The sequence below is a fragment of the Zonotrichia leucophrys genome, chromosome 2, assembly GCF_028769735.1.
Source record: "Zonotrichia leucophrys gambelii isolate GWCS_2022_RI chromosome 2, RI_Zleu_2.0, whole genome shotgun sequence".
Classification (NCBI taxonomy): domain Eukaryota; kingdom Metazoa; phylum Chordata; class Aves; order Passeriformes; family Passerellidae; genus Zonotrichia; species Zonotrichia leucophrys.
In genome coordinates this window covers 47,775,159-47,918,073 of record NC_088171.1, presented here as the reverse complement: position 1 = coordinate 47,918,073, position 142,915 = coordinate 47,775,159, and the positions used below count along the sequence as shown (strand labels likewise).

Genomic DNA, 142,915 nt, shown 5'->3' with positions numbered 1-142,915 from the left:
TATCTTGAGTTGTCTAAATTCTTTGTAAACAGCTCAGGATGAATCAATAGCTGTTATTGGGGAAATGCCTTACGTCCTTGTACAGTTTTTAATCCTGTGAAATAGATGAACTCCATAATATAGTACCTGGCTGTGGGTAAGGATAGTTTTCTCTAGTGTACTGAGGTAAAAATTAATCTACAGGCTGCAAGAGTGTGTGGGTCACATTTTAAAACTTCCTGTGGAGCAAAGTCTCCAAATGTGGATGGTCCTTTAGTGGGTACCTGAACTTCAGTAATAAGATGGAGAAACAGATGCAGAGGAGTCTTGAGTATTGCTTCAGCAGACTAACACTTTATAATCTTTATTCTGAAATAGTTTTTATTAAATGGGATTAAACTTCTTACCAAAGAAGGTATTTGTAATTTACTATGTATAGGTTTACTAGAAAACTGAAGCTGGACTGTTCCAAACCAGTGTATGCCCTGTGCCACTTAAATGTTCAAGGAAATGGTTACAAAACTTATCTCAAAGCTTAGTTTTGCTTGCTAAGTACAAAATGAAATCCAAATTCCTTAAATTCACTTGGCCTGCTTGCTGTGCACTCGCTTTAGAAAACAGTATTTCAAACTTTGTATATGTGCTAGAGGAGAAACTTTGTAACCAATGTCTTCCTTCACCATACAGGGGCTGGGCTGTGCTTGACTTCAGAGCATTGGCGTAATGCTTTAATGTCGTAATGGCACTTAGAGGCCTTGGGTGTGGTTAGAGAAATTCAGGGGATTTGAAAGCACACCAGTCTTAAGCACAAAGTTAGAACTTTGTGTTGGTAGAAGAGGAGTTTTTGTGCTAAAGCTTTTCAGAGCTTTTGGAAAAACATGATTAAACTTAAATTCAGTCTCATTCTCTGCCAAAATCTTCCTACTGGATTATCTATAAATTCCTAATATTATCTGAGGACTTACTAAATTGCTGAGTCTAGCTTTGTGATGCTTGCTCCTTGGTACTAACCAGTCATTTCAAGGACACAAAATGCCTCAAGGCTGGAAGTTGTGACACTCTTCTGGCACAGTGGTGTCCAATAGATTACATATGAACAGAAGTATGTTACAATAAACTGCTGCATTTAATAAAGCTGTATGCTGCAGGCTAACCAGTGGTATGTCTTGCTTTCCTTGCCTTTCCCAGGGGCATAAATTTTTATCTAGGAAGAAGGTGATTAGTTAGGTTCAAGGCTTTTGACAAGGCCAAAGTGCTGATCACCTGTGTTCAGTGTTTTCTGATTCTTGCTCTCACTGACTGGTAAAGTTATACTTAATGTAGCAGTGAGGCTGTGCTTGGGGTTAGGGAAAGTTCATGGGAAAGAGTTTAAAAGACTGAGTGTGCATTGGCTGTGCTAGCAGTAATGCACTGTGGTGTGTAAAAGCATTTATCTAGTTTTCTCTATTCCAAAAGATCAAAACCATAAAAATGGGTACATGGCTGTTATAACACATTTATATGTAGTTTAAAAAAACCCCTCCAAATGCAGATTTTCTGAATGTCATATCATTAAAAATGGCAGCTTGCCTACACCATGCTGATTTCAGAAGAGGATAGAGGGATGTTTTTGTTGCTCCTCTTGCTAAAAATTTAGTTACCGAGGAAGCTGCAGTGTGCAATTTAAATATGGAGCCATAGCTGTTGTGTTGCTATGGCCATGTAAGGGAGTGTTTTAATTTGGTACAGTGAAATAGCTTCAGATTGAAGTTAGGCCTTCAGATTTGGGGTGAGCAAGTTCTGGCAGAATTGGCATGGCCTTGCTATATGGCTTCAAGTTGTGGCATGCATTTGCTTCCTCATGTCCAGATATTTGGGAATACTCAAGCCCCACCCAGCACTTTGAATAACATTGCCTGAGCATGGAATATCTGCAGGGGCCCTTCAGCTGCATGTCAGGCTTGAGCCAAGCTTGGTCAAGCCTAACATGCAATGACTGGCATGTTGTTCCTGCCTTGGTCTGCTTGTGGAATTCCAGTGCCTACATTTTTCATGTACCCTGATGTCTCTATTCAATAACACACTTCATAGACTTCAGTGCAAATGTAAGCATTCCTAATTTTAGGTAAACTTAGCCCTGTAAAAGGTGTGAGATTTTTCCAACAGTTTGTGACACACTTCCTCGTGCTTTTCCTGGAGTTCTTCCATTGGTTCTGCTATACTACAGTTTTAGGGAAAACTGGGATAAAGTCAATGTTCCATATGTTATTGTGGACAGCTTCTAAGAAGGCTTTTGTTCTGAAACAGTAGAATTCTCTTGGGCTGGGCCCAAGTGTTGTTCTGTGGTCTCTTTTGTATAATATTTCTTTAATGCTTACAACTTTGAATTTTTAAAGACTTTTTTTACTTGTAAGTTTCTCCAATATTGTTGCTTTAGCTCTTTGATTTCTTTAATTTTTAGCAAGATGAATATCATATGGTTCACCTGGTTTGTACATCTCGGACACCCCCAAGTTCTCCAAAACCCAGCACCAGTAGAGAAGGTCATGGAGCGTCAACCTCCAGCAGTAGCTCAGTGAGTTTTTTCATACACAGGACATGAATTCCTTCTACACTAAGGAAACTTGCCATTAATTTCTCTTTAACTTTTTATATTTGTCTGTAAAATGGTGTGTTGAAAGTAGAGCATGCTATATGAATTTGTACAATTAGACTTGTTTATTTAAGGATGTAATTGTATTTAAGCAAAGATGACCTTTTTTCAGATTGTAATAGTTATGTTTATTAGATGATAAAACACTACTTTTCCTAAGCTACTCTTTTTAACACTGTATTGCAAAGAACACTTCCCTTTCTCTCCATATCTCTGTATCTTTGGCAGAAATTGCAGAGTGTATTCAGAATTTTAGAAAAACTAAGTTGAGATTTGTTTTGTGAAAATTTGAGAGACCAATCAAAATATTGCTGTTGTTGTGAGATACAGGTGGAACTTGGCCAGGTTTTTTTGTTTGACAGGAATTGGCCAGTATTTATGTATGAACTTGGAGCTAGTCGTAGCATCTGTAAGGCAGTCAAAAGTAGCAAGTGTTCTTAACACTTTTATTAGTTAAATTGTTAACAGAACATGCTTTTTTTGGTGTTTTGAGCCTTCCCCTCTGAAAATGATGGTGGTCTTTGGTTATATTGTGTTTTAAAAGCAGATATTTCTGTTGAGAACTTGGTAGTTCTTTTTTTTTCCAGAATTGGCAGTATCACTAAGCAACCCTTGAAGGTTAGTCAGAAAGGGATATATAAAACACCAATGTAGGTGCATTTCATTTGAGATGTGTGGATTGTCAGCATATTGGAAATGCCCTTTGAAGCTGTCTGCCTTCATTCTGCTGTTGACAGGGCCTGTGTTAGGCTGCTGTGTGACACTCAGAAACACAAGCAGTTTAAGCAATAGTAGAGAGGGGACTGTGGCTACATCATCTTTTCAAAGGTTTTATTTATATTTCTATTTACTGGCAGGACTCAGGCGGCCTGCTTGGCAAGTATTTATTGCTGTGTACATCAGTTATCAGTGTTGTATTTGAATGACTGTATTAATGACTGCTTAAAGCAGGCAGTTTGCAAAGTGCTAAGTTCATAACACTTTGGAGGAAGCAGCCTAAACCCAAAGCTTGAATGGCCTTTGTCCTTCTATTTGTTTTTTATTTTTATTCCTCCCCACCCCCACTGGTCTAGCGGTAAATTCTTCTTGTGTTTTTTGTGGTATAGATGTCTTAAGTAATTGCACCTCCTCACTTCCTCAGTTGTCAAAGTTAAAGAGGATTTTTGACTAAGTAAATACTACAGTAATTCTTAGCAACAGGATTTGGGGATTTATTACAACTGAAATAATGCATCTCAGTGGCGCCATTGTAATCTTGTTATGGTGACAGTTTAGAAGCCAGGTACCAGAGGTCTGACACTGGTTTAGGTGTGTTTCTTGGTGCCTGAGTAGTTCCTAGCTGTTTCCCTATTCTCATTGATAGCTCCCTTCCAGTGATGAGTGCAGCAATTTGGATTGGGCAGCTGGCACAGTGAAGAGGGTGAAGAGTAGAAGGGGTAACTAAAGATAAGGATAGGGAATGGTGTTTTAAGCCACTGTCTCTGAAAACAGTCATATCCTGAAGTTGCAGTTACTTCTGTTAACAATAGTCACTAGACTTTTTGATCCTGCTAAATATTCTTTCAATTAAGATTTAGTTTGCTTCAGCTTTTTGAAACTATTATTCTCAGTGACTTGTGGTTTTCTCTGGAAACTATCAAGTGTTGAGTCTTTCTGAAAAATTCTTTTATTTTTTCCCCTCTTGCACCTGAGTGCAATTTTGAATTTGTTTTTACTAAGGCTTGCCAGAACCAATAAAACCACAGAAGACTTACCCAGTGTTTACACTCTTATTAAAATGTGTGACAAAACATGAAAGCAAGTAGTTTTTTAAGACACCGTGGTAAATATTATAGCTGTGCCAAAGATCCACAACCTTGATTTTATTTATTTTTAAGAATTTAGACCGTTCTGGATCAACTGCTGCCTCACCCACAAACCAAGAAGCTGCTTCTACGTCTTTGAACACTAGTGCAGATGGAGTGAGGCATCGTAATCTTCCACAAGCACACAGCAATCCCATGCCAAGCCACCAGTTCCCTTATTTAATGCAAGGGTAAGTGAGACTGAAGCAATCCTCATTCTTTGATACTCTTTACAATGCTTTAAATGTTCAGTTGCAATTAAATTTTTTCACAGTCTGGAAAACCATTTGGCTAGTTCACCTTGAAGCATAAGTCAATTTAGACAAGTTTTCATATGAAAATTAGTGGTTTTAGCCAGAAGTCAGTCAAAGAGGAAGTGCTCTTGGTGCTCCCCTTCAGGCTGACTTTTGTTATTTTTCTTTATGCTTCCTGCCCTCAGTTTTCTTGGAGAAGTGCAGCTTTAATGTCTTGTGGATGTAGTTAGTAATGTAACTGATAGAATTACTATTTCTGGTTGTCTTTTCTGTCCCTTATTTTAGCAATCAGCACTAAATTCTTAGCAGAATATGATGGTTTCTAGTTTTTGACACATAAGAGATGCAATTTTTCATTTCTCCATATTTGGGCTGTAGAAATGATTTACAGGTGTTTTGAGTACATGTAGTGCTTGTGTATCTACAACAGAATGTTTAAGGATTTTCATACATGCCAGTTAAAGGTAACCAAGTCTAGATCAGGTCTGTTACTGCATAACTATTCAAATTCTGTCTTTTTTTTTTTTTGTGCTTAAAAACCAGCTTTAGTAATTTTAAGCCATGTGACCTTAGCAGCTGCTTAAACATGTTTTTGTTGTTAGTAGCAGTAGTAGTAGCTTCTTCCAAGGGGAAAACAGGAAAACAGGAGGATGGTATGTTCTGAGATGATAGCTGTCATTTCTTCAGGGAGCCACTTTCAAGCTTCCTTTCTGACAAGGTGTTCTTCCAGTACTGTATAGATTCTAGAAACCTGCTTTGGGGAATGTTGAAACAAAAACCCCTAAAATATGAATGTGCTAACAGTAACATTGCTTCTGTTGCTGGAAAGGAAATATGCCCGGAGCTGTTAAAACTTACTAAAAAGAGTTTCAGTTTAATTTACATGCTTTCATTACAGTTAACTTAGACTTTTCTTGCTGGTTTTCATCTTGAATTTGTTATTTTTTTTATTATCTGAATTGTACTATCTAATGGCAAGAGTGGGTGGAGATTTGTTATTCTGATGAAATGCATCTTCACAGACGTGGTCATGCTTGCCCTTCTGACAAAGCTAGGCAGCACCAGGTTGACTGTCAGGACTGCTGTTGGTGTAATGTAAATTAATTCCAGAAGCAATTTATTATGTGTTGTGTGAATGACCAATCTGTAAGAAGTTTTAACATTTTTCTAATTAGCTTTTCACATAGACATATTCTGAGTTTTTGTCAAGTGTGGTGAACTGAATAGGCTGTGGACTCCAAAAGGCAGCAGAACCATTATTTAGTCTTTGGGCTGAATTAATTTGTGTCAGTTTGGGAGACATTGCTGTCTTGGAAAGAAGGAATAACTTACCTTAAAAATACTAAGTCTGTGACTTGCTATGTCTAGCATGTAATGTGGATTGAGAGAAGTGGATTTGTGGACTGAAAGAAGTGCAGAGAACCTGACATGACTGCACATATTTCAGGGGTTTCAGTCCTACTTGGACTACTTCTAGCTTGGTTACCTGGAATAGGGTCCTGCTTGTTTTTGTGGTGCATTGGCAGTGCACCCAAATCACGTATTTCAATTTTGTGTAATCCAGAAGGAATCCAGATGGTGTTCCAAGAGCATTCTGTGGTGCAAACAGAACTGTAGTAAGAGCAAGTGACTGGAGGTTTCCAGGAGTGCATTCCTAATCTGAACAGAAATGCCAAAATAAACAAACTTTAAATAATCCTAGGCTTTTTTTTTTTTTTGGAAAGTATTTTAATGGAATGCTGTCAGAACTTGAAGTAGATATTTGTGGACTGTTGGGTATTGGCTCTTCTCAACTTGAAATAATCTGTGCCCAGTGCCTGCTGGAGTCTGCTTGCTTCTTTAAGAACCCTTTTTAATGCTTCAGTAGTCTTTTCAGATGCATCTGCTTTTGCTTTTAGGCACTGCTGCTTGTATTCCAGCAGAAAGAAATACCCTCTTCTTTTAGCTGTCACTTAAACATCATTTGGGGCAGTGGGATCTAGCTTTAATGTAATTTATGTGCAGATCAGGACTTGCTAGGAAAATGAAGATTCATAGCTGAAACTGGTGTTACTTTGTTGATTTTTCTTTTTATTTTCATGACCAAACAATTTTTATTCTCGCTTTTCTTGCATGATGAAATATAGGCACTACTGATAGGGAAAGATCACCAGGTGTTTGAAAATTTATGTAAGAGTCACTTTCCTTGGGTGTTTTGCAATACTTGATTGACTTGTACAAATAAGTAATGTGGATGTTAGATGATTAAATTACCGTTTTGATGTTTTTTCAGCTCCTGGCTTAAAGCTGCAGTGTGAGAGTTGAACATACTTTGGGAAAACAGCATTTAGTTCAGATTGTTGAAGTATTACAGGGAAAAAAATTAAAACCTTCTGTTGCTTTTAAGCTTTTGCAAATGCTGTTTCTAAGAACTCCAAACTTGAGGTGGGACTGGGGAAGTAGTTTGTGTATGTACCAAGTGATTCTTCAGCTGTGGGGAGCAAGCACAGCGTTGTCTGCTCCAGTGGACTTTGTTGGGGATCAGGGTCTGTGCTGCAGAGGCACAAACAGAACACAGGGGCTCAGCCCTGGCAGGGCTCACATTTCAGGCTGGAGAGCACTTGGAAGCAGTAAACAGACAAGAGACATCAAGGCAGTGAAATCATTTGTCGAGTGTGGGTGGCCCATCTAGTGAAATGCTTTTGTATTGTGCACACAGTAATGTTTGAAAGCAAACAACAAAATGACATACTGACAGCATGCAGTATATCCCAGCACATAAATACATTGCTGCATCAGTCACCTTTGCTCTGTATTTTCTTCTGAGTAGCTGGTATCACAGCAGAGGATACTGAAATGCTGCCTGAAGTTGATATTCCAGGCTTTTAAATCTGAATAAAAATTCTTGTGTTTTCACTCGTGGTGAGCAGTATCTTTGTGACAACCTTACCTTCAAATTCAGCGCTGGTTAGTTTATTTGGGTGTCTTCCACAGACTGAAAGAAGTAGTTTTGTGCTTTTGAGCCATCCTGAGGAGCACTGTGTCTCTCTTCAGAATATTCTGAAGCTTCCTCTACCATTTGAATTGTTTTCTGGCTTATCCAACTGTTCTTCTGTTGTCTGCTCTGCTTTGTTCTCCAGTCTTGGGATGCCTATACAGATCCTGTTGGCTTCTTTGTTCTTACACTGTTGCTGCCATTCTTTTGATATACTCTGCTTCCTACCTCTTTCTCCTCCTTTTGGAAAAAGAGAGGAGAAGGTATTGTGCTACTTTACTTTTTCCTTGAACAGCAAGCTGCCTTGCTTTGCTGGGAAGATCCTCTTCTTTGTGGAGGTTCTTCTCACTGAAATACATTGTTACAGTGTAAAGAGTTGTTTCTGAATTTCATAAGCTGACTTAATATCATGGCAGCTGTAATAGCTGTATAATTGACAACATCTGCCTCCATTTGATTTTTGATGAGCAAAGAAAATACTGCTGTACTAGCTAGCATTCTAAGCCAGAAGCCAGTTGTAAGCCAGTCTACTTTTGCTCAATTAATGGAGCCAAGTCTTGAAAAATTAAGTCTTTCTTCTCAAAAAGTCACGTCTTCTAGAAAACCTATTGGGGAAAATAGAATTAGAAACCACCACAATATTTGAATGGGAAAGAAATCATGTGAAAGAAAAGAGCATGACAACTGAACTTCTGTGGTTTGTCTTGTTTGACTGGCTACTTAATCTACCATTAAGCTTTAAGACATCAAGAAAGCAGCTTTCAAAAGAGTTTGAAAGAAAGGCGAGGCTCAAATCCAGTGATATTTCTAAAAGATGTATCTGTGAGAGCAAGCTTAGCCTAAGTTCTCTCAACTTTTTTAGAGGTCAACATAGCAGTTACAAGAAAGAACCCTAAAATCTGTATGTGAGAAAAGGAAGTGGCAAATTCCTTCAGAACTCACCCAGGCAAGTTGAGTAGTACTGATTTTTGCTGACTGAGGTGGAACTAAGTGATCCTGCCTGTTCAAAACCCCATCTGATACTCTACCTGCTTGAAATTGAGACACTGCTCAGTGATTTGTCTCAGCACAGTACTTAATGACACTCATGTAGAATATTTAAATCATCTTTACATTTTGAGGTCAAATGTTTTGTGAATTATGGAGGAGTCTTATCTCTCCAAGTGTATGCCAGTTCCAGAGAGAGAAAAACATATTCTTATAGCTTGCAATTGTAAATCATGATTAATGTTTTTCAACAGTAGCTCCATGGCATTGCTGTTTCAACACATTAATTATGCATAAATAAACAGCATCAGCAGAGCTCCTAGTTAACCCTTTCAATATTTGAAATAAACCTTGAATAATGCCTCTGAGTGTTTCAGTTTGTGTTTGGTATCAGGAAAGTACTTTTGGTGGTTTTTTGGGTTTGTTTTCCTCTAAACTGTTGTCAAAACAGGTTATAGCTAAATGCAAACACAACAGTTTTAGCAGAGGTCATGGTGTTGCATGGCAGATTCTTGTCCAGAATTACAGTGCAATACTTATTCATGTGTAACATGGAAAAAAGATTTTAATGTCTTCCTCCCATCTTTCTTTCTGGGCATGTCGTGTATATCTGAATGCCTGGTAGACTAATGAAATCTCTTGGTGATATCTTTGCAGGGAGTGCCTTACTTAGGGAACAGGTGTAGTCTGCAGTACAATTACAGCAGTCTCAGCTTTTGCTACCTGCAGTCTGAATAAACTTTTCTTCATGCTTTATACTCTCATGCTGTCCTGAAAGATGTCCTGGTTTACTACAGTTCACTACATCAAAATCTTTTGGGAAAGAGTTGGAAATCTTGCCAAAACATGCTATATGCTCTAGGAGGTAAGAGAGGATAAGAAGTCTTCTAGCAAACAAAACCAACCAAAACTTATGTACAGGAGTTTTATCTCTCTTGCATGTGAATCAGAATCACATATACTCAAAATATTGAAGGGGGGGAAGTAAATCCTTTACAGTGTTCTTAGTTGCAATCTTCAGAAGCTGTATCTGAAAGATTTGTTTGTTGTCTTTGCTTATGTTATTTCTTCAGGTCTCTGATCATGGTGATATTTCAGATACTGCTTCTAAAAGAAAACTAGAAGATAGTGAATTTTCTCTTTAGACCTCTAGTAGACCTTTAAGGATGACCTCTGAATTTGAAAGGAATTGTATGAAAGAATTTCTGCAGTTAGCACAGTCTTGAAAAGTTCCCAGCATTGTTTTGTCCCAGAGACACAGCTAGTGCACATACTAAATGCAAACCAAAATTTTCTTTCTATGGAAATAACTTTGCTTATTCATTTCTTTTATGAAAATGTAATGCTTTTTTGGAATTGGTTAGATGATCTTACTGTATGTTATTTCAGCATGTTATTTTAGGGGAACAAATGAGAGGAGAAATGCTACTTTAATTGTTTTTTAATACTAGCACGCTTTTTAAATGTCACAATTCAGAGCTGAATATTTTTCCTTAAATTGTTTTCTAGCAACATAGGCAACCAATTTCCAGGCCAAGGTGCTCCTGCTGGATTTTCCATGTATCCTGCATTCAGTCCCTTACAGATGATATGGTGGCAACAGATGTATGTACGTCAGTACTACATGCAATAGTAAGTCTGCATTATCTTAGTACTGAGCTACACTAGTGAAAAGAATATATTAAATGTTTTTTTCAGGATCAAAATGGCAGTGTTTATTTTGTCTAGCTCTGTTTTATACTCTGTTTTCTCTAGCAAATTGTGAAATCTAGTCTTGAATTAGAATTAAATTAATGTCTTAGTAAATAAAACTCTAAGGGAGAATGCAGTTTGTTTTGACATGTATTACATCTGGAACTGTAGCAAATAAGACAGGCTTAGTAATTATGGTGCATGTTTTTTGACAAACCAGGTTTATGTTTAAATTTTTAGCCAAGCTGCTGTTTCAGCCCAAGTGACTTCCAGCACTGAGCCAGCGAGATCTGCAGTTGCCCAGGGTGTGAATTCAGAACACGCTCCTGCAAATGAGCCTGCAGCAGTGCCAAATGTAGCTGTCCAGGACAACAGGCCTGTAAACCAAAATGTTCAGATGAATGCACAGGGTGGCCCAGTAGTGAATGAAGAGGACTTCAACCGGGACTGGCTGGACTGGATGTACACGTTCTCTAGAGCAGCAATTCTTCTGAGCATTGTATACTTCTATTCTTCTTTCAGTCGGTTTGTCATGGTAATGGGAGCCATGCTGCTGGTTTATTTGTGAGTACAACAGTTGAGTATAGCTGCAGATCTGACATGTGGAGTATGGTGCTGATGTTTATTCCATTTAAAATAAAAAATCATCCACGTGCAAAAATTTACACACTGCTCCTTTACAATAGGATGTCTGTTAAAAAAAACAAATTTAAACAAATAGAGAAACTGATGTGAAGAAAAGTAATTCTCAAAATGTTTTTACACTGAGCTGAACACCTCTTATACCTGAAACACAATGTTCTTACATATTGGTGATATTAATTGATCAGTATTGTTGAAATGTAGCATTTTGGAATGAAAATTTAGAAAGCAGGTCTGTGAGGAGAAGGAAGCTCATATAGGTCAAGCATATACTTGCATAAACTTAAATTTACCGCTTGGATATGAAATTGCAGAGCAAAGCTCAAATATCTTTCCAAAATAACGTATAGGGGTGTGTGCAGTAAGTTTTCTTAGCTAATGGTACTGTAATAGTGGGGTACTAGATCTGGTAGAATACAGAGATGTAAAGTTTTTTTAACTATATGTCATAAAGACCTAAGCACATTCTGTGCTTAGTAGAGAAATACCAGTACTGTTGTCATCACTTCCTTTTGCATATGGAGATACCTTAATGATGTAAATAGAAGTGGAAAACAGAAGTAATGCTTGGTATTTTGGACTGATGTCATTCACTGAGAGTTTCCTTACACTGTAGTCTCAGTCCTAACTAGGACTGTTCTTTCATACAGGTAAGGTAATTGAAATCAGGATATAGATGCTTGGAAATGTAGGATAGGCTTGTTTTATTTACAGTGGTGATGTGGTTCAAGCATTAGATGAAATTTAAATTGCCTTTTTCCACAGCAAATTATATTTAAACTAAGTCTGGCTTTGAAAACTTACTTAACCTCAGTGCTTAAAAATGGGGAGGAGACCCATATTCTACATGTTTAATCACCTAATTGTGGTACATTATTTGTCTTCTGGAACTGAGGGCTGTAAACAGCAAGACCTTAATGCAAACATTGAAGAATAGCCATTCGGTTTAGTAGGATGAATCACAGAAAAATAGATGTAACCTCATTCATTTGAAAATACTTGCAGAATTTGCTGCAGTAGTGAGCTGTAGAAGAAAAATTTTTTTGTTCCTTTCAAAAGAGAGGTTTTCAACTGTTCCGCTTTCTTACATAGACACCAAGCTGGATGGTTTCCCTTTAGGCAAGAGGGAGGCCAGCAACAGGCAGCCAATAATGCAGAAGTGAACCGTGATGGGCAACATGCAAATAATCCTGATCTTGAAGAGATGGTGAGTAAGGGCAGACGTCTTTTGAGACTCCTATGTATTATATTGTATGTTGTAGTGCCTGGACAGAAAGCCAGCTTTTGTGGAATGAAGTTGGTTTAACCAGAAAGTTTTCAGCATTGTCCTCAGGTTGTGCCTGCTGCTTAAATTCTGTATTTCTCCAGTCTGACAATTACTGATTGTCTCTACTTGAATCACAGACTTTCTTCATGCTAGTTACTTCAGGAGGTTGTTCTGAGAGAAGTCACTTAATGTAGGAAGATACTGCTGGTTACCTTGTGTGAGAATTCTGAAAAGAAGCAGTTGAATTGCTTCAATTTCTGTTTTTAAAGGAGCGACTTATGGATGATGGGATTGATGAAGACAACGGAGAAGATGCAGGTGAAGATGGCAATACAGAGCAGCAGCCTGGATTCATGGCTTCTGCTTGGTCCTTTATCACAACCTTCTTCACATCACTGATCCCTGAAGGGCCTCCACAGGTTGGCAATTAAAGTGGAAAAAGAACTGTGTCAGGCAGCCTCAGTAGCCATATGTAGAAGTGGAGCAGATTCTAGAGAGTGTTCTAAATACAGTGCAATTTCTGAAAATTTATAATGTTATCTTTTTGATCATGGTGTACAAAAATGTGTATTTTTTTTCTTTTGGCTTTCTCATGCATTGACTATTTTAAGCACAAGTGGACTACTAAATGCTTTCTTTAAGATTCTTCTTTTTCTGAAGAATAAAATGTAAAGATATTGGTCTTCCATGTTTTGTTTTGTTTTCAAATGTGTGTTACTCTGATGCAAAGAGCTTGTATGTAATCTGCACCATTACCTCTTTAAAGAGCTGTTAAAAGTATGAACGTTGACAGACCTTTCCAAATGCTCTCTGTTTACCTAAATAACTAATCTTGTGTTTGATGCAGGGTATGAATTCTCACATGGGATTTGGAACTTACATAATTCCTGAGAGAATGCAGTTAACACAAGGGTTACTTGTTAATGGCATGTTGTCTTCATGTCAGAACATAGTAAGCTTCTTCGTTTAAAAAGCTGAGAGCTTTTTCTTGAGACTGTACTGACATTCATTAAAGTTGGAGGTATTTGACAGCTCTTCAAAGACAATTGGCAGTGATGGGATAAACCTTAAATGTTTGATACATACAGTACTTTTTAAGGAGAATATAGCTGTGCTGGGGCAAAACATGTACATTAGGTTTTTTAATAAAGACTGTTATGGTAACTCTTTTGGATGTTTATATGCATATTTGAATGCAAATGGCTAAATTGTGCCTCCTTAAGGATGAGGATATGATTAATTTGCGAGTGTAATAAAGTTATCATGGTGGCATTACTGACATTGACCAAAGTGGTGTGTTTGTAGCAGTGTCTATACAGTTACGAGCTCTCAACACCACACTTATCTGTATTCTTTAACTTCATTAACCTAATTTAAACTGAGAAGGAAAATGGTACATGAGAGAGTAGCAGAGTGCTATGTCAGGTTTTTGGTTGCTTTCCTTAAACATAGTCAAGAAGGTACATTTGGTTTTGTTCTTAATTCTGAAGTTATGGTGTGCTCTCTAACTTAAAAACGTCTGCAAAATTGTGTTACACTACCACCAAAGTAAAGCCTGTTTGACCTCAAGTACAGGACAAAGCTCCTGAATATTCTGAATGAGTGATAAATAGGGATTTATTTTTCACTTGATTTTGTTAAACTGCTATGCAGCCAAGTTTTAAACTAAAAGAAAACCTTTTAAGTTTCACAAGTTTGTCAGAGGAGAAATAGAAACGTAAGTCTTAAAAGCATCAGTTATGTTATTTGCTGTATAGGTAGCAATGATGAATAAGTAATTTTTTATTATGACGTTTTCTTCCTATTTTTACTACAGAAAGCTGCTCTAAGTTTAGGTTCTTTACTAGGTATACATAAAACGGGTAGACCTTGTCCATGAAAAGTTACCTTTTTTAGTTTGGCAGATGGATCTAACTTGACTAATAATTTAAGACCTGCTACAAAAACTTGGGTTTTTAAAGGAGTGCCACAAGTGTCTTGTATGTAATAGGCCTTACTTCTGGAATACATTGAAGAAATTTCATCTGTTTGACATGTGTGTTCTCCCTCTCACTTTTACCAAGTTTTTCTTTTACTATTTTTCTTTTTGTCCTTGTGTTAGTATACCTGTAAGATGTGCAGTTATGACCTGACAGTATCCAGCTATCAGCAGCAATTTGTTGCTTCTTACCAATTTTATTCAGGTTGGTTTGTGTTCCATGCTGTAGGAAGCAGTTGGTGGCAGCTCTCTGCTGTTATAGCAGATTTAAAAAGCTGCTCATATGCTGTTACCTATGGTTTGGTTAAAAGGTGTAGAGTTGTCACTGCTGATTTGTATTTAGGCAAGGATAAATTTGACAGGTTTCACAAGGTTGAAATAGTGAAATGAGAGATTCTGGTAGGTGGTTGGACATTGAGGGAGGCGTTCCGCGAGCTTTAACCAGAAACACAGAGCTGAAGTGATTCATCACAGAGGCCACACTTCCATGAGATCATTAAATCTCCCAGCTTCCACAACATACCAAGATGTTATGTTGCTTATACCAAGATAAAAGCAAAGAAAAGCAAAAATGTGGTTACTGAGGAAAGTGAGTGAGAAATAACAATAAGATAGGGAGCATTACCAAAGAGTTGGAGGCAGGGGAAAGCTACTGGCAGAAGCAAAAATAAGATAAGGTTGTGATCATGAGTAAATAAAGCAAGCATTGTAAAGCAGATTTAAGTAAGAAAGGTACAGTTTTTAGAAAAGGAAAGAATGTGGTGAAAATTAGACAAGATTGTTGCATGTTCTTCTGAGCAATTTGCATATAGAATTGAAGAGCATATGAAGTATAACAGTTGATGATGGGAGAGAAATTAGAACCCTAGGAAAATTGTTGCTTTTTTCTTTGTATATCCTTGTAGAAACTGTTCAATAGCATAAACCAAAACAAAACACAGTTATGTAGTACATGGTTCTAGGCACAGCTAGATGCAGAACTGTATTAAATCTGTGCCATGAAATGTATCAGAAGGTGTGAGGATTAAAGCACCATAGGATGTGCCCCAGTTGACCTGTAAATCACACACTTTTTACAACTTTGCATATAGAAAAAGTGATTAAAAACAAATCTGTGGCATTATGTGCAATACCTTCATGGTGTGTTAATGTAAGAGACTCCTATCAGACACAGACACAAGTGAAGCACATTTCCTCTATAACACTTCTGCTGTGAAGACACGGATCAGATCAGTAGTGCTGATGGAGCAACACACAGCTACTCCTTAGCATGGTTTCTTAATACTGTACTTTGAAAAATACTTTGCAACACCTGTGTATCCATACATAGATGTGCATTGACCTCTAAAGCCCAGCATACATTGAGTTTAGCAGTGCCTCTGTTGGCTTAACAAGTTGTCATAGTTTAACCCATTGGGCAACTGTACTATGCAGCTGCTTGTTTCCTTTCCCCTTTCTTCCCTTCATGGAATGGAGAGGAAAATAAGGAAAAAAAGTAAAACTCATGAGGGGAGATAAGAGCAGTCTAATAATTGAGATAAATTGAAATACAATGCTAATACTAATAATTGTAGTAAAAAGGGTACAGAGAAAACCTAAGAAAAATGAGGCACAGTAGGCACAATACAGTTGCTCACCAGCTGCTGATGAATGCCCAGCCTCTCCCTGAACTTCACATGGCACCATTTAGGATGGCTTCCCCCAATTTATATCCTGGGCATGATGTTCTATGCTTGAAATATTCATTTAACCACTTCAGGTCAGCTGTCTTGTCTGTGTTTTCTCACAGCCTCTTCTGTGTCTGCTCCTGGCATGGCATGGGAAATTGAGGAGACCTTGATTTAATGTAAGCACTGCTTGGCAACAAGAGAAAAATCAGCATGTTATCAGCTTTGTTCTCACACTCAATCCAAAACATAGCACTTCTTAGTACTGGCTACTAAAAAGGAAATGGATTCTATCCCAGCTGAAACCAGGACACAAGTGTAACATAAAGTCAAACTGGAGAATTCTTGGGTGCACAATAATGGACAAAGGGATCTTTCTTTCTTCTATTGTGAGCTTGCCAGCTCTTGCTACTGCTTGGTTCAGAGACCTTGAGAGGCAGAATTGGCTCTCCAGTTGTTCCCTGTTGCCCTTAAATTAAGGTCACTCATAGAGAAGTCACCACCTGATATTCCAGGAAAAGTTTGCTTCAGTCTAAGACATGACCTTCTTACTATTGCTGCAGCAAAAAAAAGAAGGAAAGGAGGAAAAAAACCCCAAACCATTGTTGGTGATGTTTGTAATCTTAATAGCTGATGCAAAATGAAGCTGACACTTCTGTCGGTATGATTAGTTATTTTTCTGCTGCTTCTTTCCTGTACATGCTGAACATTTTTTAGAGTAATTTGTATTTAGCAGCCTTTGCTGTTGACAGGAAGCAGTTCAGAATTTATCCCAGTGAATGTGAACTCTGACCTATTTTTGTTTATATTTGGGTGGGCGGTTGTGGACCCAGCTGCAGCCCAACTGGGCGCACCCTTGTTAGTAAGGTTGGGGGCCTGCCTTTACTCTGGTGCCAGCCAGCTGCCAAAGGCTCCAGGGTGCCAAGGGAAAGCTTGGATGATGCTGGCATTCAAGTTAAGGGGGTTAATGCCAGCGTGGCTGTTCCTGTGGGTGAGGTACTCTTCTTTCAGATTCCAGTGTTAGTATAGGTGGGATGATGCAAACTGGGAATGAGTTACTTCATTACTCGCAGCCTTCATTTATTTTACATCTGCTGCTTGTCCAACTAATAAGGTAATATAAGGTTTCATCCTAATTCCCACCCTTCAAAAAAAAAAAAAAAATTTGGCCATTCTGCATGGTGATGGCTCTGCAAGAATGCTGGATCTGGAGCTGTTCTGTTCAGCTGCAGCTTCTTGGCTGGATTTGTTCTCTTGCAGCTGTCTATGCAAGCTCTTGCTTTAGAAGGAAGCTGGGTGACTAATCTGAATGCCTATCAGTTTAGACTTATTTAAAGGACAATCAACTCAGTAGCTCTGATTGGAGAGGAGGGAAGCACATACCTGAAGGAACTGTCCATAAAGAGGCTAGGACTGCCTAACTTCTTTTGCATTTGCAAAGGCAAGCACAGTGTCTAGTGGGAGAATTCCCATGGAGCAGCATTTCCACTTTTCCAAGACAGTTTTTCTCCTCTTTATCAGGATTACTTTGTGCTTCTTTTGACTTTGTTTAAACAACATGAGGAAATGTTGCTATATAACAATAAATATTTTTTTCCCTTTAATGAGTGTCAGTGATATTGGTGGATGATTCTTGCATAGTTTTTAGCTGTCCTAGGAATAAGCTGCAAAATTACTGATAATTTTTGGAGTAGAGAGCTTATACCATGGCAGCTGCAACTGCAGTTTGCTCACACAGTAGAGAGTGTGTTTAAAGCAGGGGAAAACTTACAGAAAGACTGTTGACATTTTTTTTCTTCCTAGCTTTGCAGAAATCTAGAGGGAGAAGGTCAGTGTGAGGTGCTCATGAGGCAAATGTAAATTGGGTTGTGGAAACATTTAGTTTTAAAAGATGAGGGGCTTTTTTGTGCATGTGCAGATGTATTTTCTTTATGGCTTTAGGAAGTCTGCTGACCTTTGCTGCTTGAAAAGGAAAGCCAAAACCTAGTCTTCGTGTCAGAGTTATCATATTTGGGTGGCTTTCTTGGACTGTTTTGTTTAGTAACTTGGTGCAAGGTCAAACCGTATCCATGAAATAACCGCAGCAATGTGAAAATACGCTGCTGTAAAAATAAATGAGACCCTTGTCTAGCCGGTGAGCCACTTGACGCTCTAATTTGTCAGCCAGAGATAATTAAGGAAATGAGTAATCGACAAAACAAGAGCACGTCATTGGTGACGGGGTAACCGGGGCTGCTGAGGGCAGGGCCGGAGCCCGCGCGGAGCGGCAGCGGCGCTGCTCCAACAAGCCGCTAGATGGCGCCGCCGCCCAGCGCCGCCGCCCGGCCTGAGGGGGCTCGGGGGCAGCGGGGCCCGGGCTGCGCGGCTGGGATACCGCGGCTGGGCTATCGCGGCTCGGGCTATCGCGGCTCGGGCTACCGCGGCTCGGGCTACCGCGGCTGGGCTATCGCGGCTGGGTTACCGCGGCTCGGGCTATCGCGGCTGGGCTGCGGGCCAGCCCTTCGCTGCGCTGCTGCAGACGGAGGCAGGGGCTGCAAGTGCCGCCTGGGCCGCGGACGGCGCTCCTGGATTCGCTTCGCTTGTCGGGAAAGCCCCTTGTGTGGCTGGCCCCGCGGCAGTCGGTCACTGTGGTTAGTGAACGTGCAGAGCAGAGGTTCTGTGTTTATAAAGGTGTTTCTTTTCACTGTTACCAAGACTCCTTGCTAGCAGGAGTGTGGTATTCACCTTCAGGAGACAGCTGATACTACCGGGGAAAGCTCGGTGGCTTTCCTTTCAAAAAATGTGCATCCCCCGGCGCAAACCCTCCTGCGGGGCCCTCAGCAGAGGTGAGTTCCTGCAGCTGGCATGAGGGCTCGCTCACTCCACGAGTCCTGCTTGAGATAAGTGGATGAAGTATTGCGAGGGAGCTGCCAAATTGCTCCCATTGTTGTAGCTTTTCTCTGGCTCGAGGGCTTCGTATTCCAAACATGCCTCCAAACAGCCGTGTCTGTAGCTTGCCTTTTCCCGAGCCACCAGATTCTCCCATTCGGGTGCTTGTGGTAATGCTGCTGCGTGGTGAAGCAGTGCTGTAACGCTAGGCACCCCGCTGTCTTCATCTGGTTGAAAATACCCAGCCTCCAGATTATGTGACACAGAATAGGCTCTGGGAAATGTGGAATCATCAGTTTATTGAGTTGTAGGCTAGTTTTCCAATGCTGTTGATTTAAAAGAATTTTTTTTGCCCTGTGGCCAGAAGGATGCAGTGCAATACATAAGTTACAGCATGAATACTGTTAATTGAAATGATTATACATGACTTGGCTTTGATATGTCTTAAATTATTTTCCCTACCAGTTAGATGTAATGCAAAAGACATTGTGGGTCTTCCTAGCAAATAAGCTATGATGTATGGATCCATTTCCACTTCAGAACAAGTATTTTTTTTAATTGCTCAAGCAAACATTTGTCTTAACTCATCTGAATCATTCACAGGCTCTGCTGTGGAGGACAACTGATACCTTCCTACTGCTGCTTTGCCAATTGCATTTCTCTAGTGAGGGCTGGAATTTCTATGGCCTCGGCCCAAGGGCTTTTGAGGCCCTTTACTAAGCCAGATGACAGGATCTGCAGAGATCCAGTCCTGTAAAACCAGTGACATTACCCAGTGTCACAGCACAGTGCTAGGCAGGGGCTGAAGCTTTGTAGAGGTAGTCAGCTCATAAGGGGATTCAGTCTGAATCAGCTCTCTGGTCTCATTCCCAACATGGGCACATGAGAAGCTCAGCTGGTGCAATGGAGGGGGCACCATGATGTGTCATGGGAACACTATTCAGCAGCAATATTTTAAGGGGATGTTGTTGTCAAAGATCCTGTCTCATGGGACTACAGTTAGTGTTCCACAGTCCTGCTCAGGAACTGGGAATGCACATTTTTAATACACTTAACTGGCCTGGACAGCATGGTGGGTTCAAATTTCTAGGGAAACATGTAAGAGTAAAATGTAGGCAGAACCCTAAAACAGTTATCCCTCTTCTTCACCTGGTGTTTGCACAGCATATGAAGCCAGTTAATAAACTGGGTAGATTTGGACCTGTTTGCACTGTGCAAAGATCTGGCCCTAAAGTTATCTGAGTTATTACAGACAGGCATAACTTTACTTGTATATGAATTATATCACACGATATATCCTTCAGTTTCTCTCTTCCGCTTATTTGTGTGTATACAGTGATCCCAATTTTCTTTCATTTTTCTTTTTGTGACAGCACTTAAGGAACATCCATGTGTAAAATGCGAGGCATAGATTAATGTGATAATCATACAGTTAAAGTTTGCTTTTCTTGTTTTGGCATTTCATTGCTTCTGGGAAAGTGGTGTAGCATGAAGATAGGCAGTGACAAAAAACAGATGGTGAAGCTCAGGGAATACATTGTGAGGAAAAACTGTTTGGAAGGTCTCCTCTTTTCTGTGTGTTTGTAAACATTCTGAAATGCCTTATGTTTGTTAAAGAAGGAGGTAGAATTCTAATATTTATTGAAGAGAAAAAATACCTTTTTTTGCTAGCCAAGCTAAGTTTCACTTCAAGCAGTATAATTGTCCATCACTGAGGTCTGCAGTGTTCCAACAGCACAAACAATAGTAAGATCACAAAGACAAGTGAGTTTTCAGATCAGATGCTTGAGAACACAATTAGCATCACTGAAACATGTTGCAGAGAGCTTTGTTAATGCCATGAGATTTTACTTTGTCCTTAAGCTGAGAGAGAGCCTGTTGCCTTGGTATCCACAATGCAGATGATACTTCATATTCTCTAGCCCTTGTGATGCTGGAAGATAAAGAAATTAGGTCAAAGAACATCAAGGGTGAGTTATCCTGATTTTAAGTTTTCTACAGAGTTTATTGCACTGCTTTTCTGCCTGTATAGAATTTTCCATTTTTAAGAGGAAAAATTGGAATTGCATACATGGATAATGGTCATCTCAAAAATCAATTTGATTTTGATTTTAATGGCTACACTAATGTTTTTGCCCACTGTAATTTAATAGCCATAGTGATCTTCCTTGTAGGGATAACAGACTGACTCACTCTGTATATTCACATAGACATGCAAGCACTCAGCTTCACTCACATGTATAACCAAGGAGCTGCTGCTCAGCTGGTACAGCCTGTTCACATACAGAATCTGCTACAAGATGGTTTTTGTGTAGAAGAGGAGTTATGGGTCCTAGACAGTCAGATTTTCCACCTGGGCATATGTATATGCAGTATAATGTAGAAATATGCAAACATTTCAGTGTTTTTAAGAAGACAACTGCCATGTCAAGGACAGCAGGGTATTAACACAAATGTGTAATTAACACAATAAAGTCATGTGAACTACTGGTGAAGGACCTCAGTGGGATTGCAAGGAAGCCAGGTTGACACTTTGGGAACAGAGATCATGAAAGAAAATCAGGTGTTCAAAGAGGTGCACTATTCAGGACAGATTAATAAAGCTAAAGGTGATCATAATTCTCTTTTCCCAGTATGACAAAGAAGGAGAAGGGCTTAACACTAGTCAAATGAACACACTTTGGATTAAAAATTTATGGGAAGAATGGTGAAAGAAAAAATCTGCTGGTATAATGCTTTGAGTCCTGCTTGCAGATACTCAGCCTTAGATTTACAAATGGGTGGGTTTTTATAATTAAATTTCATCTGTAAAATCGAGGTGGGAAGACAGTACCTAGGACTGGTAGGATCCAGACAGTCTTGTGCCCAGTAATTTGCATATTTCTTCACTAGTCATAATGGGAGTCTGATATCAGTGCTACAGACTCCAGCAGCAAAGAAGTGATTGTCAGAATCAAACCAAACTGCTTGGATTGACTGAATGCCCATGGAGTTGTTTTAAATCAAAAGATTGATAAATAACACTAAGGTGCTTTATTTCAGTAGAGCAAACTTCGTGAGTAGGAATGAGCAGATCAAGGGGAACTAATGAGCTAAAGGATTTGTTGTTAGAGGTGTCTCAGAGCTGCTGACATCAGAAGTACAGAACTTGCCTTGACTTTGAATAGACAAAATCTTTGTAAGGAGAGGCAATTGGAACATGAAACTTTGTGTCTGGCAGAGCAGATTTTACGGTCCTTTGAGACAATTTATTAGTTTAGATGGTTAAGATAGGGACAAATACAAAAGCTAGATAAAGAAAAGATAATGGGAAGCTTTGCTGACAGGGGGATTACAGGGCTGGAGACATGTTTTAAACATACCCTGAGGAGAAGAATTCATACTGAATAGTTCAGTTAATGATCTTGCATAAAAACTCGCAGTGTTTCTAATGGCAGATGAGATGGTAATCGGGTAACATCCCTTCCCTGTGGGCTTTTCCAGTGGTAGGTTAAGTGTCCTGGTCACAGTCCTCCTAGCCAGGGCAACTCTGTGGTCTGTGACCAGGCTCTGGAGTGCCAGTGAAACTTGGTACTGACATGAAGTTATGAGGCACCAGCAGTGTGAAGAGGATGGTGACAACAAGAATTACAAATCAAAAGCATAGCACTTGGAAATGGCAAAGGAGGAGTATGTAGGACATGGTGCATGATCAGATGTTTACAGGGAATTATAGATACAAAGTAAGCAGAAAAAAAAAAATCTACAATCCTGATGTTTTCAGGTACCTCAAATGAGGAATTGGCAGAAGGGTAGCAATTACTAACTCACTGTTCAAGAGGTTAATGTACACTGCAGTGTGTAGCTCCACTCTCTCATTTTCACCACAGATAATCTCCACAGTGGAGTGGTGTGCAGGAAAGAGACACCAGGATGACCAGGAGAATTTAAATCATCTAAGAAGGTGAAAACTGATGAATGATGAATGTTGCCTATGAACACATCAAGGCGATAAACTCTGTCAGGAAGAGCAGCTCTTTGGCGTGAAGGACAAAACTGACCTAAAGAGAAATGGTTGTAATTTCCAAGAGTAAATTTGGGCCAGGATAAAATTACTAACCATGGAAGTGGTATCTTCCCAAGAAGAGTGATGGGGGCAAAGACCACAGGTAGGTGTAAGGTGGTGCTCAAGAAATCCTCTTATAGGGGAGCTCTCTTTCAGTCTCTGATCCAGCACCCTGTTACCAGCATGTTCTTTTCAGGAACTATGCTTGCATTTTGTGAGGAAGCATCCAAATTAGTGGGACTATAATGTATTGATGCTGCAATGCCATACCAGCAGGTCCAGAGATGTGATATTTCTTTTCTACTCTGCTTTTGTGAGAGCCCACCTGGAGTACAGAATCTGGCTCTGGGGTCCTCAGCACAGGAATGTCATGGATCTTTTGGAACAGGTCCAGAGGAGGACCTCTACAGAGATGATTGGAGGGCTGGAGCACCTCTCCTATGATGACAGCACAGAGAGCTGTGATTGCTCAGCCTGGAGAAGAGAAGGCTCTGGGGAGCCTTGGAGCAGCTTTCCAGTACCTAAAAGGGACCAGACCAACAAGAGAGCTGGAGAGGGACTTTTTACAGGGACATGCAGCAATGGGACAAGGGGGAATGGCTTTAATCTGAGAATAGTTTTCCTTAGATATGAGAAGGAAATTCTTTGCTGTGTCTGGAGAAGTGGTAGATGGATGCCCCGTCCCTGGCTGTGTTCAAAGTCAGGTTGGATGGGGCTTTGAGCAACATGGTCTAGTGGAAGGTGTCCCTGCCCATGGCAGGGGGCTGGAACTAGGTCACCTTTGAGGTCTCTTCCAACCCAAACCATTTTATGATTCAAATTCCACAGAACTCTCAGGGCATATGTAGGAGATGAAGTGTAGTTATCAGACTTGAAATCTGTCCTCAGCACTGAAAGTAATGCTTGCCTCTGTGAAAAATAAAATCAGATTCCTGAAGACTCTTAGTGAGCTGGACTTTATTTTTATGCCTCTTCCAAAAAATTAATAATAGTTGCTTTGAAGACTTCATTCCTTATACTATTGTCACTTTCAAAAGAAGAAAATTCCACTGGACTTTTGGAGGCTTAAGAAAAAAACATATTGGATGCCAGCAGTTTAAATTGGGTCATGTCTGATCAGAAGATTTATTCCTTGTGGCAAAGGCTATTACTAAGGATACTGTGAATGACTCCTATTATACTTTAAAATAGTTTCCTTGGTCTTTGAATAAATGCAGCTCTCAGTGTCTTGTAAGTTTTTGCCTACCAAAATGTTCATAGACAAATCACTTCTTATGTGCAATGCTTGTGATCCTCTATCCTTAATTCACCCATTAGCCTTAGCTGGGTAGAAAAAGGTGGATGACTGGTTATTAATATCAAAATCATAATGCTCTTTAATGTCCTCTATCTTAAAACCACTGATAATAGCTTTGACAAAGATTTAGCACTAAACTTGAACCATACTGCTTAAAATGTTCACAGTTTAGAGCTTTTAGCAGGGAGGGGTAAACCTTTCCAATAGTCTTTGTATTCTGGAAACAGGAGTGTCCCCACCCCACTGGGCTGCACAGAAGTTGCAGACAGGGCTCTCAAACTCCTGCCACCATGTGCCTGGTTGTATAGAGCTCTTTTCCCTGGGTATTGAAATGTTACTTTGGAGGCTCCCGAGGTGATGGAGTCCTGTGTCTCAGACACAAATAAGAAAAGACACAGATAAGGAAAGCCAAAGAAACGTAAGAGACAAGAAGGATGTAAAAATGCCATAATGAACTCGTGTGTCTTGAGAAAACCTATAATCTAATGAGAATGGATTTTGTTTGAGAGATTGTACTGGTACAATTAATTATTCATGGCAGCGACATCGTTAGGATTTCATTTTATTTAAAGGCCTTTAAGTGACTTGGAAAATTGGGTTAAGCTGAAAAGGAGTTTGAGGAGAGAGACAGGGGAAAGCTTTTCCTTTTATTGTCTTTGTCTAATATTTTTTACATAGCTATTAGAAGTACAAACACAAATGACACTCAATCTCTAACATTCCTGCATTAAACGTGGGCATAAATTTGAACCACATAAATACAATATCTGGGCCAAATGGGAACCTAGATGGCTTTTTGTGGGACAAGTTAGATACCATTCAAGTGACCTACTGTCACTTGTTGGGGACTTGCTATGTTTCAGCACTGTACATTAACACCAGCCTGTGATTGGTGGCTGCAGACTTGGGCTCCTGCTGGAGAGAGGGTTTACATGGACTTTCTGTTTGTCCTGCAGCAGCATAAGTGTGGACACAAACAGAGGTTCATGGGGCCATTGTCCTAAAACAGGAATGGCTTTAGCTGACGTACGTACGTCCAAAAGACACAACTTTTTCCCTTGACTGCAGCAGAAAACAGAGGCAGAAATGGTCTTAAAAACCAGTAACAGCCAGACCTCTCCTTCATGTACAGTATCTAAAGCTCTTCACACTTGACCACACCACCAGGTGTATTGCTCCTGCTGACAAACAAAACCACTTTGCAGGGTGATTTCTCACCTTTCTGGGGAGGAAAACCTGTAGGACAGCCCACATGTGGTGGGTGGTGTGCCTACAACAGCCCTGTTTTATGGCCTGAGACCACGTGCCCAGCAGGGCACAGGTCACAGGAACAAGTCAGGGCTCTCCTCTCTCCCTCCCCTCACCCCTGTAAATCCATACCTGATTCCCAGATAGGTTACAGAGCTGTCTCAGAGCTGCTAGATCTTGTGCACTGTTGAGAAGATTGGGGTATTTTCTTAACACATGAATTACACACATTCCCTGCTTAGCCTGGGAACTATGCAGGCATCTGAGTGTTTAAAAAGTCTGGTTTTCTTTTTCTTTTAGTAATGTTTATTTGTTCCTTCCCTTGTAATTCTCCCTGTTAACTCATGGACATCATTCAGGGACAGATTTAAATCGAAGCAGACAGACTCCAGTTCTGCTCTGTCCCTGAAACAGTGGAGATTTGTTTAAAAGTGCTATCGGGAGCGCACTTGGTATGACTGGAATGCTCAGGGCTTTATTTTTCATTTCACATCGTGTGCAAAGTAATACAGCTATAGCTTGAGAGGTTCATGTGGCCCTAGTGGTACCATCTCAGCCTTGGTTTGCTGAGGGTTGTGTAAATTATTTACAGCAGCTTTACTGAGGATGCTCAGAAACAATGGACTGGCCACTGGGAGGAATGTGAGAGCCATTGGGCAATCAGTCTTAAAAATGAAAAAGTATGTCTGCAAGTACTGGTCTGGATCCAGTTTCAGGCTTGCTCTGAAGCCCAGAAGCAATCACTCTTGCTTAGAGGTCTGGAAGGGTTTGTTTCACAACATTTATATCTAGCTGACACTAGAAGGGAAAACTCCTTTTGAAATTTTTTAATTAAGAAGGAATTTCAATAAGAAAAATGCCATTTGTTCTACAATCCCCAAGTGTCATCTTACACAAAAATTCACAACAGCTCTAAGAACCCAAGCTCTCATTCACCTGAAACCTAAGCTAGGTTGCAGCAAGGTTTTGGCTGGCATGAGTGGTGCCAGCTGGGTTAGTCTTGAATCACAAGAAAATGTGGCAGTTGTGGTTGTTTTGCCAAAGCTTGCCAGCAGCATCTCCCAGGTGATGTCCTGGGCACCTTGGAGCTGCAGCCCAGCCAGGCTGGGAAGTCACAGTCCTGCAGACCTCCCAGTTCTCCTGTACTTCTCTGTTGGTGCTCACTGCTCCTCTGAAGCTGAGTGTGCAAACACTTCCCAGAAGGGCTAGAGGCCAATCCTTCTTTAATTTTGGAGTGCCTCTAATTGTTGCTGCAATGAAAAGAGACAGGGAGTGAAAAGAGACAGATCTACATCTCACAGATGGAGACTTTGCAGAACCAAGTGGCTGCCTAAAGCATGTGTAGGCAAACATTTTGTATTGGTGGTTAATTGATTTCCAGAGAAGAGCTGGAGATGCCTCAGCTAACGGAATTTCAGGTGGTGTTCCCTTGGACACTGTTTTCTTGAGTTCTGTGCTCCTTTGGGCAGTGCACTTACCATTACTTGCTTTGCTATTGCTCTGGCTGCATCTGGAGAGCATTGGAAATGGCTTTCCCACAGTGTCTCATCTTAATCAGTCTGAATGGGTGATTATGTTGGGCTGTGAAGCCTCTCCCTCAATTCCTTAGGGCCCTACTCTTGCTGCTTACCAAGAGAAAAATTTAGTTTCTCTTTTAACATAGGAGCCTGCCACCTCCCCAAACTTCCAACAGATGAAATATGGCTGCAGCCCAAGTGTTTATTTAGACTGAAAGAAGAAAGAACCACAGAAGGAAAAAAATCTATTCAAATAATAAGACCTTTTCTCCTGATGGCTTTTTGATGACATTATTTTGGTTGCTAGACACTTGACTTTACAGTATATAAATAGTCATTTGCCTTCCCATATGAGATGAATATTCAAGTCAAATAAATTCAAGTCAATTTGGTACTCTCATTTCTCTCCTTTTAAAAAGTTCTTTATTATTTTTGCAACTAAGTAATATGTATTTGACTAACCATTAATTTTTCCCACAAGTAATCTTGGATAAATAAAATAGTTGTTAAAACAGAAGTGAAAGGTAACTTCTCAGTACTCAGAGAATTTCTTCTCTCAATCATTATCCACCATGGCAAATGTAAATCTTCATACTGTACATGAAAGCTGACTGGTCAATCCTCAGCTCATGAAAATTGTTTTCCTTTGGTACTGGTTCACACAAACTTGAATTGCTCTCCCTGGGACTTTAGTGGCTCTATTCAAACTGTTGAAATGCAGCAATGCTTTTCTAATCATCCATTATTAAATGCCAGTCAGCCAGATTCTTGCTAAGCAAAACTTCTGATGATGTCCCTTAGCTGTGGCCCAATTTTTATCTAAGGAAATTTCAAAACTCCAGTTTATTAGAGCACTGTGCTGGCAGCTGCATAACAGCCTTGTGGCTGGGCAATGCTCAGGGCAGTGCAAGTATGTGCTGCTTTACAAACACAGATCCAAACTCTACCACAAGGCTTTCAAGGGTTTGTGTTTCTGGGCTTTGTCATCCTGTTAGTCAGCTTCAGAGAAACTTGTACATTTAGATCCTGCTGACTTCAGTGAGAAACAAATACCTGTCTGGAGATTTAACTTTTTTCTTCATTTCAGATAGATTTTGGGTGTCCTTACCTCTGAGTGGTTGTTTAAGAAGACAACCCTTTCTTTTGGGAAAAAGAGAGGCTTTGGGATCTTTTGTCTTAGTGCTTTGTAAGGAAAGGCAGTAGTTCCTTCCACACGGTGCTCCCATTAAAGGGGAACACCAAGTTGTCCTAGGGCAGGAACTGGTGCTTGCTTGGATTCCCTTCAAGGATCCCCATACTGCAGGATTTTTAGTCTTTTTTTCCTAGCAAATCAGGGAAAAGCCATTTTAAAGTAGACGCCATGTGTTTTTCCTCAGAAGAGGAACTACTCATCAGAAAAACTAATGCCATCTCCTAAGTCCTGCTGTCTCAGTACGAGCTGATTTGAAGCAGCATCAGCTGGGAGAGAGGTGGTTCCAAGCTGCAGCTGCTGTGAATTAGCACAGGCTCAGCAGGTGCCCAGGGAAGGGCTGTGAGCCTTGAGGGGCTGTTGGGAGAAGGTTTAGTGTTCTTCAGTTTGCAGCAGTGGGCTGTTGGGTCAGTTTGGTCTGAGTTAGTGTAAGTATGAACAGTGAGTAGCTAGGAAGTTCCTTGTCCTTAAGGACTGTGTTGGTAAATACAAATTTTGAGCTTGTTGAAGCTCCCTGAACCAGCAGAAAAATACAGGTGTGATGTGTAAAAAGGATAGGTGGAAATAGCTAGATCCATCTTGTAATGGATGCTGTTCCTGTGTTTTGGGTGGACTGGTACGACTACAAGGCAAGCAATCTGTGGCTGAAAGGTAAGTGAAAAACTGATTTGCCTTCATGGATGCTGATAGGAGAAAAGGGAGTGAAAGTTTCAGTGAAGAAAAAGAGGGAAAATCACCTTTGAAGCTGAGAAAGGAGAAAAGAGATGCCAGCATCCCTAAGCCAGAATCACTTGTTGAGACCTCTTGAAGGCATCTGGATATTTACCTCTCATCCCATCTTGATGCCTTGAGTAGCTAGTGAAAACTTCATACCTGGGAAAGAACAGCTTACAAAGCTGTGCTGGGGACCATTCACTTTGGTTCAGTAGTGCTAGCTGCTCAAATATGTCTTTAGTGAGCTCTCTTTGGGCTGCCTCCTCTCCTGGGAGTTGTGTTGCCTGTGCTGCACTGGCTGAGTGGTTCCCTCCTTCCTTTCCATTGACTTTTGCAGGCTTGGGCCTTCCCACAGAGCTGGCTGGTGTTTGTTTGACATCACACCCCTGCCAGTGATAAGCATGTATCTGGTTATTTGTTTTGTTTTTTAACTGGAGGTTGTTTCAATACATCAGTGAAACACTCTGTACTGTGGAACAGGAATAATAAACTTCTGAAAGCTCCAGGCTCCTGCCTGGTGCCAGGAGAATGAGCGATGAAGATTTCTGCCTGCAAATCCCAGCACTAACAGGGCCCCTTGATTTGGTCCAGTGAGTCTCTGTATGTGGGTGTTGGGTACAGTAGCATAATTTTAGAGGTGTGAATTGATTTGTCCCATTTTTCCCACCACATGTCCCAGGACACTGGGAGAGGAACTCTTAGCTATTTGAAAGAAAGTGGAAAGAAAAAAAATTAAGTGCCTAGATTTAATGAAAGCACAAGGCCCATTACTTTTTCTCCATTCTTAATTATTTTTTCTGCTTCTTTGACTCAACTAACACATAGGAAGGGTTATGCAGTTTGGTGTCTGACCCTCAAAAAGTTTGAATGTAGGCTTGCTCAGTAGATGTTCCAAAGCTTTACTGTAAAGATGGGTAGCCTATGTTGCTTCCTGATGTTGGATGTTATTCTCCTAGTTCAGCACATAGATCTGTGTAGATTGCTGGACATTTTGTACTCTTAGCAGCTAAAAGTTTTGTACTCAGAAATAATCCTTCTTCTCAGAGCCAATTCTTTTCCCAGTTGGATCTCAAAGCTGGACTTCAAAGCTTCATAGAAATTGGGTTGAGACCCATCTATGTTATTCTTAGATTGTAACAGCTGCCGTGTTTGAAGTAGATGGCAGCTGTTCTTGAACTGTAAGCTGCCTATCCAGGAACCAGCAGAGTTTAGGTCAAACCTCAGCAAAGTCCAAATGCTGAAATTCTGTTACTCAGCTGAATTTTATGTTGAAGTACCCCTGCACCAAGCTGTGGTTACAGTGGTGACTGTAGTGTAGGAGTAACACAGTCAGACATTCTTGAGTATCCTGTTAGGCATTTAATACCGTCCAAATTTTGGGTTTATATAATCTGAGCACTTTTTGTGTCAGAGCCATGGTGCTTTAAAGTTCCCAGAAAGCTTCACAAGGTTAATGTAAATCTTCAAACTCATTGTAAGTTTTGCTTCTAAAGTGAAAAGGCTGGGGAAAGGGGAGTTGGATGTTTTGACATGGGTTTTCTTTTTTTTGTTTTTCTCCCCGGTAACAGGGTCATATGCAAGAATTGATGCTCTAGCTTTGTGTGGGGGAGAGGATCTGGCTGTCCGTAGCTGTGGATCAGTGTCCCTTTGCATAGCAACGCTGTGGAAGTACCACATGTTCTTTTTAGGTGATGTTATCTGGACACTGAAGAATGGGGTCCTAGCTTTGGTTTTGAAGCAATAGCATTAAATTGAGTCTCTTTGAATACAGCTCATATCTGGCCAAAATTTGGTGACTGTTTCATAAAATTAGTGTGAGTCTGTGTGTGTGTGCACCACAGTTTGTTGTTTCAGAGCAGAACCACTGCCCAGATGGATTTGACCTATGTACCAAGACAAAGGTAAATAAATGCATATACACTTCATCAGATATGAATTACTCTGTTAAAATATGAGCTGCCTCTTTTTAGAATACCACCAAATTGCTTCTCCTCTTCTAACTTCCTTAAGAAAACCATTATATTATACAGAGAGAAATTGTGTGTTATTCCCCTAGTTGACTTCTGGCTAAACTCCTTGGCTTGGTTTGTACCCTAAACAGCTAAATGCTTAGTCCTTAAAAATAATCCTCCCTCTTGGAGGCAAATGCTTTCCTTTCAACACTGTTTCCTTCATAGCAGGGCAAGGGTGGGATTCTCAGCCTCAGGCTGATCTGTAGCTCTAGACTGAAACTAAATACAATGCCCTGGGACCAAGTCCCATCATCTGCAGAAGCTGGGCAAGAGGAAATGTTTCTTGTGTTAGCTCAGCTTGTGGCCACACTGGGAGAATTTGTTTTCACACCAAACAGTTGGCTGACTTTTCTGTTGGGGGGAAAGGAGAATCAAGGACTGATCTCTGAGAGAAAAGGTTTTCCCTTAGCACGAGTCCTTTCCAGAGACATGCTGTTATTTTTCAATTGGTGTGTGTATACAGGACTTGCCTCCCTGAAACACAAGCATAAATGTTTTGCTGGTGCTGTACTTCTGTGTGCAACATCAGGGTTCAGGAGAGCTGCTTGAATGTGCTGCTTGTTGTCTTTAAATCATTGCACAAGTAGAGCGATTCTTGCCTAGCTCTTATTCCCAGAACATCAAATTTGATGGCCCTGGTGACAGGGTTTGGGTAACTTATGAATCCCAGCCTGTTTGCAGAGTGTCGCTCAGCATGCACTTTTGTTTCAGGTTGACTTCCAGGTTCAAAGAACAACATTTAAAATGCTGGTTTGAAAACACCATGCACCCACTTGATGATTATTCTTTATAACCTATTTCCCCTGTGTAGTTCAGTGCTTTCTTGCCAGGAACAGCCACTATTTGGTTCAGGTTTCGACCTCCCATTGTGCAGGGAGCTGAAAGTCCTCTTGGAGTCTTGGAGCTCAGCCTGGTACAAGCCTAAACACAGAGCCTGTCTCTACACGGGGTAACGAGACTATCATTCTGGCCTTGTAAATCACCACCCATCAGGAGCAGAAGGTGAATGCTCTTCTTGTTGTTGTAGCAAATATTTTGAGAGAAGTGTTCACGTGCCCCTCTTGAGTGATGAGAGAAAACATTAGAGATGCTTGGTTGAATTCCGTGAGGATGGGAATTTTGGATGCCTGCTGGTTTGCTAAGCATGTTCTCTAGCCTTTATTTTTTAAATGATGTTGCATGTATGCCAGATAGAAAGTACTAATTTGTACGTCATCATTTGGAGTACCAACTATTCCTGGTTATTTACAGACAAAGCCTTTGGGGGCGGAAAAGCATCTTCTTCAGATGAACAAGATGCTTTGTAATAACTGGCTCCCTATGAAAAAAAGCAATAGGATGACTGAAAATTTTGACAAAATATTTTCATTACAATGCATAATGCCTTCCTGAAACTCCAGCACTGGTTTTCAGTGTTTTTGTTAAAAACATTGCTGTTACATCTTATCCATTGGGTTAGAAAACAAAACTCTGTAGTCTGTAGAGATTTCTAATTTTTCAGACTATATCAGAATTATTGCTGTCTTGTTAGAATGTAGATCACTGAAAATTTGCTGGGTCTAATAACGACAAATAATTTCCAGTAGCTACTTTCTACTTTTTGATAACAATTTTAGACTATCTTGTGTACCAACAGACAGCATAGCCATTTCCTAACTCTAGATGGTACCCTTAAAGAAGAAAATAATCTTGCACAGCCTTGTAAAAGCGATTCTTTCTTGGACGTGGTTGTTGAGGTCTGGAATACTGAGCCACAGCTCAATGTCAAAGTCCTGGCATTTGACGTGATGGCTTACAAGAAAAAGGTACTAAGTTAAGAGTAAACAGGAGACACATATGGAAGCTGGCAAATGTCTACTGCCATTCTACTCCTTGCTGGCAGTGAGTGAAAGTGCCTATGAGTGGTAAAGCATTGAATACATGTTGAGTATAGGTTCTGCAGTCACAGCCAGCTTCTGGTTTTTTACACTTTTGGAGGTGTATTATTTTTTGCTAGCTGCTATGCATTCAATTTCTTCTATTTCTCTTCTAAAGTCTGCTCAATAAGACCACAAACTACTGCTGAAAGAAAAGGAAGACTGAGTCGGTTGTTAACATTAATTGCCTGTTGTTTGATATCCCTAAGCTTATTGCCTAATGGCATGTATGTGGGTTTTAGAGGACAAGAGGGATTGTGAGGGGAGTAAAATAAAAACCCTCCATGGAAATAAGATTTAGCTTTAGCATTCTGGCTGAGGCGAGAAGTGATCATATTAAAACTTTTGCTCTTTAATCTCTGTCTTGATCTATCATATCCACCACTTTGTTTCTTTGCAATGATACCACCTGAAACAAGTATTTTCTGAGTAAATCCATGTAATTTCAATGGTAGGATAGAGCAGAGCCCATTGTGATGCTGGTTCTTTGGCCACGCTACCTGTCAGTTGTCTGTGCTCCACTGAGTTCAGTGGTCAGGACTGTGAGGTGTTCCCCATCAGCACCTGCAGGTTTGGCCTCATTAGGGCTTCTAGAAAGTTTGTCAGTATAACCATATAGTTTGTTTGGGATTTTGGAGAATTGACCCTCCTTGTGGCCAAATCCTTCGGGGGTGACAGGATACACAAGCACAGCTACAATCAAGACATCTGTAACAGAAATAACACTCCCTTGCAAATTATATGGGAAAAGCACTGAAGCAAAAAGCAAAGTATCACTCTAGTAAATCTCTGCCAGGTGATTTCACTAGGCTTTTACCAGCTGTGGATTTTGTTAGGGCTTTTCTATAGCAACTAATAGCGCTCTCAGACAGCACAACAACTTAGGTAACCATTGCAAGTATGCAGGTGTGTTTACTGCCTCCTCTGGGGAGTAACTTCTGATATTGTCTTGGGGCAGGTAAATGTGTTGATTGCCCCAGGCAGTGAGTATTTGCAGAGCAGTTATCAGCCCCCTGCAGTCAAAGCAGAACAGGTTGTTGAGATGTTTGGGTATTGTCACGTGATCTGTACCACCTACACCTGGTGCTTTGAGATGGGAAGTGTGGTGCTTCAGAACAGCATAAGAATAGTTCAATTCTGGCATGAACTCTGTCCTTCGCCTTCTGTATAAGAGGAAGTGAGATTTGGAAGAATTAGAGCAGAATCTTCCTCCCCAGTACATTCTGCCAGGCTCATGCAGGCAGGATAACTTGTGGTTTGGCTTTCCTCGTTGCTGGGCTGAAGGCAGGTACCATGGTAGACCATAAGTTGTCTCAGGCAGTGGCTGGCTGATGCCCTTTCACATGATTTGGGCAAAGACTTCCCAAGATGAACCTCCTGCTGTACGAAGAAATAGCTGTGTATTTAATCAATGGGGAAATAAGCTGTTAGCTCCTCTTTTGCTTTGAGGTTCAAGCCATAGCCAATCCATTAAGTCAAGGAATTAATTAGCTTTGAAGAACCTCTAGTGAATGCAATGCTCAAAAGCACATATAGTTGAAGAAACTCACACTTAATCCAAGCCTTCCTTCTTAATATAAGAATTTAGGAGGTGCAGATGGTTCTGATATGCAATCATAAATGAATAGGTGAAAACATGTTTGAAAATGAAGTTTGGATTAATCTGGAGTTAAACTTTTATAGAGATATGGAGTCACATTTTACATCTTGCTTTGGTTTCTACAAATATGTTGAATATTTAGTGCAGCCAAGCAGCAGAAGCACCAGCCATTAAATATAACTCCTTCTAACTTGTAGTTAATTTAGTTAAGCACAATTCTTCCCATCACTTTCCTTTTTGTTTTGCTTCAGGGAGAGGCTGTACTAGTAGTTAGTAGTGAAATGGGTCACATGTGCTGGCCATTAAATAGTTCAGTGCCAGGGATCAGAAGTATTAGAAACCTAGACTTGGGCTATCTGATGAATTTTGTGAAGCTCTTCTACAGGAGTTAGTGCACTCTCCTGCCAAGTGTATGTGGGCATGTTTTAGGCTTGAAGCTTGCAGGAGCACACCCCAGCAGTTCTCTGAGAGCTCCAGCATTTGTGAAAACACAGCAATCTTTCAGGGATGTAGGAAGAGTCTGTGTTTAAACTAGCACTTAACACTGGAGTAGCGCTGCTTTGGGTTTTCAGTGTGTTTAGGGATCTACTATTCCTGAAGGCTCAATAGCTTTGAAACCTAGTCTAGAGTGTCTTGAACTCTGCCCTAGGTAGGAAAGCCAAAGGTGGCAGTGAAATGTTCATTTTCTGTATATTTCTAAACTTAACAAAATGAACTTCAACCTGGATAGATCGTTGGTTCTGTGGCTTGCAGCTAAATGTAATAAAATGAATAACCATAGGCTTTAATATAATCTCACACAATTGTATTACTGCCCAATTACTTTTTTGACCTCTTTGGAAACATCTCCTTCTTGAAACAGCTTCTCTTAAAACACACTCAGTCTGCAGTTCTCACTGTCCTCTCTGTGTCTTTTGTGTCAAGCAAATTGATAACTCAGTATTACATCATGCCCTGGCTCCAGTTTGTAGGAGCACAGCAAATTGAAAGGTGTTATGTTTGTCTCTTGAACAAAGAGTTTGTCTGCTCAGTGGCCTCTTGCTCAGTTTCTTAGACCTGAGAGAGCTCAAGACAGCTATTTATTTTTCTGAAATTATTAAGCAAATATGACAATTCTTTTCTGTCAGTGGCTGAGTTTTTGAGGTCAACAGGTTGTTCTTGTGATAAATTAAGCCTTCTGAGCTTATTCTGCCACCTCCTTCATTAAGTAGCCCATCCAATCAATAGTGCTAACAGGTACCCTTCACTGACTTTAAACAAGTATGATGAGATACGCCCTGGCTCTGATTTAGGAAGTAATTCCATCATCTTCCTGGTTTTCAGTCATAAAAATATTTTGCATAAACTAATACTTGGCAAAGAAAGATGTTGACACAGCAACTGCTTCTGGATAGTCTGGGAAGGGCACCAGAGAGGGTAGGCTTTTTCCTACTGTTGTTTTGAAATGTGTCTTAGGATTTTTGTTAGTCCACAGTGGGTGCAGGACTGTTAATCTTGTCCTTGTGTGATACTGGACAAAATATAGACCCATACTTTGTGTGGCTGCACAAGAGGCCATAAAGAAGAATTGCAGGTTATTTATATGGACTAAATAATCCTGGACATCTTTTATCATCCCAGGGTGAAAGGCTCAAACAAGATCTTAAAGGTCTGCAGGATCAGATTTAAGCACTGAACAACCACAAATCATTCTAGGTTTATTGTACCATGGAAGCAGAAGGGGAAAGTACAGCTTAGTACTCACATGATCAGACCTGGAAAAACCCAACCCATAACTGTATAAAGGAGTAGAAGCTAACACTGAAGTCTTGAAAAGGGAGATTTGCATTCAGTCTGAGAGCAGCTGTATCTTACAGGTGGTGTTTTAAATGAAAATTCCTCTCCAAATGCCAAGTCCCATAACATTCTAGGTGTTTCTAAAAATAATGAAGGGAGAAAGAAGTATTTATTTTGTGCAGGACATTGATGGAATATATAATGCATTTTATGGTATGTGTAATATTCCTTTTCAACTTTTAGTAGAGAGCTTGAGTGCTATGACACCCTCCATTAAGTCTCATTACTGTCTCTGAGGCTGTCCAGCTAAGAACCAATCACCATAACCAGAAACTCTTTTCCCTGTTGATAGGCAGAGATGCCCGTGCTGATGCAAAATGTGCTACTGGACATCCAAACTCTCTGGCAGGTTTCAGGTTCACAGTTCTATGCATGTCTCAATCCAGTCCAGTCTTCTGTGTTATTTCAAAATACGTTCCTGTCAGACACCTTGTAATGGAAAGAGCCCAGCCTGGAGGTGGCAAGACCACTGGTAATGAATGTCTGCCTCTGCTCAGTACAGATAAAGAATGTAGGCTTAATAGTGAGCACTGGTGTCTTACAGGACGAGTACTTTCTGGTATTCTAGCTCATTTAACTGCTTAAATAAAGGGTTTCAGGACCCTCTAGTTAATAGAGATGTTATTACCTTTGCAGTTTTCTTTTTTATAAATAATCTTTACAGATAGAAGGGGCAAATTGGAATGCCAGCATTTGGTGGGTTTTTTCCTCTAGATATGAAAGGAGAGGCTAGACAGAGTAAAGTAGTGATGGACATGGACTTCTAGATTAATGTTGTTGGTAACTGAGATTTTGAGGGTAGCGGTAAGGCATTGAGGACTGGGAATATCTCTTCCAGCTTTATCTCTTTTGCCTCAATGAATAATAGAAAGGGCAAGATTTGGTGTGTGTAGGTCTCTTAAGACAGCATGTCTCAAAACTTGTTCTCTCTTTCCCAGCTGTGAGAGTTGATCTCTTACATTACAGTGAGGAAAGAAAAAAAAAAGATTTAAAAAGAAAGCAGCAGGGATGATTGCAGTAAAAGAGAAATATTAAATGTAGTTTAGAGCTGGGGGCAACCTTTGTTTTGCAGATTATTTTCTGGCTTTCAGCCTGATCCAGGAAACCACTTCTATGAAGAGAATGAAAGATTAAAGTCTGAAATTTAATTGCTGAAGAAAAAAGATTTACTACCCATGAGGTTCATTGGCATCCAAAATAAGGCCTGTTCTGTAGTGTACACTACATCTCAACCACACAGAAAGCTATCAGAGAAATAGAAATCCTCACAGCTCCAAGAACAGGCTTCTAGTTCCACCACAAGAAAGTGATTTCTCAATACCACTGGAATGTGGTTTGTAGTACAGAATTTCTGCTTACAATATTCTTCTGTCATCTGGTGAATTTAAAGAATGAAATTATAAAGGAGGAAATACTTTGTTATTATAGATCAAATAAATTAAGGCCCAGTTAGATGAATAGCTTGTTGAGTTATCCGTAAGACACTTAATTTTTCTTCATGTCTCATTCATATAAAGTAATATAAATGTTGCTCTTCTGGCTATTAGCTTGTGATGCAACACATACTATGTCTTTGTGCTGTCTAGGCCAATGCCAAGAAGATAGCTCTTCTTGTGCAAAATGGAGAAGCCAAGAGGCTTTAGAAATGCCAATTCAGTATTTTCTGAGCTGTGCTCTTATTACAGTGATTATTATGAGAAAGAAAAATAATAGTGTGGTTTTAACCTTTCCAAAAAAAAAGCCCCCCAAAAATCCAGCAAAAAATCCCCACCACCCAAAACCCCCAAACTCGCGCTAACTACATGTGTTGTTAGCACTTTGTATTCTCAGTTACCTTGCTGTGGATTACCTGCCTAGTGGGAAAAGGGCTTTCCTTCCTCAATGGACAGTAGGGGAGGTAATAGAAAAAAAATCTTGAAACTTTTTTGTGTTTTATTCTTTCTTATTGTTGTAGTTGGTGTTTGATTTGATCTTTTTTTAAAAGTTTTTCATGTTTTTTTTCTTCTTCTTTGTTTTTTTGTTTTTGCATTACCAGAGCACATAGAGCCTCTAGCAGGAACTGTGATCCCTCAAGGAGTAGAGGGCTCAGATGAAAGGAGGGAAGGAAAATGGATAGAGCAGTAATTTGAGTATCTTGGGTGTTCAGTAGCTAGAAGATCATTGTAACACTGAAAAGGGCGGTTCTGGACTCCCAGTCTGAAAGCATACACGCTCAGCCATGCAGTGTCTGTCTGTCTCCCTCCATGCACTGGGAGGGAAGGCAGGGACTGGGCTCTGGAGGAGAGCTGCCTCCAGCATGCTTCCATCAGGAAGGATTGTGCTGGAGTGGCGCCTCTTCAAAGACAAAAGAAAAGGGGGAGACTGTGCTCAGCTTCTGTACCCATGGTTCAATTGTGATAGAAATGGATCCAAAGCAGCGCTGAGGTGAACCTACAGCTTCAGTCAGTGGAGAACATTGTCCTAAGGAGGTTTCTGTATTTTGGAGTGTAGTCCACTTCTGTTGTGCTTGTCACAGTAAGATCACCAACACCCTTTTGCTAACAACTTTTACTAGAAATGGGCAACTTGGGGAAAAACCTGAACCTGGGGCCAAGCCAAAGCATCTGGTTTACTTCCACATATCCAAACACTTCCACATATCCAAACACCACCAATACCTCTGAAACTATCTGCAGGCATGTACCATACAAAAATGTGCCAAATTATATACATTGGGAAGTGGTTGCCAAGAAATAATGACAGTAATTATTTTCATTGGCTCTTTATTTTTTTTGGCTTGTACGCATCTGTGAGCCCAGAAATAAGTCAAACTCGGGCACAGTGTTGGAATATGAATTTCAGATTAACCACCTTCTCAGCATCCCTCTGGAAACACATTTGCCTCAATGGCTGATAGACACTGTGGTTCCTCTGTGGACCACACCAGCTGGGAATTGCAGCAGAACTTAACTTACCAGAATTAACTTGGGAACAAGATCTTCCCTGGATGGGAAGATGGAGGACTGCAATCCAATTTAGAAGTCAAGCACAGAAGGAAAAATATTGTCAAGTGCTTCTACCTTCTGAACTTTCTATGTCAGTATTCTTTAGCATGAGTGGTTGCTCCCCACTTTTCCCAGTGCAGCCAGACAAGCCTATCTGCTTTGTAATTAACAGGCTGGTGTCTGGTGTCTGAAAAACTCTACCCATCTCACTGGCTTAATGTTTCAGAAAGGCTTAAATTTGAAAAAAGCATAAACATCTGGCTTGCATTCCTTAAGTATCCTTGCATATCCTGGGTTGAGAAGAGCAGAATGGTATGTTGGATAAGCTGGCGTCTGAAGGTTTAAAGACTTCTGGTTAGTGCTTTGTAAGATATAACTTGGCATTTTGTGGTACTTCTCACTTCTGGACTGTATTTTCCTTACTCCCTTTGAAGCTTGTTTTCAGGTTTTTGGTGTTACTGTGATTTAACTAGAAAACTGGTCTTCTTTTTGAATGTACTAACTTCTTCTTTGGTTTTATGCCTACAAGTAGGCACCAGGCATATAAGTTAAAGGATCAAGAATTACTGAGGAGATGTTTTCCTGCAGCCTGTTAGCTCATTCATAAGAATTCAGTAGTATCTGAAGCAACTTTTTTCTTTCTAAAGCTGGAATAAAGACCAGTACATTTGCAAGGCTTTATCCCCTGTGCCTTGTAATTAGCTTTGCTTTTTACATGGCAGAGTTGTAGCAGGGGTCCCTTGCTCTGTATGGCACATGTGTGACGATGCTGATTCCAACAGGAATCACAGTAAAATGTCAAGAGCTTGTGAGGCTCATGTGATACTGTGAATAACAGAAAGGAGTGTGTTAAAATGCCTCTACATTCAAGACACATACAAAACTCTCTGGAATGTGAAAAGGGTGATTTTAGCATAGTGCAGGAGTCAGAGTCAGGTGTCCTAGTTGGACCACATCAATACTTGCTGCTCTGCAGCCTGCCTGCACTGGGAGACATGACTTGGTGGCATGTGCAAGAATAGCGTTGTCCCAATCCCTCCTCCTTGTCCCAAACCATTTGTTCCCCAGCATTTAGGTAAGCATGACCTTGGTCCCTGTTGTTTGAAGCAAAATTTCTCCTGTTGAGTTCTTGGCTCTTGAAAGCAGCTGGTGTCCTCCAGCAATGCCTCACTGGATTTGTGGACACTGTGAAGTTAGTACTCTGAGCATGGAGTACTCTGAGCAACCCTAACCCTAACCCTAACCCTGTCCTGGCACAGAGAATGAGATCATTGAATTAGCAGGAGGGCAACATTAGCATAGAGCAGGTCGAGGGGCAGGACGAATGTTGAGCCAAGTCTGTGGGTGTTTACTCCTGTAGTGTGAATGCTGTGACTGATGACAGAGGTGCAAGGAGAGACAGCTGAGATCAATGACAGATGAAGCTCCTCTCTTGTATGCTGCACTGCCATAGGGTTCTTTTAAATTGCCTATCTCTGTCAAACAAAAGATGAAATATACATGTAGACCTTGCTCTGGAAAAACTTCCTCTATGTTTCCAGTACTTGCTCAGCATATTTTTATTGCAATGAAAAAATACTTTTGAGTTAGTCAGCTAAAAGATCCTTATTTGTTTATTCTATTTAACTGAACCATGGAGGTCTAGGGGGAAAGTTCAGTGCTATGTTTAGGAGACAGTATGTATGGTCCTTGATTCTGCTAACAGGAGAGTGGTACTTGATCTATCTGTCTTGCCACTAGTGTCAAAAATAAGATTTGAATTGACCCCAAAATGTATGAAGTGGCCTGCTGAAAAAAAACCAAAAAAACTCATAATTGATTTAAGAATTAGAATAGTATGTGACTGATAGCTTCAATTTAGCTCTCATGCACTGAGCCAGTTTGACATTGGCTGAATTCCCCCTGCCCCAACATATTTTTAACAGTCATCATCCAATCTGCTACCGAAAAGAAGGTTACTATCTCCTTGTTAGCACCAGTAGGATGAAAGCTTGACAGAAAATCCTCCTGAGAGGTGGTAGCTCTGCTGCAGGTGCAGCCCCCTGGAACAAATTCCAGTTGCTGTTGAGGCACAAGGGGAGGAATACAGAGACACCTTTTGAGTCCTTTCATGCATCCATGAGGACTGAACCAGCAATGCAGCCTGTGTCTCCCAAAGAAGAAAGTTTGTTCTCCTGGACAAGCAGTTTGGAAATCCCATTTTCTATTACTATAGGAAGTTATGAGTCCTTGGGTTTCTGTATGGGGTGAAGCAGAGATAACCCATGGCAGCCCTTGCCTTCTGTGGCCCTGAATCAGCAGGATATGAACACCTCTCTGCTGTGCTCTTGAAAGCTCTCTGGAATGTTGTAAAGCCACAGGACTCTCTATCCTTTGGGCTGGACTATTTGCTATGTGGAAATGCCTATAGATTCTTTAGACTGGAAAAACTGCTCAAGGCCTCTATTCACAGTAGGGATGGGGTGGCATGCTTGTGGTGTGCATGGGACAGTCCCCAGTCCCTGGGGCAGGGACTGCTGTGAATCCCTTCTGACTTGGAGGGGTTGCATGGGAGCATCTGGGGTATTGCAGGTTTTCCTGAGGTGTTCGGGAACTCCAGAAGTCATGGTAGAACTCTGCATTATATGGAAATAAAATTTAAATGTTTCTCACATGAAAAACAAGCAGTGTCTTCCTTTGGTATAGCATATCAAAGCCATTAGTTTTCACTCCAGACGAAGAAACCACCCTCAGTATGTCAGTGTTTGCAGGGAACAGAAATGTTGAGTGATCTGTGGTGTCTCTCTTTTTAGGGCAATGATGCCACAAAGGCATCAGCCAGCTATGTGCTTGCACTTTCCTTTGGAAACAATATTGCTTTCTTAAGCTTTCTCAGACTAAAGCTTTCAAGGCTTTCTCAGGGACTGCAGACCTCCCTGTAGTTGGGCTCTTACCAAAGAAGTTCCTTGAGGCTGAAGGATACAAAGAGGGCCATAATATTTCTTGGTCATCTTGAAAAGGACTTGCAGCTTCATCAACAATCCCCTCTGAAAAAGTTTGGAGCAGTGATGACAGATGTTGTGAAATATGCCTGTGGTGGCTGTCCAGCTGTTGTTAGCACCTGCAAAGTTCATGGATAGGAGATACTAGGGGAAGGGTATGAAGAATTTGAGGCATGAAGAAAAGATATCCTAAGAGCAGATAGAATTGTGGGGTTTGGCTTCAGAAACCCCTATGTTTTCATTTATACTTATGTGCTGTGCCTGTGTATAATATGTAAAAATTTCTTTGTAAAGATTGAAATGATTAAACAATGGTCAAGTCAAGAAGGAAACAGGCTTGGTACACGAACTAGAGCAATGTAAAGGAAACTGAATTTAGGTCCATTATTTATGATATCTAACCACAGCATCATGAGGTTGAATATAATGGATGCCTTATTCACAAGCAGTGCTTATCTGGTACCTGTGATGCTGCTTCTGGCTTGAGTGTAACACATTGGGTGCATTTATTTGCCACTTATGGTTCTTTTAGTGAGGGTCAAGGGTCAGATGATAGAAAAAACAAGTATTCTTCCCACTCTTTATATGTTACCTGGTGTTCAATGACAACCCCAAAACTGATGTCGCTTCCAGCACTGGTGATGGGCAGCAGAGAAGTTCTCACAAATCTGAATGCAACAGTGGAAACTGGAGCAGCCTCTGCTATGCAGAGAAGCATTTTTTGTTCACAAAAATCACTGCTGTCTCAGAGTGAACTAGAAAAAGCTGTCCTCTGGACTGTGATGTGTTAAACACTTACAGTCCAAGGCTCTCTGGTATTCTCCAGCTGATGTTACCCACAAAGGCCCCATTGAGCTGCAGGACAGCACTCAAGAGACAGATGGATCATGAGGGGTCTTTCCTGTGCAAAGCTCTGGATGTCAATGCCTTGCAGATGCTATGTAAGAACAAAGCATGGGGCTGTAAATAGAAAAGCAAGAAGATCATGATATAAATATCGCTGGAGTGGAAAACCTTATCTATGAAGAAATAAAAAATATTCAGTCAGCTTTGCACTAGACAGCTCTTGCAGCACAGGAGAGCTGTGAAAGCAACACCTGGCTGGAAGCAAACTTGTTGGATATGATGGCCATTGGCCAAGCTCCAAGGTTGGAATGAAGACTGTAAATCAGAAAACTTTCTCACTGGTGTTGGTGGCTGTGCAGGGTCTCAGAAGCTGCATCACCCTATTTGTGCAGGCATTGCTGATTGCAGTGTAGGTGGTCTGAGGCTCTCAGTATTCCTCTAATTTCAGTTGCCTTTCTCCTGACAAGCAAGTTAGGGATTTATGTTGGGTGAACAGTCCAAGAAATGCTGCTAAACCAGCATGGGAAGCTTTTCTCAAGGCATGATCTTCAGAGCAGCACAACTGAGACGGGATAGTGGGAAGACCTGGCTGCAGCTTAGCAAGCAGATGTCCCCTTTTCTCAGCACATGTTGGATCTCTGCTCATCCTGTCTCATCTCTGCAGCTATGTGTTACAGACCTGATCCCTTATGGAATAGCATTTAAAAAGAAATATTTTTACCTATGCTGATTGCAGAATAGGTTTGTACCAGGTTGACAATGCTTTCGTTTTGGACAATCAGTGTGGGTTTTTCCTTATGAAGTAAACAATTGCCAACTCCAATACAGCAGGAGTATTTTGTGCTTCAGAGATGGAACCTGAAGTAAAGGAGAAACAAAGTGCAAATCATCAGCTCTAATCCACTGAACAAAGACAATCAAATTTATAGAGGGGAACAGCTAAGAGAATTCTTCCATTCCTCCTGAATCTTATGGAAATTTTATTGGATTCAGTAAGACCAGGTCAAATTTTTTTTTATAGTGAACATTTTTACCTGTAGTGTGTAATTTGAACTTTGTCGAAAAGGTCAGCACACCACTTTCACTTCTTGTTTTTAAAGAACTATTTTGAAATCTAGAAATAGCCTTTCTGTGACTTACTGTCTATGTTATGTTGTGCAATTGATAATTTCATTTTTCATTGTCACCTTGACTACTAAAATGCAGTTGAAATGGTGGCCTTGAAGTACTAACTTTTCAAGTATGCCAAAGGCCAGGTCAAGATTTGTTCTTCTTTGTGCCAAAAGTTGAGTATAAAGGTTATATAGGTAACTTCAGTTCTGGGAAAATTACTGGCATAATTTTCTTTACCAGCAGAGTTCCCAACCATTTCATAGGGCAATAAAAAAAAGAAAAAAGAAACCTTGGTGATTAATTCACAAACAGGATAAGAGCAATCTGCATTGTTTCCATGCATTAGTCAGCTAGAATACTCCTGGCAAATCCTATCGCTTTATCACCCTAATCCTCCAAGTCTGGAAGGAAAATGCAAAAGCATGTTTCTAAAGGGAAAGCACCCTCAGCCCGTCTCCCTGTTAACAACTTGCTTTTCAACCTCATGCCATCTTGGAGCACTATTGGACTTAACACTGAGTTCCCATTAGTATATGCAGAACAGAAAATTCAATTTACCATCTCTAGGGTCTCTGCTGACAAGTATTCCCCTGACACAAAACAAATGCTTTGGCTTTGTGTATGTGAGCAAGATGTTTCCTACCACTGCACTTTCTCTCAGAGAATTGCTCCCTTGATCTTTGTTTTGGAAATACAGACTTTTAAATGTGGGAAATCAAACCACCAAGGCAATGCATTGTCTCAGAGAAGTCATGGGCTGCACATCTGAAACACAGTGCTCTTCTGCTGGAGATGTTGGCAGTGTAAACTGTATTATTGATTGCTTTATTAGTTGTGTGTAGTCACTGTTCTTGCTAAAAATAAGGCACAAGATTCAAAATCATGGATATTTTTCGTCAGCAAAAAATATTTTGATGGCCTTAGGACACAAAACTCTTCCATGTCTTCACCTGGCAAAATCCAGCACTGCAGCCCGGTGCTTTGTGCACCATTGAGCCCTGTCTCTGTTGTACAGGAGTGGGGAAGCAGCTGAGAGGAGCAAGTGCCAGGGTAGAGGTTCCTTCAAGCAAAACTTGAGCCTAGGATCTCTGAGGAGCATGAGCAAAGAGAAGCAAGACCTGGTGCACTGGAGAGGGGCTTGCAGAGAGTTATTATCAGTCAACAGCTGTAAGCCCAGACTCCTTGCAGCTGATAACAGATCTGCTCATTCAGCCTGGCCACTCATGCATGGAAAATCAAAGAAGACTGAAATCTGTTCTGGCAGGGGGAGGGGAATCACCCAGCCTTCAGTAAATGCCAGATTACCACAAAACTGTTGTCAAGACACCATGTGAAGTAGGGAAAGATTCACTTAGCACTACTGCTTTTAAAGATGCCTCTGCTGGTTATTGATCTGTGACATAGACAGTCCACTCACCTCTTGTAGCAGGAAATTAGGAATATCTGTATTTGGGGTTTGTGGTTTGAATTCTTGGTCAGAAGCAGTTGATAGAAATATTGATGTTTCTCAAGCTATAGTTATTTACAAGCCCATGTTGCCCTCAAGAAAACTAGGGATGAATGAAATTCCAACCTACTATTAACTGGCTGGCAACACTTCCAGTTTCTTACTCTGTCAGACACTAAGGGGCTCCCCTGTCTATAAGGCTGCATGTAGCAATACAACTGAACACAGAATAGTGCTTATAGTGTTTTTTAAAAACCAAAATTTCTATAATTTTTACAATTTATTTTAAAGTTTTAAATTTATTAAAATTGTTATAGAACATGTGCTTCTCTCTTGCAGCCTTTAGGCTAGATGCTTCCATGCTTGGAGGTACATAGGGCTGCAACCACGTGTGTAGAGCAAGGATCCCCTCTCCTCCCTGTTTTTTTAATAGGAAGGAAACCTAAGCACATCCCAGAAGCCAGAGCTGCAGAGAAAAATACTGTGTAGATTTTTTCTGAAAAATTCTTGCTCTTGAATGATGGAGGGGACCAGGAGCCTGAAGAAATAGTGGCACATCCCAGGGAGAGTGCAGCCATTGAGCCGATGATTGCCCTGGAGCAGGGGCACAGTGGAGAGATCTCTGTGGTACCTCCAATGAATGTGTAGGTGGGAACAATGTGCAAGAACCAGCTCCTGAGTGAAAAATACCTCTTTTCACCCAGGATGGGCCAGCGTCAAAGAGGCAGTAACAAAACTGAACATCCAGGACCATGACTAGAACCTGGAAAATGGGCCTGTTTATGATGAGGGTGCTTCACAGGAGTCCAAAGGAATTGGGCTTTTGGGAGGAAGATTTGCTGCTACGTCTGAAAGACTAATCTTACCCAATTAACTCAGCAGAGAGGTCTCAAAATCTGCTGGTGCTCATCATCCTTCTGCAACAGCTTGGCACCTCCAGGGCTTGCAGTTTATAAAGTCCAGAGAGCACTGTCTGGCTGAAAGGCACTAACTATGCAAATGCAATGGGAGTTATTATCGTTATGGGGCTTTCATGTTCTTACTCAAATCACTGATGCACCTTCTGTGTCCAGCTGACCAAGCAGTATTTCTTGCATTATAGGATTCTGATTCCACTTCCATTGTTAATGTTCATTACTTTCTTAGAGAGCTACAATTTCATTATTAATACATCAGTGTAACAGAGCACAGATTACATAAATGCATTTCTGAGCATTAGCTAAATATTAGTTTTAAGAACAAAATACGCTTCCTATGCCAACAATATGTTCTGTCTTATACAAATACTTTATGGCTACAATTGTAAAAGTACTTGGAAAAAGCTTTTATTGTCTTAAAAGGATATATATATATATATATAGTAAAACAAGACTTTGCTTATCCTCTTCTTCTAAGGAAAAATCAAGATTTTGAGTTTGAAAGGTGGTTACCATGAATGTTTGAATCTGTTCAATAATAGTGTCAGTAAATTTTAAACTTCTTTTCTCTAGGAGAATCAGAGGGTGAGTTGCTCATGTCAGATGTGTTTCAGTGGTACAAATGTCAGCTGTGGTGTGGTGGTCTCCTTAGTCCTGGCTAGAGAGCTGATGTTATTTGAGCTGAGGAGAGTCCCACAGCTGAGCAACAGGAGGAGAGCAAGGTGATGACCATACTCTAGTGTGATGACTTCTGTAGCTGAAGCTGGTTGAAAAGCTGATTTAGCTGCAAACAGATATTTGGAGCATGGATGTGAGGTATCCAAAGTATTTCTTTGCTGTTGTCAAACCTGGGTTGTAGCTGTCTGTGGGAATAGGGAGACTCAGAGCTAGGTTTGGTTGATCCTATTACAATAGAAATTGAGTGCTAGGAGTATCTCTGTATGTTGACCCTCTTGGGAGAGCTGGGGCTAAGCTGTAACACCCACCTGCCGCCCCTGGGCCGCAGCAGGTGCCTCATCCCATGCTGGGGGGGATGTTTCCCTCCTGCTAGCCTCACACAGGCAGACGTTGTGGCCACAGCTGGTTCACCAGGGATCTTCTGTCCTCCATGGATTCCTGGTATTATTTTGGTCCATTATTATGAGACAATCTGCACCTCAGGTCTCATTTTTTGACATATAGCAAAAGGACTGAGCTGCTTTATAAGAAAGTGGCCATGCTTGAATGTTCCACTCTCACCCCCTGCTTTCATGTTTTAGCCTTAAAACTAAACTTGGGAATTATTTAGAGATCCTCTGAGCAGGACTCTTCTCGTTCTGTTCAGGGAAGCCTCAATGCTTACACTGCTGAACGCATCAGTTTTAGCACATAATTTTAGAACCTCTTTAAAATGCAAGCTAGTTGTGTTATCTCCTCCAGAGATATTCACAGGACTGATGCTCTGGTGGATTAAGTTATTTTATGCATTGTAAACAATAGGCTGATGGAGCTGAAGTGCTGAGGTCCTTTTTTAATCAGAGGCACCAGATTAACTTGCTTTTAGTCTTTCAGAAACTCACTTACTCTTAATGAGTTTACCATGATATAGGTCCACAAATTTCCTGTCTGGCTTCTTTTGGCACTCTTAGATAAAAATGCCAGCTGGAAAGGAGATTTATTGGTTTTGAGACAATGTCCCTTCCTTATCACCTTGTTTTGCTGGCCCTGAGCTCATCCAAGATAGCAGTACTTACCTAGACAGCATCAGTTTGTCAGACACAAATTGTGGAAAAATTAATTTAAAATACCTTGACCTTTCTACCCCACTAAGACAGGATTTTTTTTTTCTATAGTAAAACGTCTAGCTAATATAAACAGCTTACATATATGTGTGTATGAAGACATGTATGCATACAAATAAATAAAAGCTTTAGCCTTTTTCTAGTATTCTGCTCTGCTTCCACTGTAAATGCTGCCTTAGTTTTGTCATGGAAGCATTTCTATTTATTTTTGCATATTTATATTTATTGTGAGCTTGGAGCTTCAAATGGCATCTCTTGTTGTGTGCTAAGATGCCAATGCCAGCCAGGGGGAGTTCTGTGGCACAGTTTTATTTAGAGACCCTTCAGCTCAACACAATTTTCTCTATTTAACTATGTGTATGACTGCCCTAGACAGAGGGATGGATGCAGCCACTGGGTGAAGCTTGGCTGAAGCACCCCAGATGCTTTCCACAGTATCCAGGTGATAAGGACTTCCCCACTCTCCATTTCTGGGGCCTCAGAAAACTATAAAATATCATTTAATCAAGATGGCACCAGAAAAATGAGCACAAATACTCACTGCTGCAAGTGTCCAGGGCTCTTCCTCACAGCCAAAAACATAGCAAAAAGAAAAGCTTTGAAAAAAATTTTACTGACTTTAGAAGTTGCCAAGACGTGATGTGTGCAGCCTCACATGTATTATGGTAAGGTAATGTGGAGGACAAAGCTGCTGTTAACTCTTTGCACTTGAGCTCTAACAATAGCACTTAAAATCTGTGCAAGACATTTTAAAAAAAATCCTGTGTCTTCTTGTAGACTTTCTACAGAAAATGCCTTATCCAGAAATTACATAGGAAACAGAAAATAGAAAAGTGTTTCTAGTTCTGTATGTTCCTTTATACTCAATCCTATTGTTGAGGGACGAGTGTATCCTTTTTTTAATCTGCCTGAATTGCATTCCTGGACAGATCCCTGTTGTCACTACTGAAGCGCTGCTTCTTCAGTGATTAAAGAAGCAGTGTAGAAAAAGGAGATTGTGTTTTCAGAAATATGTGGGAAAAGACTTATGCATGAATTGGAGAAGGGCATAGAAACTTGCAGTGATCGTCATAGCAACATTTATTAATAACAATAATAACAAAGTATGATAAGTTCTCTATAGTTTAGATAACTTTGCTCCAGTGCTCATGGGTGACTAAACTTGAAGAGACTCCTGGGCATAAAAAACAAGCTCTGTTCGAATTATTTAAATTAACCTAAGCACTTAAAAGGCTGTGCAGTTTAAACTGGTGAAATTAATCTTGTGACAATGCAGCCATGTGCCACATGGGAATAGAGAGCTGCTTCATGAAATGTATATGCTGTGCAAGGAGGGGATACTTCAAATGTGTTTTAAAATGTGCTTTCCTTTCCTTGCACTTGTGCTTTATTCCCATATATTTGTTTTCTGCAAGTTCCTAACAGCAAAATGTTCCTGTGGTGTAGGAGACTGACAGTTAATTCCTTTCAAGGGATGACTTTACAATGATTTTTCATTCCTGTGACTCTTTATAGCTAGAGAGAAGGAAGCTGACACATAAACAAAATTAATTTTTGCTTCTGCCTCTCTGTAAAATTTGTGCTTGATGATCTTGCCTCTTCCTCAGTGCTGTGTTTTTTACTGCTGTGTCCTAATCCAAGCTCTGATCTCACTTTCACTTAGCATCTGAGCTCTGATGAGCTGTCAGCACTTGATGCTGTCCCTTTCACTCCTTAGTCTCATTTGAGTGGAGTATTTGACTCTCTCAGTGGCTCTAGACATCAGCTAAATTTTTACAGGACTCTCTTAAAGGAACATTTTTTATTTGTTGCCCTGCTAATGGAAGATGTGACAGCCACATTTGCCCTATCCCAGCATGCACAAGGGAAATTATCATCATGTCAAATTACAGCTGCTGACTCCTGCCAGAAAATCCCCTGCCTTATCTTATCTATCTACATTTTTTAATGCCATGCTCATCATCATGGCATCTAAGTGCCTTAAAAGTTTTCCATTGCTTCAGAGGAAAGATGCATTTATGGGTGTGTTACTGGAAAACTTTCCCTGGTTCTGGCTATTTGGTTGACCTGTGTGTGAAGAGGGGTGAAAAAGGTTAAAGTGAATTAACTCTGAAAAAGTGACCAACCAGTGCAACAACTTTTGACTTGACAAACCTGATCCTTGTTGATATTTTTTCTAAAATACATCATATGGCTTTTACTTCTGGTTATGTTTGGGGATTAGCTGGATTCTGCAATGCTTCTGGCACTGGTGGTGGAGTGAGGGGTCAAGCACTGGCACAAGCTCTTGCTCTGTTTTCATGCTCTCACACTGATCTTGGGTCTGGTTTGAAGTATTTGAGTCTTTTTGGTTCCCAAGTAGGTGGCGCTTTCATTGGAAATAAACCAGCTTGACTTCTGCATTTGAGTTTTATTTTGTACTTCACATTGTAAGGAAGCCTGGTGCAAAGGCTGTTGGATATTAAATAAAACAATTAAAACTAGAAATTACTGATATGGGAAGAAGGCCACAAGGTATGTCTTCCTCATTAATCACATTTCTGAGCAAAACCATCATTTTATGTCTCATAAATGTTCTGGGTACCTGTTGTATACAGCTGCTGTTTATTTTTCAACCTGTACCAAAGAGCATAAGAATTTAATATAAGGGTTGAAACCTAAGTGTGTATATAAGCATGTTCTTCTGCATGTTGAGTGCTGCTGGCACCCTTCACAGGGCAGATCTGTGTCTCTAGCTCTTTTACTGTCCTCCACTGACTCCAGTTCTGCAGTCTCCAGGGGTCTGGTCTGAAGACATCCACCTGACTGATGCTAGAGACCAAAATGTTACTTGCCCAGTACTGCCTTTGTCCCTGAGACATGCCACAGCCATCAGGATCCCTGCATGGCTCCTGGGATATCAGATTTTGCCTGTGCACTGACTGTGGTTGCTACTGTGCCTTTCCCAGAGGTTTGTGTTGTTACTGTCTGCTGTGCACTGCTGCTGCCCAGCTCAATGCTAGGCAGTAGGCTGTGAGCTCTTTGATCCTCTCCTCAAGTCACAGCTGATCCGTGGAGATCCCTGTCTGATCTGACAGCTCTCTGTTTTCACCCTTAACCCAGAGCAGTGTTGGAAAAAATAGCAGGCCAAAAGCAAGCTCACATTATTTTATTATTTGCAGTCATCTACAGTAGAGTGTGACTGTGATGTTATTTCCATGGTTTCCCTATCAGCTGGGGGGGGGTGATGCTTGTACACTTTGGTGATAATTCAGATTGGGGAAGCAGGCCAAGGGTTGATATATTTCAGAAAGATTTTACTGTTCTTTCCTACTGATATAGAGATTTCAAGGCGAACAACAGTAGTAAATGCAGATTCTCAAGTCAAGAGGAGTAGCTGTCTGGCAGTTAGTTCTTCCATTTTGCTAAATCATGTGGAAGGGGAACACAGAGGTGAGACTTGGTGCCAATGAAAACATTTTAACTGCTTAACATCTCCCTTAGCTGAACTGCAGGTAGTTTTCTTTTTTCTGTATTTTAGCATAACAGCAGCTTGCAAAAAATGCCAGAGTTTTGTCTACATGTCTCTGCACTGTCAGAGATCAACTTGTTCAGCTGGCATGCTAAAAAAGAAAAAAAATCACAGAGAAACACAAGAAGTAGAAAGCCTAATTTGGCCTGCAGACTGTACTTCAGCCCACTCAAACCGGGTCAGTGTAAAGCAAATAAACTGCAGCCATGTGGGTTCTACTGTGGGAGCTGTTGTGCTGCCTTTGATCTTGGGAAAGTATGAAACTCCTGGATCTGACTCATCAAAGTTCTCCTTCGTGCATCTAATCAAAAGCATACAAGCCGTCCTGTTGAAGTCGGTAGGATGCCCCACCCATATGCCTAAATTTGAGACCACACCCCAATGTAGGGATATTTCCATCCCTCTTGGACAATGTTGCTTGGATTTCCATTGAGCTGTTCTAGAAGAAGAGCAGAAGTTGAGAGGATGCAGAGGGGAAGGGAAAGATTTGATCCTGGTCCTCCTTCAGCAGACTTCTTTTGCTACTTCAGGTACAGTTGCTTAAGTGGGTGTGATTGGCTTTGCTGCGTGCTGAAAGATTGCTTCCTCCAAGCTTGTGCTCTAATTTCCTGCCTTGTAATTAGCTCTTCCACATGGTTACCCCAATGTGCACAGCATGCAGTCATATGATGAGCTTATGGCACTGGACGTCCTCAGCAGGCTGAATCACAAGGCAGCATATTAAATCCTGCCCACCAGACCTGCTGGACAGTAACACAGGCCGATAGGCAGAGGGCTGTGGTGAGCTGCTGTGGAGAAGCAGCCCCTGAGGGCAGGGACTTGCCTGCAATTGGGCAGTGAGGGATTACTGAGGCAGTGAGAGATGTTTTGAGAAGCACAGTGCCTCGTCTGTGCCGGGAGGGTCACAGCAGGTGCACCAGCCTGGTGGGCAGGTCCCACTGGAGATGCCTGCTGTTGTCTTGGAGCCTCTCGCTGGTTAGAGTGACCCCGAGAAATGTTAGAAAGTCTCTTTTCCCAGCCCGGTGCTTGAAGAAGGAGTCAGAGCTCTTTAGTTCTCAGTCTCAAGGTTGTTTATTGTTCCTTATCTATAAAATATTTTCTCCTGTCCAGCTGAGGTCCACTCAGCAAGACAGTCCAGGCACTCTGCCTGCCCCTGGGGGGGTGTTATGTTTTTATACTAAAAATTACATATGCAATGTTTACAATTACTTTCCAATACCTATGTTAGACAGTGAGCTTCTACTCTAAACCAATCTAAAAGTGCCAACATCACAGCTGAAGATGGAGGCCAAGAAGGAGAAGGAGAAAGGCTGGACATGTCCAGATCCCTCCATCTTGCCCCACTGAACCCCCATTCTAAAAATCCTCAAAATCTACTTTTTCACCCTGTGATAAATTCACTGTCATTCTACTTAACTGTCGTGGCTTGCAGATCTTCATCTAAGGTTGGTAACTTGCTCCATGGGTCATAATCAAAACCACAGGCATTTTGGGTTCTGTGCCAGGGTCTCTGAGCCCCCTGGCAGGGGTCTTGGCTGCTCAGGACAGCCAGAGGGATGTCCTGGGTTCCGACATGCTGTCCTGGCACTTGTAGTGTGGGGGCTTCTGCAGCAGGCTGGGCTGAGATGTCTTTTCCCTCTAATCTCAAGGCAGAACAAAAAGGAAAGGAGAGGGATACAGTGCGCAGGAACAATGTCGGAGCACCCTACACCAGGAAATCAGATTTTAGCCATGATGGTTTGTCCTCTGAAGAAGAATAGAAATGAGGCTCCATCTTTACAGGCAGCTCCAGCCTTGGGCGGACATCACCATCCCTCTGGCTGCTCGCTGCTCATTCTCCCTGATGGTGTGGCTGACCCTGAGGTTTGGGGACAGCTGCAATTCCCTCCTCACTCATGAAAGTCACTGGGCTGCACTGACCTTTGTTTTCCACTCCATTATGCCTCAAAGTCCAAGCTTTCAACTGGAGCAAATTTGCATCTCTCTACTGACTGCAGTGAAAAGCTCTTGAGAAGCCTACAAGAAAAAATGGGGGGATATGCTGTGATTTTGTCAAATCTGACTTGGTTGAGTTACACCGCTTTCTCTGCGCAGACAGAAACAGAGTTTGACTTCAGGTTTTGCAATAAAAATTTACCCTTTCTTTGAGTACCTGCAGTTCCCAATCAAAATCTTAACTTGAAGAGATGATGTGATTTTATGGGATCTGACTTTTCAAATTCTTTTGTGCAATTTTTTTGTTTATAAGGTTTTATTTTAAAGCCCCCATTTTCTAAAGTGGCGCTTGGTGTCTTGTTACTTTCATGTCAAAACAACTGGGAGCAAGGTAACCTGAACTCCTTCCTAGAGCCATGGCAACAGAGGAGCTCATAAACACAAACAAGGTCAATCCCAAACTTTTGAATTATGTCAAATAAGCCTCCTGATGAGAAAAATGAAGAGAGAAGAATCTACTTGAAAACACCAAAATAGATGTAGTAAGCACCTCCTAGTGTTATTTTAATGTGTTTCAAATGTTTCCAATATATTTTACAAAAGATTTCTTGAAGGTTAGGTACTTGTGGAAGGATGAATGGGTTTTTTTAAGGGTTTTTCAGTGGCAAGAGATTTGTACCACAACAGGCAGCTCTTATTGCCGTTCAAAGGAACCCATGGTGTGTCCAAGTCATGATTAATCAAGAGACATCCATGATCAAATCTGATACATCCTATCAATGCCTTATTTTAGCCCTGTTGACTGTTGAGGGACTGAGCCATGAGTTGTATCCATCTGCCTCATGCTGAGTGTGGCAGTGCCACCAGGAGCTGCTCAAGGCTGTCCTGAGTACCAGCCATGAACTACCAGTTCCTGGAAACACCACACAATGCTGCAAGCCCTGGTGGAGTCAGGATGTCTGTCAGGGCTGGGGCTTGCAACTCCCCTGGCTGGGAATGGCTTTGTGAGCCTCATGGCTGCTGGGGCCAGGGGCTTGAATGGGCATCCCTTGGGGGTGTTGGTGGGTGACTCAGTGTAGCTCAGGCCAAGTAATTTCTTTGTCTTGTGAATATGGTGATCCTTGTCTTTGCCTGAGAATGCCATGTGCTCTTGGGTGTCTGACGGGTCATTTTAAGTCCCAGGTAATGGGTTTTAGAGCCACATTATGATAGAGAATAATTGTGACTCCTTGCAGTAAACAGCAATAGTCTTCCTCTTGCCTTGCTCCAGTCACAGGAGCTACAACCAGCATGTGAGGACAATTTCCCTGCCTATGTTTCCAGCCCTGGTTGCCTTGTTCTGTGCATATCTCGCCTGTTCAAGTATGACACATCTCTGACAACAGCCCCCATACAGGAAACAGCCCCCCCACCCTTCGCTGCCCTTTTTGTGTTGCCTGCTCTGGGTATTTGTTTGCAGAGAGCTTGCATCAACTCTCCTTACTGCCTTAGACTAAGCAGACTAATAGACTCTTTCAACACCTCCGTAGCGCTGCCCGCTGTCGTAATCATTCAGCGGTCACGGCTCTCTGCAAACAGCAGCCCTGAACTCGCCGTTCAATTACCAGTTTATTATTCTAAGACGTCTGGGGAGCGGAGTGGTGAGAGCCATATGCCAATATGGCTGTGGGCTGCTTGTGAAGTTCCTCATGGGACGTGGGGAGCCAAGCCAGGGGTCTGAGCAGTTCTCTTAGGCTGGTGACTGACAGCATCTGACATAGGCTTAAAATAACCCACCCCAGAAAAGAAAACACGTCCGTCTCCAAATGAATTTCTAGTATGTGAAAACAGCTCAGAGGTGGGTGCTCATGTTTGGGAGTCAAGGCTATGTTGACTTGCCTTGCTGACCTACAGTTTCAAGGTGTGCTGACCTGCCAGGACTCACTGTCTTTAGTGATGCTGGTTCAGCAAGCTTGCAGGCAAGTCCTTCCAGTACTGAAGAACTTGGTTGCTTTGGGATTTGGTGAAGCTACCATGGAATAGCCCATTTTTTGCTGAAATTCACAAATGAAGTGGGAACTGATCCTCACTTTGGGCTGATGAAAACCAAGCCTTTCCTGGTGCTGACACAATGGCCTCTGGCTAGAGAGGGTCTCATGCTGTAACACTTGTTCTGGGCTGGTTCCTGCAGTGATCCTTGGAGGAAAGTTGGGGCACATCGACTGAAATAACAAGAACCAATCATCATGAAAACACATCTGCTGGGTTCAGTGTGTATGCTTTGTAAAGTGTGGCTGCTATTAGCTCAAACTCTTCTATGGCACTAGAAAACTGAGCTTCCTTGAAATATTCAGTTATGCCAAGAAAAAATAAAAACATAGTGGATTTCTCTGTGGCCCCTCAGAAATCTGAGGAAGCCTCCCAAAACTTAATATCCACTCATGAAGCGTCCATATAAAATAATTTGTCTTCTTATGACTGGCTTGTCAAACAAGAATTCCTTCCAACATTCTTCCATTCACTAACTTCCTCAACTATGTTTTATTATTTTTTCCCTTTTGTTTCCACTCTCTAATCTCCCTCTGAAATTCAGTATATTCTAAATGCATGCTGAGAGTGTCCATGCCAGCTTAGCAAGAGGAAAGATTTGTTGGAAGTTGTCTTCTGAGCTGCTGGAATCCAAAGCAAAACATTGCCATTTCTATTTGCCAAGATGCAGACTCATTCCTCCTCTTAGCAGGAAGGCATCCAAGAGATAAGGAAGTTAAATCAGATGAGTGTGTATATTTTAACATGTCTAAAATCCTGGTTATGCTATTATGCCTCATTCCTTGCTATTGTTGACTTGTGAAAAAGATAAATCTACCAACAGTAAAATCCTTCTGGTAGCTTGCTTATTCCAGATTTCTCTCTTGTGCTGCAGCTCAAGCATTAGAAACAATTTTCTCATGAGACAGCTTATTTTGTGTGATGGGGGTTGATGCTGGTCCCTGTGGACAACAAGCTGGTTGGTAAAGTATCCATGTTTTATTTGTCAACAACCAGAGTGCTAGTGGAAAACAAAGACAAGTAGTTGTTTCAGAATCTGACTAGGGAAATTACACTTCATCCCTTCATATTCCAAAATCATCTAATGCCAATATTTTGGTTTGGGAGCAGGGTTGATTCATTGCTACAGATCCACCCAACAGGGTAGAGGTGGAAGAATGAGTTTTGGCAGGAGGAGAGAACTGTTGAGGAATGACTGCTCTTCAGTCTGATGGGAGATTAAGGATAATGCAGGTTGATTGCAGGAGTCCAGTGATTTAGTGACTTCATCAAGAAGATGAAGGAAAGAAGGTAAAAGAAAAACCTACGGAGAGATTTAGTTAATGTTGTCTAATAAAAAGGAAAAAACAAACCACATGAAAACACAGAGAGAGCCAAAATAGATAAAGATGCAGATGAGTAGGAAAAAATACCTATATATGTAGTATATATACCTATATACTTCCATGGCATGCAGAGTCCAAATTTCTTTGGTGCTTTCTGACCCCAGCTCTTTCCCAGGCATCTTGGAAGATACTGAGGATTCAGTTGGAGTTGTCACAGCTCTGTTGCCTGCTGGTGGATAGGTGGTGGATAGGGTAAGATCCCATCTTGAAGCGAGTGGGGGGCCAGTAGGTTTACCTGACATGATTTTTGGTCATAAGTGTCTAAGTATAAACCAAACAACACGATAACAATTTACTGATTTCCCATCTAAACTAAAGCATTGCTGCATTTGGACTTTTAGTAGCATGACTCTGCAAGAATATAAATGTAACTCAGATGTTCCTACACACAAATTTCAGAAGTTTTATGAGGAAGAAACCTAAGGATACTTGGGACCCTCAAGCTTTGATTCAGACCTATGTAAAAAAGAGCTACTGAAAACTATGATGTTGTTAACCATCCTGTTCTCATTAAGCTTCAGCGGAACCTTGCTGCCTGAGTAGGTTTGGAGATGTCAGGTAGATGAAGTGAGAAAGTAGCATTTTCTACCTCAAAAAGTGGAATAAATGTTAATAGAATGAATGTTGGCAAATGTTGAAAAGTTTTCCTTGCTATGCAATGAGGCTGAATTAATGAGTGTGAAAACATACATTAGTGTTTTTATTAAATGTATGATTATGCACTTGTATCTGTTAATGTGCCCTAATGTAAACAAGAGGACACACAAAAACATAAGCACTGTGTGATGTGTTAATGCACAAACATACTTCTAGAGAACTCAGTAAGAGGAACTGCAGTGCCAATCCTGCTTTTTGCCCCATGAGCAGAAATGTTAACTGGAAAGAGCTCGCCTGGTATGGCTTGCTTTGCAGAGCCTGGATGCAACTCCCTCTTCTGAGTGTCAGCAAAGTGCAGGGGCTGCACTTATTCAGCAGTACCATTTAATAGCACAGTGTGCTTTAAGGAACGTGTCTTTCCTTCAGGGCTCTGGTAGGGAATTGGTACTTTGTGCACTGCACATCTGAGTCCCAATGTTATTATTTTACATGGAAACAGGGCTGGAGTCCCAGCCATGAGGTTACTCATGGCATGGCAATGAAGCCAAGCACTTGCACAGAGGCAGAGTTTTGGGTCATATTCAGAAGGTGCAGGATGCAACATATGACATTATCCCCTTCGTTTATACTTCACTGTGGTGTGGATGGTTGAAAGCAGCAAGTTTCCTTTACATATTGCAGAGGTACGTCTGGCTTAGTTGTAGAATAATTTAATGGCTTTTTCACCTTGCATCATTTGAGGAAGCTGCAGATTGTATCCCTGAAACCAGATGTGAGCATCCAGCCTCCATCCACTCTTGCTCCTCCCCATTTAGCCATTCCTGTTTAAAAGGAAGTAGCCATCAAAGTGCATCTGTGCGTGCAAATCCCTCTTCTTTGGTGGAATTACACTGGGGATGAATTTTTCTCATCGTGATTGCTTGGAAGGACTCAAAGGGTGGCTCCTATCACATCTTCTGGCTGCCACCTTTGGCCAATATTAATCATGATTCCTGCGCAGTAAGCACATTCTTTGGGAGGAAGGAATCCACCCTTAGTTCCCATGCATATTACAAAGGGTGTTTTCGGCAGTGTGCAACTGTAATCAGTGGAGCTCAGCTCGGCAATTTTAATCCCCTGCTGTCTAGTTTGGGGCTGCTTGTTATGCAGCCAGCATTCACTCAACATAATGGTTGCTACCTGCCAATGTGCTTTGAGGGATATTGTTAGCATTAAATTTGCCATTTACATTTTCATGTTTGACATAATTGAGGAATGAATGCTCTTATGAAAATTAAACTTGTGGTCCTCCTGGACTACTGTAACCCTGTTAAAATGTAATGCGATTCTTGATGCGTCTTCTTTAGGTTTTTATTAAATAGAATATCCGTATGACTAATTCCCCTGGCCTAAATGTAGGCTGGGAAGGAACATTATTGATAGGGCTGAGCACAAATGGCCCTCTATACTCAGCCTCTAATGGCCTAATAATGCATTATACTTGAATCAGAAATACTTTGAGTTGTAGTGCTTATTGCCATTATTGAAAACACCTGGATGCTCCATTCATCAAGGTTACATCAAAATGGGCCCATTTGTTTATTAGTCTGTCAGTAAACATCTTTATTTAGTTTCATGTTCCTCTTCTCTCAGTTGCATCAGAGAGGACAAGACCATGTAGTGTATCTTTCTGTGGTTTGCCATTATTAGTTTTCCCTGAAAAAGAAAGATAATTAAAAGTTTGGATGGCTTCATGAAATAAACATTTTTCTTGGGGATTGTTCTTTTTTTCCTTTCCCTTTAAGAAAAGGAGGTTAAAGAAAAGCCATTGGGTAAGTAGTCAGGATGACCAAATTGCAAAACAAGCAGATTTGCCAGACTAAGATTTTAATGCATGTTTTATGGCAGGCAGCCTCTGGAATATTTTTGTCCCACTGCTACAGCAGCTCTGCTCTGCCTGGAGGAGTTTGCTGTGCTGGGAGGATGCTAAAGGACAGACAGGTGCAGCTGCTGGGTATCGCTGGTGTTCACAGCCAGGCATCTTGCATGGAGGCAGGCATTTTGGGTTCAGAGCTATGACATATCTCTGTAGTTCTATCAACAGACACCCTAGTTCATTGCAGGTATGTTCCTTTAGAGCTTTTGCCCCTCTTCTTGCTCCCACTAGCAAAAGGATGAATTAATTTAGGTTTGCCAAGTGCTTTTAGGCTGGCTAGGGCTGAGGAAGGAGGCCCCATTTTCCATCCAAAGAGGAAAGGGTGTTGAAATATTTTGGCCCTGTAAAACCCCATCTCTTTCAGACTAGCTGAAATATTTTTTCTTTGTCAGAAAATGTTAGCTTTGACTATTTATACAGGTTGTCTTCTGAAAGGAGAAACTTTAAATATGACATTTTTGACTTCCATTTCAAAACAGAGAAAAGATCAACACTTGAAAGTTAAAAGTTTTTTCTTTTTTTTTTTTTAAACAATGTTTTGCTTTGACATTTCCCAATCAAAATTCTCCAGATTATACAATTCTGAAGAGATTGTAGCTGGAAATCTGATGCAGAGCAGACAGCTCCAGCACCACTTTGGATGTGAACCAAGCTCCAATTGAAGCAGAGATTTCCTTAGTTTAAGCTGGAGAAAAGATTATTCTTGAGAGGACTGAATTATCCAGTGTTTGATGCCATACATGAAGCATTTGTACCTTGGCTGTAAAGACAGGCACTCTCGTGAGTGTGTTTGGCATTTATATTTATGAATTTAATTATACCTCCTCAGCCCTGCTCCTTGTTGCTTAAATAATCTGTCCTTTATGCTCTGTCCCAAGAAACCTAGTCTGTTCCCAGATCTGTGGTTGTGCTGTGGCTTGTGCTGCCTTGCTGCAGTGCTGGTGATCAGACCCACAAGACAAAACTTCTGGGGGAGGGGGGCATGGAAAAGCTACACTGTGTGTGTCAGTCAGTGGATTATATGAAACATTAGAAGACAGAGCTCCTGCTAGCTTATCTGGTCCATTTTCCAAACAACCTGAAGAATATGACTGACCCAAATTGGGGTCACACTATGGACCTGATAGAAAACAACTGAGTTTTAATTTCTGAATTTTTTGTCCTTGACATCCTAGACAGGGAGCAAGGAAGAGTTAATATTTCTGTGGTCTGCTTGCAGAGGGTTGGTTGCTATTATAGCTCAGTGTGTGATTGCACTGATTTCAGATCGTGTTCCTGCTGCTGATGGTAATGAATTGCTATAGTTGGTGTTTGAGGTATTCCAAAATACCAGGGCAGGTCAATGGCTGCTTTTGATGTTTAAAAACCATCAGTTTTGGGCTATCAAGGAAAACTTTACTGCCTTTTTCACCTGTGGACTCTTCAGACATAGACAAGAGGCAGCACTAAACCTGAATCTCAGCTTCAGATTGTTGCATGTGGTGCATTCCCTAGTGCATCTCTCTCCAGTGAGAGAACAGGAATCAGAATTTCTGGGCCACAGTTGCTGCAGTTTAAAGGGATTGGCACCGAAATGTGCAATGTTATGGTCTGCTGATGGCTTGGATCATGGCTGGAATGGGACACTGTCAGTTAGCAAAACCATTTGCTAATTTTGGCAATATCTCCTTGAATTTATTCCCTTCCTGGATTCAAAACAAAACAAAGAAAGGAGTAATAGCCTTTTCCTCCCTCATCAGGGAAATACCCATGTGTTCATGACAGCAAATAAAGGGAATGCTGAGCAGTGAAAGGCTGGTGCTGGGTTTCATATAGAGTTTGGAATTGCATGTGGGCTAAGGCCCTGGTCCACACTTCAAGTTAAGAAAGAAACATGGGGTTAGCATATGGTCTGGAGCCATGGAACTCAGATTGTCATATATGGATACAGGGTGATTTCAATCTGAGAGAACTGCGAAATACTACAACCTTGAAGGTGTTAGCTGATGATATCAAAATTAATAGTTCCTCCCTCTTACACCCTCTTGATCTTGGTGCACAGAGCTTCTGGAGGATTATTGAAGACTTAATTTCTCTCTTCAGACCCATGCTTCATGTCCATCCAACTTGAATCCTGGCAAGATACATTTCCTGGATGATCTTACTCTTTTGTTTCTGTATGCTTTATTTTTCCCTGAGTGTACGAGGATACCGCACAGAGCAGGCAGAGCAGCCAGACAGCTTATACAGTGTGGAATAATTCTGACAATCTACAACAGACCTGAATACATTTGGACTGTGATTTTATTTTTGCAATATATGTAGTTTTGTTCAGAGCATGGGAATAGAATTAGAAATTGAAACACTAAAATCCTTAAAATTTATTGAAAGAAAAACCTTGCTCTGAACCCAAGTAAGAAAAAATTATATTAGTATTGGCTTCCTCAATGCTCACATCTATTGAGTTTCTTTGATTATTAAGAGAAGTGATGAATACTTGCAAACTAATCCATCTCTAAATCAATCTTCTTGTACAGTCATTCAGGATCAGGGAGCATAAGTTCATGATGTTGGAAGAGAGAATGATATGGCAAGATATGAGGCAAGTGGTGCCACAGAGCAGTAAACACATCTGAAACACCTGCTATCAATTACTGCTATTTTTACAGTGATCAGTTTCAGATTTGGAGACAGAGAAAGGGAGATGAGAAGTCTTCAACCATAAGGGGAGAACAGAGAGTAAATTAGTATTTGTATTTAAAGAGAGACAGGCTGGATGTGAATACAAAAGTGGCACACATCTTAGATTTAGAGTCAGCCTTGCAAAAATTGTGTGAGCACTTGAGCCAGAATTCTCATGTCCTACTATAGGTTTGACTTTTACAGCAAGGCTCTGCTTAATCACTGAGGCAAGAAAAAGGAGTTGAATCTGTCCATATGCAGAAACCTGTCATCTTCTCCTCTAATTTGAAAGTATTGGAAATCTGTAAGAGCCTCAGGTTTTAATGCAGAAATTCACAGATACATAGAAATTGTTTCTGGGTAGGTGGAAACACCTATCAGTCTGAGAGGCAGAAACAACCTAAGCCTGAACAGATCATGTAAGTTATTTTACCTTCATATGTGCATATAAACTGGGCAGGATGCTGATGGCTAACTGTTCTTTCAAGATGTAAACACCAGAGAGTCTGGTCTCTTTCTTGTTTGCATTCAAGCTGATAGTAAAAGTATTCACCCAGAAAATAGGAGGTCAGAAGTTCCTGGCCCAGGGTTGCAGGGAGGTCTGCTTTCCAGCTGGATTCTCAGCCTGGTGCTGCCTCCTGAGTCAGTACCCATGAGTTGGGTGTGGTGCTTTCCTCCAGCCTTGCTGGATGCTCTGGCTGGTGATGAAGCTCCAGCCTACTGGAGTGCCTCCCGAGCAGCAGGGCCCTGAGCCTCACTCGCCTTCCCTGCCCAATTCACATCCATGTGTCAGGAAAGGGTCAGAACATGCAACTTACAAGGTTTCTAGGGGCAGTCATCCTCTGCTTTTGGTTTGATCAGTGCACCCACTGATCTGGAGGCAAAGCAGGACTATGGCCTGGTGCTCAGAGATTTAATCTTGGCCTGTGCTCACTATGAAGGCCTCCTTAGGTTAAACAAGCCCTGAATGAAAATCAGGCACTGTGCTACCTTGTTGCATCCTTCAAAAAAGCAGTGGAATGGGCTGGTTCTGCCCACAGCCTCATCTGGGAGACCTGAGCTAGGGAAATCTTGCCAGGCATCCTTGTGTTTTGTTCTGGCTGAGAATGGGGAATCAAATCCCCTTTCTCCAGCAGGTTTTGGGCAGAAGAGAGTTATGGTGTGTCCTGATGCTCTAACTCCAAGAGGAACGTGAGGCAAGCATTCTGACTTCAGTCTTGGCCATGGCCTGTCATTTGTGATGGGTTCTGAAGCCACCCTTTGATCGATGACCTCGAGCAGGCAGTGTGAGATGATGATGGAAAGGACTCTCCGGGGAGGCACAGGTGTGGCTTCGGATGTGCCGATTTTGGTGGTAGCCAGGTTCTGCCGGTTTTGGGGACTCAGAGAGCTGATGCCGGGAGACTCCCGAGGGATGGGGGTACGCAGTTTCTGCAGGGCCCTGGGGACTCAGAGAGCTGATGTCAGGAGAATCCCGAGGGATGGGGCGGCGGTTCCCACCGTCAGCGCTAGGTGGCGATAGCTCCCCGGTGGAGGCCGGTCCCGAGCGCCGAAGCCAGCGGGGATTCGGAATCCGGGATGCGGGATGCTCCCTCCGTCCGGCCGGGGGGGATGAGGCGGCTGGAGCAGCCCGCATCTCCTGGGGGAAAAAAAAGAATCAAAACCAAACAAGCCAACCGACTGCGTCACTACTACTCGATCATATCAAACTTCAGTAAGTGAGGGGTTTAAAAATTGCTTTTCCTTCACTTACCTCGGGCTAGAAGGCATCTGGTTTGGCACAGGCGACTGTAGCGAATAAAATTAAAATTGATTGAGTGCAAATGTTTTAATTGTATGATGTTTTCTCATTGATAATCTCAGTAAGATAATTTAATTAAGGATAATGGGAACATGTTTGGGGACATTTAGGACCCATTCAGACATAATGGGTTCAAAATGTCTCAGCAGAACCAAATCACAGGGGTTCACTGACAATGCTTCCCCTGTGTCCAGGGTGACCATCAGCCATCTTGTGCTTCCTGCTGGGTTCATGCCACAGGAAAGGGGCTCCCCAATTTGTCTGACAATAACTGTGTGTGGGGATACCCACATGTGTCTGTATTTCCAGGGCAGCAGCCTCTCTTCCAGTTCCCTCAAAACTTCATTGAGGTTCAGCTGTGTTCCTCCCCTTCCAATTTCACTTTACAACCTCCTATCATTGTTGGCCTCACCAAGTCCTGAGACATTTTGCCCACACTGCTCCTGCCCAGGCTGCCCACTGCACAAGGGAAGAGCCAGGGGGAGGCTTTTCTGGCAACCATGGGACGAATTTTTATCCCCCTATCTGAATATCATCTTAGTATGAAAAAATTGACACTTCCCTTACATACTCTCTCAGCTTTTATTTTCAGCTCACATTTTTCAGGGAAGTTTTTTGTTTTGGTTTGCTTTTCTTAACTTTTAAATTGGCTGATGTATCTGTGTATTTAATAATCTTCAATGGACCTTTTTCCCCCAGTACACACAAGGATTAAATCATTATATCTCAATAATTTTCAGATAAGTATTTCCATAGTTCAATGTGAGAAATGTGTGATGGGTTCAACCCTCTTCAAGACTGACTGGCCAAAGAAAAGGAAGGCATTACAATACTGAGTCCCTTCTCTAAGGATTTTGTATGATCTTACTGAAAGTATTATTCTGGATCCTGGTAGCAAAATTTTGCATAATGTTTTTCTCATGCAGCAGTTCATTTTGCAGCCCTCAGTTTCTTTGAAAAGCCCCTTTCCAGCCCCTGGCTGTAGTCCTAGACTTTCTGTTAGCCCAAACCCAAATCCTAGGCTATTTCACGAGCCAGGACACTGATTCACTGAGACAAACGAGAGTGCCAGTATGAGCTCTTAATTATCTTTTGGGATACTTTTGCAGGCACTTCAGCACTGTTGCTGGTAGTTTATTCACTAGGAACTCTAATCCTTAACTTCAGTTGTCTGTAGGCCAGTTTGCCCCACTTCATCCGCTTCATCCCAAACTCTCCCTATATCTCAGATGAAGATCCTAACCTTAGGTCTTCCTTTCTCTTGTGTGTCTCTTACATTCCATCCCTTCCCAGGCTCAGCTGCAGGTTTTACCATTCTAACATTAACTATTTCCTACTTTGAAATATTCAATTAAAATCTCTTCAAATATATGGGGACCTTTTTGTCCTAGCAAAGAATAATGAAAGTTCAATGATTATTCAGTTTGGAGACATCTTACTAAGCAGTCCCTTGCTAAATACTGTTTTGGTGAAGACCCTGCCTTTTCTCAACAGATCATTTGTTCAGATGCAGTGTATTTTATGTAACAGTTGAGTTAAAATTTCATAAGAGTGGGGAGGAAGTGAAATATGGGAAGAATAATCCAAGCTTTCCCACACAAGGAGCAAAATATCCAGTGGAGCTTTTGGTATGGCCTGGAGTGTTCAGGGAGATGTGTCTGACCCAGCGCTAGTCAGCAGCAGGTGGCCTCCGGCAGGGGCGATTCAGCAGTCTGGTTTCATCTCCTTTGGGTCAGCCATAAATCTCGGTGACCTGTGAGGAGAAAACTAGATAGAAGTGCACCACATTAGCAGCTGAGGACAGAAAATCAATAGAAAGTCCTAGTATACTGGCAAACGAGTAACTGTCTAGAAATACAATATTTTTTCCTTGGTGCTCTCAGGAAATGTTGATGTTTCAATAAACTCTGAGAACAAACTATGAAAAAAATGGGGGAGAGAAGTCTGAAGTCTCAACAGACAGAAGTGGTGCTGTGATTTGAATGTATCAACTGTGATTTGAATTCATCTCATTATGTAGTCTGATCTAAATATGATTTATGTATCTGATCAACAACTAGCATGACTTTCTGTATACATTAAGACTATACTAACTGGAAGAGAACACATAAGGCCTGAGTTGCCTTCAGGGAGCTTCTCAAACTTGTACGTTTTCCTTAGAGAACAATATGACTTATTGAATGAGATCTAGTATTTAAGAATTACATTGTCCATATACTGTCAAAGTCCATGATTTGCACAGGATTTTTTTTTTTCTCTTGTACCCTGAGCAGGAACTTCTAAGTATTGGAACAAAAAAATGTGACTTTTTCAGAGGCCTGTACCAAAGTATATTAGGACAAGGGGTTGATCTCTACCCATGACACCAAAAAAAAAAATTCAGGAAAACTCTTTGATCAGGAACACAGACTAGTCAAAACAGAATTGTTGCTTGCATACAAAGGCACTGGTGTTACTTAATTTTACTCTTAGGAGTTGCTGTAACTTCGTCACAGAAGTGGCATTTAGGTGTCCCATGCAGACCCATTTGACACCAATAGGTGATTAATTCTCCCATTTTGCCTGAAGTGAGTTCTGGTTCAAGGCACCAGGGAAACACAAAGAAAACCGTAATGGAAATGTTGTGCCATAAACCTGCTATTGAAGTCATATGAAACAAAACATAAACTAAATGTGAAGTTCCCATCCTGGCTAGGAGGCACTACTTGAGTGTGAAATAAGTCCTGGATTGCTCTGCTCACCCAGCTGTTCAGTGGGACAAGGTGGTAGAGAAGTGCATCTCCCCATCCCAAAGTCTACCTGAGCTGTAGCACTAAAATTATAAAGTGCTGCATCCAGACAAACTCACATACTTGGTGAAAGCTGTACTCATTCATCCCAGCTGAGTTTCTCTCCTTTTAAGTGTGCTTAGCAATCAGCATTGGTCCCTATGGTACTTGGCTTTGTGGATGCCCACAGTGACTAGTGTGGCAAGGAAAGTGCCTGGTAGGCAAATGTTGTATGTCTAGATCCTTGCTGTGCCACTTTGTGTTAACATACTCAGAAAAGGGGACTCCTGGAGGAGAATCCTGTTGAGAGAACTCTTGGAGAAACTTCCCCTCATGCCTCTATGACTTCTCTTCCTCTCTCTGCCCCTCAGAGGGCCAATGATGATCTGTGGCAGTCCTGCCAAGCTCACAACAAATTTGGTGTATGGAGCCAGATGTGAGCTCAGGCTGCAACTAGAGGCGTCTCCTCAGGGCTGTGCAGTGGAATTGCCAGCAATGAAAGTTAGATTCGTGTGTCAGACCAAAGAGCTCACTGGGCATTTTGAAAAACCTGAGGCTCTGAGCCAGAGCGAGCCATTATGTGGGCCAGTCACAGAGAAGCAGAAAATGTTTTTCTCCCAGTTGCTTTCCCCAGCACTGACAACTTTCCCTAGGTTACTCCCTACACTGTGAGTAAATTTCCCTTTCTGCTTTTACAAAGCATGAATGTGGAGAGTATGACTTGGGCTTGCTGAGCTCAGAGTAGAAGGAAGAATTTAAATTTCAGGTGGAAGATGGGAAACCCCGCAGATCTCTCCCCCACAGATTCCTTCATTTATTTCTACTCTTACTGTAAGAGCCTGGGAGAAAATTTTATATGAGTTAAACACACATTTTTGCCCTATCTGTGGACTCCACTATGTTTTCTTGGAGATGAGCTGTTAATAGGCATGGGAGTTTATCCAAGAGCTTTTATCTGGCGCAGATAATCCCTTAGATTACTTCTTTCCTCTCCTTCTCTTACAAGAAAGTATCCTTGAGACAAGTCCCTTTCCTGCACTTATCCCAAATGTACACTTATGCTCTTATGAAGACAATGTGCCTTGTAATTTACTCCTATTTTTATGTTTTTCCTTTTTATTGTCTAATTTAGCTGATAACCACCTACTTGTTTTATCTTCCCATTACCTGAAGGAGCTACGTATTCTTCTTGTAGAAATTCAGAGTCAAGTATCAAGTCTGTCTGCTGTGAGTTGCTCCCTGCATAAATATTTTACAATCAGCTGAAAATGTCACAGCATCCTATAAAAATGAGAAATTTAAGTTAGGTTTATATTTATCCTTTTAGGAAAAAAGTAACAGTCAAGGGAAGTTGGGTGCTTTAACCAAGTTTAGGATACTGAGTGAAACAGCTGTTGGTATTTAATATTGCTTTATTGACTTCTTTCACTCATTTGTGCCTTTGAAGCCAACTGACCTTTTCTCCAGAGGAGATTTCTGGCCATGAAATAATATTGTGGTGACTAAAATAGCTGCTGCTCACTTTTATCAGATAACAAGAACAAAAAGGACTTAAATGCATGTGTAAAAAACTCAGTGATTAACCCTTTTGCCAAACTTTACACAAGTGCACTTATTTCAGCCATGGCTCTTTACAAGATCTGATTTTGGACCATATTTCCACAAAATATCTTCTTTTCCAGGTATCTCTTTTAGAGATCCTTGCTTGTTTTCTAACATCTGAATCTTCCTTGCTTGCAGTGTTCTTCCTCCACAACTCACTTCCCTTTTAGCTAGTGCCAGAGGCTCTCTTCCCATTTTCCTCTTTCCCCTCTTCCCTCTTTAGGAGAACTGATTTTAACCAAGAGGGGTAATAGCAGGAGTAATAGCCATCCTCCCAAGGGAGATCCTCTGCTCTCTGCCCACTGAGACTGAGTGACTGGGGCTGAGTGGGTGGCAAAGCAAGGAGAACCTGTACTTTTAGTTGTATGAGGAAAGGAGTGAATGTGAGTTGACGCAAAACTTTTCCATAGTCCTAAAGGATGTGTCCTCAAAGGTAGATGGGGTGGATTGCTCAGCAAGGACTCTCTGCAAAGAGCTCAGCAGATGCCTGGGCAACTGCTTTAGAGTAGACACAGCTCCTAGATAATTAAAATTAACAGAAACATATCTCACTCTGTATGTATACACAAAAAGAACAGCCCTTGTCTGGGAGAGCTTACAGTCCCTGCCTAATTGATTGCCATGTGTTTTTCATTTAAACTCATTGTTAAAACAGAAGAAAGAGCAATGAAATCTTTTCAAAAATGTTTCAAAATATCTTGCATTAGTTTTGTCTTCAGATATAATTGGCCAGGGGTAGTGGTAGGCCCAAGCTGTCCTATGCTAGCAGGGCTCCAGACAACTCATGTGCATGATACTCCTTTCTTACCCTGCCACACCATCCAGCTGCCACTGAAGTCAATAGCCACCTCATGAGGGGTCACTGCTTGGTATCTCCTCTGTGTGTGATATCTGAACCAGATGGAAGCTGTAAAGTACAAGGCACAACCATTGTTCTTTTTGACACAGAAATGAGACTATCTAGGCCAAAGGAAATCTTTTCTACCCACAAAAGTCCTAGTTTCCTATATTGTGACCTAAATCAACAATATTAAAACTCAAAGCTATACTGTTACACTAATGACTTTGTTCCATTGACTGTACAGCTCAGTCAGTACCTATAAAATTGCAGGATGCATTTAAAGTAATTCAATTAGATTTAATTGAATTAAAACTATTATTAAATTCCGCCAAAGGTAAGTCTGTATAATTTTTTTCTAATAACTCAAAAAGCTCAAGTCTGGATGAGTTTAAAATAATAATCCTACAAGAGAATGATTGAATAAGTAAGAACATACAAACATTTAGAAGTCCAACTAGATATGAAACTGGACTTTATATATCACATAAATCAGTCATTACAGAAATGGAAATCAATTAGGGTGGGTTTGCTCAACCTAATTTTTGCTCTGCTTTTAAGTATTTAAAGAAAGATTGATTTCATGCCATTTAATTGGCTTAATCCAGCTAAGTGTGGAGGTTCCTGTGTTAACGTTAAAAACCCCATTTTTTATCATCTGGCCATGGGGAAAGTCTCAGAGCTCTTTCCCAAAGTTGTAGCAATCCCTGACAATGAAGACCTTGTATTTCCTACTGTAGCATTTTAAGCAGCTCCTCTGCTAGTTTGTCTTCCAGATACCCTGAGCCAATCCTGCACTGTTTTCAGCCAAGACTACTTTTCCTTCCTTTCTGTCTCTCTGGTTGCAGACATGTTGTGGCCCAGTCAAACAATAGGAAAATCAATTAAGAAGATTTCAGCCCTGAGATCTTTTTCCATGGAGGCAAAAAGGCAATAAGGAGCCATTCCCTGTGGTGTTGGTGAGACTTCAAACTTGCAGCTACTGGTTGCTTTTGTCACAAGCAGGGAACTGAACGCACACCATTAATACCAAAAAAAGTGCCAGTCATTTCTGTTTTCCCTGGTACAGCAGGAAGGATAAGTTGTTTTACATCTTCTATAGCCAGCTATGTGAGGTACAGCTTGGATGTCTCTGATATAGCAAGGGCATATTCAGGTAACTGAGGGGCAGAGTGCTGATGGAAAGGAGCTGGGAATCAAAAGGTGGTGTGGGACTGCAGCCTCAGATGTTGCACTAGTTTTGTCTAGTAGCCTGTTTTGTCTTGTAGTCTCTCTCCTGGGTAGGTGTGCAAGGTGCATATCAGTAAAAGGCTCTTCCAGCCACCACTAGAAACTGGAATGTGAGGAGGTAGTCACTGGAAAACTAACTTACTTATGGCTTTGCTTGGATGCTCATGGAGATGGTTTCCCAAAAACTATGAAAGAAGAGAGCCTGAGAGATCTGATTCAAAAAACTTCTATTATACAGAATATATTTCTGTACTCTTCCTCACTCTGCTGGCAACAAGAGGGTTTGTCTGGTCCCACCTTGGTGGTGGCTGCACAGGATCATGTTGTTTCATCAGATCTCTTTTCTTGCCAAACAAGAACAATTTCCCCTGTAGATGGCTCTGTTTTCCTACACAATTTCAGGAGTGCTCTCACTTAAGAAACACCGTGCAAGTGAGATTCAGCTATTTCTTTATTTTCCTTTTCCTGTGGGTTTCATGTTCAGAAAGCAGTCATTGAGATCAGATGCTATTTAACATGCCAAGTTTAAAGATAGCTGGATTGCGAACAGCCAGTCACTTCCAACAAAATATATTTTTTGGTCTTAAACCAAGCTTGATTTAGATTTAGGACTTATATTTAAGAGCAAAGGCTCAATGTGAGTTCCTAATAAATGCTGCTTGAGCTGCCTTGGGCTGCAGCAGCTGGTGTCAAGGTACTGTTCAGAAAGATGAGGGTCTATCGTGGTTTCTGTTGCATCTCCCTAACTGCCATGGGTTTTGCCACTACCTGCATGGCATCTCCAGTGATATAAGGGTGCCTGGGTTTTGGCAGCTGAAGTAAAACCAGAGCTTTCAGCTTTTTGTGTGTGTGGAAAAAGCATGTCTTTCTGTTTAAGGAAAAAGGAGAGGGGAAGTTTTCACTCATTTTCTTTCTAACACCTGCAGAGCAGAAGCTATTGGTGTGGGATGAACAGGCATTGTGGCTGCTCACCATTAGCAAAGCTTAAATATTTAGTGCAATGATGGAGTTCCTCTCTCTGGGCCCAGCAGCTTGGGTGCTCTGGTGTGGCACAACCATCAGTTCCTGAGAAGGCAGAGGAGGTGTAAAGAAGATTAAAGGGAATTGCCTTTATGAGTCAAATGGACAGAAGGATTGTAATGTTTAAATCTTGATGTTCAAGAATAAACCAAATGTCATGATAGCAGTGAGACCTTTCTGGGGTGCAGAATGGATGCTGTAAAATGCAGATAAGGGGTTATAATACCTGATGTTAGTTCCTCCTAATGCCACTGTTGAACTACATCAGAGAACACCTTTGTTTTTTTCTGCTGTGTCCTGGTCATAGAAATCATTCTGCAGTGGAGCTAGCAAGATGATAAAGCTCTGATAACTCTCAAGCTCCTGAACTGCACGTGGCATTTTGTCACTGATGATATACCGAGACATCCATTCAATGCTTGCACAAATTTCTATCTGTTTAACAAATGTGATTGCTCAGAGGTATTGAAACTGGAGAATATCTCTTCTAGTTTCCATCAACAGCAGGAACCTGAGCCTGGAGTGCAGGATCAGTTGCTTGCGCTGAGTGCTGGGACTTCCCATTGCAAGCTGCTGGCTGGGGCTTGCCTCCATGAAGAGGAAATGAAATCACCAGCCTGCACTCACTGAGAAGAAACTTGGCAGAAGGTGCAATGTGAAGGTCTACTGAGGTCACCTGAGGTACACTCTGGGCACCAACATTGCAGAGGTGCATGTGGGATGGATTTGATTACACTCTCAAATTAATTGTGAATGTAAAACCAGACCTGGGCTGGGTTACACCCCAAAGTGTTGCCCCAAACACATAAACCATTTGAGGCTGAGCTTAGTCTCTCATGTTTGCAAATATTGCTGCCAACAAAGACCATTCCTAGAGGCATTGTTTTCCTGAGAAACCTGCACTAGTGTAGAAAGGATAGATCATAGAAGGAACCTAGTTGTGTAAACTAGGTTCCTTCCAAGTCAGTGTAAGACTTTCTAAATATTAAATTATTTTAAATTATATGTTACTTTTAAATTATTACCTTGAGAGATCTGAATATCCAAGAACTTTTCAGAAAGGGCAAAGCAAATGATTATAGGTTGGAAAGTTATCATTTAATAGGAGAGATTAAAAAGATTCCAACTATTTAGTTTAGTACAGAGACTAACAAGAAGTGACATGACAAAGGTATATAAAATAATGTATGGCATAAAGAAGGTCAGCAGGTGCTTCTATTTATCCTGTCTTATGAAAGAGACACAGGAGGATACCTAATTAAATTAAAAGGCAATAAATTTAAAAATGGTAGAGAAAATGCCCTTTTATGTCATATATAGTTAATCTGTATAACTCACTGCCACAATAAGTAAAGACTTTTAGTTGAATTAAAAAATCTTTTAAGTAGCTAAAAGAAGACAGAATTGTCAAAAACATTCAAGTTCTGTTTTCAGGAGTAATTTGGGATCATATGTACAATGAAATGTAAGCACCATGCTGGACTGCTTGCTGGATAATACACAGAACATCCTTATTGCAGGGGCCAAGTTTCGGTCTTGCAGTTTTCAATTGAAGAATTAGGATTTTTTATTAAATTGAACATCTGAAGAAAGAAAATGTCCCCTTTTGGGATATCTGGGAAGCTCTAGGATGAGGTATGCTGTGGTGAGGCAATATATAAATATTGCCTCAGTCAGAGGAGGGATTTGAGTTTAGGTCAGTAATATTTATACTGTGTCTTTGGATAATTATCTTGATTATTGTAACCCCTAGGCTGCCATGGAAATTGTTTATTTCTTGGACAGCCTTGTATTGCTGGTGTGTATGTAGGTGTGATCTGGACACCTCAGTCCTCCCCTCAAGGAGAGGGTCAAATACTTAATTTTTGAAGCCCAGATGAGCATAGGGATGTGGCAGACATCAAGCTAATATTGTGATCCTCCAGGATGGAACTGAGAAACCTGAACATCAACCACAGTTGCCCAGGGAAGGCAGGTAGGGACTGAACAGGTAGAGCAGTGTTTGGTTCTGAGTTTGTATTGCATTTTTCGTTTTATATTTATAATTAATGTTTTCAGTATCTTCACTGGATCGAGTCATATATGCCTTACTTCTCAAAATAATGTTTGAGCACTTACATAGGCTTTTTAGAAAATGCTGTCCTAAATGGTGCTTTCATTATAGTAGCTATTTTATTCTCATGGAATAATGAGACAACTGAGGAATAGCAGGAGAAAAGGGGAATACAGGAGACAACTTCCTCAGGACTGTTCTTGTTTTCTATGTCTGCTTTATACAATGGAGATTGACTACCTTGGAGCCAAGTGGTTTCAGATCTAAATGGAAAATGTGTTTCCTGATTCAGTCTCCTCTGACTCACTCAGCAGTGGATGCACTACACAGGAAAGGAGATGTTCACACAAATTAGGCGTTGCAGGGAGGATTGGGAGTGTTGAGATCAGTTTCTGGCTTTTGGAACTCTGCAGAATTTCAAATATCTCATTTCTTCTAATTTCTGAGTGTTTAAAACATAGTGCTTTTTTTGTCTGACTTTCTATCATGTTCATTCAGAGTACAAGTGCTAGGAAACAAGAACTTTCTATGTGAATGTAGTTCTGTAGGCAATATTGGAAATAGAAATAGGTATAATTAAAAAGCATCTTGAGACTTCTATAGGGGCTGAAGGAACTTAGGTATTCATCTTGTTCTTGTTTTTCAAAATTCTACCTAAAATGCCATTGGCATGTGAGTGATTAGTAGAGATTTTCAGTGACTTTATCCTATATTATATTATATTTAGTAATTCTGGACTTGGGATAGGGAAGGTCCTCACAGATCATGAGGTCCAGACTCCTGATATTTCAGGCAGTCACATCACATATTCCTCCTCATTTATCAGGCTGAGTTTTAAAGCTAGTTAGGATTTTTGCTTCCCACCCCATTGTAGAGGTTGAGTCTGTTCCAGAATTTGGCTTTCCTGGTGCCTGAAAACTCTCTTGGAACATGATGCTGAGGACAAATAATAGTGACAATTAATGACAGAGAGGATTACTTATGAATACTCATGTGGTAGTCTGTGAAAACAGAAAATACAGGGAAATATTGCTTAGGTTCACATCAGGTGCTCTGTTTCCAGCAGAGGAAGTAAAAGCAATATCCTGGACAAAGCATCAGTGCAACTTCATAGGCAATATTGCACATGGCCCTAGACACCCATGAGCACAGGAGGACAGGACAGATAGTGTGCCCAAACAAATAAAAACCTTTGGCGAGAGAACTGTGAGAACAGCATTTACAGGGTCTTGCAAAAAGTCATCTGTGAAGACGCTGGAATTACTGTCTGCTTACACGAGAGGAACAAAGAGCAATGAGGAAAAATCGTTGTTTAGCCTAAAATAAAATTGAGAACAGCTGACCACAAAAGAGTTTGGCTGGAAATTGGATATTGAAGGTAGGGGTGTTCTGGCATGGCTTTCCAATGGCAGCAGGAACAGCAGCAAACTTACCTGCTCTCCAGATTGCCCTTGGTCAAGTCTCTGAAAGACCAAATTTGCAGCATTCAACTATGATGGCATCAGTGTTCCAGAAACTATCTACTGACATAATTGCTAAAGTAAATGTATGAAAATTTCACTGCAACTTTACAAAGTTGGTTTTTATATACTAACCCAACAGATATACCTCAGCTTCCTCTCTTCCAGCTTATACTGCTCTGCTGTCATTACAGAGTTATCTCCCCTCTTAGTCTTCATCTTGCCAACCTAAAATGTAAGAAGCACTATTTATAAGACAGGTTCACTCTAAAACATCTGATGATGTGATGTGAACATGGCTTGTTTGAACAGATATTTCGTGAGAATATGAATAGCCAGAACAATTTTTTCCCTGTCTTTAGAGCTACTTTTTTTCTAGTTTTGTTTGTATCCACCATCATTTAAACTCTGTTCATTTGAGTATATTGAGATCAAATTCAGTTAAGAAAATAATTAGTGTACATGAGTTGATACATTCTGTGCTAGAGCTGGCTTCAATACAAAGAACATAACAGCCTAATTCTAGTTTATTTTCAGTACTCTGGTTTGTAATGGAAATGACTGACATCTGGCAGTGCTGATGGGTACTATAACAGTATATATTTCACCAATTATCTCTTTAAGATAAGAAACTTTCTTATTGAGAACCTTCTTGTATTATATGGAGAATTGCCCTTTAATCCAAGATACCTCTGGTTTTCTGGAGGCAAAGAAATGTATATAGGATTTGAATGCAGCCAATAGGAAAAAACCCCCAAATCTGCTTTGGTAAAGTTCAGTTCCTCTCATAGACTGGTAGTTTCTGTGATCCACAACATGCAGAGGATATGACCCACAATGGTACATTGGGTCAACTTAGGGAGAGGAGTGGAAAGACTGCCAAGAACATTTCCACACCTCAGTGGGGCACAATGCTGAGTTTTGGGCCCTCATCACCAAAGTTTGGAAAGCATGCATGAAACAGGACAACAAATCCGAGGGACCTAAGTCCTGATACAGCTCCTTATTCCTGAGATGAAAGAGGTAAAATTTTTAACTTTTCCTTCACATAGACTTGAGTTCTAAAAGGACAGGTAACAGAACAGGTGTTTTCCTGTCCCAAAGGAGGGAAAGAACTATAAAGGTGCAAGGGGAAAATAGAGTAAAGAGCAAAAAACAATCCAGAACTTCATTCCAAGTAGACTTCACCATAACAAGTTTGTCACTACATCTCTGTGGATTTCATACTGAGAGAACAATCCCCTTTTTTTTCCCTTCTGACATCACCATAATGAAATAAATATATATGGTATAAATGCCCTTTTTTACATAGTCTGAATGTATGCACCAATTGTAGCATCAATGTACAAATTTAGAAGAAAAATATTACTCCTTACTCTTTCAGTACCCAAAATGCTAAATCCTAAAGGGAAAGATTTACCAGGATTTTAAATAAGACCTGAGAATCTTCTCACAAAGTGAGGTAAGCAAATGGGATGAAGGCCTTTGGGCTCTTCAGGAGGGATAGACAGGGCGCATGAGGTGTAGGAATTGCAATGTCTGTAAGGGAGAAGTTTGTCTGCACAGCCCTTAATGTTAGGGATGATGTGATTGAGAGCCTCTGGGTAAGGGTCAAAGGTAAAGCAGGCATCATGGTGCCTATTATCTATTGCTCAGCCAAGATTCTTGTGGAAGATGGGCACCTGACTAACCGGCAAAAAGAAAAAGCAAAGACAATCAATGCTTTCAGTTGTCTCATTCTCTTATTATACTGGTAGACCTGAGCCAGAGGACCATGAGTGTGGAAGCAGTGACTTTCCTTCCATGGATAATGAACTTGTAAGAGGACAGCAGTATCAGCTGAATGTTTACACATCCATGGCGCTCTGATGGGTTTCATTTCAGAGTAATGGAGTTTGTGGATCTCTCAATCATCTCTCTCTCAATCATCTACCAAATGTCTTGGGAGTTTGGGAAGATTCCTGCTGGCAGGAATCTAGCCAGTGTTACTACAGCCTAGAAAAAGGGCATGAAGGAAGACCCAGGAAACTGTAGACTGTTAGTCTAACCTCAGTACCTGGAAAAATTATGGAGACCTTCATAAGGGGTGCTGCTTTAAAGAAAGAAATACCATCATCAGACGCAGCCAACATTGATTCACAAGGGGAAAGTCTTGTGTAATTAATTTAATGTCCTTCTGTGATTAGGTCACCTGCCTAGTGGATGAAGGGACAGCAGTGGGTGTACTGTTTCTGGATTTTAAGTAACTCTTTTTTTATACTGTCCATCGTTCTGGACAACTTGTCCAGATGTTGTGCAAGATGAACAGGGAGACATTACACTGGTGAAGAACTGACTGAAAGGCAGAGCTGTCAAAGGGCTGAAATGACTGGGGCTATAAATGTCTGGCAGGAAGTCACCAGAGTGTTGACTCTCTTGAGGGACAAGAGTCCTTGCAGAGGGTTTAACCCTTTAGCTGAAATGCATTGTGTATCCCATATAAACACAAGAAAGTGGTGTGTTTAACAGAAGGTCTATGCAGCTTGGTTTCAGTGGGGAAAGGTAGTATGACAGTGATAGCAGAAGTGGGCTATTCTTTGCCATTTGGATGAGTTGCTGCTTGCCTGGCTCTGCTTTGGGCACACATCTGAATTTTCTAGATCTGAGAATGACCAACCTTTCCACCACACCAGTGTAACCTCCACTTTTCAAAGCTTGTAGTCCTTTGGCACCAGGTGGCCCAGCTCATGGCTCTGGTTACTCTTTGGCTTTTATCCAGGCTGTGTCTGCAGAAACCACCCCTTGTATCCCCCCAAAACTGAGTTTATGTCCCCAGCCCTCACTGCATGGCCTCATGGAAATTATCCCTGGTCTGCATAGAGGGAGCAGCTAATAGGGGTGGTCTCTGGGCTGCAGGGAGGTTTCTCCTGTGGTCCAAGTAGAGAGGAGTACCATGAGGTTAGTCCCGGGGAGCTGAATGGCAGAAGAGGCATGAAGAATGCCAGCAGCTGTACCTAGTGCATCAGTGTGTCTGCCTTGATGTGCACTTCTAGGAAAAGGAGGAGATACTAGGAAGAATAGCATAAAATAGAATAGTATAGTCCAGCCAAAAGGGACCCATAATGACCATCTGCTTGACAGCTTCAGGGCTGACCAAAAGTTAAAGTATGGTTTTCAGTGCATTGTCCTAAAACCTCCTAAATTCTGCCAGGACTGGGGCATTCCTTGTATAGCTTTTATGGAAAATGTATGACTGGCTTGGGTGGGATTTTTTCTGTTGAGGTCTTTTGCTATTCAGTGGGTGGCAAGTATTGGTGTAGTTTGGTGACTGCCATCAGCATCGCTCAAATGAGACAACACATGCTGGATGGTTGGTGGATGAAGGTTGGAAATGGGTCATTTTGCACAGTGCAGTTGTGAGTTCTCCCTAGGTCTCCCTGTGGTCTTGGTCTTCTGATCATATGGCTTGGTTTTCAGGTCTAGCGCCTGGGTGAAAAGACAGAAAAGAAGGCAAGGAAAAGCCAGACAAAAGAGTTTGGGATCTCCTATTTCTCATGCATGCAGGAGAGGATGGCTGTTTCTGCATTGTGATAGGATTCCTCCAAAACTGAGTACAAGGCAATAACTGTACCCTCAGGGAAATCCATCCCCAAATCACCCTCTGTGTATGTATGCCTGGTAGAAATTCCATGCAAACCTCTTAGATTGTATGGTGTCACCCTAAGGGCATTTTTAGTACCATCAGAATTTCTCATAGTGTGTCTAGTCTCATGAAGATGTACGTATGAAAAAGTCATGTAAAGCAAGAAATGGACACATTTAAAATGCCTAATATTTTAGAGGGTGGATAAAATGCTGTTCTCCCTTATGGAGTTTTCCCAGAGTTTTACCAGATTTTCAGAGAAGAAAGGGTGGCTCAAGAGGATGAGAGAGGACAGAGTTCAGTCCTTCAGCTTGGGAAGGAGCAGATTGTCAAGAATTATATGTTAATCCATGTTTTCCAATAGGAATGAGAACTATAGATCTACAGATTTGCAGGAAAAAAGCTGGAATTTACCATCCCTGGAAGTGTTCCAAAATGAGTGTTGTTTTGTGATATGGTTTAGGGGGCATGGTGATATTCAAATGTTGGACTGGATATTGCAGGTCTTTTCCAAGCCTAATGGTTCTAATTTTCCTCCATTGAAAGTCTCTATAGAAAAAACTGCTTGAAAGAAATCAGACTATATTAATTTGGTTACTTGTGCCTTTGATGCACAGAGGTTTGGAGTTTGTCTTTATATACTAAGCAGAGATGCGAAATGTCTCCTTCACCATACGCCTTCTCAAGAATAAAGTGAAGGGAGTGATGGAGCTGAGGATACTGGGAACCCACTGGCACAGGAGAAATGTGTCCGGGTGATAGGACTCCCATGAAGGCACAGCAGACTTAGAGCTGCCCACAAGGGAAAATGTGCAGGCCTGCTTCCCTGACAGGGATTAGAGAAATCTTCCCTAATTTTCAGCTCACATAGAGGTTTTCAGCCCACAAGTGTTCCCACTGACAGCCCTAAAGGCACTACAGACCAACAGAGAGAAATTACAGTTCTGTAGTCTTTTGCCTTGTGACTTCTCTTTCCTTTTTCTTGCTGACTTGCTCTGACTGGGAAGATTTTTTCCCCCATAGTTTTGAAAGGTGATATTTCTTCTTAAAGGATCATGAGAGCACAGGGTCAAATCCTTGCCTTGTTTTTGTTTTCTCCTTTGTATGTTGGATGCATTCACTGGCTCGTGTTCCAGAGTTGTGATTGGCATCAAAGCTGGCAGTGACAATTGTCTCTACTGATCTCTAGACTTCATTAAATTAGATAGTTAACATTCAGAAAAAGGCTTTGCTAGTTTCTGCCAAAGTGAATTTCCTTGATTTCCTCTCCAGGCTTTTTCCTCCCCTGCCTGGCCCTGTTGCGGTTTTCTGAGCTGACACAACACAGTAATGGCTTTTTGTGAGTTTCCTGCAGGTCACCTTCCAGCTCAGGGCTGGGGCAGAGAATTGAGGTAGACAGGACTTGGGAGCACGCCCCAGCCCTGGGGGGCTCCACAGCCAGCTGAGGTAGCCCCTCATCTTGCAAAGGGGGCAGGGCATACTATGAGCCCTTGTTTTCAGCTTGACTCCTGCACCTGGAGAAAGAACTGTTTGCATCCTACACTCCCTGTAAATCCTGCAGGTAACCACATAGTAGGTAATGCCTACTATTAGTAGGGAAGGGAGAGAGAGAGACAAGGATTTTTTTCTCTGTGCAGACAGGAATTTACTGCTTTTGTGATAAACTGACTTTTAAGGATCCATGACGGTAATTTTTCTTTAATATTCCAGAAAGTTTTCTCTGATTTTAAGACAGTCATAATGCAGCACTGAGGTCCTGGTAGGCAGAGGGTTTCCTTTGATGCAGGGATGTGATCTATTAATTCTGCTAACTCTCTAGAGCTGGTGATGATGTGGAGGCTTTCACTCTTGTCACCCCAAAGCAAGTTCATGCAGCTGACCCGCAGGAGAATTGTTTTAGCACTTTATAATTGTGTGTGTCTGAGAAATCATGGAGAAGAAAGCACACAACTTCATTATGAAAGCAAGGTGTTGCACTACTCCTACAGAAGCATGTGGAAAGTCCACCAAAAGAAAACTGGCATTCAAAATTTCTCCAGCAGAAAAGTGGCATGCACAGAATAGAGGCTAGGCTGGGTCTCAGCTGAGCGTGAATCAGAAGAACAAGTACTAAAAACATTTCTTGAAATACATGCAAGGTTTATGGCATGCAGTACCCTAACTAAACATATCTGGTTTTGCTGATAAGCGCTTTTGGATATTGATAATAAGCAATGGAAGTGCTTGCACACACGGTAACAGCAGGTATGGCTCTTCCAGTCCGAAGATCTTCACATCTACCAAGACCTACTTCAGTTTGCAAAGCTGTAATTTTTCATGCTCATAACAGGGAGGTTTTAAAGATTATTGATTGTGTTTGATGTTAATTAGCATTTCTAAAAAGTTGGTTTTTTACTTACTACCTATCTTTTCTTGAACAGATCCCACTCAGTAAGGTAAGCATTGAGACAGCATCCTCCATGCACATTAAAAACACTGCATGAACTCTGCCATCCTGACTACTATATTTTTGCAGGCTTTTGTGGTTTTTTTGTTACTCACTCTGCTCATGTGCTATAAGTGCACAACAGAAACATATGCACGTATTAACTGGGTAATGTAAGAATGGCCCCCAAATTATAGGTGCTGTGTCTGAGTTTCCAAAATGTGGGTTGGTCTTTATATGTAGTTGGGCACCTTGGATATGTTGTGGTTTGTTGGGAGTTGTGCTAGTAGCCTGTAATACATTAGACAAAGAACAGCTTTAGTGCAGTTGTGCTGGAGGGTTAAAATGTGTGTGAAACAGGAACTGAGAAACTGAATTAAGCTTTATGATTATTTTAGTCTAATTTCATATGGAAATAAGGTTGAAGGCATCCCACTTATTTGGGTGTATGTACATGTGTGTCTTCCTGCTCCTTGGCTGCTTTCTGAACCACAGGTCTGATAGTGAAGATGGATTATGTCCTGGTTAATTAATGAATGTTATTAATGGACATGGTGGGAGAGAAAGGGGGAGAAGAGTACTGATACCTTCTCTTAGAAGAGAGACTTCAAAGTGAATGCAGTTCTTGTTAGAGTTGGGATAAGCCACTCTGGAGCATGGTGCCTTGGGAACACCCATCTGAGCTCCTGCTCATCCTCACATTCTGTGGCTGTGAACACCCATGGTGGTGGCTGGAGACTGGTTCTCATGTAGATTTGTAGTTCTTATTATTGTAGATCTATTGCCACAGGTTTCCTGGGTGCATCTTCAATACTACTGCACATACACAACCAGCACAGTGTAATTTACTAATTGTTTTGAGATCTATGTGTTTGATGACTTTATTCCAGGACAGGGAAAAAGCACACTGAGACCAATTTGATTTCAAAGGAGGATGGTCTGGGTGATGTTGGTAATGAATTTTGTGACAGCAAGGCTGTGGTAAACATATTGCTACAAAAATATCAAACTCTCTGCTCAGGCTGGAAAATAATGATGAGTGATGCTGCAGCAACATAATTGATTGTATTCAACATAATTAATATGTTCATTATAACTGCTGAATTGTCAGTGCTGTGTTACCCAATGCAAGGTGCAGTTTCTAATTATAAACACTTATTCTGTGTAGCTTTGGACTGTATTTGTTGAATGTGAAATATTTGTGATATTTTTCTTTCTTTCAAAGAAATTGAAGACATTTCTTTACCTAAAAAGAAAAAAAAATGTCCCCAGGAGAGTATCAGAGAATCAATTTTTCAGCATGGGATTATACAGTTTGGCTGTATAGGCTTAAGGCTTTTAATTTGCTTACACATAGATAGACTTGCTTGAGCTCTATACATCACCAGATCAATGCAAACCTATTTAATAGAAACTTGGGTCAATATTAAAAGAATTCCATTAACCAGCAATAAGGACCCTGGAATAATATGATTACTATAGGCTTCCAAGCACACATAAAGAATCAAGGATTTTCTTCATACTAAGCTGAAACAATACCATTGTGGAAATTCCTCTTCTGATCCCTGTCTTCTGAAAAGTAAGAATGAAAAGGGATAGAAGAGGCTGTAGAGGGTTTTTTATGTCATGAATATTGTCTCTTTAGGTTAGCACCTCTGAGACATGCTAATAGTGAATGTTTCTTCAGCATGTGGCTGAGAAAGTGTAGATGGGCAGAAAAGGTCTGGGCAATTACTCCAGGGGAAGAAGAGAGAAATCAATGGATTCTGAAGGACACAAAGCAAATGTGACATTTCCAGAAGATAAAGTTGATTTTCTTTCTTTTTTTTTTTTTATTCTTTATTTTGGCCTTGGTAAGTAAGGAAAAGAAAAAAAGTTCTCTTCCTATTGTTTTGAACAGCAAGTCCCATATTGTGGTCCTACTGAATTAACTTTTGAAGGATAAGTTTCCTGTGACTGCAGGCCACAAATATGAAATCTGCAATGCAGAATGTAATTCTGAGACCCATATTTTGGTAGTAGAAAATCAAGATTGTCCTGGAAAAAGTTACCATTTTGCCTGAATGGAGACTACTGTTGAAAACCCCCACTGTTTTATTTTGTGTGATAGATTTCTTTACTTATAAACAGCAAAGAAACCTAAAGAGGCTAAAATTACATTTTCTTGTTAGGTTAAGCCTGGGGATTTGCAAGTAAATTGCAAGCAGCGTGCATTAGCAGTCTAAAACAGAGACTTGGATGCCTAACTCTCTTTAACCAATCTTGGGCATCCCCTCTGCTGAGAAGAGCAAAATGAGAATTGGCCAAACCAGATACTGGGAGGAGATGGGTACATTATCCTGGCCATCTGCATTGAACTGGCCACAAAATGGTGCTGTCTGTCTGTACAGGGTTTCTATTAGAAACTCAGTATTAGAAGCCATGTAGGAAAAAATTTAAAGTTTACAAGGTGTTGAATCAGGTGAAGAATGGTGCTTTAGGTCAGCATTCTGCAAGCATTTGTTGTAGCTTCTGTGCAATGAGTTAAAAAAGGATTTTGGAATGGGGTTTTGGGGAAGTATTGGAAGTAGAGGGGCAAATTTGAAAACTATAAAATCATGAGACTGGTTTGCAGAGATAGTCACCTCACTCCAAAGGTGCTGGGCCAACTGGGCAAGAGGAGTTTGGAAGGGCTTAAGGCATTGGATCCATGCTCAAAATTTGCATTTGAGTTACAGCATCTTGAGTTACAGCATCTGTGAGTTAGGGAAGGATGAGGAGTGGAAATGGTAATTTGCACCTGGACCTTCTAGAGAGGGTTTTAAGCCCTTCCATGTGAGGGCGCAGAAGGCCCCAGCCTCCACTCTCCCCTGTTTCCCAGGATCTCTGCCTCCCCCTGAATATTTTAAATTTGATCAATTTTCTCCTCAACTTCAAGTAAAGAGTTTTATTTTATTTTATTTTACTTTACTTTATTTTAAAATTTTATTTTATGTAGGGTGTATAGAAATCAGATTCTGCCACCCAGAACATTGTATTGTATTGAAATGCAGTGTATGAAGCTCAGTTCTTCCTCCCCAGGCTGTGCAAGAGTGCCAAGGACAGTTCTAAATACCAAGATATTAACCATTACCAGCAAAGTTTCTCCATCAGGCTGCAGGTGCAGGCAAATGGCTCAGCAGAAGCTGAATCCTTTCTCCTGCTTGGCTTACTTGCTTGAAGGAACTTTATGGGGCTATAGCAGCCAAAAATCTCCTTTTTCCTAATATAAGGTTGTGCTTCCAGTAGGGCAACTTGCTGGTAATTTTACAGTTTTCCCTTTTCCAGCAAGCTCTGTCTAATATAGGCAAGACTTAGATAGATACACTTCCCCAGGCTAATTTAAGCAGTTTTGTCTTCATGCACTTTAATTTTCAGTCTATATTTTGCTACTTGGTCTGCATTTCTTTAAAGAGAAACCTACTACTTTAGCTTTGTCCTCAACCACTGCTTGCTCAGAGCATCTTGGACTTGAAATTTAGAGATAAAATAACCTCCTTCATGTTAACCCTTTCCTTTTTAAAAAAATATTTTTATTTTAAAGCTTTGTCATCTGCTTCTCTTTACCCACTCTTTTGCAAAATAAAGGCCATAGAATGAAAATATTGAGTAAGTAGGTATTTTTTTTTTCTGTTTTTCAAACCAGCTGAACTTTGCTGTTCCAGAGAGACCCAAATGAATAATATTTTATGTGGATTTACGGAATAGGTGTGAGGAGCAAAGCTGTGTTCCTAAGAAAAACAACTTTGCAGTAGAAGTTTTAAGGATTGTCTACATAACCTGTGAGCAGCAGGTCATTCCTTTGAATTATAATATGGGCTATTGAGTCCTGGATGACATGACAGTCTTTGGGTTTCATGGCAAGTTATCTGTCAGGCTGTGAGAAAGCACATTCTGGAGGTTTTTCACACTCCCCTAGCCCCACTGGCACTGGGACTCAGGGTCTCCTCGAGAGAAGTGCTAATGCAAAATGCATTGGCACTTGCTGGTGAGAGAGTTGGGCCTCTTGGTACGTGGGTCACTTGTCCCTTTTCAGCCCATGCAGTACAGGTCAAACCTCTCATTACAGGAGGAGAGAAGGGCAATAATCCCGTGACAGTGGTGCTGCATAACAACGGTATTGTTTTAAGATATTTCTCTGTTGATTCCCCCATTTTTCACTTGTCAGCATAGATACCTCTGTGGTCTCGAGATGGAAATTGATGAATAAATAAAAGCTGGAAAATTGGTTTCTGTGCAGCAGTATTGAAGTATTAGTATTGAAAACTGATATCTATCAATAATGTTAATTATTAAGATTTGGACGGCATTTGGGCAGCAAGGACTGTCTCTAATATATTCTGTTCCTGGTGTAGGTGCTTGCCCACACTGAAGATGAAAGTTTTTCTCTTTCCCTATAACATGTTAGAAACAGTTTAAAATGCTGCTTTGGTTATGGTTTCCATCCATGATTCCTAAGCTGTGTATCCTAAATAGTCTTTTCGCTGTGAGAGTCTGATATTTACGTGCTTTTTTCATAAATCAAGCTGTTTTTGGATTCCTCAACATGGATCTAGAAAGCTCAGTGGGTATCTTTAAGTACCTGTCCTTATTCTCCCTGTCCTGTGTTCTTTTACTGAACCACAGCCTCCCAAACTCTGCTCTTGGTGGCCTGCACTGCAGCAGCATCCTCAAACCGCCTCCAAGACAGGGCAGACATAAATAATGAATCATAAGGCCTAAGCTCTAAATACAAGAGGGTAACCTTGTTCCAAAGGGCCTAAGATAACACCTTCTGAATAATGCCGCTTTCATACAGTCTAATTCTTTTGCATTGCTCTCCAAGAGGCAGCTTAAACAAGCCAGAGACCTAAAGGCATTTTTGAAACTTTGCTGCCCAGCAGAGTCTCTGTCATTTCATTCTGTTGCAGAAATCAGAACATTTGGAAGCTTTTCCTTCCAAGTTGTAGCACTGCCTGCTTTTATCTAGCATAACCCTTAATGGAGCAGCCATTGATTCCTTAAGGACATTTCCGTATGTCAGCTATGCCTCATTGCTGGGGAATTTGTTCTGATAAACACTGCAAATGTTACTGTGTTAAATTTTATTCCTTTGCTTGTAATTGTGTCCCTTTGGACTGCCTACACCCTTTCCATAGAGCTCTGGAGGGCTGTAGAAGATGAGCACCATTTTGTGAGTACATTATTCCAGATGTACTGTTTACCCTCACAGGGTGAGAGCAGTGCAATACAGTTCTTTGGGTATTTTCCTCCTGCTTTAGATTTTCAGACAGTTCTGGAAAGATAATTACCATTTTGACATCACCTATCTGGGAATGTTGATTACTTAAACACTGTATTTGTTGACTTTATTCCTTTTAGCTGTTTTTGATATAGACATGCTTTGCTTTTTATTTGTGTGTGTTTCTCAGAGACAGGGTGTGTTTCTCTTAAATATTTATTTTCACATTTATTAAAACCTCATATTGTGGCAAGATACATATCTAGTAAAAAGACCTCTAGTGTTTAAGAACATTGGGTGGATAATGTATGGAATTGATTCTTTATGGTGTAACGTTTTCTGGGTTGATGTAAAGCCCTTTTCTTATCTGAGAAAATCAGAACTATCAACCTAAAACAGAATTTATAACCATGCACGTAGTTAATTCATAAAAGGAAATATTGTTCAGATTTCAAAGAAAAGACATGCAAGAACAGCAGAGTGAGCAAAGTACCATAGTTTCAATTGAAAGCTGTGGTTAAAGATGCAGCTAGAGAGGTACAACTGCCTGCACAAGGCTCATGTGGGGATGCCTCTGCAGTGGGTTGAGAGTAAAAGATCCTCTTGCTGCTATTGGAGCTGGCAATTCTTGCCATATTTGCTTTAGTTGGGTTTTTTCCCCCACTGAAAATAGATGACTGTTTCCCTCAAGTACTTTGTTAACACTGGAATAATAAACAGTATGTCTTTTATGTGACAGGGTACCTGTAGGACTTAAACATACAGACAATAAAAGGGTTAAGATGTGCTTGAGCTGAACATAAACACTGGAAAGGATAATGTTTTTCTCTAAGTGCTTTGCACTTCTGGCTAAGCAGAGTGGGTACCATGAGCCACTTGCAGAGATGTTCAGGGCCAATGAGTCTTTCATAAGTAGCTAAATTAAGTCTAGAAATCTTGCAGGAGTGAAAGATTTGCTCATGTTCACAGATGCAACAGGTGAAAGCCTATAAAAAAATAACTGCATGTTTTAAATAGCCTGAGAAATTCAGTCTCCTCTACTCATTTTTCACTGCATTTATATTTCTGTTTTCTTGTCTTCAGCTTATCTCATGGGGAATTTTCTGTTTCACTGCTGATGTCCCAATGCAGTTTCATCCTTCCAGGTATTTGTCCTCTATTATCAGCAGATGGAGCAGAGCTCTTTGTCCTCTGTGGGCCTGGTGTCTCCCAGGAACCTCAGGCAGCCCTCTGATACTCTTTTACTTTTGCAAGCAGGCTTTGATAGTGAGTTACTTGCTTGTGGAAAGCAGTGATTCCCACGTAGGAAGATACCTCCATCCCTAACAACATCTTTGCATCAATTTAATCACAACATACAGCTCTCCCCCACCACCAGTATTTTTCTAGATTTTCTGCATAATGTTTGGAACAAACTAAAATGACGCCATAAAGGCAAAGTGGGCTTATGAGACAATTGATTTAAATCTAGGCCAATTTAATTGAAGCTAGTCTTGTTCCAGGCATGCCAAGAGCAGAACTGTGTTTTACTAATTTTTTGAGTCTGCAGTGAAAGAGCAATAGACCTCTTTTCTGTGTGCAAATTAATGCATACTCATAAAGCCTACTAAAGAAAGGTAAACATTTATGGAGCTGGTTGATTTTTCATCACAATACTGGATACTGCAAGTTTATACTGGATGGGTAAACTATTATGAGAATGGTTGAGAGCAGTAGTTGGTTAATAAAGTGAGTCAGGTGAAAACTTCTGTAGGAAAACAAGATCACTGACAGCATATAAGCAAGTAGCTGTACTTTTTGTCCACAGAAAAGGCAGGGTGCATTGGATACACAGCCAAAATGAGCTGGTAGAGCCCCATTTTCTTGAGAGGAACCATGATCACTGCATTTGAGCCAAAGGTTCAGTGCTAGATCCTGTTGGAACAGAGCAAATGGGTAGATGTGTTTACCCAGCTGTGCCAGCATCCCAGCCTTCTTCTCCTGGGGAATCATTGAGTGAGAGCAGGTACTTGGAACTGTTTCCTCAGCTCTGACCCAGAACAGGTACAACCTCTGCCAGGACTCTCCTGCTTTAGGGAGGCTGATGATGATGGATTTCCTGTGAGTCCAAACCTCAGTGCTGAGGTGGACTGAGAAAGCAAAACCTAACTTCTGTTAAAGAATTATTTTTCAGCCTAGTGTTAACAAGAGCAAGTTTATTTTCTTCTACCTTTCCCCAGTGCCAGTAATCTCTGTGCATAATCTCAGGTCTTCCTTTCTTAAAATCTTGTCACCCAGCCAGTTTTCCACTCTAACATTTTCACCTTTTATAAGATTTCTCTCTTGATTGCTGGCTCTTCTGCCTTACAAGGCCTCCTCATCCAACCTCTGCAGATGAACACAGACTCCACTGCACCACATCTAGGTTGATGTGCCAGCTGACCCTCTCCAAGGCACATGTGGTCACTGCAGCAGATTAAACACCTTAAACAAGTTCCTAGGTAAGAAGTTCAGGCTCCCAGGTTAAAAACTCAGTGAAGGGAGACTTTGGCATCTGCAAAGTGCTCCTGTTCTCATGCTGCACAGGCCAGCAGTATCTCCTGCCCTTTTGCTGTTTCCATTAAAGACATCTGTACATTGTGAACCTCTGTGCTGGTTGGTGGGTCCTGATTCCCTTGCAGTACCTGCCTCTGTGTGTGCACTTGGGCTCCTCCTGAGCCCGTGATTTCTTCTCTGTTTGATGACATTCTTAACTGCCTGCACAGAGTTGCTGGATTTCCATGTGGCTTGTACATACTCTTTAAACCAGTGGGATCTCACCAACCCCATATCAGCAAGATAATATAATGGAAGAATGGTTTCCTACCTCACTGCTAATTCCATCACTCTTCTCATTCCCCATGGAGACAGTTAATATGAAACACTTGCCAGATTTTAAAGTGAGCTATTTTAGGGGGAAGGACCTTAACTGGTTGGAGAGATAGGCAGAGAAGACAGTCTGAAATTCAACAAAGGTAAATGCAGGGTCCTGCACCTGGGAGAAAGTAACCCCCATTAGGCTGGGGCCTAGTCTTCTAGAAAGCAGGTCTGCAGAGAAAAGCTGGTGGTCCCAGTGGACAACAGGCCATCCCTGAGCCAGCAGGGCCCTTGTGGCCAAGAAGCACAGTGGTATCCTGGGGTACATTAGGAACAGCATTGCCAGCAGGTTGAGGTAAGTGACCCTGGCCCTCTACTCAGTCCTGGTGATGCCACATCTGGAGTGCTGTGTTCAGTTCTGGGCTCCACAGTACAAGAGAGACTTGGAACTCCTGGGGTAGGTCCATGGGAGGGCAACAAGGATCATTGGGTAACAGGAACATCTCTCTTATGAGGAAAAGCTGAGGAGGTTTGGCTTGTTCAGCCTCGAGAAGAGATGACTGAGAGGGAAGGGACTGTCATCAATATCTATCGATATCTGAAAGAAGGGTGCCAAGAGGATGTTTCCAGGCTTTTCTCAGTGGTGCCAAGCACTAGGACAAGAGGCAAGGAACAGAAATGGATGTACAGGAAGTCCCACCTGATGAGGAAGAACTTTACTGAGCAGTGACTATGCATTGTCACAAGTTGCCCAGAGAGGTTGTGGAGTGTCCTCCACTGGAGATACTCAACAACCATCTAGACACAATCCTGTGCAATGTGCTCTAGGATGGCCCTGCTTGAGCTAGGAGGTTGGATCGGATGACCCACTGTGGTCTCTTCCAACCTTACCTATTTTGTGACCATGTGACCCTTTTTTATTCATTTTTATTTTTTGCTACCTGCTTTTCCAACATTAAAGTTTTCTAAGACATCTGTAACAGCTCATGGCCATAAGTAGCAGGTATGCCCTTGTGTCTCCTTTCCGCCACAGAGGGAGGCAAGGAGCCACAGGCCAGACAAACAAAAGTCTCTCTTTCTCCTCCTCCCCATACTCCCTCCCTCCCCACACTTCTCTTGATCTGCTGGTGGCTCCTAAAAGGATTAATTAGAAAGATGTGAGCAGGGGTTGGGACGTCAAAAAACAATCGTCACTTTCATATCTGACCCCTATCACCAGCTGCAGAATTAACAAATTGAATGTCGTCAGCAAACAGGAGTTGCAGATGATATGAAGTTCATTACTAGCAGCACAGGGCTTGTTTTCAAAGCCCAGTTTAAACAACTCTTGCTGATTAAATTCCTTGCTGGGGCTCCTGCCAGACACATTTAGAAAATACGGATGTCTAACAACTCTGTCTTTCTCTGCCTGTCTTTTTTTTTTTTCGCTTTTTTTTCTTTTCTCTTCCCCCCTCCCCCTCCATTTTTTTTTTTCTTTTCTTAACATGTGCCAATTATTTGTCTCCTATCTGCAGGTACTGGCAAGTATCAGCGCTCTGGTCCCACTGTCTACAGCCTTATCCATTTGGCGCCTGCTCCAGCCCTCTCACATTACCAGCAGTGGGGTCTGTTTTCAGCTGTGAAAAGCTGTGAGCATGACTCCATTCTTCCCCTCCTCCCGCTGCAGACTCTCTCCCCCCTTTCCTTCTTTCCCTCTCATCCTTCTGCTCCCAGGGCTCTCTTCAAAAGCTGTGAAGCAAAAAACTCTCACTGTGGTAACCTGCTAGACAGTGGCACTGGGGATTTATAACCTCCCTCGAATTGTGTGGTTGTGTCTTCCCTGCATGGGAGCCCCCAGAGCAGCTAAAAGCCCACTTCAGGCAGGTTGCATGATGGATCATCTTCTGGCTGGGCTCGACTGGGACGGAGAGGCAGGAGCTGTAAGCAAGCAGATGGGAGAGCTGTGGGGATAAAATTCAGAGCTACTATCTTAGCTCCTCGCTAGTTCAGGAGCCCAAACGTTCTCTGAACTGTTCTTTCCCTTCCTAAAACATCTTTTTGTCCTCTTTACTTTGATCATTTCACATTTGTCTTGCTCATGCATTTATAATTTTTCTCCATCATTTCTCTAGGAAGGGAGGATGGAAGGATGGAGGAAGAGAGGATGGATGTCTGTTCCTTCTCACACTCACAGTAGTTCCAGGACTTGGCAGGTTGGGTGGCTACCCAGCTAGAAAAAGCTAGATCTCAGAGGTAGGTTGTTCCTGCAAGTTTGGGGAAAACAGGCAATCCCAAAGAAGGGAAGCATCATCAGGGATGATGACCAGCCCACTCTACAGAGAGGTGATATGAAGGTCCCAGCCCTGGGAAAGCCTTGTCCAGGCACACAATGAGGTACCCAGGAACCAGACTATGAGACAGGCATTCATAACAAAACACGTGGTGTTTGCTCTATTGATGCTTTCTTTTGAGCTGAATATCGCAGCTAAAAATGTTGAGCCAAATTGGTAGAATTTTCAGGGATGCCCAGGAGATGGTGTGGAAAATGACTGTCCTTTGGGGGCCACATGGAACTGGGGCCCTGCTGCTTAAGTACTTTCTTTTTGCCAAACTCACTCAGAAGAAAAATACCATGGATTAACCAAGCAAAATACTATTTTGCTATCCTTTTGACAGTGAAATTGCGGTATTAAGGGTAAGAACACAACATAAATTTCAAACATAATTGGGTCTTTTCTGTATCATTATTTTTCCCCCGTAGGAAGTATTTTCTTTTCCCACCATGGCAGTTTGAAATCTTTCTGAAGGATTTCAGAAATTTTTAAATATGGGTGAAACCGTCACAGAGATTTGCACACACTGCTATGTGGCATTTTGGGCTAAGGAGTGCTTCATACAAGAAATAGATAAGTATCAAGGGGTTTTTAATATATATATTTTTTTTTGCTGTTTACCAGCCATCTCTCTGCCTCAGGGTAGTATTGACAGTCACAGGATAAAAAACTACCCTACATCTTTATCTACCCATTTTTTCTTCATTTTCTCTCTCTGACCACTTTTGAGAGAGTGTTGTTGTAGAAAATAACTGATTCAGAGCAGCATGTCTAATTTGTACATTCCTTATTCCTAGGCCCCTTGCATTCCTTGCACTATATTTTACTGATTTTGATTTTGAAAAAGAAAAAGCAGCTTCCAAAATGAATTAATTTGCTTTGACTTATTCCACCCTCCCCCTTTTTTAATGTAATTGAATGCACTGAATTATAAAAAAAAATACTGGAGTGAAAGAGCACTCCACCACTCTTCACTTTGACACTTCACCAGCATTTTTCACTTCCAATACTCCTGCTGGTATATTGTTTTGCTTTTACCTGTAAAAACCAGGGAATTTTGTAGCTATTTGTCAGTGGGCAGTCTCATTTTGGCCTTGAAATCCATTACATACTTGCAAAGCATTACTCCAAAGTCCACATTTGAAGTTGACTGCTGTACACAGGTTGAATTCTCCTTGTACATGTGCTTACACTGATTACTACTCAGCAACTGGGCGTGCAAGTGCACAAAGCAAATCTAGCAAGTAGGAAGTTATTTTTGGAGGCGTTTGCCAGAGCATGAGTTTTCTGCGCTGCTGAGCATGGCATGTCTGTCCTACAGAAGGAAAAATCCACTATTAATGCAGTGTTCTTGCCAAATAATTGCAATATGAGCCTATGGAAAGACTTGTTCTCAAATCTAGCTAATCCTAGAGGACAGTATACTCCCCAGTACTGGCCGTCATTCTCAGCTGATTGGCAGACATTGACCGAATATTTTGTGCCAGCATTCATTCAATTCCAGCAAAATGAGAGGGCTAGCTAGGTGCAGGAAGCATAGGGCTAGAGAAGTCCCTGATGGGAATTCTGGTAGTTCAGCTGGTAGTGTCAGAGTTGCAGAAACTTCCAGCAAGGGTTTCCCCTGCAGTGCACAGATAGACAGATCCAGCCCAGCTGGATCCAAAAGATTCAGTGTCTTTATAGCACCAAGTGGCTGGTTTTCTTTCTCTCATCCATCCCATTATTGTTGGGACAAATTATGTATCATGTCAACTGCAGTCTGTAGTGGTTTGCCTGCACAAATCCCTGTTCTCTCAGGAGACCCCATCTCAGATGCTTTGAAAAGAGGCTCAGGAAGATTTTCAAGCTACCTCATCCATGTTGGGACCTAGCTCAAATCTTTGGCTTGCTTTTTCTTTCCTGAAGCAGCTCACACACTCTTCCTTATACCCACAACCTCCATGGGTTAATTGATCTCCATGCTATTACAGGCTCCCTCAGCTTTTGGTGAGGAAGAGATTTGCAATCACTCAGAGCCAAAGTAACTTTTGGGCACCTTGATGTCTCTGTTAAAATACTTGCTTTGATGTAGCTTTTCTGGCTCCTTCCGGTTTGTTTGCACCTTGCTTTTGAGCACTTTGTTTGGTATCTCTATCACACCTTTTGCTTCAAGTACGGTAGTGCTTAGGGTGTTTGTAAGATACTTTGTTTGGAGAGGGGAAATATGAATCAATTTAATTTGTCTTGGCCAAGCCCTGCTGTCTTGAGGCAAAGAGGGATCTATTGCTATAGATCTTGTTCATGGTGTGAAGCCCTTATGTGATAGCGGTTTGACTAAATTCTTTCTTGTGGTTTTACCAGAGCCTGACTAATCATATTTTTCTTGCCCTCTCATCTTCCTTTGTTGTTTTTTTTTTGTGGTTTTTTTTTTTTTTTTTTTTTTTTTTTGTTTTGGTTTTTTTGTTTTGGTTTTTTTCTTCCTGTTTCTCTGACATCTATTGCTTCCGACAAAACTCCAGCAATGTTGCTCCAGCTCTGAACCTCTGCTGTTGTCCATTGCCACCTGAGCCCGAGGAAGACATTACTTGTCTCCCAGCAATCCAGTACAGGTAAGAACTAACTTCTGTCACTTTTCTGAATGCAGGCTGAGGGTTATGCCCCACAGCTATGCTCAGATTTGTGCTCCAAGGTGTTATGCTGGAGGATAAACCATCACAAATGATCTGAGTAGTCATGACATCCTGCCCCACTGGTGTTGGCAGTACTTTTCCAGTCCTGCACCAGAGGTCTAGCTGGGGTGTCTGGGACAAGGATTTCACATCCAATTTGGAGCTCATGTTAGAGGACCTCACACTAAAGAATAAGTTAATGAAAATCTTGCTCCTCCCCATTCCTCTAATCTGGTATAGTCGTAAAGAAATCTACTTGCAAGGAAGTGCATTAAGCAGCCTTTATGGGCAGTGACACAGAGCACAGTAAACCCCATGGCTGGGCCCCTGCAAGGACAGCTCTTAGGAGGGACACTACAGAAGGACCATTTTCTGTGTCCACACACAATACTGTAATAGGGTTAGCTCACAGTAAAAGTGTAATTAATGTCATGTAATATAAAGATTTGCCATTTTCTCTAAGGACTTCTCCCCCAGGCAGTTTTTGTGCATCATTCAGTAATCTAAATTAAAATGACTCTGCCCATTCTCCAGTTTTTACCCCTTTTCTGCCTGTATGTTTGTTCCCAGAGATGTTTTTTGTGGGATGCCAGTTCACGAGAGGGGGGCTTAGGAAGACATTATGTAATGATAGTGGTGATGCCTCTGCTTGCTGGCTGAGAAAGGAAACAATATGTAATTTGGTTGGAATTATTCTTTCTCTGTCTTTAAATCTTCCACTATGCATTTTCTTACCAGACTGCCATGTCTCCCACACTCCTTTATCCCTTGCTGTTGGAGATTTCTGAGGAAATAAATATCCATATCTCCTTTGTTTATTCCACAGCACTTTTACCTGAAGGAGGAATGTTAAGATGGTTTTATTGAACAGCTTGCATGTGCACCTTCTAAAGGGTCTGTGCTGGGGCTACGTCTAATTCTTGTAGAAACCCTGATAGCAGGTGGTGTTTATAATTGCAGAAAACAGAGAGCACCACAGTGCCTGGGTCACCACCTGCCACTTGCATCCCTCCTCTCTCACCTTAAGCACAGAAGTGTATTGCTGAATTTTTTGTGACCCTTTAATGAGTACTCTGCAAATCTTGCTGCAGTCAGCAAGAGATCTCAGTGGTTTTCTTTTGGGACCAGTCCTGCTGTGACCTGAGTTTTGACCTGACTCAGCTAAATTAGCTGAAGAGGATAAGAGTCTGCTTTTCTCAGAAAGTTACTAGGGCCACCCTTGCTTTATGTCAAAGGTAGAAATGCTCCTTGTGATGTCCATGTGTTGAAATTCCAGACTCCTGTGGATCCCAGGCTGAACTTCCTCTTTTGAAGCCTTAACCCAGGCCAAAGCCATCCACACACCACAATGCACAGAAATCAGCATGTGCTTCCTTCCACTCTCGGTACCATCATCCTTGATATCAGGCTTTGCTGCAGGTAGCTCCCCTTTACAGCTCCTTCCCCACATTACCTCACTTTTTCTGACATTTACCAACCAGTAAAAGTCCTTCCAGACCAAAAATACTCCTCTCCCTTTGGACTGACCAGTGCTACAGAGAGCTTGTTTTGCTGTAGTGTAACTGGAGGCCAAGGAAAGGCTGGTTTGTGCCATCAGCCTTGTGTAAGGCACTCTAGCTCAAATGTAGCTGATTAAAATATGACAAGGCTGTTTGGTTTTTTTTTAACCTTGTTTTTCCCCATCTGCTGTCTCAGTCCTGGCAGTCTGGGTGCTCACCTCTGTGACTTGCAGGGATTTTTGTTCTGACCCTTCAATTGCAGTCATATGAATACCAGTCATCTGGGTGATTTAATGGAGTGAGTGATCCTCTTGTTATCACGTACTATAAAATCCCAAAGTGGCAGATCACCTGGGCACGTGGCAGCCCAGAAATATTGCCTGGCAATGCTGTTGCTCTGTTGCAGGCTCTCAATTAGTATACAGTTTGATTTTCTTCATCTCACAGTCTATTCCCTAACACTGACCCGGGTGAGAGGCAGCTGCAAATGGCTATTTGCATCAAAAGCTCCCCAGTCACTCCAGATTAGAGCGACCACATCTTTTACCAGCTAATGAATTGCTCCCATCTGTGAAATTACAGCTACTCACTTTTGTTTTGTTTAAATCAAAACTGCAGGCCTCATGTGGCAGGCTGTCTGCTGCCTCCAGGTATCCAGCTCTCACGCCAGGATGCCGAGTCGAAGGCGAGAGGGATCACTGCGGCTGCTGTTTTGTCACAGGTTGTTTGTCTGGACTTTGACAAGGAGCATACACAGAGCAGCCCTGGCCTTGCATGAACCATCCAAGCAGAGAGGGGAATGGCTTTAGGGACCTCTTGGAGACCTGGGTCTTGCTGGCCCGTCATGAGTCACTGGAGATGCTTTCTGTGTAATGCTCTCCGTGAGTCTGACCTATTGATTGTCAGGAGTCTCAATAAATTTAGATCGCGGGTTTGTGTCTGCACTCCCTAAGCAGGGGTAGGACAATGATTAGCTGCAAAGATCAATAGGGAGGAGTCTTTTAATCGACCATGTAAAATGTATCCTTCGTCACTGATGGTGTGTTAATTGGGATTTAATTCTTGAGGGGGCATTCTCCTGTCCCTCCCAGTTTTCTCTCTCCTCCTGAACCCTCGTGGAAAAATCCAGTGTAGCTTGAAAGTTAGAAAGATGAAGTATCAAGATTTTATTATTTTTGAAATGTTATTTCCACTGTATTCTGTCCATCTCCACCCTGAAATAGCCATCTGCAACTTTCTAAAAAAGTCCTTTTTCAGTGGCATTCACTAACACGAGGATGTTTAGCATTCTGTTGAATGTTGATGCATTTCTCAGCCAAGGACTTGGTGCCTGACTACTTGCTGGCAGCCACCAGAGACACACAGGTCTCTGAGATGCAGCTGGATGACCAGAGAGACAACAACCTGCTGTCCCAGTAACCTGGAACATAGAGGGCACATGTATCCTGCAAAGAGTCATCCCCACAGTTTATCTGCTGACTTTTGATGATACAGCTCTCCTTCACATGCCTAATTTCCACCTGTGGCTCAGATTTTGGACAAGGAAGGGGTGACAATCTCAGCCTGCCTCTGTGGTTTGGCCTCAGAGAGGTTTAGGGACAAGGCACCTTGATCAGTAAGACAGCCTAAAAGGAGTAGTGTCTTTCCTTACTTCCTCAAGGGGTATAGTGCTTTCCTCAAAACACAGAGGTCTGAAAGGAAGAGAGCTAACTTTCTTTTTTATAAGCACGTAAGATGCATAGTTTGCTGGTATTTATTTTTACTTTTTTTTTTTTTTTTTTTTTTGGTGAACAAATCAATTTCTTTCTAGGTAGATTTTCAGAGCAGTGGCTTATCCCAGCAATAAAACATCTATTTCAGAATAAATCTTGTTGAGTCTGTACAATAAGAAGACCACAGCCAATTGTAAGAAGAGGAGGATATGATGTGAACTTTACCACAGATTCTACCATGCTATAATAGCTGCTTTGCTCCAAAGTCTGTCACTGTGTCAGTCTGTTCCTTGTGAAAAAATTCAGGAGCAGTGCCTGTCCTCACAGGTCTCACCTCCATAGCAAAAAGTCTTCCAATTCTTTAGTTTCTTCTGGGACTTTCCAGTTCAACCTTTTATGAAACAAATTGTCACTGGCTGGAAGATGGAATCAGCAGCATCCCAGCTCCAAGCATTGGCATTTCTGCTTATTGTAAATTCTTTCATCTCTTTTAACAGATGACCTCTCTGGGGCTATTGTATTACCTTCCTGCTAGTCTCCTGACAGGTCTTCTATTTAACTAAACCAATAAATATGCATATCTGAAACATATATTTCAGTTATCCAGAATAACTGTACAGGATATTTGTTACTCAGTAACTAGCTTACAATTAATATTGAAAGTTATTGCAGGCTGTGTGATTGTATGGAGATATAAAATTCTTGCATAAAACATCCATGAAATATCCTTTTTGTAGTGAAGTTGAATAATTAGCAAATATCAATACACAGATCCTGAATGCCTTCATGCTGCAAAGTATCTTGGGGAATGGATGAGTAAAGCAAAGCAGTGAAAGGAGTCTCTGTCACCCCAAACACAGTCAACTTCCATGTTTTTAAGAAGGACCTGTGGTGGGAGCTCACCTCAGGTCAGGTGGGAGCTCAACTCAGCTCTGTGCTCCATCTCTGTGGTTAAGCTGCCTTTCTTAGACCGTGTCCCTCTCCTCAGGCTGTGAAGGAGCCGATTGCAGTTTGACATTGTGGGAGCAGAGACTGCACCAGTGGTCCCATTAGCAACCCCAAATCTGTGTGAGGGACCAGAAGCTTAGGGTGAAACCTAAGTGCCTGCTGATTCCTGCACAGGGCAGCTCTGTGTGGAGGCTTCTTGATGTTGTCATTTTGTCCTCTCATTGGAAGGCAGGCCTGGTGGTGAGTTCCTCATACCTGTCTTTTTGCTGCACAGCTATTGCATGTCAGCCGCCACAGAGAAGTTTCTCTTCAATACCCTTTTCCTAAGGGAAGGGCTTGGGAGGGAGCAGTTGAGATTTTTCTAATGCTTTCTTCTATGATGGGATTAAGTGGGACCTGCTCCTTTAAAAAGTGTCCCCTTCCCCATCATCCTCCCTCCTTCCAATTACAGCACTAATTTCAGTAATGGAGCATTAATGGAGTAATGGACTGCTGAAGCTGGCCTGAAGGAACTGTAGTGCTCAGCACAAATTGAGTAAATAAACCATATATTAGATTTCTAAACAATACTTTTAGTCTAGTCCCCAGGGAAAGAGAGTTGTCAAGACTTACTTAAGTCAACCCAGCAAAACGTATGCAAAAGATCCACCCATTCATACCCTGGAAAATGGCACCAGTGGCCTGAAGCATCAGCGAATCTCTCACATAAATCTCTCCTATCCTGACAGACAGAGCTTTGTGTTGTTTCCTTCTCCCAATTCCTCTTCTTTGATTTATTTACCAATAAGCAGCTTTGTGCCTGTTTCCATTTGTGTCCTGCTAGAGAGCTGTCCGTGTATGTTGATAGAGGGTGACTTGCAATTTTAAGGAGACTTATCACGGAACCGTACAAAGTGATGGATGAGAGTAGTGCCCTAAACCATTTTCAGTCTGGGAAAGTCTTGATTATTTTTTTTCTTCCAAAAGCAGAAGCCCTCTGTCAACATTTTTATTACTTTATTTTAAATATAGGCTTTGCACTACCTTAGCCAAATAAATAGAAATGAATAATGAAATACTGACTACCCAGATCTACCCCACTGGCATCAGGGTGACTAATTGTAATTTAGTTACCTTTGAATGTGTAGGCTGCAGTCAAGGTTTCCCTAGGCAGTGTGCAAACAGGGTGAGAGCCAAACACAGAAGGTGGGGGACTTTGAAATAAGACATAGGCACAGAGTAGCAAAATGACCTTTCTACATCACACCCCAGGTCAGAGGAAGAACCAGGGAAAAATAAGGGACCCAGATCAGTGCCATATCTCCAGCAAAATTTCTGCATCTTGATGGAGCAATCATGAGAAGTCATAATTCCTACAGGGCAGCATCTTGTGGGTGTTCAACAGCCTACAAGAGGATTATTTATTTTCTATGAGCTTCAGTGTGATCTGAGAGCAATCCTTCAAGCCTTTGTGGCAGAAACAAGCAAGGGTTTTTCTGCTTTTATTTCGTCTGAATCCTGAGGCAGTCAAGAGAGAGTGAAGAGGGCTCTAGGTCTAGTTTATACGTTTATTCAGATTTCCTTTGGTAAGAATAAGATAAACAATGGCAGCTTAAGCTTGATTTGAAAGACAGAAGATTGGTTTAGTCCTGCAATCAGACAGGAGATGGGGTCTGAACTGCAGCATTTTATCAGGGGCAGTTTTACGCAGACATCATTAATCTGCTTCAGATGTCTGACACTTAGAGCTTGAGTATGTTAAAATCACTCCCTCACTTAACCTCCGGATATGGTACGTGAAAACCCACTGAAGTACACCAGACCAAGACCATGTAGTGTCTCTCAGGGTATAACACAGTGTCACTTGTGTTCTTTATTTTTTATTGGGGGTAATTTTCTATGACAGGTATAAGAAAAGGTATGCACACTGTGCTGGTAATAATAATCTAGCAAATTTAGCTAAGAAATCCTGAATTCTGCTTTTACAACTGACCATGGTAAGTACTTTGGGGGGCATGCTCTGATCATACAAAGGAACAACACTTTTTTTTTTTTTGGTCTGTGTGGGAGGATTAACATATTACTTTGTGATTAATTTGTTAGGCACAAAACCAAGCAAGTCTTCAGAAGTGATGAGTTTATCACTGAACACTCACACCCAGGAATATGGATTGAAGAGCTTGGAAGGTGTCTGTTCAACTTTTGAAATGGCATGCAAGTTTTAGGAATTTATAATGATTCCATTGAACTCCTGGGCTTAGTGTTTTCGCAACATTATTGCTTTTGAATCCAGTCAGACTGCTGAGCTCCTCCCTCAGTACCATCCTCTTCCAAGAGGAGCAGCTCTAGCTTATCCAGCTTGACAAATTGCTGAACCTGTAAACTTCAGATCCTCCTTTTACAGGGCCTGCACTTCTCTCCTTCCTCAGCATGAATTCCTGGAGAATGCTGGTAGTGCACAGCCCTTCATCCGTGCTTGATACATTTCTTACTCCTCCCCTTCAGTTCCTTCCATCCCTCTTCCCTGCTGTTCCAAAGTTTGAGAAATCCATTTCCCTTTCCTGCCACTTCCATAACTGAGTCCAGCTACTCCTTTGCTTTTTGTCACAAGCCGCTGCTTTCTACCCTAACCTGCAAGCCTTAGTCTTATGAGTTCCTGCCCTGGATGCCACTTGATCCTGCCTTGGTTTTCTTAATTTCAGCTCTGACCTCACCTGAAGCACTGTTTGCAAACAGTATTTGGAGTTTCCTTCTATCAAAATTTCAAACTGTTTCTTGAATGTTTGCAGGCCTTAAAGAGTCACTGTACATGCAAAGGTGTAACATATACAGCATACTTCTTCTCTGATGATATTCTCAGGAGGAGCAAGGACCACCTTGACAGGAATTTTCAGCAAATATGCGCTTAGCCTCAGACATCTGCCATAGAAACTTCATCCTGAAGTTTTGCAAGGCAGATGAAAATAAAATTTTGTCATGAAAAAAAGTCCGGGAACTTAAATAGCAGACTGTTGCTTGGTGGTTAGTTCTTTGGCAATTGGAACTCACGGAGCTGCCAGCTCTTCAGTCTCATGCACAGAAATCAGAGTATGTGTATAACAACCTGATTAAATGAATATGAATGAACTTTTTCAATGAAAGGGATTCCAGAAAAACCATCCTAATTACACCTATAAATTCTGAGCTATTAAATTGCTGCTCTTGTTTTCAAAACCTTTGTGATGTGGCTACTCACTCTGGTGAGATGACAAAATTATGGCTAGAGATCCCAGCTTTTCCACTCTGTCTCCTATGCTCAGGAAGGGAAGGCAACAAAGTTGTTAAGAAGAACCAATTGCAGAGGATCTTTTTTGGACATGGCAATTTGTTTGGTGGACTTGATCTAGAGCTCTCTGACATAACTGGGATCTGAGAAAAGACAGCCTTCTGTCCCTTTCCTGTCAAGCACTGTTTGCATTCAGATGGTGATTTGGAAGATCACTCTGTTATGTTTTCATTTTGCTTTGTGATATGGGGCCTTCAGTAATTGCCAGGAAAAATACACTTGTATCTAAAGGCTGATGGGTTTTTAGGGTGTTTTCCTTGCTTTGGCTTGGTTTGTTTTGTTCCCTGAGAGTTCTTCAAGTATTTTGTAAAACTCTCTGGGTGCTATGGAGTTTCCCTTTCCACTACTCTAGTGCTAAATATTGTTACAGACTTAATTTATTTTAACCAATCTAAATTATGTTTCATATAATCCTTGTCTTCTTATCCAAAGCTGTGTTGTCATGTCAGTGTGTTGAAATACTCCTGTTGTCAAAGATAAAAAAGCCTGCAATATCAAAGAATTTTTTCTTCCTTCTGCTGAGAATTTCTTTCCAGTGGAGAATGTGGAAAATATCTAAAATGTTTTTCTGCAAGGTGAGTGGGGTTTTTTGTTTCTTGGTTGGTTTTTGTTGTTTGTTTGTTTGTTTGTTTGGGAGGTTTTTTGATTTGGTTTGGTTTTGTTTTTTTTTTTCTTTGTTAGTTTGTTTTTTTGTGCTCTAGCATATCTGGAATAAGAGACCAGGAGTAAGATACTCAATAAGCCTGATCTAGTGCAAACACTTTCTTGTATTAGGGAAATAATCTTTCAGACACCTTGTGGGAGCTGTTTAGCTTGATCTCTTGGGTGGTTTGTATCATTCCTGTGGAGGGAAGTTTGGATGGATAAAAAAAGGTATTGCATGTGTGTGTATTCATTTTCACCCTTTTTCTACTCCTAAAATGGAAAATCTGGCCAGAAAAAGATATTCCCCCAGAAGAAATCCATTGAACACAAGAAAACTCCTACAAAAATTTGCAGTAAAACTTAAAAAGGTTTGTAGCAAACCTAGCTTTACTGCTGTGACTAGAACTGTGCCTGAGCTTGTCTCCCTCTGAGCCTTAGTCTGGCCTTAGATTTCTGCTGGGTTTATTTCACTTGTTCCAGCAGCAATTCAGGGTGCACAGGTTATTTGTTTTTCCAAGACTAGATGGCCCATGTTAAAGGAGGAGGAAGAAAAGAGAGGGTATGGTTTTTAATTTGGGACAGTATCTTCTCTGCCACCCTGGCCTGAGTGGTGGCCTCTATCAGAACACTTCCCAAAGAGACACCCTGTAGTAGTGCTGGCTGCCAACCTGAGAAAAACCATGGTGCTGGCCAGCTTTGCTGCTGCTCCCCCTGTTCCTCTGGTCGCTGCCAACCACGTTGTTAAGACCAGGGAAAGCCATTGGGTAGGTGACAAGAGCCAAAGAATTTGCTGAATGTGTTGGGCTTGATAGCAGCTGCTCCTTGCCCAATTGCATTCCTCTCCTGCAGGACAGATGCAGAGAATACATCCCAGACCTTCCTCCCAGTGGGAGATAAGCCCTGGAGCCCTCCATGGAGTGGAGCTGGATGTGTCCTTTCCCCCACATGGTGTGAAATTGGTTTTTCTGGCCTAGTGGCTATGGGCAGCTGGTAGAATTTTTATTTTTATCTTTCATTATTCAAGAAATTTTGATAAGCTTGCATTTAGGCTTGGTTATCCTGTACGTAGCAGAGACTTGTGGGGTTGTAGTTACTGGGTATGGCTCCATCACTGAGATATGCAACAGAAAACTGGGTTGTGGCAAGGAGAATGGAATCCCACAGAAGGTGCAGCGCAGTTTTCCCCACCCCAGATGTCTGTGTGGCACTGGGCCATGGTAGGTGCAAGCCCGGAGGGGAAAGACGATGCTGAAGAATGTGCCGTTATGTATTTCCTCAGGTTTTCCCTCCTTGGCAGAGCTGCACCAGGACCGCAGACTTGGCAGGTGTAATGCAGAGCTGTCTTTCCCTGCAGCTCTCCAGGGACCTTCCCTGGCACTTTGCCCAGCTCTGGGCACCAGGTGCTGTAGTGGGGAGAAGAGCTTTCCCAAAGAAACTTTGGGTGTGTCTGTGCACATGGGGAGCAATGCAAAGGTCCCCAGGTGATCCTTTACCACACTGGGAGACTGGGATAATTCATCCTCCTCTTACAAGCCCTAATTAGTGAGCTCTAATTAGTATTGCACCTGCAGAAAAATCATTGCTTCCAGGACTGGAGTGAGAGCCCCTGCGCTCTGTGGAGTGTCCAAATAGGTGGACACCTCTGCCTTGTGGGGCAGAGATTCTCTAATTATGCACAAATTGGGCAGGATTCAGACCCAAAGTAAAGGCACAGCAAGATCCTGCTGTCATAAGAACAGTGTTTGCAGACTTCAGATTCTCAAGTCTTACAGGGATTTTTTGGGCTTTTTAAATTTTTTTTTTAAATATCCCAAATGTCTGCATGGGGTAAATTTCCAAAATACAACAAGCTAGTAGAAATTTGAAAATCTTCCTCAGTGCTGCTGTGCTTCCTTATGCAAAACCCATTTAAGCCCAAATCCCAGAGGAGAAATGGTACATGGAGTCTCATGGTGCACATTGCATAGTCTGTGTGTATGGCTACCTCTGTCCCAAAAATAGTTTTTAAAATCACTGGACAGCAGGAAATAAACAGTTCAGAGATGTTTAATCCTCATAGGTTTCATGGCAGTAAATACCTGGTTAGAGGATAGACAAGCTATTCATGCCCCTGCTGAGGAAAATGTAGCAGTCAATGCATCCAAAACACCAGAGTTTTTGAAAGTGCACATATCCCTGGCTTTAAGAATTATTTTGGTCAACACTTTCTGTGTATTAAACACCAAAAAATTTAACTGCAAGATGCAAACTTTCAAAAGTCAGTTCTCTTTCATCCCAGTGATTGCAGGACTACAACTTCCTAAGACACTGGCTCCCAGAAAACCCCATGCACTTTGATCCATCAGCAATGCCTATGAATTTCCATCTTCTTTTTGGAATCTGTAATGGATGAGGCTGTGGCCATGCACTGAAAAAGACAGAAAGGTCCCTCTTCTATTATGTTGTCTTTTCTTGTTCCTCCTGGGTGAAATGTTAGCCAGTGATTAGGACCACTCTTCAGTCACAGTGCTTGTTTGCCAGAAATCCCTTCTGAAAATAATGCCTTTTGTTCAATATTGTTACTGAGTTTCTGATGTGATACATAAAGTACTTTCCATCCTTCTGCTCAGGCAATGGGGAGAAATTAAGAGTTTGTGGAAGTTGTTTATTGTCAGTGCTGTTTTTTGTGGTTTGGGATAGGGGAAGGAGCCAACAACACCAGAGATCTCAGAGGTAATGTTATGGGGAGACAGTACAAGCCCTCACTTTTCTTGACCTTTCTCACTTTCTTTCCCCATTTCTTCTCCAGGTGCACTATCCAACACATCTAATCTCTTCCATCAGTATTACTTCTGGCTCTTGCCCTGCTTTTGAAAGTTGTTTTGGGAGCCTCTCTTTTGCCTGTGTGTCTGTTGTGCTCTAATGTTGCTGCAGGGTGCTGTTGAATTGCTAACACTTCCATGCACTGCCGTAGCCACAGGGATACCTAACATCTTTCAGAACAGGACCATACCCCCAACACACTGCTAACCAGAAGAGCTGGATGAGTTAGGTATACTTTTAAATCTCATTTGCCAAGATTTTTCTTTCCCCATTGAGGATCCAGCCAAGAACTGGTTTTTGAAGGAATTACACTTTTTTATGAAGTTGTATTTTGTGGGTATCTGTGAACCATGATGGTGGACATAAAGTGTTTTCTTGATTTATCACCCTTCTGCATCACACAAGTAGAAATGTCTGTGATTTTTTTATCATATACATCTTTTTATAGAGATCCATGTGTTGATCACATGTTGAATATAATTTAGATGTTTGAATCTTTGCAGTCTGGAAAAAAAAAGCCAACATTTAGCTGGAAATTCAGGCACTTGGGAAGAAGGAATGGAAAGGCTCGTAGGGAGGGGAGAGGAGGTAACTGAGGCAAGGGGGAGCCCTTGGAGAGTGGTCCTCAAACCACGATGTGTATTTGTCTTTGATGCTGGCAGAGCTGAACAGGCTGTACAGGAAGCTCTGCACTGCTGGAGGACTGCTTTCAGCTGAGACACTGGACCCAGGTCCTATTTTTCCTGGCTCTGGTGACTGTCCAGGAGGAAGTCAGAGATCCTATGACACTTTTTGGAAGAAAAGGACATGATCCCAGTGCTGTGGATAAAGTTTCCTGTCTGGCAATGAAATCTGTTCAGCTCTGTGGATGGTATTAACAGGTGCCAACATCAGGCTCCACAGGCTGTTTGTTAAAGCTGAAATAGCTCTCAGCTGGTCTAGGTCAGGAGACCTGCTTAGATGGTGTCACTGAAGGAATTTTTCCCTCTTCCTTTGCTTGGAAATTATTTCTTTTATTTTTGGTTCTAACATAAGTTTGGCTGAGCATAAAAAATCAATTATATCATTCAAACCTGCTTTTTAAGAGTCATGATATGAATCTAGTTTGGTACAAAAAAAAAAGGTTGTATGCAAGCAAATTAACATAGCCAATCTAGTGACCTACATTTCTAGAAAGGTAATGCAGAACACCTAAAGCTAAGAGATTTTCTGGTGTGTAAACAGAAAAAGTCTTCCAGACTGGCAGAAACAAAAAAAACCCAACTTTGAGAGTCCAATTACCAATGTCTATCCTTGAAAGGGGCATCATGATGATGAGGGGGGGCAGAGGGAGGAGTGTCTGTGTCTGTGCAAACTGATTTGTTGATTAGCATTTAAAGCATTTTGATATCTCAGGTGAAGGTCAGTCCATTGTTGTGTTTTTCCTTTCTGCAATTAGCTGTAGGCAATTTGTATGGAGCACAAAACATGAATAGCATCTCTTGAAATTAATACTGAGGTGGGTGGAAAGGAAGAACAAGAGATACAAGCAGAAACTAATTTAACAGGCTGGTTGCTGAACGGTGGCAACGTGGCTTGACTCAAAGCATTACTGCTTTTAGCACATGATTTATTGCTAATGCCCCTTCCCATGACTGGCCTTCAGCCTTTGATGTCAGTCAGCTCTGAATTAATTACTTCATAATGCAAAGTGAAAGTGCAGCAGGTTCGGTTTATTCCCCGTTGCTTCCTGAAGTTGTTGTGTTAACTTCAGTTAGCCTCGTCAGTGTTTGCTCGCTCTCTTACCCTCCCGCAAAGCACCTTCTCATTTGTAAATCCAAAAAGCTGGCAGGGGTGCGCGCACCCGTTGTGTTGCCTCGTAATAAATGGAGCCTTTTAGCCAGGGCAAGCGAGACTGATGTAGGAATGCAGGAGATCATATCTTGGGGGGAAAATCAATATTAAGATGTACAATTGCTCCCATGGTATTGAAAGAATTAGTTGATCTACATGCCAAATGACAGCCCCCTTGATAACAGGGATTATGTGTCCTGTCTTTCCAGGCTGTGCTCCGTTGGGGCTGCTCTCCGGGTCCCTCAGGCAGAGATAATCTAATTAGTACAACAAAGACCAGGTCGATTTAAAAAAATAAAGGGCGGGAGCGGGGGGTGGGATGTCAGCGAGAAGCAGTCTTTGGAAAAAGTTGCTGAGGAGAGGCGAGTGGAAAACTGGGAATACAAGTTAACCGTCAGTTTGGCTCCACAGTCCCTGGAAATTCAGACCCACCGGACTATTACCAGACAAACCCCGAATTCCGAATTAGCAGCTGCTTACAGCCTTCAGAAGCACTCATTTAATCACGCTGAGAAAACGAGGAGGTGCTGGGCTGAGGAGAAAGGTGTCGGCTTGGACCCAGAGCGGCTTATCCACTGCAGAGTCATAGACACCTGCTGCAAGAGCGGCTTGTGGAAAAATGCTTTACCACAGAAAAACCCAGCAACCCAGGAACAAACAAAGAATCCAACACTTTTTCCCTTCACTAAATTATGCTTATGTGTAGACCTTTTTTTGCAGTTTTTGGCCGAGGCTTGGGCAATGAAACTACACTGCCCATGCTAAGCACGAGGCGAATAATTTTGCAGAGGACAGGGTGAGGTTTTAAGATGCCTGAGTGGAGCACTGGTCTCCATCTGCCACAGTCACACCAAGGCAGATGCGCCCCACTGCCTACTGTGCGCAGATGAGTGATTCTGAGACTCTGTAAATTTCAGAGTTGTTTTAAACTTAATGGCTTAGTGTCAGGAGTCTGCTCTAAACCCAGTATGCAGCCAGCTTAGTTGGAATAAGAGCTGGGTTTTCCCTCCTGGGTGATGTTGGCTTTTGCAGGTGCTGCATCTGTTCTGTTAGTGGATCCTATCAGCCCCTCGGCACAAAGATCCCCTGGCAGCTTTTGGTGAGACCCAGATGGATGGATGTGGGAGTAGGTACTCCTCAGTGGGTGTAAACTGAACTGGATTCACAGTAAGTGGTGATGGTTTAGAAGAGAGTTACTCACACCTGGCACTGGGCGTGCACATGACATTTTTTGGGTGATTTTTTTACAACAGGTATTAGTACCTGGATATTTCAGTCTTGGTTTTGCTTTTTGACAGAGAGTCTTGATCTCTGCATAGAGTTCATGCAAGACAGACACCACAGCCCTGGGCTTTTGCAGTTCATTCCCAACCTTGTCTTAAGGGTGGATCCTGGATATATCCTGTCTTTTATGACCATGCTCCTGAAGTATAATTTAACTCTAATTCATTACCAACACACCTGAAGTGCTTTGGTGGTTGGACCTAGGATTTTGATGCAGTTCTCCCTCCAAGGCAAATATTGCAATTTCTCAGCCATGCAAATAGGTGCAGGCGTCTGATATACTTAGGGGACTGGATGGCTGCAGGAAGGCTCACTCACATCTGGAAATTGCTTTCTTCCTAAGGATCATGAGCACAAGGAGTTCAGGCATTCTTGCACAGCTCCCCACTGACCCCTGAGTTCATGTCATCAGACCCAATCTTGTTGTCTTGGCAAATATTCACACAAATAAGAGAACTCTAACAATGGGATCTTTATTTTCTTAGCTTCCCTCTCCCTCTCCTCTTGTCCCTTGCTGCCTCTGTCTCCTACACTGGAGATTGAAAATTTGGAGGCAGCAAGGATGAGATCACTGCTTTGTGAGGAGTGACAAGAAAACTGGCTGCATGATTTGGGGCTCTGCATAGCATTTTCCCAGGAGCAGATCTGATATTATTTCCCTATCCACAACTGCACAGAGACATCAGCACTCTGGAGACAGTGCTTGCCAGCTGCTTGGGGTAAGACTGTAGATAAGGCCCAGAGATGAGGAGCCATCAAAACATGAATGTCTAGCACAGACTTTGCATTCTTGGCTTTGCTGTATTTACTTACTTAAATCACCCAAGCCTATAAACCATAGTTAGCAAGGCATAGAGCCATTACCCATTCCAGGGAAAGGAGCAGTCTGAGTCATGTGGGGGATGATGCGTGGGTCCACATTGGACTTTGCTGTGAATATAGATATATGATTTTATAAACAGTTTTTAGACTTTTATGATTCTTTAGTAAAAAGTTATACTGAAACACTGGAACTGGGGGCTCCAGATTTCTACCAATTCCTGCATCAGTGCTGCTTCAAAGCCTGACTTCAGGTTACTCCCACATGCATTTGCTAGGGTGTTCCCTTTCCCAGCACAGTACTTTTGTGTTCACCTGAGCCATTGGGAAAAAGCCCACATCACCACACCTGAGCTCTTGCCAGCTGGCAGGCTGACCTGTCTGTGTGCTCATGGATGGCAGGGCAGCCCCAAAGCAGCCAGGTGTCTCTTGGATTCATGTTATAGCTCATCCTTCAGCAGAGGTGCTGAGTATGTGCCCCCCTTGTTCCTCCAGTCACAGTTTTCACCAGAACTGCAGGAATTTCCTGCACTGACCGTCTGGACTCAGACATGTTTTTGCAAGTGTGTGCTCTTTATTTTCACAGAAATAGAATAAAAAACAAACCAGAAGAAGGAAATTCAATAAAATTACATTTGGTAGACCCAGAAAAAAATAGATTTTTTTAAAGAAAGACTACCATTTAAAAGCCCAGATGCAGACATTCCTTACTATCCCACTCCTACTGAAAGTTAAGATTGAAATCACCTAGGACTCAGTTCTTCATATGTGTGTGGTTTGTTTTCTTTTATTAAAATCAATGACAAGAAGCTTGTTGGGGATTTTCTCAAGCATCTTATACAATAATCTACAATAAATTTTTCACAATATACTTTCTATTACTCTGTTAACATTTTGGTTTCTAAGTCATTGGGAGGTCGTCATGGGACCACTTTTTGTTTGATATTTTGCCTGTCATGCACACCACAGGTCGAGCTGGAAATTCAATTTACTATTGCTAAATAAAAAGAAGTCATGCCTTGTTATGGGATGCTATGCCATTCATATCTCTTGGAGAAGCACCTTCTTTTGCATAATCATCAGGGCAAAATGTGGGCTGCTACATATTCTAGTAAGCACCTGTATCAGCTGAGGGCAAAATGCTTCACCTGTTTCTATAAAACCTTGCACTTTGATGTGTGATGCTTTCCTCTGAAGGGTTCTGCATCAGCTGTATGTTGAGTACAACTGCTCCTTTGCATGTTTCAAGCTTAGTTCCTTGTTCTGGCAGACAGTGTAACTCTGATACAAGCTGTAGTAAATTACCATGTCATTTAACAATTACTTACAATGCATTCTCTGATCATTTGGTGCCTTGGGATATTGTGCCTAATTGCAGGTTTAACAAAAACATATTGTGGTCATTATGTCATTATGTTATGAGAGCATAAAGAGCAAAATAGAGCAAATCAGATAAAGTTGAGTGAGACTTAGCTGTTTGTATGGGAATGTTAGGAACAGTGTCTCTCACCCTTGCAGACCACAAAGATAATTTCATGACTACTAAGTAGTAGTTGGTTTAAAAAAATTCTATTAGGCAGTGTCTCCACTCTCAGGGGAAATGTCTATCAGCAAAACTGATTAGAGATAAGGGTAAGCAGATGTCAAAACAGAAGACCACCAAAGAACTGAGGTCCTAAAGTGAATGGGGAGACATCCAGCAAGTATTAAATGTAGGGTGGATTGCTGCTCCTACCTTTCTTTCACCTCCAGGAAGAGTTTTGCTGAAAAAAATTGCATTTTTTAATCTTATATGGGAGAAGTCTGTTTTTACAATAATTTTTCTGGGTGAATTTGTATGTGTGCATGTGGTTTGTTGTTTTGTTGGTTTTTTTCTTCCCAGAAATTGCTTTTTAAACTTAGGAGTGAATGAAAATTAGAAATGTTAGGGAGAGCGAAGAACTGTGAGAGGATGTGCTGCAGAATTTCTTGCTTTTTCTGTAATCATGGAAGAGCCAAATTTAAACAGTCTTCTTCTGTAGAAAATACTTCTCTATAATACTCAGTTTTGCCACAGTTTTCACCTGAATTAACCATCCAGTTATGGGGCTACATAAAAGTTAAAAAAAGCCAGTAAAAAAAAGTTTTATTGAAACTTCTGTTGTGGGAACAGATACGTGAATTTCAATTGTTGCTGATCAAAAGAGGTAAGAAAACATAGGCTTTCAGGAGGGAATTCATGGGAATAGATAGTTTTATAGGTTAAAAATAATTTTATATGTCAAATTATTTCTGTGGATTGACAAGAAATTATTAATAGTGTTTCACACCCACCCTACTTGTCCCTAATTTCATATGTGTAACTTTGTACTGGCCTCTCTTCCCTTGTCCTTCTCTGCCAGCCAGAGAGGAAACAAAGCGCTGCTCTGCCACTCCTTTTTCAGAGACATGCCCACATTGAATAGGGCTTCAGGCAACCTCTCTCAGCCAGTGAAAAAGCCACTTCTACATCACCATGCAAGGCCTGTGGGAGGGTTTTTCATGAAATCACAGAATGGTTTGGGTTGGAAGCTAGGCAAATCCTAGGCAGATTATCTATGCACTTTGACAGCAGCTTCAAACCTTCCAGAAGGAATATCTGCCTTGTTTGGCTGAAAGAAGGGCTAAATCAAAACAGGATATTATTTATCATGAAGCACATTTTGCCTCTTCTGACAGTGCTAGCAACAAGTCAGGGTGAATTACAGAGGCTGCCCTTCCCACATCAGTCTGTACCTCACTTCTGCAGCACAGCGCTTGTTTGATGCTCTGAGATGTCTCAGGTCTTTTTTGAACTGCTAACTTGGGTTTGTTCAGCTTCTTGTTGTCTAAGAGCTGGACCTGGGTTTCAGCATGCCTCTAGCAGTCAGATTCCTTCAGCCTTCCAACATCCACGCTTCCAAAGCCACGCTGCCACAAAGGAAGATGTAACCTCTCTCCACAACCACTTCTAAGAAACTGGTTTTCAGAACACAAGTTATCCCTATCCCTCTGTGTCTGATGCAAAGGCAGGGAGAAGCTGTCCCATCCCCAAGGCACAACCTGATCCTTGGGTATTTCTGGCCCTCTGGAGGAAAAACGGCAACAAAAATAGCAGGGGAAAAATGTGCGCACTGTAATTGTTTTTTCATTTGTTGATGTTTTTCTAAACAAAAATTCAGAGTTTCATCTCTGCTGCAGTTTGTACTAAAAGAGAAACTGATGAAAGCCACAGTAGGTTTGCTTCATTGGATACCATAATACATCATTCAAAAGGTGAGTTGCAAACAGTGGTTCTAATCTTATAACATTAACCTCTGCCACTCCTCCCCCTATAATCCCAGCCACTTTGAAAAAATCTATCTTCTTGTCAAATACATGATTTTTTTTATTGATGTGGTATATCCAGCAGTGAAATAGATTTCTCATTTTACAAGTTATGACAATTTTTGCTATGAAATATTTCCATTACAGGAGAGTTTAATTGATTTGGGAAGTATCCTAGATAGTGACAGGCTGCTCAAGAATAAATCTGCCTGAATGTTTATGTAGAGTGCTGTTTCTAAGTGGGCTAATGATGTTCCTAATAAGATTGTGTAATGTTTGGAAAAGTTGCTTCTTGTAAAACAACTACAATATTATATCATTTTTATATCCCTCAATTTGGCAAATACTCATGTTTTTCACTTTTCCTTCTGGGATGAGTTGTCCATATGACCTGAAAAACTTTGGTCTTTCTTAATGACTCAAGTTGAAAGCAAACAGTAGTGGCCTGTGCCAAATATTGATCTGATCCTGGAAAAGGCCAGCAGCTGTGGGCTGCTCTGAGTGGAAGCTGTACATGGTTCAAACCACCCTTTGATCAGGCTTCATCACTTCCTGTCTTATTTGAGAGTCAAAAATCAGAGAGCTGCCTTCTGTGGGGAAAGTTGAACTGTGTTGCTCTGCTTCTCTTCCATGTGCTTTGTCTTGAATTCTTCCCTATGTACCTGCTCCTTCAGCAGTTGCCAGATAACAAATATGGTGCTTATTTCAACTTTTTTGCACAAGTGAAGAAAAGTGCATTACTGAAGTGAGTTTCTCTGGCAGATGCTGTACAGGGTGCTTCACCCACAGATAAGACCTTTGTGAAGTATCCTTTCTTTTGAGCAATGCCCACTCTGGTGGAGAGCAGACTGAGTGGAGTGGGATTGCTGGACAAGTCACTGCAAAGACGTGGCCTCAAAGGCTCTCTGTAGAGAGTGCAACTCACTCATAAACTTGAGAGGGTTTTCTTCTCTCTAGTGCCGGCACTAGAGAGCCAGGCATCTCTCTCCCACTTTTCTCCCTCTGGTTTTGCCCAAAATGAATGACTATGGCTCCTCCATCACCTGCGCTGCTGCCATAGTATTTTCAATTTGTCTCTAGGGGAAAGTCCCATGCAGAGCTGTTGCAGATCTTTAGGTCCAGTCCAAACTGTGGAATGGCAGTGGCATTTCTCAAGACACCTTATAATGTGTCCACGATGCCCATATCAGTTTTCCCCTTTTGCCCAGGGAGACAGACCCACTGTGAGCAGGATTGATGCCTGGTCTCCCAGCCAAACTCCCCTCCCCTGCCTGTTTGACCCAGCTCAACAGTACCATGGAGACCCCAGACCCAGCACCCCTTGGTGCCACTGGCACTCATCACCCTCTCTGTGTTTTGGATGTGCTGCCCTGTGTGTGGGTAGCTCGTGAGTGATGGGTGTGGCCGTGCAGCTCTGCCTCGGGCTCCTTGCTGCCATCCATCCGTGCCGTGACCACAGGCTGGGACCAGCACCAGTACGGAATCACTGTTCTTAATTACAGCTATTTTAGCGGAGACTACATCTTCCATGGGAGGAATTATCAGGATTTGAGAAATGCCAGACAGAATCAACTGGAAAAGCAGATTTTTTTCTTTTTGTTGGCATTCCCACACCACGATTTTAAAGTTTGAGAAGTTCTTTCCCCTCACTTACACAAAAAGACAGTTGATGCAAAAAAAGCAGAGCTTTAGCCCAAAACGGCCCGTTCTGGATTTGCATAGGACTGTTATATTTAAGAGAAGCTGGCTTACCTCCAAACTCATACGCCAGAGGCTGAATGAGCTAAATTTAAATACCAAAGTATTTCAAATGGATATTTTACATTAACAGCAATCTCATTTATTTTAGTTTAGTGTTTTCACATAGTTTTTCAAAGTTAAGCTAAACCCACTGTATAAGAATAAGTGTTTCATTAATTTTTATAAGAGTTATAAGAAGCATATGTTTTAAAGCTTCCTTTTGTAACATAGCAAAGTATACTTTAGACATATTTATTTACATAATGGCTGCATTAGAAGAAATTTTCATATGGAAAAATGCAGCAACACCAAGTAATAGCTACCACAAAGTTAAAAAAATAAATTAATGATATGGGGTGACAAGAAGCAGAAATAATTTAAAAATGAAATGACAGGATGTGATTTTTTTTTTAAGTACTCAAAGTGAGCGTATTCCCACTCCTATCACAAAGCCAATGGAAGCACAGCATTCTACAGGAAACTTTCATGAGGAATTGCAAAAAAAATCTGTGAAAGATTTAAATATTTCACCTAGAAAACCAGATCTTCATCTTAAAAAGGTGAGAAATGTTGGTTTTAACCTTATGAATCTAGTCTATTTGCAGTTCTTTTGTGTTCAGTTTTCGTTCAGATTGCATTTTTTAAAAATGTGGTATAACGTGTAAATCAAATGCTTTACTATGATACAGCAATAAATGAAAAGCACACAAATGTAAATGTTTTTACTATAGCAAAACAACAATTGACACAAAATAATCAAACCTCTTCTGATGAGGAAATTTGTGATGTATCTCAGGTGGTGGAAAAAAAAATCATTTTCCTGTAGGAAAAAAACCCTGCCAGCAGCTTATCAGCTCAAAGTTACCACACAAATTATTGAAAAGGGTTACAGCCAATAAACTACATCAGCACATCATCTTACTAGAATCAAGTCAGCAGCTACTGTAACCTCCCTTTGTTTAAGGAAAGGTTTGAAAGGAGCCTCAAAATGTAATTTGTTTTTATAGGCTTTCAGGGCTTAATAACTGTAAGCCTGACCTTAACAGGAATTTGAATTACCAGCTAAAATAATTTATAGGAGATGCACTAAAGAGGTTTTATGTATATAAAAGACATATGGTTTCTTCTCTGCCTTGACTGAAGAGCTGTTGTTTTTGTAGGCATGTGTACTTACATTTTGTGGGTAGTTTCATAATCTAAGGTTTGCAGCAAGAGGGCAGGTTTTTACATCAGGTATATATTTTGAGGAAAGCACAAGTGTTTCATTTTTTTTTTTCTGAATACGAGAAGAGTATCACCAAGATTTTGCTTTCAAAAAGCCTCCAGGACTGGAACTATTGTGTCCAAGACCAGTTGGTCCTAATGCAGAACCTGAACCTGTTGTAAGCCATTAAGCTCCAGCTAAACCCCAGATAATCTAGTGAATATATCAGGAAAGCAGCAAAATCAACATTGCCCCACTGTTCCAGGGATTTGTTTCGACGTTGGGTAACAACTCTCTCGGCTTGTCTCTGCAGAAAGTTGTGTAACGTCCTGCTCAGTGAAGGCATGCATTCCTGGAAGAGCGGAGGTCCTGAGAATGTCAAAAGCTCTTGAAAACAGGTCCAGTTTCCACTTTGCCAGACGCTATGGCAAAGACTGCTCTGAGAGCTAATTTTGGATAATGAGCAATCAGCAGGGGCAGAACATCCTGTAAGTATCTACAGCTGAACACTCTTAAACAAGATTGGGATCACCCAGAGCTTTTCTCCTGGGTGTTAATATGGTGATTAAAGTTTACAAGAGGCCCATGGTTTTATTTTGGTCTTGTCACATTCAATGGCATCTAGGCAGGAAATCTGCTTTAATGCATCAATACTTTTGGTCACCTATGTGCAGAAAGCCTGACATGCTTGTGTAGAATAACTGCTGTATAAATTCAGTCATGATTGCTGTATAAATGGTGTTAGGCAAAGGTGTGTCAGGATACTCGAAAATATTATTTGGATAAATATACTTTTACTGGAATATTTGCTTTAGTCTGCCAGGGTGTCTTGAAGTACAAATCTCGTGTTGCATGTAAAAGAGGCACACTCACAGAGCACAAATGTGTGCTCTGTCACTGTGAGAAATATCTCCCTCAAGCTGGCAATGTCTGCTGCCAGCACTGTGTACTAGCAGATCCTGTTGTCTGTTGTTATGTGCACTTTTCCCAACAAAAAGTCAACATGAGACCTCCTACTTGCACATTTTTGTGTAAATTTCTTTGTCAGTGTGCAGAGACAAACTGCCAACTTTTGGAAGGTGATCTACTCAATAAAATATGTAGGATTGTTTCTTCTACTTTCTGTTTCTGTTCTTTCTCACCTTTGTATTCAAAAGACTGTCTTGAACAGATAGGATCCTAAGTGAGTCTTATCAAGGTCAGAGCTTGTTGCTCTGCCACAGATTTGAATACAAAACTTTGTATATATCTGATTTCCAAACATCTTTGGAAGCGATATTTACTACCAATAATTGCCGGTAATTGTGGTCAAATTTTTGCTTTCTTTGTTTCATTTCCATTTTTAGATGGATTCATCCAATTTAGTTAAATCAGAAGTTGATTTAATTTAATTTAATCTACATTTAAATGGGATCTGGGAACAATTTTCTTTGTTTTGTTTTGGGTAATGGTTTTTAACTATTGAGTACAAAGCTGAGATCAACTTAAGTTTCATGAGGATGAATTTATATATTTTAATTTTTCTCTCTTAAAAATGCTTCAAACTTTTTTTTGGAAGAAAATAGTCACTTTTTTTTTTTTTTCCTTTTCAGTAAGAAAAAAATGAAATCTCATGTCAATGGTATTTTTTGTCTCAGAGTGGTTATTAGAATGGTCACTGTCACCAGAAGGGATGCAGGCATGCAGAGCAGTTGCTGCAGGGCTAGGATGTGCTTAGGGAAAGTTTTCTCTGGTTGGGTCCCGGTTCCACTGTGTACAGAGCACCTGGATTTTTTGGGAGCTGGCACTCACCTACATGTGGGATAGTTTTATTTTGTACCTCTCTCGTACACACTATAACTCTTTCATACGGAGTGGAAAGCAAATGTAGAAACTACTGAAACACAATCTCCTACATCGACCCACAATGCGGCGGTTTGGATTTAAATCCTTTAAATGTGCCCAAGTAACTTGATGAGAACCAACGAGCACTTTCTGTAAGACCCCTCTTGGACCTGGGGGGATAAAGTCCTTGCCCACATTGCCTGGCTCTAGGTGGTTGGGGGATGGCCAGCCCTGACTCATTTGTTCACCTGTAGGTGTGTATGTGTTCTTTGATATGTTCCCAGGGCACCACATCTGGGTTTCATTTGCTGGTTGCTTGGCCTGGTACTTTTATGTGATATCTGCCAGCCTTGTGCCAATGTCCCAGGTGTCATGGGACAACTCTGTTGGTTGCCTATACAGGGGCAATTGAGTTGGGCCACATCTGTCTCCTGAGTTTTGAAGATGACTGTCTTTAAATGTTGATGATTAGGGCTTGATTACCTCTTTTTCATTCTCATCCTAATTTGTCTTGAGCAATGCAACAAAAAAATCCTTGTCTAAATTATTTTCACTAGCATGTATGCATGCATAATATAAGCAAAGGGATGACACTACATCTTTGTGGAAAGGTTTCTGTGGGCAGAATTGCATATAAGTAAGAAACCAGCAGATTGGAAAGCATTTGTTATGCCATTTGTTCCAATTTGATTTAGAGTTGTAAATATGTAGGTTTTCTATATTAACTGCTGATTTTTTTGTGTAAACATAGATGGGTGTGGGGGGAAAAACGCAATCAAGATACTCATCTTGGTAAACAGTTTCAACAGAAACTGTTTTAGAAGAACTGCTGAGACAGGATTCACGCTCATATCTGGGCTGAATCACCAGGATGTGAATATGTTCACCTGGACGGGTGATACACGTGGATGTGCTGTTAAGATCAGAGGGAACAGAAACCAAAGGAAAAGAAGGTTATTTGTTTATCACAGAAAAAGAAGCAAACATTTATGGGATGTCAGGTCAAATGCTGAACTAGCTTGATGATATGGTAGTAAGACTTCAGGGCAGAGATGGAGTTCCTCCAATTTTGTGCCTTCAGTGCCAACCCACATCTTGGTTCTCAGGTGATCTCAGTTTTAAAGGCTATGTCCACTTTAAGAATATTGCAGAGTGAGATTTTTATCTGTATTTGTTCTTTTGCTGCTCTACACTGAAGATCAAACCATCATAAGAGTCTGGGTTCCAGAACTGAGTTACTTTTGATAAAATTCTGGTATCCATAAGCAGGATCTTTTCCACTGTGCTCAGTGTGGAGAAGGTCAGCTCTCCCAGTAGTTCCTCTCTCTACATTTTCTTCAATGATAAGTCAGCTTGAGGGTTGACTCATAAATACCTGGCAGGGAGGAATGAAGAAGACAGGCTCTTTCCACTGGTACCCAGTGACAGGACCAATGGGCCTCCATTGAAACACAGCAGGCTTTGTCTGAACATCAGGAAACACTTTTTCACTGTGAGGGTGACCAAGCACTGGCATGAATTGACCAGGGAGGTGGTGGAGTCTCCATCCTTGGATATATTCAAAACCCAACTGGATACAATCCTGGACAGCTTGCTCAAGGTGATCCTGCTTCAGCTGCAGGGGCAGACCTGAGTGATTCTGATTTTGAAAGAGCTCTATTATCACAGATTCTGGATATATTTGTCTCAAAATTTCGGGAACTTCCAGAAATCTCCAGCAATTCTTGAAAAAGAAGGTTCATTGTACCTTCTAAACATGAGAGTGTTTTTGTAACATAAAAAGCTTTGCTGTGAAGCACTTATTTACCCCTTTACTATGCCTACACTTGTGGTTTGCAACTCTGAACCATGAAGAATGGTCATATGTTTCTGGGTCCTTGTACAATAGCCACAAACACCGATGGTTATTAATGGTCTAGAATGGCATTCAGTAAAAACATGAAAAGTGAACCCAGAGGGAAGTCAACCATTAACTTCAGAAGCAGAAAAGCTTTTGAAGTTAGAAATTTGCTAGCTGTGGAAGCTTCATCAACTCCTTATTATTTACAGTTTGCTCTCCAAATGTAATGCCGGTAAAAGGACAAGAACAGCTGGAAAGGGAGTGATTTTCTTGCCAGGTCCATGGACCTCTGATTACAAACACATGACTACATGACATACAAAAGTGACAGGGTTAGCAAGCATGTTATGCTGAAGGTATATCACCAGTTGTACAGTTCTGTGGGATGAAAACACTTGCAAATATCTAGCACAACAGCAGAATTTTAAAAGTCAGTCTTTGCAGCTTATTTTGCACAGAAGGAAATAGCACATCATATTCTTCCTTGGTTTCCCAAAGTTTTCTAATAGTGCAAATTAAAATAGATGATGCATGGGAGTCTGTGTGCATAGCATGTGTGTAGACAAATTCAGATAATATATGCACACACCTGCATGTATTTTTATGGAACCAGTACATGCAGAAGGCTAGTCATGCTCTCTCAACAGTGTACAGGGCTTGGCCCAAGCTGTCCTGCCTGCACAAAAGGAATAGTTTCGATCATGTCAAAGGAATAAAGAAAATAGACAAGCTGCCTATTAAGTGAAATCCCAGCAACTGTGACAGGATTCATGCACTTCATTGCTAGGTAAGCTGCATTGCTTTTCAGAATGTTCAAAGTTAATATTCATTACCTAGTCATAATTTTTTAACATATAAAATCAAACCCCTTATGATTTGGACTACATGGTTTTCCTGCATATCTTTCAAAACCAAGCAAATAATAACAACAAAACAATAATTTGCTGTGTGACACAGTAAGAAATACTGTGTTAGTGGTTTGTGTTGCAGAAAGGTGTGCAGTGAGGTACACAGTGTCTGCTGTCCAGTTCCCACACTGCCATACCAGCAAAAACCACACAGAAGTGTGTGGTTATAAAGACTGCACTGCAATATTTTTGCAACTGCTCTGCTGGACAGAATGATATGTATTTTTCAGTAATTTTATCCATCTCAAAGAATAACAGTCACTACAGATTTGCACACACTCCATTAATTATAAATTTTGTATTTTGAAGGCAGATACGTTACTGCTTGATTTTCACTCCAAATATTTTGCCATTCAGATACACTTCTCTTAAACATCATTATGTCATTTTCACTTTTATGTTACAGATTGTTATTTGTAAGTTCAACTTTACTGGAGCTAGAGTTGGTGTTGAATTATAGCCTAAAAGCAAATTGGAATCACCTATGCCCAAAGTTATCTCCAAAGCATAACACAGTCAATAAAACTATTTTAATGAATTGGTGCTTAATTAAACAGTAATTTTAACAGCAGCATGAAGTTCATTTTTAGGTGCAGTTTGATCAAAGAACAAATGGCATCAGAGAAATTGCCTCTTCAGAGCATAAATAAAAGTAGCAAAATCACAAACCAATGGGAAAGAAAAAAGCCATCAAGTGTCTGTGAAATCAGATATGGAAAATCCTACTTTTATCTCCCCCCATTATTAGTCACTGCTCTCCATCTTTCTACCTTCCCTGCACATTCAGCAAGTGCCAGATCAACATTAGTTGAAGCATTTTTCCACTTACATCTATTCTAGCCGACAGGGATGACGACAGCCCGTTATCTGTTGCCGCAGCTCCAAGGAGCCTCAGCCAGGGATCCTGCGGCACTTGGGTTGATAGGAAATGTAGAGACAGTCTCTTGGTCTGCCTCAGAGCAGCTGCAGCCTAAATACATGTCACGTATCTCACTCCCCAGGCAGCTGCAGCAAATGGATCGCGCCAGTGCTCACCCACCATCGGCACCAAGTAGTGCCCTCGGCAGTGGGGTGCCACGGGGTGCAATGGGACACCTGCCCAACAGACACTGATATCTCAGTCCTAAAGCAGCACTGGTGGTACTCTGCTGCTGGTGCTACCTTTTAGCTAATGTTTGAGTTGAACTACCAAGTAAATGAGTAGGCTGATTTTAGCATCAGACAAACCTGGGAAGAATCAAGGAAAAACTACCCATCCCATCTGTAATATCTAATCCTTGATGCATGTTGCTAATGGATACCTGTATTTCCTTACTGGTATCCATATTGGTATTTCAAGGAAAATAACCATCACCACAAGTTCTGCTGTTTGTTTGAGGTTTTTTTAAGTTCTAGTGGTGCTTTCTGAGTTGTTCCCATTTTTGACTTCATGGTTTATATTGCCACATCCTCAAAAAATGTATACAATAAGCAAAACACCCTCCCCTTGGAAGCCATTTATTTTCCTTCCATATGCACATCCCTGTGCTTACTTATATTTAATGTAAATAGAGTAGGTTGAGAGATAGACATGAGGGAGAATGTTGTGTTTTAAAGTCACTGGAGACAGAAAAGTTATGCTCCCTCTCTTTAGTAATAACAAAACAGTGCTTATAACTCTTATCGAGCCGTCTGTGCAACGTCTACATCCTTTCACTAATTTCAACAAACTGTCCCAAGGAGTGGGAAGATTAGCTGTAGGGTTGTTTACTCTTGGTGGAGTTATGGACATGTTCTCCATGAGTGAGAAAGAGAGGAGGAAAATAAAATCTTGTTTGTAGCTATCTGATCTGTCCCAAGTTCTTTCAGTGGAAGAGCATAATGACAAGGGATTTAGGGTGCAAGCAGATGCAGTGCTCTTCCTGATGGCATGTTCATATTCAGGGGCTTCACAGCCCTTCATTTCCTGCAGCCAGAAAAATGGCAGGATAGGGAATGTTATGGCAACTGAACAACCCCTTCTTCAAACATCCTACAAAAGCCCACAGTGTCCTGTATCAGGTGTGTGACAATTAACGCCTGTAGTTAATGCATGGATATTAATTACATAATCTGCATTAACAGAAGAAATTGTCTGTTACTATCCTTTTCTTTTTTGCTTTTAGGCTCAAAAATTTACAATTTCCTGCCATTCATAAATACTGATTTAGACTTTAGAGCCTAGATGCCCTTTGTGGGGTTTTCACCATGGGAGGAATAAATAAAATAATTTTCTCTGTGTCTCCCTCTGGTTTTATGTGTGTGTGGGGGCATGTGCACACATGAACAGACACAGGTTCTTTGGGTGATCTTTGCATGATTTGGGGGGGGAGCATTCTTTTATAATTGAACGGGAGACTTTGAAACAAAATTGTATTTTGAATTGAAACAATTTAAAATAATTTTTATAAAATACATAATTCAGAAAACGTTTCAGATATTTGGATCCATTTTTTTTCTGATGTTATTTGCTAAATTCCACAGGGTTTTATAGACAATTTTGGTCAATGTATGATTGCAAGTTTCAGTAATTCCATTCGTGTGAAAACTTTGCTAAGACCCAACATGGTTAAGGATGATAGGGAATTAACAGCTGTCTTTTCCATGACAAATCTATAGACTAGGTAATGAAGGTTAACTGAATTCAGCTTTCAGGTCACAGAGGAGATCACAGCAAAAAGATACTGTAGACTATGTACTGAGGGGGCAATGTTTAGAGTCAATCTCAAATTAGAAGCTACTAACAAAAAAATAAGAAAATGGCTCCTTTGCTGCTAAACCTTCTTGCATAGATTTTCCCCTACACACAGCTTAGTTTTCCAGTTCTGCATTAGGTGCACTACTGAGAAAATAAAACTCAGTGCAAACATAGCTACAGCCCCACCAACTGAGTTATGCCTGAGTTTTGCCAATGAGCCTGACCCCATGGAAATTTCACCTATGCATGTGCACTTGTATAAGTGAGAGCAACTTTGGTATTCATGTCTGGAAGTTATAGCAGAAACCTATGCATTTCTTAGTCTTTTCCCTCTCTGCATTTTGCCAGCAAACAGCAGTAGGCTAGAGGCTGCTGAGATAGGCTCCACATGGTATCCCATGGCTAGCAGATCTCACCAGGAATGAGGGCCTGAGGCAGGAGCTTCAGAAAGGTTAGGAGTTATTTTAATGTAATTTTTTTTTCTTGTATTGCTGAGGGAGTTTGTCTCAGCCGTGTTTATCTGGTGTGGAAGAGGAAGCTTGCAGGCAGCATGATGCATGGGCGGCGAGTGCCGGCATGAGGTCATGGCGAAAGGGAACAGAGCCCGGCTGTGTCGCAGGAGCTGGGGAGAGCTGCCGTACCCTGGGACGGCCACTTTATCAATTAGGTAATGTCTGGGGGAGATTGGGGGGGAATTTCATTACATTGTGTTGGGCTGTGCTGCTGATGTGTTACCAAACATCTGCAAGGGATCCTGCAGCTTCTTGGGCAGCACGGGCTCAAGCTGAATCCCGCTGAGCTGAATCAGCCATGACTGAGAAGAGGGAAGGGGTGGGGAAGGGGAACAGTGATAACTTACCTCCAAAACAAACTCCAGGAGGGCTTTGCCCTTGATGGACTTCCAATTGAGGTCTGGGGGAGATGCTGATCTGTGCATTGTGCGATGGAGATGGTGGGATGAAGTGTTCATGTGTGCTCAGCTATCCTAGCCTGTTGCACATAGCCTTGTAGAGCAGGTATCTTTGCAAAGCCTTTGTAAAGTCTTGGGGATTTTTCCCCGCACTTTTACCCTTTGAGAAAGACCAAAAAGCCAAGAGAAACAACATGGAAACAGTGGTGCCAACCTTCCCTTTTAAAATAAAAAGCTAGGGATTTGAAAGCAAACTTACTGCTAAGAGCCAGCTCAACATTCTGATATCTCAGAGCCACCATAAATAAATTACTAGTTCTCCGGGTACTTCCATCAGGAAGATCCATAAGCAGTCCTCCACTCACTCACAAGACGTGCATCCCTCAGGGATGGTGCAGTCATGATGAGCTGCCCCACTGACAGAAAGTGTCAGGTGTCCACTCACTGAAGAGTGTGCCCTGTAGATATTTCTAGCTTTGAAATCACAGCTGACTTTTCTAACCCAGCCTCAGGGAAAGAGCAGAGGAGCAGAGCTTATCCCCTGGTTCCCAGTCCTGCTGAGCTCTGTTAAACAGTGCTAAAAAATGCTTCACGAACATGTTCAAAGCAATGTGCCGCCGCCCAAGAAGCTAGAAAATTGCTTAAGTAACATATTTTGTTTCTGCCAGCACAAGGAGGACATGTTTCCCCTCCTCCTGTGTGCCAGTGGGCGCCCAGGCAGCGCCTGGGGGCTATAAAGGGGCTGGTCCTGCACCTCTGAAATTCAGCATAAATCAGGATTAGTGCTGGGGAGCTGCGCCAGCAGAGAGCTGACACGAGAGGGAAATCAGGCCCCGTGGAGCAGGCTCCCCAAGTGACATGTTTATTCCTGCCAAGCTCCCATCTTTTATCCCCTAAACAGAGCAGCCTGGTAAGCCCCTCTAAGTCTCTGGTATGCTAAACTGATATGGGAGCCCTGCTCTCACTCTGCTGGAAGGCAGTGTGGTGGAAAGGGACAAGGACTACATGTTTTGGCATTGCCAGCCAAGGCTTTCACTGCCCATTCAAGCATCCAGAGGTGCCCTGCCATGGGGTCAGCTTTTTTTCAGACCCCAGATGCTATCTGCAACCTGCTGATGGAGACATAAGGAAGGAGGGAAGGGCAATGGAAAACTGCTGATCAGGGGAAATGTGGCCCTCCTTGTCCTCCCTCCTCCCCTTCTCGCCTGGGAGCAATTGATTTAGGAGCTTTTCTTAAGTAAAAATTTCATCACGAAAGAGCTTTCTTCGGAGAGCAGCTGAGAAATTGTCTCTCCCCCCTCTCTCTTATTTATGTACATACATATTTGTATGCTTCTGTTTAGGAAGAAGCACCTATCCTGACCCAGGTGGCAGGAACTCAAACTAAGGGGTTTATTTGCTATCCTTCCCTGGAAAACAATACACAGTTTTTAGGCTTAAGGTGTCACAGAAAATTACTAAAGCACCTCTGTTGATATCTGAAAATTTCTCGTGATGGATTATAAGGAATAATAACCTTGACCTTTCCTCTGAGCCTAGGAGTGCTTAGAAGACAGCGAGTAGGATTACTAACGTTTTCAGCATTAGAATTTCAATAAAAATCAAGTAAATCCACAGGATAACAGCTACCTTTAAAATTCATGGTATTACTGAGATAAGTTTGGTGTTGCTTCTGAATCCATGCTCATCCTTCTAGACTTCAAACACAGGATATAAGAGCTGTGCCCTGATTCTTGCTCTTGTGAGTGGACATCTGGGCAGGGCCATTCTGAAGAGCACAGATGTTCCACCAAGACACTGAGGGACTCTACATCCTTTCCCATGGAGTGTTTCACGTGGTCAAGGCCTCAATGCTCTGTGTTGCACCATGACAATTAAAATATATTTCTGAAAATTCCTTAGGAAAAAAGTGACTCTTCTTTGAAAAAAAATCAGGTCAAACCTATGAGTGAGTCCAGGTGTGCAGAATGTGAAGACATTTGAGTTTCCTTCAGTAATTAGGGAGGTTTGGCCATACATAGAAAACTACCCACTGGGTCACTTCTGGAGACTTTCAATATTCAGCATGGTAATAATGAGCTACAGAGACCCCACCCTGAACTAGACATTGTAAAACTTACAGGAGTTTTCATTAGAAAAATCCCCATATAGAACATTTGCTGTTCTTTCTCTTCATCCCCACAGTAAAATGAAGAAAATTTAGACTGTGGTAAGATCTTCCTTCCCTTAATTTCTTGTGGATTTCCAGCATTATTCTAGGATGGAAGAGTAAAAAAAGCATGACAACATTTTTCCCCATTTCATTTTATTTGTTCTTCTTTTTTTTCTTTGAAAGAAGTCTCAGGGTATTAATACCGATTCCTTGAAGAGAAAACATTTTAACTGTTCAAAGAAGATGTTAAAAGTGGAAATGTTAGTTTCTTTGTTGAAACCTTATGTGAGAACTTTATGTAATTATCTGCTTTTCTAGATTAAAAATAATAATAAAATCAAAGACCTGCAGAAAGGAAAGAGCTTCTTTAATTAATACCATGGAACAACCATCTTTCAAAATACCAAGTAATTTCAGAGCTTTTGGAAGATGAACAGTTTAACTGAACAAAGAATGTTTCCTGAAAGAATTCATTGTTACTTAAAGCCAGATTTGTAAGGAAAGCATGCTACTGAGAATGGCTTAACTCCAAGATTTGTGTACAAAACACAGACAAAAAATGCACCACTTTGTCAGTAACTGCTATTGTAAGAAAAAAACAGTAGTACTTAATTTATACAAATCATTCTGCCTTTGTAGACAATCATCTAAATGTATTCTACTTTTTTTTGAGATTATGAGAGTTTAAAGGAAGATGAGATTTAAATATCTAACCTGCAGGTTTTTTAGAAATGAACTATTTAACGTCTCTTTACTAATGCCTGGAACTTAATACCAGAAGATATCTGGAACTATTGCAGAGCACCCCCAAATAACAGTCTGGGCTTTCCAAAAGCCTGGAGACCTCCTTCCCCTTGTGTAGCACAGACACAGTGCCAGTGGCTGTGGTGACACCCCTGCACAGCCCTTTGGCTGTAGCCTGCTGGGGTGAGCATGTGCAGGTTTGGAGCGCACTTAGTCACTACTTACTAACTGCATATTTATTTAAAATGATATTCTTTTGTAAACTTTCCTGGCAGTAAATTCATTATTTGAGCTAATTGAGGAGATTAAACATAGAAGGACCATGATACAGCAGTTCACTAATGAAGAATCGTGTTAGGGGAAGAGTCTGATCTTCTTTCTTGATGAAGTACCAACTCTGAGGGATATCAGCTCCCAGAAAACAAACCAAAAGGGACTCTAGGGCTGCTCAATGAGCCAGATATTGACTGAGACCCCAGGGACCAGGAGGACCAAAAAGACACATGTTAGAGGGAAGTAATAGCATTTGGGAATGGCAGTTCAGGAGATATCTCAGAAGAGATGGATGATGGTCTAAAAGTCTGCCTGAAAACCATCCAGTAGTAGACACATATATCTCTGGCATGGCTACATGGGCTGGGAAAGGAATTTGTCAAGGTGAAAACTACTGATTGTTTTTTAAAAAAAATTGTTCTCTTTCTTATCAAATTAAAAAATCAATATTAATATCTGGATTCAAATACCACATTCAAAATTTGAAATTAATGGTTGTTTCTAAAGTTGTAGGGAGAAAAGAAATCATAAAGCAGAGAAATTTGGGGATTTATACATTTTTTCAAGAGATGAGTCAAGAGTCCCTGTGCTTCACAATAAATTTGGTTCTATTTTAAACTTTCTTCTCTATAAACTTTGTCAGTAGACCAGAATCCTCTCCTCCTGGAACCTAGGTTTCCTGAAGAACATCTTTCACTTACAATACTCCCACTGCAAACTCTTATTTTTGATCTTTCTTTGAAGACTAAAGGAACCATGTGGACTTCAGAAATACTGCTCACAATGATGAAGCTGAGTCACAGAAAGGTTTCCAGAACCTGGATCACAATTAGCTGTGCTCTAGGCTTAAGAACAGTTAATACAGACATCTCAAAATAAATATTTCTTCATCTTATTGCCCAATGCAATAATTCAGTATGCAATTTGCATACACAAGCAATACAGAAGCAGTTGATAAGCAATTACAAGGGAAGAACTTAAACAAGCCCAAATTGCTCATCAAAAAACCCATCCCATCATTGCTTTCTTGACATGAGTGCTTCTACCACCAACCTGGTGCTGCTTATTAGGAAGCAAATAGAGATTCCTCTGTGTCTGAGGACAACAGCTGTGGGCTAGAATATATCAAAATGCCATGCCAAACCTGTATCCTATCTGACCCAGGGGAAGGAATATCTTCACCAGGTGTTTGCATCAACAGCCATCACCTGTAGGAAACCTCCCATCCAAAGAGATGGAGAAGGCCTCTCCTGCACAAGTGCTGACCTGGAAGAAAGCCAGGCTATGAGAAGCTTATGGTGAGCAGCCTTTGTCTTGGCCTTTCCTGAGGATAACTTTTGGTACTCTGTGGAGCTGGGTAGCAAGGTGTCTGTCACTTGCAGTGCACAAGGAATGGCTGTGGTGGGTTTATTTGCCCCTTTTGGGTATGAGTGACAGCAGTACATTTGTTTGCTGGGCTCCTGCTTGCCCAGGACACTGGTATATTGTGTACATGCCTGGTGTGTGTTATCCTCCCGTGCTGTTACCAAAGCTGAACGGAAATGGTAACAGCAGTGTGTTATTGTCCTTGGCCCAAACTTGGTGCAAGTGCTAATGGCCACCTAAAGTGTAGAAAAGTAATAAATAGTCCTTGAAATGTCACTTGCCTGCTACTTTCAGAGATGGGAAGCTCTCTTGTCTAGAGCCCTTTCATTAGTGTGCTATTGAATACTCAGGTGAAGTTGGGCCTTTGTCAACCTTACTTCAGTCAAATTAAGTCTTCTTAATTTAAGTTATATTTTATACCGTGGAGGCCTGAAACTTCTGAATGCAATCTGTGTGAAGCTTGCTGGTGGTAGGTAGGACAGCTGTGAAGTTACTTATTTTCTGTGGGGGGGTTTTGATTTTTTTAACCCTTAAATAAAGCTGAATTTCAAGAAGAAGATAATATATTTCCCTTTTTCCAAAATTTCATTAAGTCTTTTGCCTTTCTGACCATATCTGCCCCATGCCTTGAAATGCTTTTGCCTATTGCCTTGTGTGTGTGCGTGCACATACGCCTGCTGCAAATTTTTGTGTGTGCATATTTATATCTTGGTGGCTGTGTTGCCAAGGAGCTCTGAAGGAAAGCAGAGCTGAGATAACTTCTAATCCACCTTTCTGTGATAATGTGGCGCAAGTGAAAAAAGCCAGGGGTCTTTCTCTTCTCTAGGTTTGGTAGACTGGGGCCTTTAACAGGCACTTGGGACTTGGCTCTTTCTGTCTCAGGGTTAGTGCTTGGCAGGGGAGAAAGCAAATATCTGGGCAAATGGAAACTGTAGGCCTTTGCTGAAGGAGGACTTAGAAACAGAATGAATGTTTCTGATTGGGCCTGGGCAGATGGCAGCTGTCCTGTTATCTGTGCCTTCTATCAGAGTGCTCAGTTTTCCTTGTCCCTTTTGGAAAAGGGGTCACAGAGTTGGAGGTGTGTTAGTGCTGCCTGGGATGCTGTTGCTTTCCTGGCTAAGAAGAGGAATGGATAATGGAAATGATTGTACCATCCCTCAGTAGTTCTTCAGTTGTGGAAGTCCCTGTCCTTGTTTCCTGTTTTCCCTGGAGGGTCTCTGGACTGTTTGCAGAGGCAGCAGGAATCCAAAACAGGCAATGACCTTCTGGTCCTTTCTTTCAGCACAGAATTTTGTTGCTTTTACTCAAAGCAGAGCCCCAACTTTCCCTATCTGGCAGAATGTCCAGGCTGTTGGACCATCCTATAGTTTTGTGATGATCCTTTCTGCCTCTCAGAAACTCTTCTTTCGAGGTGAGGCAGCCATGCTCCAACTGCAATGCCTGGTGCTTATCCAATACCCTGCTAAAAACAGGTTTGTTTTTGGAGTATGCACTGTCTGAAGAAAGTGTTCTTCATAGCAGAATTCCTGACTTGGCTCCTGCCTTTGTTACTTTTACATAATATAATATAATATGCTTCTTGGTAGCATGGACTTGCAGAGCTATTTTGCTGATATTACCCTTGTGCAGCAAATAGAAAGAGACAGTTTGACAGAGAATCTTTGGAGGACAATTAATTTTTCATTTTGACAAGGGTTTCAATTAAGTGTGATACTCTTCTTCATCTTCTGGATATTAAAAATAATGGGCCAAATGTTCCCATGGTGTAACTGCATTAATGACCTCAAATAAGATGTAAACATATGCACCATCATTTGAAGTTTTGTCATCCATAGGATTTTTAGGATGTTCAGTGCTTTTGCCTTTTCCATCTCCATTCATTGTCTGGCTTGGCTTTTCAGAGTCGTATTAGACTATAAAGATAGATCTAGAATATGGAATGCACACTTGGCATCTAACTTGTAGTGTTGCTGATAGGAAGATATGTTCTGTATTTTAATGCTTTTGAATGGATGGAGGCCAATAAAAAGGCAAGGCATCCATACTGGTCACTTTATTCTCAATAAAAATGTAATGCTAATAGCAAGCACAGGTGACAGTTTTATCATACACGCTTAGATTCAAAGACATCAGTGACCCATTCTGCCACTTTCTGACATTAGGGTATTTCATTTTGCAGCCTTTCCTTTCTGCTGCTATGACATTTGGGCTGTAATTTCCTACTCATGTAGCATTTGCAATGTATTGAGAATAGTAAAATGGGATCATAGTTCTTGCAATAACTAAGCTCAAGATATAAGAGATGAGAGTTCTGTTTTTGCTATTACACTGCAAAGGGCATCCTCTGTGCTGACTCCAGGCTCCAGAAGGCCAGTGTGTCTTTCTTTTCACCTCCTGCTCCAAAATTGCTCTTCCTAGCTGCTGCTCTTCCTGCTGATGTGTCCACATCTGCTTTTGTATTTCCTTTCCTATGTGCTTTCCTCATTCATCCGAGCTTCATCTTCTCATCTCCTTCCTCTTCTCTGCTTATTCGCCCCTTTGCAGCTTTGTCAGGCTGCTCTCATTCTTCTCTGCCAGAACATTATCAAGGGAAGCAGAGGGCACAACACAGGCGGCTGCTGTCAGTTCTCCTGTCTGGCTCCACGGAGACCCCAGATAGACAGGAGAAAAGAATAATTGCAACAAGCATTTCACTTGGCCCTTTAGCCCTGGGATGTTCTGTGGAGACAGCCTAATCCAGTTGAATGCAAGAACTGAGGGAGGTTAGAGTAAGGGACCATCAGGGATCTTTGCAGACAAGCTAATATGTTCCAGCTGAATGTTTGTGAGCATTAATTTATTTTTGCAGAGGCTTTGAATATGGGCAGAGGCAGAAAGCACATTCTTGATGAGATGACAAGCTACTTCCCAAAAGCTAAGCCTCCACTCTCAAGCACAGGAGACCACAGAGCTCTGCACATGGCAGAGAGATACCCCTTCACCAACTCTCCACCACCAAATTATGGTAAGAGGAAGCCTTACCTGTTTTCAGGCTGGCAAGTGAGTCAAGATTGCTAGCAAAGTTAGATTCCTGCTAAAAGGCAGCCTGTGTGCAACTCCTGTTATTGCTTATGACAGAATAGGAGGAGATTTATTACCATTTTTGTTTTAATTCTCTCTCCTTCTTTGTGGTTTTGACAATAGCCCCTTCACTACCATATACACTCCTTGATTCTGCTGTTCTCCTTTTGAAGCACCTTTGAGATATCCCAAAACCAGTCCCATGTTTCATACCTTCAGACACTAAGGAAATGATGCAACTGTTTTGTGCCCCTTCCCAAGACTATGGTGCTGCTTGCCTGAGCCATGTTGGGTTCCCTTTCTCCTGTGGCTGATGCTGGGGACACCAGCAGCTCCTGCCCAGTTATCTCTGAGACTGTGCCTGTCTTGTACTCTCAGCTGAGAGTGGTGGTGGTGACTTGATTCCCACCTTGCTGGTACTTCAGTCTGATACCCAAAATTGTCTCTTCATGATGCTCTGCCAGTTGATATGCTCATAGGATGAGTGAATTTTTGTGGTGGATATTACAGGGTCATGAGAAAAGGTGGTGGTATGTGTCACTTGAGCTGAGTTTTTTGCTAACCTTTATGTTGCCTTGGAGGTACAATGAGGGGCTGGCAGAATGCTATCTTTCCACTCAAGAAGCTCCTCTCTGAAAAAATGTTTCCTTTTGAGAGATTCCCACGGATAGCTAAAGTCATCATGATCTTTGTAGGGCTGTGAAACATATTGGTGCCACTCTACTATTCGAGTCAAGGATGCTGTGATGCTGCAGGGTCAGATCTGGAATCAGGGTTCTCCCTTAGCATTTTTCTCCAAATAAGCTTGCTTTGCTCAAGGTTTATGGGATGGATTCTAGACCACAAAAGCTTTCTAAATGGAAATCCTGAGTGTATTAATATCTCTTGTGTTGCATTATGGGCCTTTTGTGCTGGTATCTTTTGTACTGGTGTTTTTGATTGGTGTCTAGGCCTGTTCTGTACCTGTTCATCAGATAATGCTTTTTCTTTAAATAATTTTCCTCAAGTTCTGACTTAAGTGAGTAGAAATAAATGTGTGCTGAGTCAGTAGGTATTGTGAGAGGAAGAGCAGAGCCTGCAGAATTGCCATAGCTCCACTGGCTTCCTTCAGGCTCATGTTCTGGTGATACAAAAAATAAAGATTCACTTTGTGGGCAAGGTGTTCAAACCTTAGGAAAACCATAGTGAGAAAGTGGTTTGGGATTGTCTTAACTGTATTATGAAGTGAATCAAGTAAAACCTGCATGCTTGAGGAGAGAGCTTTAATGTGAAGTGATACATGCCTTTACAAGAGTGATTATCGAGTCCATTCAAGAAGACAAAATGCTCAGATGTGGAAGAATGAAAAATGTAGTGTGCATGTGGCTATAGAAAATGTTTTTGTTGCAGCTGAGTAATTGTAATAGAGTATCATAAAGTAGAAAACAGAGAAAGTATTACATACTTTAGACCCAGATGGGAGAACAGTGCAATATTTATTAGAGGCTTGACACTGGATCTATTTAGAGAAAAAAGAAAAGCTCTCCTTGGAATTTGACATCTGCCTGGTAGCTGGATCCATTCCTGCTTTAACAGCCCACACAGAGTGACACTCTGCAAACACAACATTGTCACCTGAACAATTCACTCAACAGCTCGCTATGCTGTCAATCACAGCAGACTCATTTCTCATTTAAAAAAAAATTATACCCCCTCATTTTTTTTCTTTTGTCTCCAAGTCTTTGTTGATGTTGACAGCTCATCCTTTGGCCATCATTCATCCTGGCTACTGCAAACTTTGGAGAAAATAAAAACCCTGCTCCCCTAATCAGATTAGAGGGCCTGCAAATTGAATTCAGCCCCTCTCAGTGTCCCCTCAGCTGGCTGTCATTAGGAGCAAAGGCTGGCCCTTGGCAGAGGTCCAAACACCAGCTAACTGAATTTGAGATGCTGGAGTCTTGACAGGCCAACGAAGGTAATTGAAGAGCTGTGGGGATCTTGTAAAATTTCAGGCAGTAGGGATTTCACTGGGGGGATCTTTGGGACCCATCAGTAAAGAGGGACAGAGCACTGAAAAGCTGCTCTCCTCATTGTTAGACTGACACAGATAAATAGAGGAAAAATATTGAAATGCAAAAATGAGGTTTTCGACTTACTGACTTCTTTGCCCCCCTTCTCTGCCTCTGTCTTGACTGAATGCCCAAATCCAAGCATCATTGATTGGTCGTAGCTCAGAAATGTCCGGAGGCCTTAGCTGTTCTGTAAACATGCTGAATTAGTAAATGCTGTGTTTGAATAATATTAGTTCTTTAAATATTAAGAACAGAAAAGCAAGACTACAAACTCATGCTTAGATTTATTTGCTGAAGTATCTTATCCTGGAGCCTATTAAGTCTTTGCTCCATATAACTCTGCCTTCCAGTTCAAGTTGTCTTGCTTCAGCTGAGACTACCTATTTTGCAGCATAACACCATGTCTTGGTCACTGATGTCTCTCCTACCATTAGAATTTGCTAAATATACCAAGGCAGAGGGGAAGCTCTCTTTAGCCAGTGTTCCAGCACTTGTAAGTGCTTATCTTGGCAAAAATGTTTTGGATTTTATCCACATGAAGAAAGGTTCTGATGGGGAAAACATTAATGTTCTGGTCTGTCAATACTTGTGGATTTGGGATGACTTTAGCACATTGTTGCACCAGAGGATAGGCACCACAGATCCCATATATACCAGAGACTGAAGTTAAGACTAATTTCAAAAGAGAATAGCTGCACCTAACTGGGCTCCTTGAAGTGCAGCATGCAGACCATGGGGGAGAAGAATTCCACTCTAAAAATGTCACGTCTTTTCAAAACATCTGAACTCCTGCTGAAGCATATAGGTGAATCTGTCCTAGGCACAAGTAGCACAAAATGTACAGATACCCTCCCTATCTATGCTCCTTCCCCTTTTCAGAGAGGAGTAAGCTGATCCAAACATCCTGTAGCCTTGATTTGTTTGGTATTACAGTTATTGGTATATTGATTGCATCCTTGATTAGAAACCCTCATGGCTTTTGAAAGTCACACTCTTCCCTCTGCACCATCTCTCAAGAGAAAGAAGTTTTGCAAAGGAAAACCACATTTCAAGGACTCCAGGGCTGACACACTCTCAGGACACTTCATCTGTTTCTCAACCCAAGTCCAGCTCTATGCCAGCTACACAATTTTAGCTGAGCTGCTGGTGCATATTTGGTCTCTCACCATTTAGCATTGTTATCAGCTGCCTCAGCTTCCCATCCATCATTCAAAGTACAGTTTAGGAAACCAGAATAACACAACATACATTACAGGCAGTCTTCAGCTTCTATAGACTTTCATAGCCCTGGGGAAGCCAAAGGAACTAAGCTCATTTAAAAACAAAAAATAAAATAGATTTCTAAGGTCTTGTTCTGTTCATGCAGTGTTATAAGTAGGACCAGAAGTGTAACCTGCTGCTGAAATTTTTGACCAAGGTCCAGCTGCCCCTGACTTCACCAGGATATATCTCCTTCCAGTATTAAATATTTGCTTTGGACTGGCTTAATATGATAATGGGGGATTTAAGAATTTTAGCTCTTCTGATCATTTGTGTGGAAGACCACATGATGTCACATGATATTCCTAGTGTGTGTTTCCTTGGGTCTTCCTGTGATTTATAAGAATTTTCATTTGTCTTCTACTGATGGCTGCTGCACTGCTGGGGCATGTTCCTTGTGTACTGAATGGGATCTGTGCAAGGTAAGAGGGTTAAACACACTGTAACATGTTCACCACCCATGGGCTGATTTAGGGGTCACAGGGCATCCATGGTTTTGGCACTTCCCAACTTGTAAGTGTTTAACTCCATGACCTGCTTTTAATGTTTGTTCCTTTCTATTTTTCACTTTGGGATGTGGGGTAATCTTCTGTAGAGAGGAGATGAAAGGAGGAAAGAAACATGCAGGCTTATCCGTTGGAGAAGGTAACTCTAAAAACAATTAGAAGTGTGAAGCGTGCTCTCTTTCAATAGGGAAAATTACTGGAACAGCTCCATCTATTGTAAGACATCAGGCCTTTCTAGGGAAAAGAAAAGTTTTCTTGTTGAATTTTTATTTTATTTTAAATTTTGAATTAATTTTCTATCCAAGTAATTAAAAACAAACTTCAGCTTGCTTTTTTTGTTGTTCGGTTTAGGGGTTTTTTTTGGGGGGGGGGGTGGGGAGGGAGTGAGAAGGGCAGGAATGGTGTGTATAACTGACTCTTTGCCATGGGTTTTGGGAGTAACCTATTTAACATGGTTAACAGAAGATATATGACCTTCTTAGTTACTAGAAACCAACAAGGTCCATTTTGGGCAGCTTTTATGGCCAGAAGGGGCAGAAGAGTTAAGTCATCATAGCTTAATCATCTGCCACCAAGAATTGCTGGGTTACATGAAAGCTGAATTCTGCTGAAGATTTACAGTACAGATGCAGAGGCTTCTAGAGAGCCCCAGGAGCTCATTGATTCCTCTTCACTCTGATAGATCTGAAATCACCTCATGATGCTCACAAAGGCCTCAAAGTAAGTTCAGGTAATCTCTCCTGTGGAATAACAGCCATGCCCTTAAATTTACTAGGTTTGTAAGCCTGAGATAAAGCATTACACAGAGTGCTTTTCAGTACTTATTCCCAAACAGCAACACAGAATAATATCCCAGAGCTTATCACTGGACTTAAATGCATTGTATTAAAAAACCAAAACACAGTTTTTAAATCCTCTGGGACTCAGACTCCAGTGAGAGACTCCTGATAAACTAAATATGAGTAGAGGATCCTTTTGTCTTGTCCAGGCCAGACTGTGTGACTTCAGACTATCAAACTGATGACCTCCATGCTCCTGATAACTGCCTTCTGTAGGTCATACTCTCCATCTAGATGAGCACATGTAAATTCATATTCCTTAGAATAAAATATTTCAGTGACTACTATGTTTTATGTAACAGGCTGCTATATAGCTGTAAAGTATTACTTGTGAAAATCAGTACCCACAGGATAGTGCAAAAGAGCACTTTTTCTTTTCCTAAATATCAGTATTTTTCTCTTCCAGCCTGCTCCATCTACCTACATTTCAGTCTGCAAAGAGCAAAAGCCCTTTGTATGATGGGAAACTCTATCCACCCAATCCATTACTACTAAAAAACCTTTGGAAACTGTTGGTCAGCAGTGGCCAAAGTTGAAAAGGGTGCACTCTATGCAAAGGAACTCAGAGGGTTATGGCTTGAGTGAATTGCAGTGCCCCTGTGGAGCAGGGCTTCAGCTAAGCAGAATGGAAATGTGGTACCCAGCATCTCCCTCTTCCTCCTGGACAGATGTATATGTACACACCAACTGGTGTATATTCAACTTGCTTTTTATCCTTGGTCTGGTTGTGATATATGAGATCTCTAGCTCAGGTGAGGTGAGTGCAGAGGGTGTGAGGATGTTTGTGCTTCTGACTCTGCTAGTGAAGTTTGTTATTGTCCTGCAGTGCTTCTTATTCTATAAGATGTACTTCAAAAGGAGACTTGGCAGAAATCTGCCATGAAGCCACTTAGTGAAAGCCACCCTAAAGAGGAAAACAAAAGTAATTTCAAGGGCTGTCCTTGTTTTCTAACTTCTCTTTCAGTTTGCATCTTCTGCCTGCATTTTTCATCTTCTAAAACTTGATGGGTATCTCCTCTTACTCTACTACATTTCTAAATAGGCAACCTCTCCAAAGTGGCCTTGTGTGTGTTGGCTGTACAGCTGTGAGGCCTCACTTTGTGTAATGGTTTAATTATAATGTCAATGTGGATTCATTAGCATGACAGCTGTCACTGTAAATGGGTGAGCAGGGGGGCTTTTGGACCCCCTGGGGTCAGAGTAATTGATGTAGTGAACAGAATACTGTATTCACTGAACAATGGGATGGGTTTCCATTCTGACCCGGGAAGGGCAATCAGTGTAAGCGGGGAATCGATAGCAGCTGAATTTTCATCCATGATCAGATTGATTCAACCATGTTAACCTCCATGTGCAGATTATATTCTGCTGGAGCCTGGGTGACTCTAGCACACCCTGAAGCAGGACAGGCAAATGCTGATGCTTTCATTTTTAATATAAATCTTGAACAGACACAAGAGCAGCTGCAGTTTTGCTCCACCACTCTGATCAGAGGAAAAGGGGATCTGCCTGAACATCTGGAGGCAGTTCTTTATGTTTGTTTTGCCATTGCTTCCCCCGTTCTTACTCTTCTTGACATTTATTCTGCAGTTTGTCTTCCCTTGCCAAGTATGCCTTTGGAAAATGAGCAATACTGTTCTATTAGCTAACAGTGCATCATTGCTCATTTTCCTTAAAGGAATTTGCCCCATGGAGTAGCACCATATTTGTGCTTCCTTTATGGGAGTCTTGGTGAAGGTTTATGATATTTGATATCTACTGCAGGTTTGTTTCTCTGCAGGTCCACCATAGATCTTCTGTTGTTATTTCTCCAAATGGAGTTTATCTCATGCTGACAATTGCTTCCTGTAGTATTTTCTAATTTAATTTTTTTTTGTCTTTTCAGTGTTACTTGTACATTTGACCAAACATGAAGACAAAATAAATATAGCTGTAAAGTGCAAGGGGTAAGAAAAATAAGGTGTTACATACGGTACAATTTGTAGGTGTCTTCTATAATATTTGTATGGTAGCCTGAATGCTAAATTCATTCCTTTAAGCATTGAGCTAGGTAAAAATAAGTTGAAGCAAAGAAACTGAGTAAATTATACTTAAAGGTGGTAGTGACACCACTGTTCCGAGTTCTTTTATTTCTTCCTTGAAAAGGCAAAAAGTGCTCATTATTTCTTTCCTTGACGAAAGAGAGAGGTGTAGAGAGACTTCCTTCTTTCTTACAAAATAAAAAATCCATAATTCCCCATGAAAATAGAATATTCTTGTTTGAAATCATACTGAGTAATAAAAGTTAGCAGATGTGTGGCAAGACTTTTAAACTGCTGACAGCCTCCTTTGTCCTCTGCAGCCATGGCTCTTTCCGCAGCAGAGAAGCTGCATGCATTTTGGGGAAAAGCACACTTCAGTATGAGTGATTCATCACCATAGCTCTCTGCTGGCTCTGCTTATAGTCAAACTTGAGTTTTGGTCTCCTAAGGCTGACCCTTCCACATAAGGCTGATGTTAGGAGAAGCCTGGCCTTTGCTGGACCCTGCCTCCTCCAGTGCTCTGGAGCTCGGGAGACTCAGATGTGTTTCAAGGCAGCTCAGGGGATGTGTCTGGAAATACAGAACACAGATGACGGGTGTAGGAGAACTGTAGGGAGAGAGGAAGTTCAGATACTTGGGGATTCATATGGACAATTAACACCAATACTGGGGAGATCTGGCTGAAGTAGAAATTCTGAGGCCAGCAAAGCAGAGTACAACGAGACTTTCTAACACTTAATGGATACAAAAATGCACAATGAGATGGGCAGGAGTGTGTATGCTAGGGTGTGCTGAGTGACCACTGTGTCACAGCTCTTCTCTTGCTCCTAAGGTTACTGCAACTACCAAAGGGCACAAGGTCCTTGCTTTTGGAGAAACATCACTCAGCTCCTTTGGTGAGGATCCAGGCAGTGCAAGGCTACAAAGCTGGGGGGAGAGATTTGGTTTCAGGGGCTTCTATAGAGCTCTTCCAGCAACTTGCTTCTGAACACATCTGAGAACAGGAATTGCATGAGGAATCAGTATACTTACACAAATATTTTTTCCTCTCTAACACCCAACATAATCCTAAATTTGTATCTCTGGCATTTTCAGGCTATCTTTTTTAGTTTCTGAGTCTGAAGAAGCTCAAATATTGCTGTGTGCTAAGACATATTGCCACCCCTTTCTTTGCCATCTTTGTCTCCATGGACAGAGACCTTTCTGCTCTCCAGGGAATGATGGAGTTACGATTAGGAGATATTGACATTTGGAGAGAGGCCAGCACAGTTCTTCCTCCCCATAGCCCACCAGACAAAGGTGGGATTGCTGAATACCAAATTTTCCCTTTCCACCTGTCACACTATTCCTGTTTAGCTGCACATCAAACAGCAGCTCTTTAAAACAGAAGAAAGGCTGTACAAATAATTTCTGTCCCAAAAAGGGATTATTTGTTGCTCAACAAAAATCACTGAGAAGGGTCAAAAAACCCCAAAGCCTCTCCTGCCTTGGGCTGCTTAACTTTTGAGGGGAGGAGAGTGAAAATGGATTGTCTGAGATAACCAAGTATTGAAATGGGAATACTGTATCTGGAATGACTGTCTCAGTCCAGACCGTCTGATATGCTGCCCTAGTTCCATGTTTTGGGGGTGTTTCACTGTGTTTGTGTCAACATTGTCTTTAGCTGCTTATTATGCTGGCTTTTAGGCCTACATAATGAGGGTAAATGCTTTTTTTAGTTGGAAGTGTATCATTGGAAGCAGATTTCAGAAAAAATGAAATTAATGGACAATAAAATAGATACTTTCAGTAGCAAGCAAATTATGTGAGGGCTTCTAAATTTGAACCAAAACTTGACAAACATGTTTTCAAAACACTGGGAAAAGTGACACTGCAGTTAGTTTGCTTTAGAGTAAGGGAAAGCACTGCAATAAATGAAAGATCCCTTAGCACTCATAGGGGCTAGAGGTGGTTAGAGTTAACCTACTGGTCAGGGGACAATTGTTAAAACTCTGTTAAAAGGAAGCAGCTTCCATGATTAAAGTGGACTTGTATAATTCATCAAAAGGGCATTCTCTGTGCCTTTTCCACCAACTATAGCAACTTACTTGGATTTAACACATTGGAAGCTCATGTTTAATATAGATACAGAGGATATCAACTTGTACTTGGTTTAAATTTTTTAAAAAATTATTAATATTGATAAAGGCTACAGAAAGGAGAAAGTAGGGAGAGGGCACAATCTTATTGACTGTGAGGAAGCTTGTGTACGCACACACACATGGTGTTGCCTCTGTTGGTTGCATAAGTGCTTTTAAAATAATGAAATTACTTCCATCAGAAGGAGGAGAGAGATTCTTGCGTGATATGGCTTTTGGGGAGGAGGGAGGGGGAGTAGGAAGGTTTGCTTTTGCGATTTAAAAATATCTATGGCTGTATTTATACCAGCCAGGGAACTTGTGTTGCCAAGTCTTTTAAAGCTTACAGAGGAAACGCAACACAAAGCAAGAAAAATATCTGTGGAAGTACTTTAGAATGAACTCCAGAGGGGGAAAAAAAAAGAAAGAAAATTCCAAATGCTGCGTACTGTGTGGTCTTTAGAGGACTACTTTGAGGGAAGGGAGAAGAAAGGCTGCATAAAATACAAATGTACATACGTACGCCTCCTGGAAAAATGGCCTGACAGTTGTGACCAAAAAACAACAGGCTTTTGAACTTTTCATTTTATGTCTGTTTCTGAAAAGGAGGAAGAGGGCCTACTGCAATAACTACCTTCCTAAGTTTCTATTCTGAATAGTGTCAGAATTAAAGAGAGTGCATATAGCAGGAGGAGATGTTTCGTTTGGAGGAGGAAGGGAGAACCCTCCTGTGAAGAATTTCCGATTTGATTAGTGTTGGCTGAAGTAGGTACTAAGAAATTAGGGGACACGTGCAGTGGGTTTGGTGTCAAATGGCTCTGCCAGAGCCATCATATGCGTAGAGGTCATAGAAGCAGCACAGACTTGCACTGGGGAGGGCATCAGCCTGGGAAGTGGGGGGGTCCACACAGCCAGGTAAGGACACATATGCTCTGTGTGACAGGGACTGTGCACCATGACAGGGGACAGTCCTTCCAACAGCCCTTCTGCCTTTTCCTTCTTCACCAAACCATGATTCATAACCACTTTCATTTGCTATTTTTGGTACCAATCCAGGGAATAGTCTGGCTATGGTTGAGCAGTATTGTATTTCTCTGGGTACCCCTGACAGTAGTTGAATGGTTTTGAGAACAACCACCCTCTCAACCAAGCAAGAACAACTGGGCAAGTGAAATTTCTGTGCTTCCTTACTAAAATATTTTTCCCTCCATGATGGAATAAGGTAGCATTTCTATATGACTAGGTGTGGGTGCAGAGTATTTTGTAGTCCCCTGAGAAACTGAAACAGAAAAATTATTTCTTTAATGACACATGCTTGTCTATGAATTTACACTTCAGAAAAGAAATAATATCAAGGGAGTTTTTCCCTAGTTTATAACTGGACTAGCACTTTTCCTCTCCACATCCCTAGCTAGCCATAAGAAATAGAGCCTGCCACAGCTGACAGCAAAAGCAGCTGCTGCATGTCTGCTCACATTTGGCTCTTGCTATCCAGAGTTCTGCCATGCTACCAGTGTGTTAAAGAGTTTAATGTGAGCCTCAGAAGCGTGCCTAGGAAACCAGTCCCATGGACCGACCACCTCGTTTCAACTGCTTTCCTGTTTGAACACTAAGTGCAATGTATAGCTGTGGTCCATTGTTTTCTTGACAGAAGCTATAAATTCAATGTAGTACATGATTTTTTTTACACATGAAGTGTCTAGGAAAATGTGTTTCCATTAGTAATATGGCCCATTTATTTGCCTATGAGTAATGGGCATATTAGGCAGAAATTCTAATTTAAAAAAAGGATGTTATTCTTTGCACTACTGTTCAGTAGTGCAAAGAATAAACTGAATTTCTTTTTTATTCAGACCTCTTCTGACAATGAGACTCTTATGTAAGGGATTGATGCAACAACAAAATCTATGTTACATCACTATGTTGCAATCTCCCTGCTCAAGGGTGATGGCATACACAAACACATATAACCTCAGAGCTGACGTAGACTCTGTTAAAAATAAAGCTAGGACCTCCTTTCCTAAAGCCTTTCATTCTTCCTTAAGAGTCCTGTTTTCATTTCCCTCTTTCTCCTGTGCCTGTTAGGCATTCTCTCTGAGATCCTGGGGACTGTCAAGAGAAACGATGACATGTCTTCTCTTGCAAGTAGACCAGAAGTCTGCAGTGGCAGAGTCAGAGCTGATTGCCTATCTTATCTCAAGTCGCTGGTCTCTAATTCAGGCTTTGGCAAACAACTACTAGTCCTGTTTTTTTCTGGAGCTACAGGTTAGTGTTTAATGTATTACTTTTCTGGGACTTTGCCTATCAAGAATGAGAAAAAAACCTTTTGCCTGTTTTGATACCATCTGGGAAGGGACTCAAATCAAAATTTCATGTCCAGAGAGCCCAGAAGGTGAGAGGGTGAAGGACAGGGGACATTGTCTGTCACTGAGGACCTATTTTTCCTGTAGCCACCCCTGAAGGATGACAGGCCATGATTTATCTAATAGTAGATAAACTTCAAATCAAACAGAATTATGTCAAATTGACTTGAGAGATTCACTTTGTCCTTGACCAGTGGTGATCATTTTAAAATGTGTTTATTGAAGTGAGATCCTTGCCAAGAAGGAGCCATAATACAAAGGAAAGTCTTCCTTGTCATTAACCAACTTTCCTTCATCACTATATTATAAAAGAGGTTTCAGGGCAGTCCAGTATCAATACCTACCTATCCTCTATGACCGATAGGCCTTTCCCCTAGTGTGACAGACAAATAGTATCTGTCTGGAGGACAAAATAGCACCTTACCTGAGACATCCAGGCAGTTTAGTTCAGTATTGCATCTTTTATATGCCACTGGATGAGCAAGGGTCTTTTAAACTTGCAAGAGAACTAAGTGTACCTTGCAAGGTCTCATTTTCAGGAATTCATGGCTGTGAATTTAGATTTCTTGGTGTGGTCCCAGTCTGTCTGTTTAGAAAAAATGGTGTGATCATACACCTTTTTTGATAGCATCTACCTGAACCATAGAAGTTGGTATGAAACAAAAGGTTGTATGGTTATCTACAAACCCTTGCATGGATTTGTAGATAACCATAACCAAACACATAGGCTGCAAGGCTAA

The 142,915-nt window shown here is 41.4% G+C and overlaps 1 protein-coding gene and 1 long non-coding RNA gene across 5 annotated transcripts in view; both read left to right on the top strand.

Moving 5' to 3' along the window:
- Positions 1 to 13,550, top strand: part of HERPUD2 (HERPUD family member 2) — a 20,338-nt gene extending 6,788 nt beyond the window's left edge. Inside the window, exons 3-9 of one of the 4 annotated variants that reach the window (XM_064704883.1) lie at positions 2,420 to 2,533; positions 4,489 to 4,646; positions 9,449 to 9,535; positions 10,180 to 10,302; positions 10,603 to 10,926; positions 12,124 to 12,211; positions 12,541 to 13,550. In XM_064704883.1, the coding sequence (XP_064560953.1) occupies positions 2,420 to 2,533; positions 4,489 to 4,646; positions 9,449 to 9,535; positions 10,180 to 10,302; positions 10,603 to 10,926; positions 12,124 to 12,211; positions 12,541 to 12,702 (1,056 nt within the window). In that variant the 3' untranslated portion in view covers positions 12,703 to 13,550. Of the gene's footprint in view, positions 1 to 2,419; positions 2,534 to 4,488; positions 4,647 to 9,448; positions 9,536 to 10,179; positions 10,303 to 10,602; positions 10,927 to 12,096; positions 12,212 to 12,540 lie in introns of all 4 variants that reach the window. The other 3 variants (XM_064704882.1, XM_064704885.1, XM_064704884.1) reach the window with 3 other exon arrangements.
- A 14,911-nt stretch (positions 13,551 to 28,461) lies between these two features.
- Positions 28,462 to 95,496, top strand: LOC135443139 (uncharacterized). Its single transcript, XR_010438833.1, has 5 exons — positions 28,462 to 28,731; positions 90,667 to 90,780; positions 91,264 to 91,384; positions 93,963 to 94,052; positions 95,389 to 95,496. It is a non-coding gene; the product is annotated as an uncharacterized LOC135443139 (long non-coding RNA).
- Positions 95,497 to 142,915: the final 47,419 nt, after the last annotated feature.